The following is a 108,541-nucleotide window of genomic DNA, read 5'->3' on the forward strand; positions in this document are numbered from 1 at the left end:
GTGTGTTGAGCTTGTGGTCTTGAACAAACTGCTGCTCCTCTGTGGGCTGTAGCTTCTGTTTGCTTTTCCTCACTTGACTGGCCCAAACACTCTGGGCAGAAGTGATGACAGCGTGGAAATGTAGAGCTGTGAGGTGAAATGAAGTGAACAGATTCTGCCAGCACCACATCAGCAGAAAGCACAGGATTACACCGTACTACACAACCTCACAACCTCTGTGCCTCCCTTTCGTTCTCTCTCTTTCTCTATCTCTCTCTCTCTCTCTCTCTTTCTCTTTCACACACACACACACACAAACACACACACACACACACATGCACACACACACACACACACACACACACACACACACACACACACGCACACACACACACACACACACACACACACACACACACACACACACACTCATCTGTATTTAAACAAACATACTCAAACATATTTGCTGTATATCCTTACTTACACAATGTGAAAGGATTATGGCCCACTCAATATTATGTTACTGCCAAAAGGTTATTCAGAGAAAATGCTTGGATTTTAAGTATGAACGATTGGCGACTGTAGCATAATGTATGGTGCATGTTTTCACAAGTCCAAATCAGGACCTGTTTGTTTTTTTCACGCTTAATGTTGCATGATACAGTATTCTGGTCACGATGCATTGATTTAGACTTGCTCTAAGGTCAGTGTTTCTGGATCTGTTTCACTCACCCAAGGGGGTTATCGAAAGATTTATTGACCACACTCAACCTATTATGACAGAGTATTTAACAAAGCCATGGTGTATTACCCCCCACCCCCCTCTATCGATCGATCTACCTATCTCTCTGTCTATCTATTTATATCTCTCTCTCTCTCTCTCTCTCTCTTCTGTCTCTCTCTGTATCTCTCTGTGTCCTGTCTGGCCTACTGATACATGAGGATCTTTCCCTAACATAAGAAATGGCTGTTTTCTCTTCCTTCTCGTTCATGCAGAATTACATTACACTGTATTGCATTGTACACCTGTGAATGTCTCAATTGTCTCAAACAGGTATCATGGCTGGTTCCAACCGCTCTGGTGACCTGAAGGATGCTCAGAAGTCTATCCCTATTGGCACAATCAGTGCCATCATCACCACCTCCTTCATCTGTATCCTTTACATTTTTTGGAGCCACTGGAACAGTTTACATCGATAGTTTTGGGACGCCACTGTTTTTGAATGAGCATTCATAGCCAGTTTATAATCTGTAAACTATGGCCTCATGTTGTCAGTCCTTGACCCCATGAATTAGACATCTCCGCTGTGATTTTGTTCGGGGCCTGTGTGGAGGGGATTGTGCTCAGAGACAAGTGAGTTGATTATAGAATTTGATTCAAATTTAAACATTTGTACATTGCAGAGCTCAGCTCTGTTTCATTTCTTCACATAGGTAAGCTAGTCCATTGCAGGCAACAATGCTTATCTATGCTAACAGTAAGTTGACCATGCATATACCAACACATGTGTTTGATAAGGCAGTGACTAGCCACCTCTCTGTGATTACAGGTTTGGTGAAGGTGTCAATGGGAATCTTGTCATTGGCACGTTAGCCTGGCCAAATCCATGGGTGATCGTGATTGGCTCCTTTTTCTCCACCTGTGGGGCTGGGCTTCAGAGTCTTACAGGAGCGCCACGCCTGATGCAGGCCATAGCACGAGATGGCATCATACCCTTCCTCAGGGTTAGTATATGTCTATTTGTGTGTGTGTGTGTTTGTGTGTGAATGTGTGTGTGTGTCTGTGTGTGTGTGTCTGTGTGTGTGTGTGTGTGTGTGTGTGTGTGTGTGTGTGTTTGTGTGTGTGTGTGTGTGTGTGTGTGTGTGAAAGAGAGAAGAAAGAAAGAAATCATACTTAATAAGGGCAAAAATGTATGCATATGTCATTGTTTGTGTGCTTTTGCCAGCTCAGGTTACACCACCTCACTGTTGGAGCATCAAGGTGACAATTGTGTGTGTGCAAAAGTGCGGGCACTGAACCTGAATACTTTAGCCGTGCCCCACTGACAGCTTTGTTGTTGTGCTGCAGGTGTTTGGCCATGGCAAGGCCAACGGCGAGCCCACCTGGGCCCTGCTCCTCACCGGCTGCATCTGTGAGATCGGCATCCTCATCGCCTCTCTGGATGCCGTGGCTCCTATTCTCTCCATGTGAGTCACTGCAGCATTAAATAGGGCCTTTGATTGTGGCTCATGTTTATCTGTGTTGGCCTACTTTTACTTGACCTGACACAAGCACCAAATGCTTAGGGAAAGGGTCTGACGACCACTGAACTCATTGATCATTGATCGCATTTGTATTTGGAAATGTACACAATGCTGTGTCGCAAGATGCTATGCTGAGTTGTAGGGTGAGTTGTCATGGTGACGTAAGACAGCTTGTATTGTAGTTTTGGTAAAAAAAAAAAATGAATCATCCTTAACATTTTCAGAACAGTTCAGTGCATTTCTTGAAATAATTCTTTCAAACAGCACTTTACATGTAATTACCTGCAAAAGCCTGTAACGTGCTCAAAATCCTTAGTTTATGCCTCAAAAGTCCTTGTGACATTGTTTACAAACAAGACCGTCAAAATGCTTAGTCATGTTGTCAATGTAAAAGTAAACTCTAGAAGCGTACCAAAGTTGAATTTGACTGTCTATCGCTCTCTAACAATGTCTGATCATTATCACCTGTGTCAAACTAACTGAATACTATTTTGTATAAGTTAATTGTTATCCATGTCACTAATTTCAACACAAGTTTCCAAGTGGTTGTATACCGTAAAAATGCCCTTGACTGACATAGAAAATAACCTGAAAGTAACTGGACAGTACCCCTAATGCTCATAGACTTTGAAACTCCATTCAAAAAGAACCTCTGTATTGGCTAATGTAGTGACGGAAAGAATAGATGTCACTAACGGTAATCAACATCTTTTTGAGGCCAAAAAAAAACATTCCCTGATGGTGTTGACGGTGTGACAAGTTTTTTTTACTGACCCGAATGACTACACACAGTAATTTGGCATGATGTCCCTTACAAACCCTCTCACACTCTAAGGGCCGAGATCATTGTAGATGATTCCCAGGAGGGTAAAGTTTTGTGACCGAGCACATTGTTTACTGGCATAGTGGCAAATCTGCTACTGTATATGTCCCCTATGCTGGCCTAGTGCATCAACTCTGGCTCACTGACCCATGACATTTTAGACACATTTCCTGCATTTTGGACATTCACTTAAGCCTTAACATCAAGTAAAACCCCATATCGCCAGATTCTGTCCAATACACAGCCCTAGTATTAATAGTGTTATGCTTTGTTTGAAATATACTTTGTGGACATAAGTATAAGTAAGCTTTTTAGAGTATTACTTAAAAACCAACTCTTGCCATTAGTGGAGTAAGCTTTACATATGCCTACATTGGAATTACAATGTGCAGTCTTCACAGACAGAATAAAAGAAAAGATCATAAAAAAATGATAAAGATCATAACATTCACTAAAGACATTATACTAAAAACATTAAAGCATTATACATACAGGAGAACGTGTTGATGTGCAGAGTAAGCTACAGTCATCTGCATTTCTGGTTATCAGATTAATGCCTTTAGTTTGTGTTCAGCACAATGATAGAAATGTCCATAGTTGGAAAACATATCTCTAGATAAGAGCTGACCCGTGGTGTTTGGTTTGGACACTCTTTGCCCTCACTGCAGCTATCTCTGCCTATACATGTGCGTGTTATCTCTCATTATCTGACTGTCGATGCAGAGTGTCAGTGACCTCAGACATAGGCCTTGGTGTGTCTGGGGCTCGATGTGTGTTCACATATGCATGCTTGTGTAAGTAGTGCAATGTTGTTGCTAATAGTACATCATCATTTGCGGTTCATGTGGTATGATTATGATCTTTGAGTGCATTCTATGTTTATGATTCAGTCCCTTTCTTGCTTCACCTTGTCTGTGTGGTTACAGCTTTTTTGTTCAGCTGTTATTCTGCCTCACTTTGAAGTCTCATTGTATAAAATAATTTGCTCAAAGAATAAATATAAATCTCTGTTTAAATAATTGTGTGTGTGTGTGTGTGTGTGTGTGTGTGTGTGTGTGTGTGTGTGTGTGTGTGTGTGTGTGTGTGTGTGTGCGTGTCTGTGTGTGTGTGTGTGTATGTGTGTGTGTGTGTGTGTGTGTGTGTCTGTGTGTGTGTGTGTGTGCGTGTCTGTGTGTGTGTGTGTATGTGTGTGTGTGTGTGTGTGTGTGTGTCTGTGTGTGTGTGTGTGTGTGTGTGTGTGTGTGTGTGTGTGCGTGTGTGTGTGTGTGTGTGTGTGTGTGTGTGCCCGCAGGTTTTTCCTGATGTGCTACATGTTTGTGAATCTGGCCTGTGCTCTGCAGACCCTCCTAAGGACGCCCAACTGGAGGCCACGCTTCAAGTTCTATCACTGGTCTGGCACTCACTCACTCTCAATCAAATCACAACACTGTCATCGTCAGAGTGGCCCTGCATGCTCTCCCCTGCCTGTGTTGTGCTAGTACTCAGACCCAGCTCATTAGGGAGCTTGTTATACTGATGAAGTGCATATTGCACGGAGCAGCTATTGATTTTCATGTTTAAGAATACCTCCACCGTGGTCTAATAAGATTTGTATTTACATAGACCATTGCTAATATGTAAGTCACAGCGTCGCACAAACAGTGAATCCCTTCACTGTTCAATCAGTAAATAGTTGGTCCAGACTGGAATTTAGCTTGAAGGTTTAATTTGCTTTTATAGGTGATTCCTCTCTCTCTTTCTCTTCTTCTCTCTCTTTCTGCAGGGCTCTGTCATTCCTCGGTATGAGTTTGTGTCTGACGCTTATGTTCCTCTGCTCTTGGTACTATGCCATAGTTGCCATGGTGATTGCTGGATGCATCTACAAATATATTGAGTTCTGTGGGTAAGTGGCCTCATAGTAGACCTCAAAGATTTTCCATCGCACTAAATCTCTGTGTTTTAACAAACTGAGTCGTGTTTTTCAGTTCACCTGAACGGCATTGTTAAAGTGAAAATGTCAGCTTTGTATTTGATTGAGCTCTGAGTGGTGAGGCACTCTTGATGTTGTGTCATGATGTTTCTGATGAGACTGTCATCAGGAGCTGAGTGCTCTCAAACTGTCAGAACAGCCAGTGCCATTGAGAGGGACAAATATAGTGATGTTGATTTGAGAAAATATCTGTGAAATGGTATTGTGAGCGTGAAGTTGTTTTACCCTGCATGGTTGGTTTGACCGAAGAGGGTAGGCATTTGGATTCTGTCTCATGGTGCATAGCTAATCCAACTATCTTAGTACTACAGTGTATTTATGGTATCTGCAGTCATAGCTAATCCAACTATCTATGGTACTGCAGTCTATCTATGGCATCTGCAGTCATAGCTAATCCAACTATCTATGGTACTGCAGTCTATCTATGGCATCTGCAGTCATAGCTAATCCAACTATCTATGGTGCTGCAGTCATAGCAGCTCTAACTCAGCAGTGTGACGATGAGGAACACTATTATCATTGTGTTATTAGTCCACTGTGGTCATGTGATAGTTTGTCATGTAGTTCTGTGCTTGTGCCACTGATGGTGCTGGCGCTGTGGTCCTGGTGAGTGTCTTGTCATGTCCATGTGTTCTCTTACAGGGCAGAGAAAGAGTGGGGTGATGGGATACGTGGTATCTCCCTGAGTGCTGCCCGCTTTGCACTGATGCGGCTGGAGGAGGGACCTCCACACACCAAGAACTGGAGGTGACTGTATATTACACTTTAATACTGAAAAATATCTGTTCTCATCATGTGCTCCATACTAATTCCATGCTGGAGTGATGATTCTTATAGCTATCCGTTGCCAACTCTCTGTAGTGCTGAAAAACATGCTGCGTTATGACCTGTCTCTTTCACTGTGGATGTCCAGCTTACCTCCATGTTCCGGTATGTTTACCCCAGGCCACAGATACTGGTGCTGGTTGGTGTGGACGCAGAGCAGAATGTGGAACAGCCTCGTTTGCTCTCCCTTACCAACCAGCTGAAGGCAGGGAAGGGTCTGACCATTGTTGGCACATCGGTTGAGGGCACTTACCTGAACAACCACCTCCAGGCTCAGAAGGCCGAGCAGGTGAGAGCCAAGCTGAGTGCTAACTGGCAATCATCGGGGATGCCCTTTCACTCTTGTATTGTCCACATTAGCCCCAGTTGGCAGAAAATGATGAAAGAGTGAATGGAGATTCATTTCAGATAAAGGCCCCCAAGTGCCTACTTGCCTGCCAAATTTGAGAGTACGCCTATGGATATTGTGTTATCAATCACACTTGTTAAATTGTCTCCAAGAGCAAATTTCAATTGAATTAAATGACACTGAACCTCACTTTAATTGAATGTGGCTCCCTCTTCTCCTCTCTGCCCTCCCTCTCTCTGCCTCTCTTTCGCTCTGTCTCTGTCTCACAGTCCTTGAAGAAACTAATGGAGAGTGAGAAGTTGAAGGGCTTCTATCAGGTGACGATCTCCTCCAACCTGCGTGATGCCACTTCCCACCTGATCCAGGCCAGTGGGCTGGGTGGCCTGCGTCACAACACTGTGCTGGTCAGCTGGCCTCGCAACTGGAAAATGGCCGAGGAGCATCAGCGCATGAAGAACTTCATTGGTAAGACAAGGGTCCTGTAGAAGTGGGAGAAGGGGATAGAACCACTGTTTGCTGTTATTAATAGTGCAAGGTTCTGCATTATGGCCTGATTGGATGATTGTAGCTATATGTTACGTGTAGATCACAAGTGCATTTGTTCATTAACTCATCTTTATCCCTCTCTTTCTGTGTGTGTGTGTGTGTTACAGAGATTGTCAGGGAGACTACCGCAGGTCAAATGGCTCTTTTAGTTCCCAAGAACATCTCAGCTTACCCATCCAATGGAGAGCGCTTTACAGAGGGCCACATTGATGTTTGGTGGATTGTGCATGATGGAGGCATGCTGATGCTGTTGCCATTCCTTCTCCGGCAACACAAGGTAGCATCTCCAAGAATTTATTTGAGCAGTTCTTCATGACTTTTTCTCAGTTTTCACTTGGTGATAAAGCTGCAGCAAGCAATACTTTTTAGTCATCTCGGCTCTTCAGTTAGCTACGAAAAGGGAACCAAATTAGTAAACTTCCAATCAGAACTGACATCTGCAACCTCCCAGTTATTTTGCATTGGAGGGGACTTCTATAGTGACTACGTCTTGAAAAATGCTAACATCACTCACAGCTTCAGTCTATATCTAGTGAGACAAATAATTGGTTGTAATTTGGTTGACTGATTGATTGGTTTGATTGATCGACTGGCAGGTGTGGAGGAAGTGCAAGATGCGCATCTTTACCGTGGCCCAGATGGACGACAACAGCATCCAGATGAAGAAGGACCTTCTTACCTTCCTGTACCACCTCCGTCTGGACGCTGAGGTGGAGGTCGTGGAATTGGTGAGGATCAGCTTCAGCCCCCGACCCCCATCCTCTGGGGTCACTCCCCTTCAGTTCAGCCCCCGACCCCCATCCTCTGGGGTCACTCCCCTTCAGTTCAGCCCCCGACCCCCATCCTCTGGGGTCACTCCCCCTCAGTGCTCCTTATCCCCAGGCATGTTTGTTAACCACCATTTGTTCTCCGCCCACAGCAAGACAGCGACATCGCCGCCTACACCTATGAGAAGACCCTGGTGATGGAGCAGAGGTCACAGATCCTCAAGGAGATGCACCTCACTAAGAACGAGCGTGAGAGAGAGGTATACTAGAGATAACAAAAAATAATCAAAACACCCTCCTTATCTTAACTGATGTGGACCAGTTTTTTGCAAACACAACAGTTAAATTTTACAACTCAAAAGCATGAATTGATGTTAGATCGTGGATGAGTGGAGCGTAACGACTGAAACTGAAAAGTAAAAGTGAGGCAGGCAATGGCAGACTGTTCAGGTCATTTCCACTTTAATTGCACGAGTCTCTTTCAACAGATCCAGAGCATCACAGACGTGTCCCGTGGCTCCATACGCCGGAAGCACCCCACCACCCTCAGGAGCCAGCAGAGCACCGGCGAGGAACCCGCCTCAGCCAGCGGCGAGGGGAAGCCGGAGGAGGAGGTACTGCCTCTGCTCTCACCCGTCCGCCCCCTTCCTCTATGTGTGTCTCTCTCTGGTCCATGTGCTTTGGCTCGTCTCACGCCAGCTCTCCGGCTGTTTCGCGCAGGTGGCTCCTATCGCTGAGACGGAAAGGGACAGCAGTATCTCACCCTTGCTTCCTTGCTTGTGCTGTCTCTTTCACTTTTGAGCTGTCTCTATCACTCCATCTATATTTGTTTTGTTTTGTCTCTCTCTCTCTCTCTCTCTCTCTATCTCTCTCTTTCTCCATGTACCCACAGATCAGCTTTGAACCCCTCCATCTTTCTCATTTCTCATTTCGCTTTCTTCTCTTTTTCTCTTTTTCCCATTCCGTAATTTTTTTTCTGCATGTTCTTATGACAGTGGGATTGACGGCATGTTCTTTCCTTCCTTCCGGTCCCCCTTGCTCTCTCGCTATTGTGCCTCTCTCAGTCTTTCCGTGTCTACCGTACTCGACAGGTGCAGCTCCTCCAGGGTAAGAACGCCACCCCCACCCCCACGTCCCCAACCTCCCCCAACGCGCCCACCCCGGGCACCCCCGGGGAGGAGGTGCAGATGACATGGACGATTGACGGGGAAAAGAACAAGAACCCGGCCGCGGCCACTCCAGACAATATCAAGGATATGTTCAACATGAAACCGTGAGTCTTCTTCAAATCCCCTGTAAACAATAGTTATGTTACTCAATAAATGATAGACTGAGGCGGTAAATAAGTAGCAAAATCAAGGATACAACCAAACCATTTTTGTAGATATCTTTAGTCTTCTTAAGGACACTGGGTATTTTTCTTGCAAGCCTGCAATGAACACTCTTATCACAGATCATTACTTTTAATGTACCAATAAAATACAAAGTCTCACAAAGGAGCATGTATTCAGGAGGATACTTAAGAGTAAAGGAGATTTGACTACATGCATCAGATTGCATTACCCGCTGTGAGCACCAGGAGAGAAATCAGCAGGCCAACAGAAATATGAGTTGCAGGTGGTTATGAGTGCTGTGTAAAAACCTGTGCGTTTTGTTACCATTCTCTCCCACCCATGCAACAGTGAGTGGGAGAATCTGTGAGTATCTTGTTATGTTCTTGCTCATGCTTTCCATTTTGCATGTTTGACTTTTTTTATAGTCATTTCTTTCCTCATTTGTTCTCTGTAAGAGTAAGCATCAAGGACACTGTAATTGGCTTCAAATGGGATGTAAATTTAATGTAGCGATGATTTTGTGGAGGAGTTTCTCTCACTTCCACATCATTTTTTCATCAAGAGCTTTTTTTCTGAACCCTCCCACTGGCAGTTTAAATAAGCCTGTGGATGTTTAAGTAACAAAAGACATATCAGTGGTGTTTCTTTCAGCGTCAAGCATTTGGAAACTACAACACTTTTCAAAAGCTGTGCTTTGTGACTGCTGGTTTTCCGTAAAGCGCTTCACTCCCTTTTTGTCTTTTTCTCACTGCCAGGAACCAGACCAATGTTAGACGCATGCACCACGCACAGAAGCTCAATGAGGTCATTGTGAAGAAGTCCCAGGAGGCTAAGCTTGTCCTCTTGAATATGCCTGGACCCCCGAAGAACCGTATGGGAGATGAGAACTGTATCCTTTCTGTGAAATATGATTACGATTATTTTACCCTGTATGAGCTAAAGAAAATCCAGAAATCCTATGGCTCTGCAAGAATTCCCACAGGCATGGCTCCAAAATCTGACATGATGCTATTGGATTAGAAAAAGATTTTTGATTTGGAATCCATTAGGATAAATGTCTGATTGCTCTCTATGTTGTTGAAGTGTATGTTATATATTTTGCCACAAGTATATGTATTTTTTATTTTTTTTTACATTTTACATACAAATGCATTGAATATAGACAGCAACTAGAGTTGTTGAAATAACTCATTTGATGCAGTTATTCCGATGATTTAAATCATGGTATGATAGGGTTCCATAACTCAATATCTCTCTCAGATATGGAATTCCTGGAGGTCCTGACAGAGGGTCTCAATCGGGTCCTCCTTGTGCGTGGTGGTGGACGTGAGGTGATCACCATTTACTCCTGAGAGGCTGATCGCGTTTCCCCAAGCCCCCACCCCCCTCACCACCTCAGCCCTCATCTCTGCAATGGACTTTACCCAAGTAAACTCCACATCCAGATCCAGCACCTGTAATATAAAGACCTCACGTCCTACCATGAGCAATACTCTACCCACATATCAAATCATGTTGCACTACATCGTCAGGTAAACTCCCTATCACACATCCGCTCAACATGTACCTACACTCCTCTTGCACTGCAACCAGTGTCTCCCTCTCGCACTCTGTATCTCCTTCTCTCTTTCTCTTCACGGATCTCTTACTTTTTAAAGAAACAAAAGAGCTGTAATTTGTTATTCTCTTAGTGGTCAGAGTACTCAACATTTCTTGTGTTAGCTGTGTTTTGTCCCCTCTGTAGACGGGTGGTTTGCCTGAGAGGGTTTTGCTCATTCGCTCCTCATCACTGGGGAGGCACTGTATCCCAAAGACTGATCAAACCTAACCAAACGCTCTTCTTTATCTCTCTCTCTTCATCTCTCTCTTTATCTCTCTCACTCTCTCTCTGTATCCTCTGAAGAACAACTGAATAGCTTTTCACTGCTAATGTGTACTATTAGGCTACGTGGACATTTCTTGTATACTATTTTCACGAGACGTTCATGAATTCATTACGTGTTTGTGAAATTTTTCTCAAAGTTACTGAATGGAGGTGAGAGAAATGTATGTATGATCATGATGTCTTCCAATGGAGGCCTGAGGTCCTAGGAGCACAGGCCTATCACAGACTGACTATTAGAGAATATAGTGTGGATTTGCACTGAAGGAACACTAGAGTGGTGGTGTTAAGGAGAACTACAGGGACTCTAACGGGCTTAACCACAAATGCATATGATGTCGACACATCCAGCTGCCAGCGCTCACACTCCGAGGGTGAGACTCACGCACTTTGCTTCAGTCTCGCCAATGCGCTCCTCACTTGCTCATCTCTCACACTTCTTGCTTCACATCCCACCTCTAATGGAAGTTGCTAGGAGTCTCATGGAAGACATGTCCCCCCCCCCCCCCCCAACACCTCTTTTGAGTGTATTTAGAACGTTTTAAAGTTGAGAGCAAAGTTGCCGTGGACGTCAAAAAGAGAGTGAGCAAAACAGCAGGCACCTGTGATGTGTCTCTACTTTCTACAGAATTCTTGTTTGTGTATCATCGCTTTTCTTACTCCTAATAGCCACCTACATCACTTGCATGTTGATGCTAATCTGTGTGTATTTATTGTACTGAAATGACCTAATTTTGCTACAGTGTGTTAGTCCAACATTTCTCTTGTCCCCTCATGATGGACAGCTTTGCCATGTGTCCAAGGCAGATGAGCCAGACAGTGTGTGTGTGTGTGTGTGTGTGTGTGTGTGTGTGTGTGTGTGTGTGTGTGTGTGTGTGTGTGTGTGTGCCTATGTATGTGTGTCTATAGTAATGTGTGTGTTTGTCATTGTGTACATGAATGAATAGGCATGTGTGTTCACATGTCATCCAGTGTGTGTCTGTATGTGTTTGTTAGGAGACCAGACTGAGAGTGGCTACTGCTGCAGCTGCTGTGCTGTGCTTTAGCGCAGTGCCAAACAGAGTCGTACAGAGAGAGAGAGAGAGAGAGAGAGAGAGATAGAGAGCGAAAGAGAGAGAGAGAGAGATTCTGGTCCATATCTGCCCATCTGAGGGTGAGGTATGACGCTGAGATGTTGTGAGAAACAGTAGGACAAAGTTGTGCCGCAGCTCTGAAGGATTATATTTGGGATGGTATTGAGGCGTCCGAATACACAGAGGGGTGGAAAAATCTAGAGAAATGGAGTAGGTTTGAGGAAATGTGTCATGGAAACCGATCTGACCAGGGCCTGTGATACTGTGAAGCGTCTAGCACCATGTTTTTCCCCCTCCTTTCATTTTGTAAATAGTATTTATGTTGTTTGAATGGCTCCCCAGACTGCAGCGGATTCTGTCACTGATGCGGCCCACATCGTGGCTGCATCCATACCAGAGGCAGACACTATCTGGGTCAACACTAGCAATCTGTTTTACTACCATCAGCTACCTGCAGTGAAATGCACTTCTTCACTCCAGGGCTTTTTGATAGTACTTCAAAGCCCCATTTATTTTTTTATCACCATGCCCTTTATTGATGGCATATACGTATGGGGTGCATACCTCAACATAAATAAACAAAAAAAAAAGGGGTCCAATAAATATGTGAATCACATGTGGGTGTAGCCAAATACAAAGTAATGTGAGTTAAATGTATTAGTAAACCCCCTGCTAACAATGAACTGCTATACAGTGTGTTGTATTGCATGTACAGAATACTCAGCATCTAATAGAAACAAAAAAAAACTGAAAATATTTTCTATATGTATGATCTATCCATATATAGAGAGAAGCTTTATTTTACTTCATATTCATTTTTAGCAGACTGCCAATACAATTTACAAATTCTTGCCAAAACACAGAAGGTACAAACTCTGCCATACAGATGAAAAATCCATTATTTTCATAAGACCAATAATATTAATATTGCAGGTTTGTATTCCATATTTTTCATAGGTTGACAGATACAGTAGCATATCACATATTCCATGAATTTATCACTGAGATTTGTTCTTAATTTTCTAAAATAAACAATTAACAAAGTCTGCTAGTCATACCATTGCCAATTCACAATTCACTGATTGGTTGGGGTGTACCGATTTGACTGAGCCTAGCATAAACTGATGTAGAAAAAATATATGAAAATATAGTGAAAATGAGTCAAGTACTCAAGCACTTAAAGTTTTCTTGATAACATTATACATTTTAGCCCTTAACTCAACATGTGCGTGTCATTTATTTTTATATTTAAAAATACATAGACATAGATATATATATATAAAAATATGTACACATAAAAATATACATAACGCTCTGCTGCCAATATGTTACAATTATTTGCCATTGAAGCTGGATGGCGCTGCAATATGTTCACTCGTGGTAGATATAGTATATATAATATACATTTTATCTTATTCAATATTTCTGATATTTTTTTGTATGGTACCGTTTTTTCAAAAGAATAATGTCTTCGGTGAATATATATTCAGTAGCTTGAAAAAGAAACCTCTTTTGATGTCTTGTGTAATTCTGTAACAAGGGTAAGAGTGATATTTTGTTTAATTCAGTGGAAAACGCTGCTACAAAATGTGTGTATGCTGAGCCAAAACAAAAAAAGAGAATATATTAGAGTTACTAAGGTGAAAGACATGTCTCAGAGAGTCGTGCCAGCTTAGCTCCATGACAGGTTACAGGGTTTCCTTTTCTTAAGTGTTGAAGCAGGTTGATAAAAGAATGCAGAACAGTGCCATCTGCTGGAGATACCAATATTCCAAATCAATGTAAGAATTTTGACATTTCAAGACATTTATTTTAACTATAACCATTTATAGATCACATATTTTTTGTCGTTCCGTGATATTTACTTGGATAAACTGGAATGATCTGATTAGATTAAGGAGTTCCCATCAGACAGATGTTTTATGTAATGGTCTGCAAGACTCCACCCCTGTCGTTACAATATAATGCTAAATAATATTTAGTTATTCACACAAATCGTTTCCTTATATAGTATAGTAATTTATTATGCATCACATAAACTTAATTGGTTTTCACACCAATAAGATACCTTTGGCTCTGACTTATTATTTAATCTGATTCCTACAGTTACAAATATCCTACAACCAAATTCCATAGGGAAAATCTCTAGGGGGAATCTGACAGAAGACCCATGCACTAACTAATTACACATAATTTATAATGGCACCATTTTTCATGAAAAACAACTTTTTTGCTCTGAGATCAACAGCTGAAGAGTGGTTCAGTCTCGGAAACCTATGCAAGGTCAGCTGATATTTCATGAGTTTCTCATGATCAGCCTTTGAAATGGCATACTTATGCTGCATACATCTTTCTATAAGAACTGGGCTGCATATCATCTGCTGGGCCTCTCCTTTTTGTGATCAGAAATAGAATAAGTTGGACATTTCATTTGAATATCAAAACCAAGTGACGTCACTGCTTTCATAGATTTGTGGTGTGCTGAGTTTAATTTAGCAGTTTGGGACGGTTAAGCAATATGACACTGGTAGGGTTGGTAAAGAATACCACCATGGCTGTGATTCGGCCTCAATCCTCTCTTGTTAAAATCTATCAAATGCTGGTTGAGGTGAAGGGTCCGAGTGGGGTTGTGCCAGGATATCCCGATATGCCTCTTGTCCAATCAGAAATTAAGTAATTGTTTGACCGGACCTAACTGTTGTACAATTGACCCTTTTTTTCAGTGTGGTGTTATATTTTCCTACGAAAATCTTCCAGAGCACTACTGGTGACAGTGCAGCTATTTGACAAGGCACACGTCACCCTAAGTTATTGATGATTTCAAAGTTGTTGTTGTCCATGCTGACATTTCAGAGAGAATCAGGCCTTGTTTACTGTCGTCCCAAGAAGAACTATCTCCCAGCACAGCACAAAAACAAACAGGTTGCTAAGGGCTCTAAAAGCTGATGCTGTATTACTTTAGCTTAGTATGTTACAAGTTGCCTCAGGTGATACAATACTGATTAGAAATGCACCTTACCATCATGGGGCAGTGTCTTCACATGCAGAGTAAAATAACTACATATGGGGAATGTGAAGGAAAGCAACAAGGTGTATTTGCACCATAACTAATGCAAATTGAGAGGCTCTTTGTAGTCCAGATAGCCAAGCATACATGACCATGTATAACCAAATTAACCTACTTGACAAGAGTACATTGCAGACAAAAACCCAAAACACTAATGGTTATTGTCTCTTAAGTCTTATCTGAATTCAACCACTGGTCATAATACTAAAAAGTTATTTGCTGCATGCTAGATGAACTGAGTAAAATAGCAAATGACAAAATTACATTTGAAGTGCTAACTGTGGAACTGAAAACAGGTGTTTTGTATTACAGAGGTGCTACCATAAAATGTATGAGTGCTATGGATGAAGAGTATTTTCCTTCAAATCTTGAGAATGAATGAGTTTAGTGTGTATTTAAGATACTGAAATAGATAATGCTTTCTGGCTGGTGATAGGGATGTGACCTTGACAGCAGTTCATCATGCTGGATAGTAAGACTCAATGACATTGTGAAGACTTCCTTTTTGAATGCAACAAAATTACACTCTGAAAGACACATTAGGTCATCCTAATTAGAATACAGAGCTACATCACGAGGGTCCAGACACAAGTGGAATGTGTGCCAATCCACAGACCTTTAACAAAGCAAGAGCTGCCTAGGTGAACTTCACTGACACCCCGGCTTAGACCCAACTTTGGTGTAAATTTAGCAAAAGTGTACTGGCAGTGATCAGTCACTCTTGCTCTGGTGGGATGTGTCTTGTTGTTTTTCAGTTACGTCCATTTGTGTCCCATCAAAGAAGATTAGTGCATTCTCAGATGGTTAACCACTGTTGTGCTTTACTGAATGGTGGTTTTCAGAGTTTCTCTTGACATGTTTTGGTCAGAGGGGAGTGTTTGCATCTGTCACGTCAAGTCACCCAGACAAACTCACATCATTTGCATGTATTTGTTCTCCACGACTGGCCTCCTCACCCTTGTCAGTTCACTGTTTGAAGGAGGCATGCCTCCTTTTAAAATACAAAAAAAAAAAAAAAAACGCTTCAGAACCACATTATCACTGAATGCGCTACCATCCAATTGGAAATGTGAGCACCAGATGTCAGCTTGGGTTAACTAGATAGTGTTACAAACTCACAGTATTTCTGTATTACCTGTAGGGACAAAGTATCATATTTTGTATTGTAGGCTTAGAGCTAGATGTAAATGTAATTATAGGCCAGTTAGGTGGTTTATTTTCAAGGTTAAGTTTCCTCTTCTTGAGGCAAGAAGTCTGATCAACAGAGTGTTTGTGAGTGCCTGTCACGTGTCTGTAGGTGTGTGTGCATGTGTGTTCATGCATGTTTGTGTGTCTGTGTGTGTATGTGTGAGTGGGTGGGTGGTGTGTGAGCATACAAATATTCTTGGAATATGGAAGGTTGAAGATTTGAGGTTTCTTTTGTAAATAAATAAAATATAATAAAGGTATAGCATAGCTTAGCTGTTTACTTTGTGTGTCCATGCAAGTTTAGTATTTAAAAAGAATAGAAATATGTATTCTCTATTGTGTTAATATATTTAAAGGAAAGATTGAGAAGTTATTGTTTTACCTTGTCAAACGCTTCTACATATATGGCCAATGGTTTCTAAGACCATTTTATAGATTTGTCTGCACAAAATGCAATAAATTAAAGTCATTTTATTACATTTACGTCTGTGTGTGTGTGTGTGTTTTGTGAAGATTGTAACATAAAGCTACAGTTAACCATGTGAGGTGATTTCACAGCATCAGTGAAGACCAAGTTTTATTACTCATAAAGCAGTTGAACTTTGGCCAGCCAGTAATCTCAGAATGAAGCTGCACAGATACGAATGTCTGTCTGTAGTCCATGGGCCAGACAACATATTGGTACCATCTGAGGGGGCAAAACTTTACCTATGCTAAGTTGTTTGTAGGACTGATATAAGTCTATTAATATATGATAACCCTTGCACAAAAGCAGCTTTTCATATTTTTGGGCTATATAACCGTTTTCAATGATCAGCGCTTTAGCTAAATTTCCCCAAATCACACATGTGCTAATATCATCTTAACAGTGATATAATTTTGGTCATTATCTCAATTATTTGTAAATTATTCGAATAAGTCAGATGTTGCAACTAGACAAGTCCCAATCCTCGTGCCGGATTCCAAGGAAAGTGGGTGGACCACAGACGAAGATGGGAAGTTGGTGATTGAGTGGACCGGTCTCACCAGATATGTGCAAACTGCAAACCTGTTCTGATCAACCCAGTGAGAAAGAACCCACTGTCGAGTGAACAGACTCAGATGACGGTCATGGTGACTGACTCCTAGGTTGAGGGTGTGGACCTAATATATCCCAATATGTACAGTTCTAATTCTAGTTTATCTAACAGGCAATGTTAAATAGCCCTTCTATTCAAACCATCAGTATTGTTGTTACAAAGAACATGCCAATTGATGTTAAAGAAGCATTCCGGATCAATTGCTATTCGCTAACGATATGCTAGCGGCTAAAACTAACGAAATCTCTTGAAATGTGCTGACTTTGACATTATGACCAGCTAGTTACTCAACTTACTGTCCTAACACAGTCAAACATCAAGCAAGTGCAACACAAGACAAAGCAAGACGGCAAATAAGCTACTTACTAGTTCGGCAGACAGTAGAAAGCAGGGCGGCGTCAGGCAATCCTACATTTAGCAGTTATATGCCTATGGACCCTGGTATTACAATGGCACAGAGACGATTCTCCATATTAAAAGTCATTGTAGCGCCCCAATTCTTTTCAAGCTGTTATTTTAAGGTAAAATTGCTAATCCTAACCCTAATCCTGAAGTATAATTGTTGCATACTGTAACTTTAAGTGAGCATGTTCAAGTGTAGCATGTGTTCAGGTGTAGCATCATCTGGACATATGCACTGTCAGACCACTAATTAAACAGTTTTACATGTAATGTACGTTTTGAAGGACTTGTAATACGAAAAATAAAACAAAACTATTTTACATGCCACAACATTGTTTGCCTGTATCATGTGTAGTTTTATCTTAATTATCATCTTAACAGTGATATAATTTTGGTCATTATCTCAATTATTTGTAAATTATTCGTATAAGTCAAATGTTGCAACTAGACAAGTCCCAACCCTCCGTGCCGGATTCCAAGGAAAGTGGGTGGACCACAGACGATGATGTGAAGTTGGTGATTGAGTGGACCGGTCTCACCAGATATGTGCAAACTGCAAACCTGTTCTGATCAACCCAGTGAGAAAGAACCCACTGTCAAGTGAACAGACTCAGATGACGGTCATGGTGACTGACTCCTAGGTTGAGGGTGTGGACCTAATATATCCCAATATGTACAGTTCTAATTCTAGTTTATCTAACAGGCAATGTTAAATAGCCCTTCTATTCAAACCATCAGCATTGTTGTTACAAAGAACATGCCAATTGATGTTAAAGAAGCATTCTGGATCAATTGCTATTCGCTAACGATATGCTAGCGGCTAAAACTAACGAAATCTCTTGAAATGTGCTGACTTTGACATTATGACAAACTAGTTACTCAACAACTGTCCTAACACAGTCAAACATCAAGCAAGTGCAACACAAGACAAAGCAATGTAGCATTTAGCTATAATGTTTAAAGAGTGTGTCTGATCTATTGCAAATGAATGGTAATTATTCGGGTTAGACTTGAACACAATAGAACTGCTTTCTGTATTTTTCCCAAAGAAAAGTAAATGTTTTGGGTTTGGGATTCCAGTTGGGTGTGATTGCATTTATTGTAAAAGTTCTTTCCAACTCAGAGATTGAAAGGCAATCCACCGCTGTATAATACAATGTGACAGTTCTTTAAAAGCTTGTCCAACTCAGATGAGTTATAGTAACATATACATTTACATTTGGTCATTTAGCAGACACTTTTATCCAAAGCGACTTACAAGGAGGGAACAATCAACCTACGAGCAATAGAGACCTAGTGTAACAATAAATGCTATTTTACATAAGAAATAAGAAAAGAAAATAATAGAAAAAGTTGGGTCTTCAAGAGCTTCTTAAAGGTAGAGAGGGACACCCCTGCTCTGGTAGTGCTAGGCAGCTCGTTCCACCAACGTGGAACTATGAATGAGAATAGTCTAGATTGCCGTGCTTGCACAGATGGCAGTGCTAAACAACGCTCATTAGATGAGCGCAGCATCCTGGGGGTAACATTTGCCCTTACAAGAGCAGACCCAGCAATCCCTTCCTAACCAAGCATCAGTGACTTGAACTTAATGTGAGCAGCTACAGGCAGCCAGTGGAGCTCAATGAGTAGCGGGGTGAGTGTGCCCTCTTCTGTTGTGGTAATTAGTCATGCATTGCAGTTGCACCACTTACCTATTCACACGACTCGCGTTAATAATTTAGGCAGAGGCAAAAGTGGATCAGAAAATCACAGCTAACTAATCTAAAGTAAATAATCTAAAGCTATCAAGCGACAAACACAGGAAGCATGGGAAGGAAATGTACATACCTGGCTGCACACATAAAGTCTCAGAGACTCTGGCTACAGATTACCTTAAAATTATTTTTGCCATCTTACCTAAAATAAATACCTAGTTCAGTTAATGAGACAGACAGAGGCTAATCGATGACCAAATAGAATTTGGTTCCTGTTTGCACTGTTAAGGATCACACAATGAGGAATCTAAGTTATTCATGAGGGGAGGGGTACATTACTTTCAGAGGGGTGCAGCCTTCAGGGTTCAGGGTTTCCATATTTCTGAGATTAATTAAGGTTAATCTATTCTACTGCATGAACATTGCACCACTCACACTGAGACCATTTAACAAAAAAAAAAACAAATATGACAAAGAAACCATCTGATCTGGCAATGGTCATACAGTAATACTCAAAGTACCATTTCCCTGCCCTAACTGTGACCCATGTGTGGCAAAGCCCTGGAGAGAAACAGAGACAGAAGGTAGAGATAAAAAGATCAGCAGGTGTGTAAGAGTTGTCAAACCAGACAAAGGCAAGGGGCCAAGCTTGATGGCTCTGGCTTCAAAACACAAATTTCAGGAACCAAGTCTGATGGCTCTGGCTTCAAGACACAAAAGCCACCAACCAGGGCTGATGGCTCTGCCTTCAGACCCCTGGTGTTATTCAAACTGAGAGTGGATTGTTGGTGCAGGTATGCATACCGTCAATAACAATTCTCAGTAGAGACATATTAATGTGACCATCTGGCCAAGCATTAGCCATGGTTTGGTTTTAGCTGGGTGGCAAGAAAGAACTTTTTACCTACATTTACCTAACTTATTACCTAAATTATACAAATGCATAAACAATTTGATACTTATCCCAGTTTCTTATACTTGTTTGCTTTCTCTTCATGTTTGTGGTTGTCTTCATCCAGTGAAGTCAGATATCTAATCACTTGTTTACTATTTGCAAAAAATGGAGAATCAATACCCAGGCCAGGGGAAATTGTGACCTTATCAGTCCAACTTTAATCTCTGCACCAAGAATAGGTGATTGCAATACACATAATCTCTGCATGTCATGCTGAAACACACTCCATTGGTAGACGATTGTCTATAAAACATAATTATTTTGTAGCAGCTGAGCACTAACTTAATTATTTTATAGACTCATACTGGTTTTGCAAAAGTAGAAATGCTGACATTCCAACTGAGGCGGCATGTTAAAAGCGGACAAAGTGCAGGAGAACAGGGCAGTAGAAGGAGTATTTCTGTGACTTCAGCCAATGATGTGCACCCTTGTTATCAGACAAGGGAGGATAAGAGGAGGTACGAATAGAGGGGGCATGTCATTCTTCTCAGAAACCACAATTATGAAAAGAAGCTCTACCAGCCTTAGAGTGCGCCTTCCAGCACTTGTGTTCCTTCTTGAGGTCATTATTGTGACACTTTACACTTTCTTTGTTACCTATGATGATGATGCCAACGCCAGACTCCAGAATAATGTCACCAAGCCCATGGAAAACTCTCTCTACCGTGATTATCCTTTCTTCGCTGACATTCAGGTGATGATATTCATTGGCTTCGGGTGCCTCCTGGCATTTTTCCGCCTGTATGGATTCGGCGGCATGGTTTTTAATTTCCTGACAGCCACCTTTGCTATCCAGTGGGCTATCCTTGTCCAGGGATATTTCATGTTCTACAAGGAAGGCAAGATCCACCTTAGTGTGAAGAGCCTAATCAATGCACAGTTTGCATGTTGCGTCGTGCTGATTTCGTTTGGGGCAGTACTGGGGAAAACCAGCCCTGTGCAGCTCCTGGTCATGGCGCTGCTGGAGGTGCCAGTTTATGCGATCACTGAGTGGGCTGTGGTCACACACCTGAAGATCAATGATGCCGGTGGTTCCATCCTCATCCACCTCTTTGCGTGTTACTTTGGCTTGGGTGTCACGTTTGCACTGTACAGACCCAATCTCAACCAGGGTCATGCCAAGGAGGTGACGAGCTACCAATCAGACATTTTGTCGCTGATAGGAACACTGTTTCTGTGGGTTTTCTGGCCTTCTTTTAATTCAGCCCTCACCATGAAAGGTGATGACCAGCACCGGGCAGTTCTGCATACCTTCCTCGGACTCAGTGCCTCCACCCTCACTGCCTTCGCCCTCTCCGCAATGCTCAACAAGAATGGCAAGCTTACGATGGCCGATGTCCAGAATGTCACGCTGGCGGGTGGAGTGACAGTGGGTGCTTCAGTGGACATGATGATCACTCCGGCTGCAGCCTATGCGCTGGGGATGATGGGATGCACCGCATGCATGCTCGGATACAAGTACCTGAGCCCTTTGCTATCCCATCACCTCAGGATTCAGGACCAGTGCGGCATTCATAACCTCCATGGCCTGACAGGTCTCATCTCCAGTGCAGCGGGCATCGTTGCTATCCTACTCGCCACTGAGGACACCTACGGACCCAGCCTCTACCAGATCTTCTGCTACCGTGCACCCCAGGAGGGGGACCCCCGGCTTGTTGAACTGCAAAAATTAATTCCTGGGCTTCATCCCGGGCTAGGCCGCAGTGCCCAGGAGCAGGCGTGGTACCAGGTGGCAGCTGTGTTTGGCACCATAGCGGTAGCAGCTGTAGGGGGGGTGTTGACAGGCCTGGTGCTAAGGCTGCCTTATCTGGCCTCCCCGGATGATGAGTCCTGCTTTGATGATGAGTTGTTCTTTGATGTACCTCCAGACTACGACTGCATGGGTGCTCAGGGTGGCCCATTGTTTGTGAACACAGAAGCTAAACTAGGACATTCAAAGGGCTAAGGAGGAAGTCTTAGGCATACTCATGAAGGGCAAGTATCGGGACGACTGCTGTATTGTGTCGCTGTTTACACACAAAAAGAGATGCAATTAATTTTTAGCACATGAATATCCTTCTCTTTAACAACAAGAATTTAGAATGTTTTTCTTTTTTTTTAAACTGTGTTAGTGATAACTTCTTGCTATCTTAGCACTTGGAACTAAGGGTTATTGCAGATCATACAACTTTCATGTTAACTAAATGCCCATCTGCTATATTAGGTAGATTGGAGTATACATGTAAATACACTTGTCAAATCTAATTTACTGTTAGCTTTGGATACAATTTTGGGGAATATATTTGCTATTATGGAAAAAAAACGGACATACTGCTTCCATATTAGGAATGCATACACATGCATGACAGTGTTATAATTAGCAATAATTAATCATTACAGCCCATTACTTGTTTTCTTTTCCTGAAATGTATATAAAAGTCTTGTTTGTGAAAGTCTATGAGACATACATTAATGCTGCCTACAACATGATATTACCAAAGTCTGTTTATGTAAGCTGTCTTTGTTATTCAAGTTGTTATTCACAATGACCTGCGTTCTATACATTATCCCTTACTTATTCGTTAGACGCTTGGATTACTTTTAGTTTATGGTCCTTCAGAGAATGGTCAAATGATATGCAACCTGATAGTGCAGATGCTACAGTGCCAATAAAACACACAAGCAGGCCATACTTTTATATTGTGCATATAAATTCTTCTCTGTTGTTAAATTCAAGGCTAAAATCCCAGCAACAGTTGAACAGAGAGGCTGTTTGGCTGTGCCTGTATGTCGAGTTTTAATTATTATCAACGCATTTTTAGAAAAAAAGTTTCTGTGCAGCCTATTTGGACAGGAAAGAGCACTATGTATGAACTCATAATCATCACACGAAGTTTGTGATGTTTAACATCTTGCACATAATGAAGAGTGGATGAATTGGGGATTAGTTATTCTTGTCCCATCAAAACCCTTTCATGCATTGCACATCTTTTTTTCCCTTTGTGTTCTCACAGTCTTCATTTGTGTTTGCCGCAAATGAGGCTGCAGTGTTCCATTTATCATGTTGTGGTCCAAAATGGAGAGTGTGGGCTCCCATGAATGTGGACACAGACTGAAGCAAAATAACTCAAATTTAAGCAATAAGTAGTTCTTTACCAAAACTAGCACGCTAACTACCTAAAGGCACGCAAAAACCTTGCAAACACCACCATCCGCCCAATTGACACACATAGCTGGCCAAAGTGTCAAACTGTTGCATAGTGTTACTTTTAGTGCTAACAAAGCACTGGAGTATTAGGCTATTGGGACAACATAGTAGGGAGAGGAAATACAGGCCTATTCAGGTGAGACTTCAAATACATGCCCAATTTACACCGAATTGGGCATGTATTTTCAATGTCCAATCCAAAGGTCCAATCAGGAGCTGTAATAACAACATCACTATGAAAAACTAACTCACTCAATGTTGGCCGTGAGCCCTCTGGGTCACGCAGGTTGTGTGTGTCATTCGCAACAACGCGGGCAGATCGATTTGTGAGCGGTATCTGTTTCTTTTCAAGCAAAGATAATGGCGTGCTTTAAACCCGACAAAAAGCGAAAAGTTGATTCAAAAAGATGATATCATACAAAAACAAACCAAATATCTTTGTCCGATTCCACTGCTGTAAGGTGAACTGAAGTCCTTGCTGATGGCAGAATAAAGGCTAAATGCATTTCATTGGCTTTGGATGAATCCACAGACAACGTACAACAGATTTTTTTGATGAAGAGAAGGGAGAATTCTGTGAAGATGTGTTAGGCCTCACAGCCCTCCATGGACACACAAGAGGGAATGACATTTATGAAGCAGTGATGCAGATGTTTAGAGACAGAGAGATAGACCTGAAGCATGTTGTTTCCATTGCTATTGATGGAGCTCCATGTATGACTGGGATAGAGAGGGGATTCGTGGCCCGCTTGAGAGCTCATCACCCTTACCTCATAACATACCATTGCATAATTCATCAGATGGTTTGGTGTGCCAGTCTTGAAGAAAAGTACTCAGAGGTTATGACAACAGTAATGAGACTTGACAACTTTTTGAGGGCATCATCTACTCTGCAGCATCGCTTGTTGCGCTTCTTTCTAACAGAGTTGAATGCAGAATTTGATTATTTGCTCCTTCACAACAATGTCTGGTGGCTTAGTAAAGGCAAGGTACTGGAGTGTTTTTGGACACTACGGAAAGAGTTGGAAACGTTTCTGTTCAATCACATGAGGGCAAAAGCAAAACAATTTGCGGAATTCATGCAAAATGAAGAAAAAATAGTTGCACTTCTATCTGACATTACTTCCCATCTCAATAATCTGAATATGAAGCTCCAGGGCAAAAATAACACAGTGGGTAACCTCATGGCAGCTGTCCGTGCCTTTCAGAAGAAACTCAGGTGTTCAAATGTGACTTTCAGCAGGACCTGCTACACTTCCCAAAGCTTTTGAAACAAACTGCAGGAACACGTCATCCTCACAATAATGCTGGAATCCAGGACAAGCTTATTGAAAATTTCCAAACTCACTTTGGAGATTTTCCTCTGAGAAACAAGTCTTACTGTTTATTGAAAATCCATTCCTTGTCAAAAAATATTGCCCTGAAAATCTGGCCATGGGCTAGTACTGCTTTTCTTCAATCAGAGCTAATTGAGCTTCAGGAAAACCTTACACTGCAGGAGTCTCTCTGTGACCCTGCCATGGTGCCACCTTCTGGACTAAGATGGTCCCTGCAGCAGGTGACCCTTTCTTGCAGAAGATGGCCCCTATGATGAAAAACAAATACAGGAGCACACTCACTAATGAACACTAACATAAGTGCCTCTGCCTGTCCCTCACACCTTTTATGCCCAAATTTAAAGAACTGGTGGCACAAAAAAGGTGGCACCTTTCACACTGATAAGGCCATCACATTTTGTGCAAATTTCAAACGTTTTGGGGGATTTAACCCCTTTTTTGTTGGAGACTTTTGGGATTTTGAAAGACCCTGGAATGTATGGACATATGGTGAGTGGAACTTTTGGGCTTTTAATACCCCCTCTGAGTACCCCTGTCCTAGAAATATCGTTTTGAGACTTTACTGAAGATAGCATAGGCCTAAGTAATCTACCGATCAATTATGAAAAATAAATGGAAAACTCAAGCATTATGCAACCATCACCAAACATTCTAAAAGGACACAGTAAATACACAATATCAGGAATGTTTACTGCCATACGCAACAAAACAGCTAGGAACTGCCATGTCCGTGGTAGACAGGTAGGAAACAAGTCAGCCAGCCAGAACAGCGTCAAGCCCCTGCACCGTCCTTCATGAAACCCCTTTGCTATCGTCAAAGGGAGCCTTCTCTCAAAATCTCAAGCTAGTTCGCTGGCGAGTTACCCAGGAAGTCGATTGCTAGACTCAGAAGTTGCAGCTAACAACAGACGCATTCAGACAATATCCTGAAATATTTATTCACCTAAGGAAAGTAATAGTAGTTTCTTTTATTTAATAACGGGGCATCGAATAACTAAAAAGCGTAGTGTGTCGACTTTCATACTGAGCTCAGCGACGTTGAGGAGACGTGCGATTCGAAACTTGTCCTGTCAGGTCAAGTCTGGCCTAGCTACGCAGCTAGTAAATATTCGCTTGCCGACGGACAACAGTCAAGTACGTAAGATAGTTGGCAAGATAACCAGCTACCTTGAAGGAGTCAACGATACTTTGAAGCGTTATTGAAAATGTAAGTATTTGGATCCTTCTAACTGTGCAGCGTTATCTGTAAGTTGCATCTTGATAATCGAGATCTCAATAGCGAGGGTACCTATGATAGCATACTAATGTTAGCCACGCTGCGGTTGTGGCTAAAGTTAGCTTACCAGCTAGCTCGCTAGCTAAGACTTAGCTGACAATAATATTCACATTGACTGACGTTAGTTGGAGGGGATACAAGAAGTAATTCGTGTTGAAGCTGCAGTAAAAGATAGCCTTTTGACTAGTATATCGTTTGTCAGGTAATATATTGGGCCTTCTCATATATATATATCAAGTCTTACTTAGCCAAATAGCAAGTAGGGGAAATCGAGACTGCTAACATTAGCCCTATCTGCTAATCATTTTTTCGAGATGGTTTCCTTGATAAGCCTCACCAATATTTATCTGGTTTGACGGAAGCCAGAAAAGACAACCATCCGCGCTCTTAAGTGGCCTCGTGACGCTGGTGTCAATAATTTGTTATCGCCTCACATAACCTAATTTAAAAACTGAGATCACCAACACAAGGTGGCTTTAGTGGCTAAATTATCTTGAAGATTTGAATTAATGCAAACACGTCAACAGTAAAGCAGTTAGTTGCCATCTATAAAACAAGCGGAGAAGTTGGTTGTCACGAAATGTGCTCTTAGCAGAGCATCAGTCTTTAGCTGGTTAGCTTCAAACAGTTAGCCGCTGCTTTTCAAATGCTGAAATTGAATAAAAAAGAAATTACACACATTCTTCTAATCAGAATATTTATTTCATCGTCAAAGGGGGGGGCCTTCCATGAAAAGTTTGGGAACCACTGCCGTAATCGTGCGTTCACATTTCGGAAAGTCCCACTTCCGAGTTGAGAGCGTTCACATAAGGACAACAAGCAGACAACGGTATTGACAGTAAGATGATGTTAAGTAGGCTATCTAACTGGCCAGGTTCACAATACGTTAGTTACACAAGACTAAACTGCTAAGTAACGATCACAATGTCCTGCGCTAATGAGTACAACCTTATTGCACAATTATTTGTGCGCAGTTCAAGTCCATTTTTATATATATATATCTTTCATCATAAACGGTGACGTTCTCGGAGCTCTCAAAAAAACTCCCATTTCCAGTTAGACAGGCGTTCAGGTGATCAGAACTGTCCAAACTTACACATTATGCAAGTTACGTGTATTTAGAACTGTATGTCAGGGTGTGGGGCTCATTGATGTGTACATAAATATACTCCACTCTTGAGGGAAATTGAGGGTTCAAGTCCAGGCCCTTTTTTAAAATTTCGATTGAAACTGAACCTGGTCAGGTATAGACATAACTGTCTCAGGGAAGCTTCTGATTCTGTGAAGTTGTATCTTTTGTTCAAAGTTTAAAAAAAAAAAAAATCATAACAGCTCTAAAGAATGTGGATGCTAAGATGTTCATAACAATCTTCCTCCTTTCTGTAGTTTCCACAGTCTCCCAGGACACAATGGCAGACGACTTTGATATTGAAGCCATGTTGGAAGCTCCTTATAAGAAGGTGAGCACTTTGCTTTGGACCTATAGGAGGGATGGTGCAAATGCACTACTACACATCATGTGATAGAATCTAATATACACTTGGCTGCTCCAAGCTATTTCAAGATTTCAATGTTTAAACTATGTGCATCTGTGAGAGTGTGAGAGTTTTGCTGTGTGGTGTGATGCTCTAGACAAAATATCCAGAAACATGAATAAATGCCCATCTATCTCTCTTTGTAGACTTGCCTAATGATATCTCACCTCTACTCCCCTGAATTCACCTTTGATTCCAGTGTGAACTGTGAAAAAAAGTAAGGTAGTAATTGCGCAATATATTGATGTACTGTGATCCCCTAGGTAAAAAAAAAAAAAAACAGAGCCTCATCTTAGAACATCCAATCACCTGTTCTGTCGCAACAAGGTGAATGCCCATGGATGTCAAAGCGCATTTAACCTGACATGCCACAGAGACAGTATTCAGATTTTCTGTCGGCATGGCCTGAACATCATGTGGCCACGTTAACTGTTTTTTTTTTTTTTTGAAAGTGGCCAAAATATTAATCTATATATATATCACCTCGACACTAATCTTTCACTGTGCCAAATTTGGCTTTTGTGGTGACTTGTATTCGGTGGGTAGTACTTTAACAACATTACAGCTTTCACACATGCCACAGATTTACCCCCATTTAAATATGAATACTGTCTCTTTAAGTCTGTTATTATGATTTTCAATTCGTAAAATCAGCATCTTTTTTTTTGCATGCCTTTTAACACCAGTTATATTTCCAAAAGTTAATATCCTTATTAAATGAACCTGTAAGCTAGAAACCTCATTGGACTCATATCATATGACATCATAAACACAACTGATCTCCATCAGCTAAGTTTTTCTTTCTGTACTCTTTCCAAGTGAAACACACAAAAACAAAACTAGCTAGGAGTGGATCACTTCATGCGACTGGCACAAAAAGACATGAGTTGAAAATGAAATAAACCTGTAGGATCTATCTATTTTATTTTTTCCTTTTCTGATCTTTTCTCTACTCGAGGTTTTGACTGGTGGCTTTCTTTTACATTTATGTTTTTGGTTTGTTTTTTTAAAGTTCAGTTTCTTTGATTCGGTTTCTGTTTGGGAGTCTATTACTAAAGCAGTGTGAATCCCTGTTTGCTTCAGGGCGAGATGTGACAGAGGTGCCCTCGAGCTCTAACAGTCCATCAGCGAAAATGGGTGAAGATCTCACGGATTCTCAGCATCCTCAGGAACTCTTTTAGCATGGCTACAGCGGGCTATAGGCTAACATTAGAGGGGTATTGGTACAAGAGGACCCTTCACTGGACAACATGGCTTACTATAGCATGTCACAAGAGTGGGAATCTCCATTGTAGAATCAGTGTATTTTCTGTTTGGAGACAGATTTGATTTACTGTTACTAAAATAAATAAAAGTAAAAACCATTGATAAAGCATTGGATTGGGTGGGAGGAAAAGGTATTTTATGACAAACCCCGCTCGTAGTAAGTAGTCCAGAGAGAGAAGTCTCCATTTTCTGTAAGAGTAAACACGATAAATGATCATATTCTGTATTTTCTCTTCCCCTCCCTGTTCCTCTGACGACTTGCTCTGTTTCCTCTGCGTCCTCATGATGTTCTTCTATCAACCCCGCTTAGGATGACCTCAAGTCCTCTAGTGAGAATGGCCAGGAGGAGCGCAGCAAGAAGTAAGAACAGTGCTCCTAATCTAGTTTGTTCATCTTTGAGGCAACTATTATATTGCTATTGACCAGAGTTTTGAGGCCTGCGCTTAGTTTGTGTGTGTGTGTGTGTCTGCAGGAAGCACAGGAGCCGGAGCGGCAGTCCAGAGCATCGTGTGAGTAAGAGTCGGGACCACAAGAAGAAGAAGAGGAGCCGCAGCCGAGAGCGCCGGCGTTCGCGCAGCAAGGAGAAGCATCGCTCACGCAGCCGAGAGCGGAAGGGCTGGCAACGTGGAAAGAAGAGCCCCTTGTATGTGTGAACTCTTACCAGCACCCCTCCCCCACCCTGAACTTCCCATCACACGCTATTTTTCAACATTTACTTTGGCATTAATGAAACACAACACACTGTTAGTGAGTCCTCGTCATTGCAAGGAGGAAGTGGAAGTTGAGAGAAACAATTTCTGTAGATTTACTGGCCTGTATGCAGCTTATTCATCTTTGAAATCATTGAAACTTTGATGATGTGTTTCACTGTGACTTAGCTAACCGGTCCCTGCAGGAATGTGCTTTATAACAGGTCAGAATAGTTTAATGTGAGTACAGTATTTTTACAGATATTAAATTCATTTTCCATCAAGGATTCTTAAACAGGATTTTTTTGGGATGTTGTGAAACTGACATTAAGGCCTTTCCATACTGAGAGGAAAATGGGTTGGGCGTGTTAACTCCCTGAAACCATTCTGGATGGGGCCATATCCACACCTTTAGGTTAAACTGTGCGTATGTTTTATAATAAGGCTTCCAGCTTGTTTGGTCTTAGCTAGCTTTTCTCAAAGTACTCAAACTCTAACTATTTACCATACAAAAAACTGACAGCATTTTTTGTCATCTGTAAGAAGTTTGTGCTGTGCTAAGTTGTGCTGGCCCTTGAGGGTCTGCTTCCACAGTTCTGACCTTTTTTAACTTTTGTTCTACCTCAGGAGATTTTAAGTCTATTAATAAAGCTACTGGTAGGGTGGCCCCTTAGTTCCAGACAATCTCCGCTGTCGTGCTACAATAGTTTAGTTGTTGTCGAGGAGTATGTGCTGCAAAAAAAAACCTTGTTTTTAATTCACAGCTTTGGGGGTAAATTTAACGGTGGTCCTGGAGGGAAGGGCGGCCCACCACATGCCAACAAACTAAGGTTTTTATTATCCTATTCCTCAATCATGAGGGTGGCTGCCTGCTGAATGTCTTGCTAAGAATGAAGACATACACACTCACACACATGCACATAGACTTTTGATAAAAACCTGACCCTGAATTTTTACACTTTTGTCCCTTTTGCAGTCGCCGACGCTCCAGAAGCAAAAGTCCCTTCAAGAACAAAGACAAAAGTCCAATCAGGTAAAATCTTTTTGGAATTGTAGGTGTTTACCAGGTTATAAACATGTTAAGTATCATTTTTAAGTACAACAATACATGATTACTATAATAATGATAGTAATAATGAGGGTTCCCGTGGTCATGGAAATCCTGGAAAAGTCTTGAAATTCAGTAAATGCATTGAAAAGTTGGGAAAAGTCATGAAATTTGTCCTTAGGTCCAATGAGTCTTTTGGAATGAATTGTGTAATTATTTTCACTAAAAATATTAATTTGGTTATTAAATGAATTATATGCACTTGAAACAACATAGCGTAAGAAAAGGAATGGAACATTTACATTCAATAATTATGCCTTACCTGTGGAGTAAAGTCATTGTAAAATGTGATTTCTAAACCTGATTGTTCAAATCCTTGATTGTGATTGTAAAATCCAGCATTACCTTACAATTTGACCTGATTACATTCCATATTACTGCGCAGCGAATGGCAAGGCATTCATATAGCGCATTTCATACCCAGTGTTCCATCTGGCTGTTGCGTTGCTTCAAGGGTTGCGTGGCAACGATTTATTTAGGAACTATAATTTTTAGTGGCGGAAGAATGACGGTTTATCATTAAACTATTGTTTCTTAAATTGAATTGTCTTTATTTATGAAACCATATCAAATATGTGTAGTAACAGGTTTAGAAAAGCAATAAGCCCCAAAAGGGCCGTGCCTCTTGGGGCTTATTGCTTAAGTAAAAACCCTGTTATTGTAACTGAGGGGATTTGCGAGGTGTCTGAGCAAGCTATATAATCTTAGCATGCTACTACCCACAAGGTAAACAGCATGTGTTCGACCAATCACAGCTCTGTGGGCTCTCCGTCATTTCGAACGGATAGTTTAACATTTTTGGGAGGTGCACGTCAGACCACGGAGAGGTGCTCAGAGAGGGTTTGCAAAGACGGAGAAGGCTCGGCGTGTCTAACAGACCACCATAAATTGGGCTAAAGACCATTGAGTGCAGACCTTAAGGACTCGATGCCTGAGGACTCTCAGAATTGAGTTTAAGTGCAGACCTTGAGGACTCTCGATGCTTGATGACTTTCAAAATTGACTTTAAGTACAGACCTTGATAACTTTTGATGCGTATTGACAAATCAGCCTGTACAGTCAAATGGGAGAAGGAGCAACAACCTGGGTACTTGCTGATATTTGAGAAAATACGTACACTTCCCTAACGTAACAAACCTCACTGATGCAACGGTGTGGGTGAACTGGAAACAGTCGCTCAGAAGGCCGAGCATCTTTTGGGATTTGAAATTCCCAGCACCAGGAAGTACCTTAATTCTCCCAGTCAAACTGTGGTAATCATATTTGTTGTAGTGCCACCTTCTGTCCATTTCAAGTTTTGCATACCAATTTTAATGTGGATTACTGTATTTTACGCACTATAGGGCGCACTGGATTATAAGGCGCACTGTCAATGAATAGTCTATTTTCTATATTTGTCCATATATAAAGCGCAGCGAACTATAAGGCGCATAAAGCAAAAACTCATAGAAACACATAGTAGTAGCTAGCTAGCCCCGCTGCTAATAAGTATAACATTAGCATGCTGATATGCTCTCACACTTCCCCCTCCTTTAGGCAGAGGTAGCATACTGTTTGTCTCCAGGCTTGTCTTTCACTGCTTGTCTTTCACAACGATAGCTGTCTAGCTAGCTAGCTAGCGAATAGCTAACGTTAGCTAGTTTAAACCAGAGATAACTTGCCTAAGCCTAGAATAACATCAGTGGTAAAAGTAAGACGGTACTCACAATGACAAAAATGTGAATAATGAGTTTGCCTATGACCATGTAGGCTTAGTTTATTACTTTAGCAGAGGAAAATTCAAACCTAGCAAGTTCCATTTGGGAGACCCAAAGGTAAACTGTCCCCCGCGCCCCTTGTCATTTCAAGCTAGCTGTAGAGAAGGCACTTCCAACACCGAGTCACCAGCAAATAGACCAGCAGTGGTCAGAAACAATGTACTGTTCGAGGTTTTATATAAAATACGGTAGCCGTAATGCTGCAAACGGCGCGGCTTTGTAGTTTACCAAAGTCCTACTTAAACATTTTGACAGAGCGCAACCAAAATTAATCCATATATAACGCGCTCCAGATTATAAGGCGCATCGTTTTTTGATAAAATTAAAGGCTTTTAAGTGCGCCTTATAGTCCGGAAAATACGGTAAGTAATCACAGTTGCAAGCTGCTGTATTTTGATTGGCTGCTGATGACACATAAATTAAGTTATGGGAGCAATATTTTGAGAAGTAAGAATATGTCACTATGAACCATTGTTCCAAATAAAAAAAAATTAAAAAATAAGCAATTTTTTAAAATTTGATGTTTTTAGAGTAGAAGATCAGTAAAGCAAAGTTGCAGATGAGTTGAGAGATTGAAATGACAAAAAGACTTGACTGAAAGTGAATCCGTTTGATGTCATTGCGAAAATGAATCGCAATTGAAGTCAATGAGTGTCATTTAGTGCGCCTGAGTAGTGGGTGGAATTTCCAACACACCTGCCAATTTGTGTGTTTCTAGGCCTCATGGTTTTTGCTCCATTTTAGCAGCTTTGCTGCTAGGACCCATAATGATAATAACAATAATAATACCAAATACCCAAACTATTATAATTGAATATACTATATGTATAATATTACACAACACCCTTTATGCCTACAATGTATGTTTGTCTGTTTGGATTTGCTGAACCCTGTTGTCTGATTATGAGTTTCTGTTGTTCTTGACAGGCAACCCATAGACAACCTGACGCCAGAGGAGAGGGATGCACGTACTGTGTTCTGCATGCAGCTGGCAGCACGTATACGTCCAAGAGACTTGGAAGACTTCTTTTCGGCAGTTGGCAAAGTAGGGCACTAACCATGCCATTCCTCCATTTTGTCTCCCCATATCCCTTTTTTACAGCCTCTTGTTGATATAATGGCAGCAGAATTGACAATAATTTTTTCTGCTGTTTAATTGGGGTGGCTACACCCTTTTTAAATCTTAGTCTTACACGCTCACCCAAAACACGATAGGCCGGTAGTCATAAGCCTTAATGGACCTATAGTCATAAGCCTAAGTGGACCTATAGTCATAAGCCTAAGTGGACCTATAGTCATAAGCCTTAATGGACCTATAGTCATAAGCCTAAATGGACCTATAAAAAGCCTGTTGTCATAACCAGATTTATCTGATGTATGCATTATCAGGCACTCGTGCTGTGTTTCACAAACGTAGGCCTCACAGTTTTCTCATGACCTACTTAAAAACATCTTTTAGCCAGAGGAGTAGAACTAATGGCTTAGAGATCAAAAGTTAGCCAGCAGTAAGGTTTTATGGTGGAATCAGGTATTTATTTAGTCTTCCATGGCAGTTATGATGAATGGGCCAGAATAAGGGTTTTATTTGATTTTAATTAAAATAATTTTCTCACAGTCTCAACCTTTGGCTGACACAAAGCAACTATTGTTGTGGTTAGTAGGTGCAATGCTAATATCTTATTCATCTGTCATTGCATTTTTAAAGTTGCCATTCGTCTCTGTTTACTTCATTCTAGCATGCCTTATGTGTACTTTCATGCATTTGTATTGCATTGCTGTAACCTGAAGGAGGTGAAAAAAAGGGGGTCTACCCTTGTATTATATATTATATTATACTTTATTTTATTTTATCATGTTGAGCTATATAAATCTTTTATTGTATTACATTTTATTATATTTATCTTTTCCGACTGTTCTCTTCAGGTAAGAGATGTCAGGATGATCTCAGACAGAAACTCCCGCAGGTCAAAGGGCATTGCCTATGTCGAATTTCTGGAAGCCACCTCTGTGCCGCTGGCTATTGGACTGACAGGCCAGAGGCTACTTGGAGTGCCAATCATCGTGCAGGCCTCTCAGGTGATGGTGTGTGTGTGTGTGTGTGTCTCTTTAATGGTCCAAGTGGGTTGTATACTTACCGCTTACATTTGTGTATCCCATATTGAGATGAGGCTTTATTTTAATTTTTTTGCGGTTTTGTGTGCCTGTAGGCAGAGAAAAACAGGGCAGCTGCGATGGCCAATAACCTTCAGAAGGGCAACGCTGGGCCCATGCGTCTCTATGTGGGATCGCTCCACTTCAACATCACAGAGGACATGCTGAGAGGAATCTTCGAGCCTTTTGGCAGGGTATGCCTTCATCTTGATCCTCTGATCCTGAGCTTTTATAAGATAACTGTGGAGCCATTCCCAGATGAATTGTCTACATACCAGCCATTGCCTACTTTCCAACTCCAAAGTATATTTCAGCACACACAGTTAAGGCAAATGTTCGCATTCCAGTGTCAGAGAATCTGTTGTGGCATTATTTGATACAGCATCCTCCCATAATAAGGTGCTCAATTTATCCCAAGACAATAATGTTGCATTTCAGCCATGTCATAACACAATATGAGGTTGAGACCGTTTTTTTTTTCCTACGGTGTAGGTCTCATCATGGTTGACAATGTTTTATGCTGTATATGTTTATGGGCACATATTTAGAAAAAACACACTTTTTCAGTGCTTGTGCATATTTGGTTATCTAGAGTGCCTACCAACCCACAAACTCTGAAATAGGACAACCCAGTCAGTTTCTTCAGCTCAGAAAGCGTGATTCACCAAGCCACTCAGCTTCTCTACGTGAAGAGGGGAGCTCATCAGAATTTGACAGTACCTCATTCTGAGTATCTCAGCCCACAGCTAGACAATTAGCTTTGCAAAGGGTTTTTTTTCCTGGGATGTTTTGCGCCCTTTTGTTTCCGCAAGTGCTGGACCTGAAGTGAGCTAAGCGTTGTAAGCGAGCTCAGTACGGGAACTACTCTGTTGTCGGCTCCACTGAGCGGCAAAAAGTGCTAAAAAAAAATGCTACCTTCCACCTGCATCAATCACTCCACTTTGGATGTTGTATTGTTGAATATAACTGAGGTATCATTATACCATTTCAACAACGCAGTGATTCTTTGGTTAAGCATCGATCTCCTGCATGTGTTGTAAAGTATGTTGGTTGAATCAATAACACACACAATAATGCCAGTCTGCACATTCACACTACAAAGGGATTATGCTCTCGGCCTAGTCTTTGGCTTTGCCTTGTTCATGTGTTGTATGCCAGTCTTAATAAGATACAGAAGCACTGGGATGCCTTAAGCTGCCTGCCCCAAACCAACCAGTGTTTCTGTCCCACCTCAGACTGTGCAGGAATGTGCTTGGTTGACGTTTGTGTCTAATCCACTTCAGATCGAAAGCATCCAGCTCATGATGGACAGTGAGACCGGACGCTCCAAAGGATACGGGTTCATCTCTGTACGTACCTACACACTCCCAAAACCCTTGTCCTTTCTTTGATTGTTGCTGAGTTTTAGGTTTCATATCATTGTTATGCGCCCATCGTATTTGCATTTCATTTGGTTTGTTTTGCGTGGTTGTTCAGTTTGCAGACGCTGAGTGCGCCAAGAAAGCGCTCGAGCAGTTGAACGGTTTTGAGCTGGCTGGCCGGCCAATGAAAGTGGGTCATGTGACTGAGAGGACAGACGCATCCACAGCCAGCTCATTCCTGGACAACGATGAGCTGGAGCGCACGGGCATCGACCTAGGCACCACTGGCCGCCTGCAGCTCATGGCCCGCCTCGCAGAGGGTAAGTGTGTGTGTGTGTGTGTGTGTGTGTGTGTGTGAAAATGTATGAAAGATGAGAGGTATTAACTAAGATAAGCCCATTTAGCCTCTCTTTGGCTTAGATGGCTTGATGCCATCTTTTGAAAGTAAACATAAATGTAGAATGAGTTTTGAAAGGCAAAAAACGTATTACAGGAAAGGTTTTTAGCTACTGCTGGTTTAAATACATTTAAAGAGCTGAAACAACATACTTGTCTGGCAAACACCAACCACACTGTTAACTGATAACAATTAACTAGCATGTTAATTGCCATATTTTGGTTATATATTAGCAGACAACATGCTGTAAAAGCAGTTTTTAGGGCTTTGAGAATGATGCACAAACTAGCTACCTGCAAAAACATTCTGCATGACATGGCTTTAAGCAGAAAGTTGGCTAACTAAGCTGGCTGGGCTTCTACTTTTTCTGAGTGGAAAAATATGAAGCCATCTTACATTAGCAATGTCCCATTGTTTTGAGATGGTAGCCCATCTTTCATTATGTCTGTAGACTACTCAATCCTACGTTACCTTTGCCGGTCATTTTCAGCTGCTTTACAACAATTTGCTAGCCTTTCAGCGCGAGTTTGGTTTTATAGCACAGGTAACATAATGTAAGTGTTTCATGGCAGTGGCGTCGTCTCGTTTAGTCATGGAAAAAAAGGTTGTCGACGAACATATTTTGTCATAGTCTTCGTTAACCAAATTAGTATGGTGGGGTCCAGTGATTTGATATCTGCATTTTTTTGTGTATTCAGGCACAGGCCTCCAAATCCCTCCAGCTGCACAACAAGCCCTTCAGATGAGCGGATCCATGCCCTTTGGAAACCTTTCAGGTCAGTGTGCCCACCCACTCCTACTCCATCCTGTAACACACACATCCCTCCATCCTCACCATTTCTCAGATCCTTTCACCCGCACTACTTTTCCTCACTTTCCTTCACTGCATGACGCCGGAGTTGGCGACTGTAAGAATGCACTGGCATAGTCTCCCCTCATAGATATTTGACATTGGGAAATCCACTTTATATCACTTCCTCATGCATGTTCTCTGTCATATGGAGGCAGGACAGGCAGGATTTGACATGAGTAGCACCACATTGGAAGAAGAACTCTGGGAACTCTATTGTAGCCCTGTTCTTTTTGTGGGGGTTAGGGTCTTCATTTGGGACGGGTTTGAGTGTGTAGTAGTATCATACGGACAGGCATATTTGTTCACCACATGGATAAAGTGGATTAAGAGTACAGATATCTGTTAGTACAGCTTAACAAGGAGTTAGGCTTTGTTCTTTCATTATAACAGAGGTTTCTATCAGATGAGATCCCAGGCTTAGCTAAAAATAAATTAATTTAATTGTGAAGTAAACATCCGTGTGGGCAGTTTGGTAAATGGATGGCAATGTTCAAAATGACAAGTGACAAGTGCTATATTGGCAAACAGAAGATGGGTATGTCTCTAGCAACCTCATCTGTTACAGGCCACAAACAAGCAGAGACTGCTGGTATCTGTCTGTCCATTGTCTAAGTAAACAGGAAGAGACTCAAGCAACTCCATTGTTGTAGCGAATCTTTCATTGTGACAGAGGGCCGCCACCCGTCGTCTTAGTTGAGCGATACCAGAAATAACAGCTTACGTTTGAGATGAGACTTTACTCCATCTTGTGTGTGTGTGTGTCTGTGTGTGTGTGTGTTCATTTCTTCACACCTATTCGTCTGCTCTCCTGTGTGCTGCTGGTGCACATGCTGTAATCTCTCTTCTTCTTATCCTAGATTTACAAGCCATGTTGATTCAGCCCCCAGAAGGTGAATTTGATTTACCCATCTAATTAAAAAAAGAAGACATGCACATATCCTTTTTTGCTTTCATTTCTTCACTACTTTTGTACTGGTGAAAGGGATTCGGTGTGTTGCAGTGGTGTTGGACAACTGCCTCCCTCTCTAGTCTAATGTTTATCCTCATCTGTTATGCCACTTCCAAGACGTCTTTGCTACAGAGAAGTGGGTCATTTAAGACCACAATGAGAAGATAACTCAAAGCCGCCCTCTATGGTCATGTAAAGAGTATTCATCTTTTATAGAATGCCCTGTGTTCAACTAAAATGAGCGGTGGAATCTTAACAAACCTATACAAAATCCCTTGTGCTTGCCAAAGAGACCAGAGTTAATGTGTATCAGAATCACTGTCCAGAGTGTGGTGTGTTTTGGTCTTGGCACATGGCAGGCAGTGGGAATTAAGTTGTTCTGTGTTTTGTTTTGTTCTCGCAGCCCAAACAATGAACTTGCCCAGTATGAACCAGGCCATGAACCTGCCCACCCAGCCTCTGGCCACACACTGCCTGCAGCTCTCCAACATGTTCAGCCCACAGGCGTGAGTGCCCTTTTCTTCCAGGACATCAGTACTTTCTGATATCCTTCTGTTGCACTCTGACACATTTTATTAGTGGTGTGTACTGATTTGTTTAGTAGCATTTTCTGTGTTTGTAATCCTGAGGCAGTCACAAAAAAACAATAAATCCTAATAATTAAAAACCTATGGTCCTACACTGAAAACTGGCTATTTTCATGAGAATGTCAGTATCAATCGATACTTAAAGAATCTAAGTTGGGAATTGAAGGAAGTTTACAATGGTTGGCAACCCCTGCCCAAGTTCCTGGCATGTAACTGCATGCAATACTTAGTTAATGAATTCAGAAAACACAAGCTGTACAGACAAGTAGAAAGGAGCGCCAATTTCAAACATTAACTTTCCAAGTTCCATGCTGGTTGATGCTCTGGATGTACTCTGGTGTAATACTGTGATCTCCTCATAGTGAAAATGAAGCTGGCTGGGATCAAGAGATCCAGGATGATGTTATTGAAGAGTGCAACAAACATGGAGGAATAGTCCACATATATGTGGACAAGAACTCCCCTCAGGTGAGTCTATCAAATATGAAATACAATGCTGTATTCAGGATTGAGAACAAAAACTGCAGATGAAAACGGGTAAACTTTGACTTGCTCCAATGATTTTGGCAAGGGTGGGGACCAGCGACTGAAAAGTTTGGCCGAATGTTATAACATTTGGTGTTCGGTAGCTGCATTATTGCTTTGAAATGTTTGTCATAATATCCCACAATGCTAACCACACTTGGTAATGGATCAGTGTAGATCTTTTGTGTGTGTGTGTGTGGTAAGCCAGTGAGTTCTTTGGTTGCTTTGATTTTATTTCTGCAAATTGGAATAATCCTGTCTTTCATTAGGCATATAAAATCTGGATGCAAAATCATTGTGTTTGGATTTTCTGAGGTTAGAGGTACACCAGAGTGAATGTGATGTGACATTGACCTGTTAAAGATTATGGCAGCCTATGACCGTTTTTATGCCTCTGAACCAAGAGTCTCCCATATCTTCAGCAATGCAGTTGATATGGTACTGGTTAGCTGGTGTGTATGAAGGGGGGGGAAGTCGGGCATTCAGATGCGGCACTAAAATTATTAAATCTTCCTCTCAGAATGAATTTATTCTGTGTGTGTGTGTCTTTTTTTTCTTTTTTTTTGTAAAAAGCTAATAACCAGTTTTTCATCCCATGTCCCTCAGGGCAACGTTTATGTCAAGTGTCCAACTATTCCTACCGCCATGGCCGCAGTTAACGGCCTCCATGGACGCTGGTTTGCAGGTTAGTCATTATTTACAATAGCTTGTTTATCCAGTTTCAATGAATGTACACTTTGCTTAGATGTATGTACACCGCCGCAGGCTGCTGAAGTGCTGTGTGGTCTGTTTTTCCCCCTCAGGTAAAATGATCACGGCTGCCTACGTGCCCCTGCCCACGTACCACAACTTGTTCCCAGACTCGGTGACGGCCACACAGCAACTGATGGCCACGCGCCGGTGATCGCGAGCCTGCTGTGTTGGCTCTGCGCCATTTAAACATGTACATATGTTCCGCTCAAAAGGGGCTCACTAGCCAGTCCCCACAGCTCCTCTCCAGAAGTAAGACCCACCCCATCCACACATGTACAGCTGGACCTACCCAGTGCAGTTGTCAAAGAGTCTGGGTGCAGGCATGGGATTTTGCCGAAGGTATGGCTGGTGACAAACTGGTTTTTATGAAGCTGATTTAGCCTGAGAGCAGTGTCCACAGTGCCCCTTTCATAGGTCTTTCAGGGTGGGTCTAGAGGGAGAGAGAGAGAGATAACTTTGAAGGCTGCGGCAGTTCTTTATGAAAAGCAGGGCTTTGTTTTTTGTTTTTCTGTTTTGTTTTTGTGTGCTTTCCATTAGTGCACTTGTATGTAATTGTAAAATGAAAAGCCTCTGCGTTTTGTCATGCCTAGGGGCTGCAGCTTGCTCCAAATGAGTTGTCCTGTGCTCATCCTGTACATAGACACATCCTGTTAGTGTTCATACATTTTGCAACTCACAGTTTTTGTTTATGTTGAATTTGATCAAAAGGTCAGGAAAGGGGGGGAAGAATATATGGTTTCTTCCATTCTTGGTGCCCCACCACAAATACACAGAATGGGGGTGGATGATCAGAGACCACATTTGTAACTTTTTGTAATCAAGAATTTTGTTTTTCTAAAGAATGTCTTGATTAAAGTTGCTTAAAACAAATTCTTTGAAATGTGTAATAATTGATCAGATTTAGTAAGGCCGCCATGTTATTTTTGCAGTCTTAATGCTTGTTTAAATAAAGAATTAAGTGATAATGTATTGTTGCCCTGTCCAGGCACTACTTCAGAGAGCGCCAGGGTAGGTAGAGCCAGGCTAGGGTAAGACCAAAAATGCACTAAGACTGATGTTATGACTGTCATGGCCAAAAAGGTTGAAGACCACTGGGACAAAATGTGCTATAACGCAATTTCACCAACAGAGAGTAGCATTGTCTCGAGGCTGAACATGTGCTGCTTATGTCATGTAGGATTTCCTAACAAATCAAAAGCATGAGGAAGAAAACCAACATTCAGCTCACCAATGGAAAGTATGAATCCGTTTATGCCTGACCAATTAAGTTTATTTTACTTAGCTAATAAATCAGTATGAGGATATGAGAAATATTCATGTCTCATGCAGATGTACGTGACGCGAGTCAGTGAGAATCAGATCATATCTGATGGAGGCTCTTAGAATGACAAACAATTCTAACTAACCTCTGGTTCTGCTCCCTGCAACAGACCCAGATGAGATGTGGTACACCATTCCTGGCACATTGCAGGTGCAAAATCATGTTTCGTTCCTTTACCTCACCTCTCAAATTATACAACTTGAGGGGTTGTTAACCTTAACTTCTACAAAACACGCAATGAACACTGGTGAAAAACTAAAAGAAGATGACCTGATTGTTTTGCTCATTGTTTCCAGTTAGCTGATTGTTTTGCTTTGCTGGTGGCCCACTTTGTGTTGTACTGCCCAGCATTTTGAACCTTGGTCTGGCAATCAGTCTTGCATTTTCATTGGTCATTTAGTTTTGTAATGGTCAGAAATGAGAAGACAAAAAAGAAGAAAAGACAAACAACAAAATAATGCATTCTTTTACCTGCCTGCCACATGATCCAGTTCAGTGTAGTTTATACACAACAATGGGTTTGAGGTTTGTATTGTCTAAGAACTGTTGTGGGGTCTTGGCCCGGACATAATGCGGGTCTAGTAACTGCACTGCTGACCTTATTGTTTTGTGTAATTTAACTGAGGGATGTGCTCGGCCATAGACACATCTTTTCTCAATATTCAGTGGGATTATAATTTGGCAATTCTGTTCAGAGAAAGGGGTGTTGGACCATATTTTCTTTCATTATTAAGCTGTGTTAAGTATTTAAGTGTTGAGGCATTTTCATTATAAATCTTGCCACAATAACATGGTAAATGAGGCTCTATGTGGATTAAGTAGTGCAAATCAAATTGGTCGTTTTGCAGAGATGTTCTGAGCTGATCCAATGGTCAGTGTTCACTGGCTATGGCCTGGACATAAATTTAAATCTTCTGGAATTGTTCCAGACCACAGTTAAAGTACTAATCGTGGCACCCTATCCTTTTAAAAATGGTTCAATTTCAAAGTTTCAGAGGAGATGTGAACCATTGTTCCTCTTGCTGTATGAGTCTGTGCTCACCACAAAGAGCTGCCAAAGCAGGACTTTGTTAGGGGCTCTTAGGGCTAAAAAGGCTTCCAAAATGTGGGATTGAACTATCCATTCCCACCACAATCATCTGGCTTTCTTATTTGGCGGACATAGTTATTTTAGAGTATACTACTGCCAGGATACATGATGGTAGATTTGGGTTATTTAGCTGTTGTGTTATTGGATTGGATGAGTTCATAAGGGCCTTTCTATTGTAGTGTTTTTGTAGATATTTCATAATTTGTCTTCTCCATCACTGTCGTGGTCGATTTTGTAGTGGTCAGGTCAGCTTGAGCTTGTTTATATAATGCGAAACTGCTTTCTTCTGAAAACAATAAAATATAAACAAACAATCTTTGAGTAGCTCCACCTCAGAGGTAGATGAGACTAGTATTATAATATAGGAGACATTCTTCCAAGAAATCTCCCTAAGGACGAGACTATTTACTTATGTTTCAAAATGTGATGCCTGCCATACCAATAGAGTTTCTGGTGCAGGGTTTTCCATTACAACAGAGGCTGTCATGAATCGTACTCTACAGGGTATAGTGGTCTATAGGTCACCTGCAGAATTTTTGTCCTTTTGTTGATCTAACATGTAAGAAAGCATGATGAAAATAAAAACCTGCATTGGAGTTGTATATGGTTTATTTCCCCCTGACAACAGAAGTCCCAATACTGAATTGTCCTTTCGTTTGTAGAAGCAAGAAGCATGCATCTGCTTAAAAGAGTCATAATTTTGCAAGGTAAGTGACACAAGATGAAGAATTATAGAAATGCTGGGCACAAAGAACTAATAAATATTTCGGTATTAAGAGGATCTATCAAAAATGATGACTGCCAAACAACTAATCCAACAACTGCTAAAATGAACTGGCCGAAAACCGAAATCTCTGCAATGGACACAGAAATAAGGACGATGGTTCCTGCTGTACGGTGGATCATGGAGGTGTTATGTAGATTTGGAGAGAGTGATTGATTACCTCTGTCATTGATTTCAATGGCCATTGCTACGCTAGCTACTCCAGCCCAGGAAGCATGAAAATGTCATCTTTCTTCATGGTACACAGTTTTGGCACCAACATATGAAGAGCCAATCACATAATGGATGACCACAGTAAGCAGAACCCTGTGATGATTGGCCACACTCCAGCTTTACTGAAACCAGCATATGGAAAACAAGCATCTTCATCAAAGCCTGGACCCATAACAACAGGGACCCTGCACCTAATATATAATGAAAAGTAAGCAGGAAAAAAACCAGCAGGGGTAGTGAAAGCATTTAAAGCTCTGTGTTGAAATCAGAACTGGGGGGGTGACGGGGGGTGACATGACGTGACTGTTGCTAATAACCACAGAACCTGTACCCCTGAGTTATGGAGAAAGGAAATATGGTTGTCCTTTACTCTTTAACCCATCTGGAGTAAATCATGGAACCCATTGAGCCCAAGGGCTGTACTTCATGAACAAGTGTAACGGGCCAAAAATATGAAACTAGATCAGGTGTGCCCTATGGTGCAAATATTGTTCCTTCATGATGTCCACTAATTTTAATAAAGCAACACCTCACACGGACTGTTAATTAAAAAAAAAAATGAAAAGCCTCTAAGAAAATGATGAATGACTCAAATGGCCTCCACCATCCCCAGATCTGAACATAATTCAACTGGAGACTCCTCGAAGAATGTTTCAGACACCGCCTTTTAATGTGTAACTAAAAGAATGGAAATGTTTTGATCTTTTGTGTTTCCAAAGTTCTATCCATGTCCGCTCCCTGTATTGTTAATTTTATTTAGAAGTGGTAAAAGTATTCCCCACACACAAATTTAAGAGTTTCTTAACCGCCATGAACCACCTTTTGCTAGAGGGGTATTGGAGTCGTTAATGGTAAACAAAAAATATTTCATAATGTGTTAAAAGAACTTAAAGGGCCGTAGTGGGTAATGGCCCTGGGAGGCACACCTCCACTCAGGTTTTTTTATGAGCCAGAAAAGTGCCTTATAATTTTGATTTAATTTGTCCCCAAGGGCCTATGAGCAGGGTTGACTCAGAGGCAAGAGGAATGGTACAAAAAAATAAAGACTTAAGTTCTCACCCCGTAAGGATACTTTTTTCTACCTCATCTGTAGGGGGGGGGGGGGGGGGGTATATTGGTAAGATGTTGTGTCATTACATGTAGAGAGTCATATAAAATAGACATTACATTAACCTCCTTTTGGTTTGTAAGTCACTGAGAGGGATTTCACATCCCCATGCATGTCCCCCCCTTCATCTGTGAAGTTTCCTTCCAGCAATTGCTTTAATACAGCAAGTCTACTCTGGGAAGTTTGGCAAGTGAGTGTGAAGAAACCATTTGGCTGTTCTGGTTCATACAGTGCCAGGCAGTGCCTGCTTCTATTTATGATCTTTTTTCCTGACTTGTTTATAGTAGAGCAACTAGACTGCACATATTGAAAGCAATCCATCTGATGTTTTCTGTATTTAATTTTCATTGTACATCTGGTGCAGTTATTTATTGATCTCTACTGTACTCTACTGCATCTCGGTTTTCTGGACAGGAGCATCCAATGATAACATTGCCACTGGGCTGAGAATTATGAGTTACATAAATATATTCTGTGTTTTTAGAGGGATTTTCCTTCCAGTACTTCACATCAAAACACTGTTAAAATGACAGTGAGAACATGGTGATGAAAATACATACATTATAAAGTACGGATTATAGAAAATTGTTCAGAGACATGTATAGAGGCATTTCAAGCATCAAGCACAACATTGTGTAAATTCTTAAATGCTCTCAACCAGTAAAACCTGAAGGCAGCTGTACATCATGCACCAAATAAAACACATAGTTAAAAAAATATATTTAGGGTTTGTATACTAGAGGTTAAGTAGGTAAGAATGTAAGATCAGAGAAACCAATTTGAACATTCTATATAAGTGTTTGAATAAAGCATTATAGAGCCTCCCTACAGCAGTGAAAGTATGCATTCTTGCCTAATATTTTTAACTAAACTCCTCAAAAAAAAGTTTGGAAATGTTTTTTCGGTCGATTATTCCTCCCCTTTAATAATACCAATTGGTATTGTATTGTATATCGTTGAAAGCTTGATAAGTCACCTTTACAACGAGGTACAACTTAAGTAAGAATCGTGCATTCGTGAAATGAGCAACACAGCTAACCGTGTGGGTAGCGGCCCAAAAAAATGTGCCAAAATCCCCTGCAATATTGTTCGGTTGGAATTCAGTGAGATATCGGAATGAGATTCTGGAACCAGTGGCGATCCCATACCTCCAGAATCTGGGACCTTACTCCATCCTCCAGGATGACACACTTGCCCCCACAGAGGCAGGATCATCACAGAGTACCTCCAGAATTTGGGAGTGGAGAGGATGGAATGGCCTGCCATGAGTCCAGACCTCAATCCAATTGAATACTTGTGGGATCAGCTTGGGCGTGCTGTACGTGCCAGAGTGACCAACGCAACTATGTTGACTGACTTGCGACCGCAATGTGACTGGCGACCGCCGTGTGACCAGGCTGATGGCCAGCATGAGGAGGAAGTGCCAAGCTGTTGTGGCTCTTTGATCTTCCACACACTACTGAGGTCTCTGACAGTGTAAAATGAAAAAAGTGTAAAAATGGCACATATGTGTTGATTTTTCCTTAATACTGTGGGAGAGTCATCCAATCCACCAAGCAACTCAAAACAAGAGTGAATACCAACAGAAGAATATTGCAGGGGATTTTGGCACATTCTTTTGGGCCGCTACCCACACGTTTAGCTGTGTTGCACATTCCACGAAAGCACGATCCTTACAAGTTGTACCTCGTTGTAAAGGTGACTAAAAAGGCTTTCCAACAATATAACACACAATACCAATTGGTATTATTAAAGGGGGAGGAATAATCGACAGAAATAACGTTTCCCAACTTTTTTTGAGTAGTACTATTCAGTACTATTCTCATGATTGGGTCAAGGCCATTGTCATACTGCATGTGTTATCTGAGCGACTATGCTGTGTCACCGTGCCTCTAAACACTTGACATGAGACACTACCCCAGTACACGTGTGGTGGTAATTTTACAATCTAACAATATCATTATAAACTAATACCTACAGAACTTTCTGCACAAAATGATAAAATGCTTTAACTGTACTTTTAAGACACACAACAAAGGCTGCAGGACTTCCATCGCTTTCTCTTACTAGTTTTCTGTAGCTTGGAGATTGGCTCTGTGAGTTGGCATTTGTTTGGAGGGAGGTTGTCAATGATCTCGTAGAGTGTGAAGATGCTGAAGGAGATCTCATCATATGCTGTCCTTGTGCCGCTCTCAAACAGACAGGCAAAGGCTGTGACTGGGGGGACTCCGGGAGAGGGCAGCTCCAGGTAGGCCAAGTCTGAGTAGGCACTCGGCCCCTCGTAGATAACCCAAGGCCCAGACCAGCTGTCTGGATCACGGGGGAAGAGGCTCAGGAACACCCCCAGGTCCCTGCGTGCATTGGGCCAGGTGGGATGAGAATACACCACCCAAGTAGGCGTGAGGAAATTCTGTTCATAATTTGAGACTGAAGCAGATGGACTAGAGGAAGTAAGAAGAGACGTCCAGTGCCGCAGACGTGTGTCCCTGGGCTCCTGTAGAAGCTGCAGAGGGGCAGGGAAGCCAATGATACTGCCATGGCACCCATTGCGTGGCTCCACCAATTTCTGCACAAGCTGACCATCCTGAAACACAGCACCGTCGTCCAGGCTGAGAGACTGCACCCGGCACCCTAGTGGGCTCCTAGCATTGCAATACAAGATGTTGGACCCGTCCTCCTCATCGACTGACACCATCTGGCACTCTACACTCTCTGGCCCGGGGACCGCTTCTCCAAACCGCCACACAAGCCCATGTGTGTCGCTATGGAAACAGAAGGAGTGGGGTGTGGTCAGACACACCCTACCCAGGCACTCTTTGCAGTCGATGTGGTATGCATATGCTGGGACCAGGAGACGGCCTGACTTCAGCTGGATTCCATGGCCAGGACCCAGAGCAAATGTGGCCCACTCTGAGAGCAGGAAAGAAGCAGAGTCAGTAAAGGTATCATGGCTGCCAAAGATGGGCAACTGAAGTTTAAAAAGAGAAATAACAGAAAATGATTTGATGAGTACCCTAGACCCATGAAAAGGACTTTAGTCTCAGTGCTTTTTTTGTTTTATAGGCAGGTAAAACTATATATTTTGCTAAGTGATGTAAATGTTTTCATCAACCTGCGTAATTACCTGGTGGTTGACAAAACGGTAGCATGTAAATAGTGAATAGTGTTTGTCTCTAAATGAAACCCTGAAGAACAGGTGGACGATACAAAATGATCAACAGCAATAGGAAATTGTCAATTTGATGTGTGACAAAACAGCAATCCCAACTATTCTCACCCAGTTTATCAGCTCAAGTGGAATGACCTGGTGGTGTCAAATGCTGTACTTAAAATGATCGGCACTAGACTGGAATACTCCCCAGCACTTCAGTGCTATGCCTGCCTAAAACTAGATGGCTTTTTAAATATCATCATGCTTAAAAACTTCTATGAGCTTCCTTGTAACAACTGTTTAATATCCCTAATATCCCCATCACGATAAAATAACATTAGAGGTTAGTCCAGGGTTTGCCTGGAATGAGCAAACAATTGTCTCCATAAAGTAATCTGGAGCACAGCTAGTAGTGACTAGTATATCCTAATCTTATGCATCTAAAAGGACGGAACTAATAAAAGACTGTTACTTCTTTAAGCCAGTAAACTTCATGACTTGGGCCTAGAGGAAGAATCTCACCTACACATCAGCTCTCTAAGATCCTATAGAGAAATGGGTAGATTAAATTAGGACCAGGGCCTGATCCCCACAGGTAACAGGGGCTCTTTACCAGGTTGTTGACTGTTTCCAGGAAAAACTTTGTTATACAAATATGAGGAACAGTTGAATTTTTTTCCATCATTATTCGAGAAAGAGGCAATTTCATATTTGCATGTACTGACAAAAAAGTTAAAGCTGTGATAAAATTAAGCAATAAGCCCCAAGAGGCCGTGCTTTGCGCTGATTTTAGAACAGGTAAGGGGAGTTGTTAGGCACGACGCAAATGTTATGAGAACAAATGGTAAGGTAATGCTGGATTTTACAACGGCTTTTAGCCAATCACAATCAAGGATTTGAACAATCAGTTTTTGAACCAAATATAAATGCCAAAGAATTCAGCTGTTGCACAACTGCAGTAGTCACCCTGAATGGTGTCTCCTATCACTCTCTTGGTGAGGTCTGTCACAGGGCTCCAGGTGTCACCGTGGTCGTTGCTGGACACGTAACAAAGGCGTGTCACGTTCTTCCCTGTCACTAGTTGGTAGGCTTCTGAGGTGTGTCCCAGCACAGCGATGAAGAAAAGGAAGAGGGTGCCGGTGAACTCATCATACACTGGGCAAGGGTTCATTGACCTATGACCCTGCAGATGTGCTGTGGCCAGCACACGCATGTCGTTCCACTGACGGAGAGGGGAAGAGATTATGAATACCACAGATGAAGGAGTCATCAAAATCAACATTTTGAAGGTTTTATACTTCTTCAGCACTGTTTTATGTAGTATGCTTGATAATAAATGACAATTTTTTACAATTTAAGAAATAGCAAGTACTGACTACAAAAACAAACTTACACCTGACCGAAAGATGTTAGCTGTTAGTTTTTTTTCAACTCAAAACACCAAGCTCTATAGTAATGAAAAGAAAGACAACATTTGTCAAACAGCTCTCACCTCCACATAATTCCTGTAGAACGTGCCCTTGCGCATGACCAGCAGGTTGGCCTGTGCATCGGCTGGGCTTAGTCGTTCCTCACAGAAGGCCAGGAAGGACGAGGAGCTGGGGAGGTAGATCAGTGCAGGCACGCGGTATGTCACCCCACTCGCCTCCTTCCGGAATAGCACGGTACGTGCCGGAAAATAACTCTGGGATCCCCTCATGTCTGCAAAGACTCAGAAAATGAATAATCTACAGCCTTCATATCTATATTTTAATATTTTTAGGACATCACGATAGTATAGGCAAGCTTTGGTATAGTTCAATGTTTATAGACCAGCTTTTGAAAGTATTTCATACAGCATATACTGTCTTACTTATAGTGTTGATTAGAACTATTCGTTTGTGTCACCTTTATTGTATCAAATAAGTTTACCTAATGACAAGTAAAGAATCTGTGTATAACATTTCTTAAAACTCATAAAGTGTACTCTAAAAATTGATACTTACTATTTGAAAGTTGTGACTGGAGAAAAGATTGTGAAATACTCCTTAAATGCCAACTCTGGGTACAACCAGATGCCTCTCCTCCCACTGGTGTCTGTATCTGGTGTCCCTCTGTCAGTATGATCAATGGTTTCAGGGTTGACTCCAGGACACAATGGGAGAGGGAATAAAAGAAGTGTGTGTGTGTGTGTGTGTGTGTGTGTGTGTGTGTGTGTGTGTGTGTGTGTGTGTGTGTGTGTGTGTGTGTGTGTGTGTGTGTGTGTGTGTGTGTGTGTGTGTGTGTTTGTGTGTGCTTATTTGTGTTTCGACCAATATTGCTATGGTAGCTGAGCAGTTGGAAGGACAGTTCTGAAAACACACAGAACTCCCACAACAGAATGTTTCCCATTCCACTGACAGCGTTTGTCCCAACAGGCCTCTTGGTTCAGGTCTACTGAATAGTGAATAGGGCTGCCCCCTTTTCAGCAACATCCTCTTGTCATCTGCTTCCCTCAGCATTGTCCATAACTCCCTCTGATTCTCTTTTGGATCACCGCCATCCATTTTGTGTCCTACAGTCTTACATTTCCTACTGTTTGTTGCAATGTTACACTAAGCATAGCATAATCGCATAAACATGTAATGCCTTCATGGGTTTAAGTTTATCTTGTTAAATTACATAAGGCGGAATGCTTTGACATGCTGCATGACATGCTATTCTGTATATGCACACATTATAATCAGAAACATGCCCCGTCCTTTACCCACATTTTGTCTACACTATGTCCAAATACTCTGAAATAGCCATATTTTCATTAAGTAACATTCACAATCACTAGTGGTTTCCTTGTGTTTGTTAATTTCAACGGCTTCCTCTGTGCACATTCTGTGCACAACCCTGCATCTGCATGGGCAGCTACAAGTGCCAAGAGCTTCACAATAAGAGCTTTTATTCGGAAAGGCCATTTCAGCCCATTAGGGCTGAAGCCCATTAGAGCTGTGTTTGCCAAATATTTAAAAAACATCATGATCCTGTCGTTTTCACATTAGTGTATTAATGTCAAAGAGGAAAACAAGCTTTCAAGAAGGGTAGTTATCAAATAAATGAGTACTTACAATGTCTTGACAGTGAAACAGGCTCCAAGCTTCTTAAAATATTTGTGTCAGCGTATGAATGTGAGAGCGTGTGAACATGTGTGCGTAACTGTGTGGGTATGCGTGGTGTGTGTGGTAGTGTGGAGGGTTGGTGTGTCTATTAGTGAATGACTGTGTGTGTGTTTGTGTGTGTACATTAGGGGCATGCTTTGGTCAGCCCTGGCCTTTCAGAGTCAGGTTGACAGCGTGTGCAGTGACCCATAAATGGGCCAGACTCATCAGAACTATAGCAGCCGATGAATCAGCAATCAGCAGCCATTGTGTAAGCACTAATTACTGCCGTAGAACCACTATGTGTGTGTGTGTGTGTGGTTGTGGGGACAGAGGGAGAGTTGACAAGTTTCATTTGGAGTGATGAACACTGGCTCGAGCAGCCACTGGCAAAGCCTGTTTGCAGGGATAGCAGAGGGTAAAGAAAACCTCTCTTATTATGTGAAACCACACAAATAACAGGCTTGCCTATTCTGTAACACTTCTTTACCTTCTTCTGTCAGACATATGGCAATAAAGCCATGTCAAATTAAATTGTTTATAAGAATTACTCTTTCCATCTCCTGAGGTACACCACTGATTGGCATTGTCCAGAAACGGTGTGTTAACTCCTTCCTCTCTCCTACTGCGAGTAAGAGAGGATTTCATTAGTGTGGCCATGCTAGCTTGCTAGACACTACCCCCCAGGGGTGTATAGATTCCTTTCTAGCACACCCACCCCCTATGTCTGGTTGCAGATTCATAGTGTCACAGTGTAGACATCATTGGCAACCTTAGAAATAAGAATACAATTTTAAATAAAATTATTTAGCCTACAAAACTGGATGTAGAGTATGTTGGGTAGATTTCTGATCAAATGTTATTGTGACAAACAATACATGACAAGTGGTAGTGTTCAATGACCCATGGTTCTTTGCATGTTTATTATGTTCTTACTGTTGTTCTTCAGAGTTTAGAAAGGTAGGTCACACACATGCAATGTCACTGATTTAAATGTTAACATTTGATCATTCTTCAAGTTGTATGACAGCTGACTTAATCAGAACAACTGATTTAGCACCGATCTAGAGTAGAAGGCAGCTGGGTTGGGAGCTTATAGAAATAAGATTGTGATGTATACAGATCTGATCACACAGGCCAACAAGCACTACCACACAGCCATTTCCTTCCTGTGTGTAACTGAAAATGTGTCCTGGCCTCTCTCACCAGTGAGTGGCTGCAGTGTTGTCCCCCAAACTAGGCCAACTTCTGTTGGTCTAAACCTCTCATCAAAACTAATTTTTATACACAATATGTTTCACTTGGTTTCATTTGGTATTAGATTCCATATGAATTTTTCAAGGTTCTCATTTCTGTAGAAAGGCTCTAATCATCAGTCATCATAGATTATTATTATTGTCATTATTATTATTAATAGTAGTAGTATCATTGCTATCATTATTATTATGAGTAGTAGTTACCGAAGTAGTAGGCTATAATTATTATTATCGCTCTGTAATCATAATGTCGGTAGTTTAAAATTATGTGCATGGGAGGTAGGAGAAGCAAACTAGATGGCAATGTAGGCTACATAGGCAGCTCATCCCTTGAAGCAGATGTAGCTTAATAGAAAACTCAGAAAATGGATTCAAACTGTGTGTGTCTATTACATTTAACGATTGATAACTTGCCCTTCTTGATTTGTATTGCATATACGACATGAAGCACAATGTAGGCTAAAGCATTAAGCACTTTAATGGGTTGGTCAACTGACCTTTTGAGGCGGATTTTGAAGCGGTGGAATGCCATTTTAAATCGCGCATCCTTGCTCTGCTCATGTTCATGTAAAGATGACTGACAGTAGGTCTGACAAATTAGCCTACAATGTTTGATCACTGTCACTGCATTCTGTGGGTACGGGGTACCTGTAGTAATGACAGTGATGCTAGGTTATTCCTCACATTCTAAAAAGAGAGATTACAACAAAAAATAGGTCCTTCCTTACAACAAACATTAATTGGGTCGATAAGATGTTTTGCGAGCTATGAAAGAAAAGTCCAGTTAAAGCTTGAAGGTCACCAGAGCCTAGAGTCTTAAACCAACAGCTGACTGGGATATTGGGACTGCTATATAAACTTTTCTCACGAAACTGCTGATGTGCTGTTTATCATAAACATCAGTAACTTGGATTCAACATTGAAAGAGACAACGAGAGTCCACTTGATTTTCTGCGTGTTTTTTTTTTTTTTATCCTATGGGGAAACTAGAAAGCACAGTAGAACAGGAGTAGTAGGCTAGTAGAGGCGTGAGTGCGAGTTGGCTAGCTAACCGTTATTTAAGGTAAGTGAAGGTTTTATACAAATGTTTACGTCAAATTAACACTATCTTATTATTGTTGTTTACACTGAATTGCCTTTGAAAAGAGTAAACTGGTTTAATCAACTTTATAGAGATAGTAATTTTTTGCAAATTCCTTATGGGTTATGGCTCTAGAAAATCTTGAGGTTTGGCAGCTGGCTAAAGGGAACAGCTGCGGCTTGACATGCTGGGCCAAACCCATTGGCATGTTGACTGCAACCTGCAGAGCATCCCCAGAAATGCAAGGTGTGTAAAGGTGTGTCTAAATGATTTCCGAGTTACGTGAACATGATATTAGCAGATCATGTAGGACTATGCTATGTAGGTATTCTAAACTTGCATTTCACTGTTCCTCTCCTTGGCTAGGGATATCAAACTGGCCTTGTCGCGCCTAGTCGCTAAACAAAAAGTTATATAATTGATCAGTTTGCTAGTCCAACAAACAGTCATAACACCCAGAGCATGTTTATTATCAATCTAACTAAATGCTAGGCTAAATTAGGCTAAAATGAGCTGATGTTCAGTTTAGAAAGTTGGCAAGACAAGTCAGATTAAACTGAAATGAATAGTGAATACAACTATTCCGATGTTACATACGCATACATTACTGAGTGGTGTGCAAGTCATGATCGTATTGATATTTTGTTGCTAGAAGGACGTTAGATTACTTTAAAGTAACACTATGCAACAATTGGACACTTTTTGAGGTATGGTTTTAGGCAACTAGTTTTGGTACCATCCTCAAATTCATTGTGATAGCACATGGTCATGTGGAGAACAGATAAACACCTATGTCTTTCCCACAAGCCATCCAGGATGTATCTTAGACTTATGTAGTCCTGTGTTCTGGGCTCGAACATCCTTCAAAAATGAAAGAAAATCTTTCACAGCATGACATTGCCAGCTATACTGCCAAAAGCCACCAGTTATTATGTTGGCAAGCTTCTATCAGTGTCAACTGGGCTGTTGGTGGTGTTTGCAAGGACTTTTAAGTAGTTAGCTTGCTAGTTTTGGAACAGAACTCCTTATTGCTGTTTTAACTGCCAATCCCAGTCAAATAAAAGATTTCGACATTCAAAAGCACTAAAACGTGTATCGCCCTTGGATGTTTCACCAATCAAAGCTTTATGGAAGAGAACCACTGTTGAAAAAAACCTCATATCAAATATCGACTAGAGTTCACCAAAAGGAATGTGGGAGACCTCATGGTCAAGTGGAAGAAGGTTCGGTGGTCTGTTGAGACCAAAGTGGAGTCCCATCTCATCTGCTGAAACTTGTAACTCCTTCAGAGTAGTTATAAGTGCCTTGGTGGCCTCTCTTACTAGTCTCCTTCTTGCACGGTCACTCAGTTTGGGAGGACGGCCTGTTCTAGGCAGATTTACACATGTGCCATATTCCTTCCATTTCTTGATGATGGATTTAACAGAATTCCTGGGGATGTTTAGTGCCTTGGACATTTTTTGTATCCTTCCCCTGAGTTATACTTTTCAATAACCTTTTCTCTGAGTTGCTCGGAGTGTTCTTTTGCCTTCATGGTGTAACGGTAGCCAGGAATACTTATTGCTGAATACCAGTGAATGGACCTTCCAGACACAGGTGTCGTTATACTACAATCACTTAAGACACATTCAATGTACACTGATCCCCATTTCACTAATTGTGAGACTTCTAGCACCCATTGGCTGGACCTCTATTGAATTAGGTGTCACTTTTTTGTGTTTTTTTTTTGGCAATAAAACACCACTTATATTGACCATGAATGATTTATAAAAGCAATAACAGGGTAAAACCTCAAAGGGGGTGAATCCTCATGCAAGGTTCTGTATGCGTACTGTTTAGACTCAATACAAATATATTTGGAAGTATCCTGCTTTGTAAACCAAATCCAAACCATTCCTTCCTTTTCCGATTTCAGCAAATTTCAAGAGAAAAATGCACGGAAACAGCCTGTTTAGAAATACGTTTTTCAAAAAAATTTGATGGACAAGAATCTGGGAGAAGTATCAGCACCTAATAGTTAACAATCCAGCCAGCCCTCCTTGATTACATAAAGCATCAACTGGATTTCAATGAAGAAAGTAGAAAAGACAACATGTGGAAGAAGAGACAGGAAAGCAGGTTGAAATCTAGGACACAATATTGACATATACACAGTCAAATTACCCTAACCCCGAAGTTATACAAAACAACCAAGACCAGTCAAAAGGTCAAAGGTGGGTTTGGCGTAGACAGAAAGATAGCCATACGGAAAAGCACCTCATACCCACTGTGAAGTTTGGTGGCAGATCTTTGATGTTGTGGGGCTGTTTTGCTTCCAAAAGCCCTGGACAGCTTTTTAGGATTTATGGTATCGTGGACTCCATAAAATATCATCAGATATTAAATGAAAACAGCCTCTGCCAGGAAGCTTAAAATGGGCTGTGGTTGGACCATCCAGTAGGATGATGCACACCTTAAAATCTACACAAAAATGGTTCTGACCGCAGAATAAAGGTTTTTGCCATGGCCATAACAGTCCTCCGACCTAAACCCCAAGGAAAATCTGTGATGAGCTGAAGAGGAGTGTCCACAAATGCTGACCTCGGAATCTGAATCTGGAGAGATAACATATGAAGGAATGGTCTCAGATTTCGTGTCATTTGTTCACCAACCTCATCACTCATTATAGAAGAAGAGTCAGAGCTGTTATCTTGGAAAAGGGAGGCTGCACAAATATTAAATGAAGAGGTGCCAAAAAGTGTGAGAAAAAGATTAGTTTCATGATAAGAATGTAATGTTTCTTTCAATTATGTTACTTCAATTAAAGTTTATATTTTTGTGAATATATTAAATGAAAGATCACAAGGTTTAACAATACATGTTTTTTTCACATCACATTTAGCTAATTTTTACTAAAGGGTGCCATAATTCTGGGGGGCACTGTAAACGTATTCCAAATACTTGGCCTGTTTCCTTTTGGTTGTCAAAAATGGGTGGTCTCTGACCCATGATTCTGACAACTCTCCTTTTTGCTGTGGAATTTCTCTTGAAGAATTCAAAAGTACCTGTTTTCATGTCATCTTTTTTTTTTTTTTTACCCACTTAGTAATAATAATGCAGCAAGTTAATTTTGTTTAGATTTCCTAGTACTTCTTAGCCATCTAAGTATGTAAGCTAATTTTGACTCAACAACACATTTTACTCCTTTATTCCTTCCTTTAGTATCCCTCTCCTTTATTTATCCCTTTATTCTACCAATCAACTTAATTAGCTTGGTGGCAAATGTCAGTTAGGTCAAGAAGTAAAATATTAGTAAGGACACAGAGTACAATAAGCTATCTGTAGCCAACACAACTGCACTGTTACTTAATCAATTAATCAAAAACACTGAGAAAACACCAAAAACAGAAAGGCCGACTTAATTTAACATTAAATGGTCATCAGTAGGTGTTTATATAATATTCTGTTCATGTAAAGTGTAACTGAGTTCAGTAAAGTATTTGCTTTTCATTTATGTGGTCTTTGGGTGAAACCCTAAAAAAAAAAAAAAAAAATCAATCTGTATCTTAACACAACCTATAGTCTCAGCAGGGCCATGCTGAGTAGATAATAAAACTCTAACCTGACCCTGCACTTCCTCTTAAAAACACATGGGACTTCTTGAGGTCCAGGTCATGCTGGGCATTCCTGGAAACGTACCATTCCCATGAAATATACTAAAGCATATCTTTTATATGTTGCAGCTGGCTAGTCTCCCATTAATCCATGGGAGGTCAAAGGTCTTTCCTTATTTACAGTACACCTTTTAATGTGCTCCTTATAGTAAGATCGTCATCATTATTTATTCAGGGAGAATTGACTGAGCACAGGGCTTTTTTGCAGCAATGCCTTGATTGAGGCTACATAATACAGAAGAACAATAAATAAACAAACCATGAAAGATGGTTCATGGTTCATCATTTCACACTCAGGCAATGATGCCTTTAGGTTCTCTGCTGAAGCTGTTATTTTAAAGGATATCTTTATGCTAGAAAAATGGATCTGAAAAGGAAAAACAAATTATAAGGCTACCAATAAAGGTACAGCTAAATGCACTCAAAACATATTTTTCAAAACAACCTGACCCCCCAAAATTGCGTGCAAGGGTAGGAAATGTGTTTAGTTTGTATTTCAAACTGCTGTTATAAACATTCTTTCTAGCTTTTTTCATTTCCATTTCACTACAGCTGTTACAGTGTAGAGTTATCTACTGACCTACGATGGAGTCAAACCAACTTTCAAGATGTCATGGCGGGGTGTAGAGTGCCGCAGCCAAAATCTTAACAGTAGGGAAAAACTATGGCATGACAACATCAGACAAACTGAAATAATCTGCAAAAGTTTGTCTCTCACCTCAGAAGCATCAGGGCTGGCGATACTGTGTGGTTTATGAGAGAATAGTAACTGAAGATATATTTGCCTAAACAACTATTGTTGTCTGTCCAGGGATAAGAATTATTCGCATTCCACCTCTTTGCTTCATGCAACATTATGAAAAGAGATGTTAGTGCAAGGTTATAATGGAGAACGTCTTGGAGTCTGTAGGTACATTCTTACACAGTCAGTATTGTGCCCTTGTTGCTGGACTTCATGGAAGACTAAATGAGTACTCTCACCCAAGCTCTTAGCAGTTGAGTCACACATAATGTGTCCAGTATGTCTAATAGTCTGTGGCAGCAGAAAAACATTTTCAGCTCCATCATGCAGACCGGCATATTAGTTACCATTTAGGGTGAAACATTTTCATATCGTTAATAAAATGAAAGCTGAGGCGTTATGCAGGTCGGTTTTTCTTTAGCACTTTAATTTGTTTATGTAGTAAAGGTTTTAGCCTAAATATCTGCCAAGACATAAATCCATGTTAAAAATATTTTTTGCCAGTGAACTTTGGTAGAAAAAGCAATAGGTAGAAAAAGACTATATACATACAATTTTAACAAATATATATATATTTAAAGTTGTAAGATAAAAAGTAATATCTTCTCTGTAAAAATAGACTCTCAAAGAAAGACTGATATTTATGCCTTAATGCTGGCAAGTGTCTCAGGCTTCAAAGTAGTTCGTGAGAGGGCAAGAGAGGAATTCTTTCCTGCTGCTGCTCCATGTGCTTGGCCTGGCAGGAAACTTGAACATTGGGGCGAACCTTTCGAAATAAAAACAGGAAAACTTGTCTTGCATAAATACAGCACATCAAGACTATGAGTGTTTTGTGTGCTTTTCATTTTTTCCTACATCTATATTAGTAATCATTCAAAGTGATGTAGACACTGGTTTGCACATTAATGCACATGAATCGTAGAGTGTTTTGAAAATAATTTCCTCACCTGATAGATCTTCTAACTCAATACTGTGCTGATATCGGTTGAACCTTGAATTACAGTCAAGAGGCATGTTGTGAGATCAGGGACTCTGTTGTATGAAAGCAATATGATGAAATCAACTAGAATAGCTAAATATATCGGTAGTACCTCTCATGCGCCATGGTCTGGGTTCGGTGAAGATTATTTTGAAGTTTCTGTGGATTGGCATCCGAACATCAGTTCTCATACATACGTACATAAGTACGTAAGTTATTCCAATTGTTTTGTTTGTTAACTAAAATTGTTATTAAATAAAAAATATATAAAATCTGAAAATGAATGTTCCTATGATACCTCTATCCTAGTTAAATTGTGATCTGTTAGTGAATTTGTTAGTGAACTGGTGAAACTTGGAAGACTGACCCTGCTGAATCTGAAAGCTTGACTTGTCCATTGAGGATATGCAGTTGAGAAGAAAAAAAATTACTTGTGGTAGCAGTCTATTGTGTACAGACCTTGTGTTTTATGAAACAGCAGACTGTGATGGGTAGCAGTAATCCACAACATGCTGTCATGGCAATGAATCCGATCTTGTAGACGTTGTGTAGATCTTTGCTAGTGTCATTCCTTAAGTTCCTCCCGAGCTGTCCAGTTGCAGGCTCCACTGAGAAGACATTCATTTGTGACTATCACTGGGGCAAATCCCATACAAGTAGGCAATCTCAAAAGTGCAGATTTGCTTCGTTGCTCCAGTCTTAAATATCTTACGGACACATGGGCTTTACTAGGTACCAAAAAGGACACGCTTTTTGTTCTTAGAGCTGTGATTGTTATGTTTTCAGGGAGGCTTGTGAATGTTTTCCTTTGGTGTGTTTGTATTCTGACTACACACTCGCATCTGTTCGTTATAGAGTGTGTACTAGTGCTACGTGGTTTGTGCATTATTGAAAGTTGAGTTGATTCTGAAGACACTGCATGTACCTATGTTTGGTTGGCTGTGGGTCGGTGTGTACCTGTGTTTGGTTGGCTGTGGGTCGGTGTGTACCTGTGTTTGGTTGGCTGTGGGTCGGTGTGTACCTGGGTTTGGTGGGCTGTGGGTGGTCGACCACAAAGGCTCCTGTTGGGCATACTCTGTCTCACAGTTCCAGTCCACGGGTGTATTCATCTGGGTGATGATGTCCAGGTAGAGGGCCAGCACTTCCTGCACCCTGAATAAGGCCTCCTTGGGTGAGCCATTGTACACCCGTTCAAATGCCACCGGATCCTCCTGATTATCAAGAACAGCAACATTAGTGCTAAATCAGTGCTGTTTCCACATTAAAAGCAGAACATAGATTAAGAAGGATCAGAAGTTTAGATGTTAATGACAACATCAGAACGCAATATTGATGGACTGGACCTGCTGGTTCTGATCGTAGCGAGGTGTCTGTTTCCGTTTCGTGTAGAGATGCATAAATCAACTTTTTTCGGTTCTGATCCGTTCCCAATACCTGAATTTAGATATCTACCTCTTGATAGATACCAAAACTCTTGAATGTTATTATTAGTGTGAAGCTCCAAACACTCCAACTCTGACATGTCCCTCCTGATCCCATGCAGTGCTCTTGTAAAAATGGTTGCACTGCCACCTGTCGTTCTATTGTTACCACCAGTCCCTCTTTTTTCCCATTGAAATGAATGGACAAACGTTTGCCTATTGTGACGTTAATAGCTCTGCCAGCTGTAGACTAGATAGACGGATGGTGGCTGGTGAGCTAGTAACCGATGTCAGTGATACATTCACATATCAAAGATTTTTCTGAACTGTTTAAACCCAACATTTTAGAACACACTCTAAAATCTAAAAAAGCACTCTAAAATCTAAAACCATGCCATTATAAACAGTCTATATTTCAGCTGATGTTTTGCTCGTGTTCTTTCAAACTAGCCACTCATCTAGCTACAGCCAAAAGCTAGTGGGGCAACATAACATCCGCTTAGCAACGCAGGGCACTAAAATGAATGAATAGAATAGAATAGAATATCTTTATTTGTCATTGCACAAGTACAACGAGATTGAGGTAGCAGCTCTCAGACACAAAAACATTACAAATAAAGACTGAACTATACAGATTTACACTATAAATACTTAGCTTAAGTAAAACCAGTAAAAACTCAAGACATATTACACAACAGAGAGACAAATACAGGTCAGTTGTGTGCATTGTTATGTGCTTGGATGGCTCTGGGATGGAAGCTGTTTTTCAGCAAGTCTGTTTTTGCTTAGATGGTCCTAATTGTCTCCCTGGGCCTGAGGGCAACAGTTCAAAAAAGTGGTGACCAGGTTGGGTTAGTCTCTGAGGATGCTGCGGGCTTTCAGGCAGCGTGTTTGATAGATGTCTTCAAGAGGTGGGAGAGAGCAATGACTTTTTGTGCGGTGTTAATGACCCTCTGGAGCACCGTTCTTTCTGCTGCTGTTTCAGCTGGCAAACCACACAAGATGCCATAGCTCAACACTGACTCCACAGAGCAGCAGTAACCTCAGGAATGTCATGTAACCCATGTCAGCGTTATGTTTACATATCTTGCTGGTAATCAGAGATTTCCCAAACCGATTAAACCAAAGTTTATTTTGCCTTCTGTAATCTTTGTTTTAAACCACAGCATTACATTTACATATCTGGCTGTTTTTAGAGACGCTGTTAGGTTTACATATCTGGGCCTTGTTTCCCGATAACGACGTATCTTAACGGCCTACGTGGATTTTCGCGACATCGTAGACTAAGTAACACTTTCTATTTACGTGCGTTTCCCAACCATCAACTTAAAGTCAGGTGCACGAGCGCAACGTGCACGAGTTCTTAAGTATCTCTTAGGAGCTGTTTACGTCACGTTAACCTGTTTAAGTTAATTGCTGTGAAATTAGCTAGCCTATGCGTGCATCGAACGTGCACTGTGCACTGAATTCGGGGCGGGGATAGTAACGCCATCTCCAGCAGAGTATTTAAACTGTGTTCCCATTGTAAGGACATTTATTACGATCTGTCTGAGAGTGGGCTGTCAAAGCTAGCATCATCGAAGTCATACAGTACAGAGGCTACATACATTCAATAAAATTAACCTACATTTGAGTCCAACTGCATGACTATTCTTACCCTACACTTACCCTTACAATAAAGAAGTGATCCTATTTCAACCATAACTTCATTTTAAATAATTTCTTTCTTTATGACATTTAGTTTATAGTTTAGACAGCAACGTTGACATCTATATTCAACTGCATCCACTACATAATCTCAAACTTTATTTGTTGGTAACTCTCCAAAAAGGCTACCATTAACACATTTCTTAATGAAAAGGAAACATGCATCACAATAATACTTCAGTGTAACCTGTACCTATATATGTGGAGTGCAAATATGTCTTGCCATTACACTACCCAACAGCTCTACGTCTGCTAACACTACAGAATGCATAATTCCTACGGGCACTGCACTAGTTTTGTATAGCCTAATCTTTATTTTCAAATACTCAATATTCTTTATTTCTATTTTGATGGGAATAGGCAGGTGAAACAATGACATTCTCATGATGTGCTATACACAGAAACATCCTTTGGATTTCTTCTATAATAGGGCGAACGACGCCCCTGGTGGATTGCATCGCTAAGTGTGAAGTTACTACTGGTCCTGACCACACGTAGAATTCTTCTCAACGAAAGATACACTTAAGCTAAGTGCCGCGTCGGGAAACCCGTCTGCAACGTAGGATTCCTCTTACGAACGATTTCAAGTGCTTTTTAGGCTAAGTGCGCGTTCGGGAAACGAGGCCCTGGCTGGTAGCAGTTATTCCTATGGGATAATTTGTTTGCGTTCGGGTGTGAGGAGCCGTGTTGTGTTGATAGTGATGAAGTTATGAAGTGTCATAAGTGCAAGTGATGAAGTGCACTTCAACTGAGCCATCCATAATTCACATGCCCTCCATTTCTAAATTATTTGTCTTGGATGGATGGATGGAGCTGGAATCTTTTGGAGATGGTCTTATAGCTTTCCCAAGACTGATGAGCTGTCAGAATCTTCTTCCTGATGTTCTCGGATATCTCGTTTCCTTTCGGCATTGTTGATCTGTGTGGGTACACCTTGGCACTACAGTAGTTTGGTTGGTTTCCTCTCTCTTTTAATCTGTGTTGCCCAAACCTTTCCCTAAGGATGTCTCAGATGATCGGTTTGCTTAATTGACTAATTAAGCACCCAAATAAGTTTCACTGAATCTGTTACCTGCTTGACTTTATCAATTCAGCTGGGGGTTTACTTACTTTTGAAATGGACTAATTCCATGTTTCATGTAGTCTTTTGGCTACTCAAACAATTCCCTCTAAAAAAAGTACATGCAAATGATAAACATAAACCTGACATTCCTTCTATGGAAAATTGGTGATGAAAAAAATGAAAAATCATGGTATAACAACAGAAAACTCCTAAGTGGTCAAGGGGTTCACATACTTTAAAGTGGCACTGTATAGGCGGAAGTAGGCAAAATGTTTAAAATGTACGCTTCTTGAAAACAATCTAATAATAATGACCCGAAGTATTGTTTCATTTTGCATCATGAAGTTTGTCCTATATAGGGGAAAGGACTATAACCACGTGTCAGTCTGATGTTCGATCCCATATCTTCAAGGTAGTCTCATTTGTCTAGAGTCGCCACTGCAAATGCCAAGAAACAAAATAGAAGTGTCTGGTGCGGGTTAATTATAACACCTGCATCTGTGGCAAAATAAACTGATTTAGCCATTCATGATATGATATGATATCCCCGCAAACAGGGACCGTCCCCAGGACGTTAACAGGACATTCGCAAGGTCCCCAATCGCCCCCAATTGGTCCCCGGCACAACGTTCGCTAGAGGACGTTACCAGAACGTTTTTTGACGTTCGTAGCAATTCTACGTTTGGTCCTTCTGTGACGTTTGCATGAGTCTTAAATCGGACTTTAAGGGAACATTATAATTTGGTCTCTCAGCACACGTCCCCAGGACGTCCTTCAAAAACGTCCCTGTTACCTTATCCTGCAGGTCCTCTGCGTGACGTTCGCATGAGCCTTAAAACGGACTATTAGGGAACGTTCTTATTTGGTCTCTCAGCATACGTCCCCAGGACATCCTTTAAAAACGTCCCTGTTACCTTATTCTGCAGGTCCTCTGCGTGACGTTCGCATGAGCCTTAAAACTGACTATTAGGGAACGTTCTTATTTGGTCTCTCAGCATACGTCCCCAGGACATCCTTTAAAAACGTCCCCGTTACCTTTACCTGCAGGTCCTCTGCGTGACGTTCGCATGAGCCTTAAAACGGACTATTAGGGAACCTTATAATTTGGTCAGCACACGTCCCCAGGACGTCCTTTAAAAACGTCCCCGTTACCTTTACCTGCAGGTCCTCTGCGTGACGTTCGCATGAGCCTTAAAACGGACTATTAGGGAACGTTCTTATTTGGTCTCTCAGCATACGTCCCCAGGACCTCCTTTAAAAACGTCCCCGTAACCTTTACCTGTGGTCCTCTGCGGGACGTTCGCATTCGGTCCTTCCAAAACGTTCCCTTGACGTCCTCTGATGGTCCTCTCTGAACCAGAGGTTCCGCTAGAGAAAAATGTTTTTCATTTGCGAGACATTTTAATGATAAGCCGGCCAAATATCTATTTCTGCTTCTAAATTAGCCTATTGAAGAAAACTGACGGCCTGCATAGCTTAAATAATAACATAATCAGGTAGTTTAGAATGCAACATGTTTATTTTCCTAAGTTTACAATGGGAAACAAAAACATTAATGTCTGATGCGCGTCAATAAGTGGCCTTTAATCGCAACCTACTGTGGCGTTAAAATGAGCGCCGCAACATGGTCATTGCTCAGGGCCTCGTTTCCCGAACGCGCACTTAGCCTAAAAAGCACTTGAAATCGTTCGTAAGAGGAATCCTACGTTGCAGACGGGTTTCCCGACGTGGCACTTAGCTTAAGTGTATCTTTCGTTGAGAAGAATTCTACGTGTGGTCAGGACCAGTAGTAACTTCACACTTAGCGATGCAATCCACCAGGGGCGTCGTTCACCCTATTATAGAAGAAATCCAAGGATGTTTCTGTGTATAGCACATCATGAGAATGTCATTGTTTCACCTGCCTATTCCCATCAAAATAGAAATAAAGAATATTGAGTATTTGAAAATAAAGATTAGGCTATACAAAACTAGTGCAGTGCCCGTAGGAATTATGCATTCTGTAGTGTTAGCAGACATAGAGCTGTTGGGTAGTGTAATGGCAAGACATATTTGCACTCCACATATATAGGTACAGGTTACACTGGAGTATTATTGTGATGCATGTTTCCTTTTCATTAAGAAATGTGTTAATGGTAGCCTTTTTGGAGAGTTACCAACAAATAAAGTTTGAGATTATGTAGTGGATGCAGTTGAATATAGATGTCAACGTTGCTGTCTAAACTATAAACTAAATGTCATAAAGAAAGAAATTATTTAAAATGAAGTTATGGTTGAAATAGGATCACTTCTTTATTGTAAGGGTAAGTGTAGGGTAAGAATGGTCATGCAGTTGGACTCAAATGTAGGTTAATTTTATTGAATGTATGTAGCCTACTGTACTGTATGACTTCGATGATGCTAGCTTTGACAGCCCACTCTCAGACAGATCGTAATAAATGTCCTTACAATGGGAACACAGTTTAAATACTCTGCTGGAGATGGCGTTACTATCCCCGGCCGGAATTCAGTGCACAGTGCACGTTCGATGCACACATAGGCTAGCTAATTTCACAGCAATTAACGTAAACAGGTTAACGTGACGTAAACAGCTCCTAAGAGATACTTAAGAACTCGTGCACGTTGCGCTCGTGCACCTGACTTTAAGTTGATGGTTGGGAAACGCACGTAAATAGAAAGTGTTACTTAGTCTACGATGTCGCGAAAATCCACGTAGGCCGTTAAGATACGTCGTTATCGGGAAACGAGGCCCTGTTTAATGAGAGCAGAGATTCTTAAATTATTCAACCCTCTTGTGAATCCTTTGCGTCGCCTTTTCGCATTGCTAACAGAACATTACTGTGACTATCAATCACCTCGCACCTGAGCCAAGAGAACTTGTCACTCCATAACGACATAAACGCCCGACATTTCATCTTTTTCTCTGGTGATGCTGTTCGAACATCTAGGGCTTCAGGTATTCAGTGTTTGGAAAGTTCGCTTTCTACATGAAGTAGCTCAGTTCATTGTTCATCATTCAAAATTTTGAACTAAGTTCACAGCTCCAATTTTTAATATGCTGCGAGTGCGAGCTATAGCCTAATTTTTCCAAATCTCTGTCTGCAATAGCCTACCGCTCTCGGATACGCAACTTCGGCGCTAACGCACAGGCATAGACGTATAATAAAATTAAACGCGTTCAGATGCAACACTGCAGGTATTATAGGTTCATCCTCGTCAGAAGGTTTACCCTCATCAGTTGTGTTTGGCCTCTGAAAAAAAGCTTTTAAGGCTAGTCTGCTTGGCCATGTTGGATCCTTCTCACTCAGTTCGCTCCTCGTTTGAAACCGAGGGTTTGCGCTTTATTTAAAATGCAGCATATGCGTGTTGTTAAATAACTTTCTAAGGCCAGATTAGCCTGTTCCTTTAAAACATAATAAGGGCAGTGCACATTTGCTTTATAGGCCTAAATATTAGGATTGTTGTCAAATCCAGATTGTGTTTGCAAGACGGGATTTTTAAAGAAATTCCAATCAGACAATTTGACCGATGAGCTCTATACGTTCTGTTGCAGCATCTTTGAAGGCCTGTGGAAAGCTCAAGGTTAAAGCTATAGACACTTGATAGACCTTCCTATGTATGCATTGTATTGGAATCATGCAGACATTACATTTATAGCACAGATCAGTAGAGAAGCATTCATATTTATTTTATTTCATCATTCTTAGTTTGGCTAGTTATTCTGCCTCCCTGCACGCACGTCCGTGACGTGCCATGGATGTTAATTAAAAAAGGAATCATTAGGCCTAAGGAAAACCCTCAATGCGTAGTGACTAAGATCGGTACAATATGCTTTTCCTCAAACCCTCGGACTAAGTTTGTTGGCTGTCTCACACTGTGATAAACGTGTTAAAGTGACAAAATAGTAATCAGACAGTGTTAGTACTGTAGGTAGCGATCTGGTTTAGTAATAGGAAGGTTTACGGTTCAATTCCCATGCCCGCAATCAAGTTTGTAATCGTGTGTGTGTGTCTATGCATATCATATGAAATGTGTAATATAAATGAACTTGAACTTGTGTGTGTGTGCGCCCTGTAAGCAAAATGACGGCTCCGCGATCTATTATTATTTTATTTTCTTCATTTAGCTCAGCAAAAACGGTCGTGCCTGCTACGTCCGCGGTGCATCCTTGAATAACGTACCCAGGACGTCTAAAACACGTTTCTCAGATGTCACCACAATGCCCTCAGGACGTTCTTGCAACTTCCTGCAGAACGTCCCCAGGACCTATAGAAACACGTTCCCCAGACGTAACCACAATGCCCTCGGGAGGTGCTTGCAACGTCCTGCATAACGTCCCCAGGACCTATAGAAAACGTTTCCCAGTTGTCACCGCAACATCCTCGGGACGGTCTTGGAACGTCGTGCAAAACGTCCTAAAGTTGTCACGGGAACCATACACATTTACGTTTTTAGAACGTTCAGAGAGACCATAACAGGACGTCTAGGGGACGTCATTTTGCTTACAGGGATGTCAGTGGATTAGTATGTATACCTCAGAATGTGTTTTTCCCCCCAATTGTTCATTGTTTGTTGCATTTATTAGATACTATTGGGTTTTTTCTATTCAATATAATTATAAAACAGCCACTCACCTCCTCCTCCTCATTGATGACGGGTGCACATTGCTGGGAGTAGATATTGAGGATTATTGATTTAAGGGCACGGACATCCTGGCCATTTCCTGAGCTTGAGACATAGTGGAAATGTGTGCTAAGCAGCTCCAGTGTCCAGGGCAGGGCTGCCTTCACATAGCACACCTCACTCTGACAGAGACAGGGAAAAAAATCAAAAGACAAATGCTGAGGACAGGAGTAAATAAAACAACACAAATGGATTGTGATTGAGTCCGGAGATAATGCATTCATACTTTTTCACAGGCCATCTATCTATAAATCCAGAAGTCTCTGTGTGTCTGTCAGTCTGTCAGTCTAGGGCGTATCTCACTGACGGTAGTTACGTTAGTTATGAGATTTCGCATGTAGCTTACGCATGTCATGAACCTGTGCATCCTTGATTTTGAAGATTTTTGAATTTATAGTTTGCGAGATATTTGTATTTTACCGTTTCCTATAGGAAACAATGGGTTATCGTTTCCCGTCCCGTCGGCACTATGGGTAGTGACGTCACAATCAAACAATATACGCCTAGCAGTATTAAACTATCCTGCCTTCACTCAAAGTTCAGAATAGTGTTGGATACAATAAGGAGGTCCGCATTAAAATTCTTCTTGGTGAACAGATACAGACTTTTGCTCAGGTAATCTTAAGACAGTGATTGATTTAGTTTCGTTTATTTTTAAGCTTCTTTATATTAAGTTTCAAAGTAATGTCTAGAGTTGTACAGTCATCTAAGAGTTAGCTTTCTATTCAATGTTGATGGTAAGCCTAGACCAGTGACCATGCGTTCATGCATCTACTGACGCAATGAGAGAGGTTTTCAGATGTGTCCCGATATCTGTTGTAATTCGTGTGTAGACTTTGTTTTCTCATTATTGCAATATTATAAACCTCAGTCTGCATTTACCCTGGCTGGGAGAGGCTGTCATTCGGAAGATACTGTGTGTGATCGCCTTTGCTCTGTGTTCATTAAACCTGTCAGAGTGTATGAATAAACGGCTGGGTGCCAATCAAAATCACAACGCAAGTGTGGCCGCTACAAATGGTAGCTTAAATTGATAAGCCTCGGAGGCTTTCAGATTGTACATTGCTTTCCCATCTGTTATGGAGTCCACGAAATACGCGCAATTCTCGCTGTAAGTTATGTCGGGCCACGTCGTCATGTTATCCTCCCAGTTCTGCACTGAACAACAGCTAGCCTACGTCTGCTAACACTACAGAATGCATAATTCCTACAGGCACTGCACTAGTAGGAAATAAATATGGACATATTAAATAATGTAATGGATAGAGATGTTGATTACTTTGTTTATTGTGATTTTCAGAGCAGACAGAATATAACTGTAATGATATGCAACCGAATATAAATGTAATGATATAAAACAGAATATAAATGCAAATTATGCCATTATGTTGGGCTTTTATTCCCTTACCAAGCTTCCCCTTTCAATGAATGTGTAAGTAATGTAGCAGCCACTTTGCAGCTGGTTGTTGATCTAAAGGGGTGAAGGAAATGTGAATTAGAATTCTGGCAATGTCAGGCTAAATATCTCTATCAGGAGCATGTTGTGTTTTGATGGCTAGTTCCTCGGCCAAATAGTATGACATCTGTTGTTGTACTGGATTATGTTTTGAAATCATTTTTCAACTCAAGTTTTTTTTTGAAAGCATGGGCTGTAAACATGATTTTATCCAGGACTAATCCTTCATCACCAGGGTATTGCTCCACAGAAAGTAGTTATCCGCCTGTCAGCCTTATAGATTATAATGAAGGCATTTTACTTCTATGGCTGATATTCAGTAAGTGTATGCAAAATAGGCCTACACTATCAGTTTGTTGGTGATCAACATGTCTGAATAATTTGAAAAAATCTGAATAACAAATGTGCAAAGCCACATTTACTATGTTTTCTTGGTGTTTGGGTGGCAGTTCTTACCAGGCTTTTGATATGAAGCAGGTGTTCTTTGGTTAGGGAGTGCCTGCAGGGCCCACGGATATCCCCCATGACAAGAGGGACACACAGCAGCACGAGAACACACACACTCTTCACCTGAACACAACATATTAGCGTTTTTACTTGGGACTTCCACTGGCTCTTTTCTACAGTTTTAAAGTTACTCTACAAAATGTGTAGAAATTTACACTCAACTATGAAATACTGTAACCCATTTAACCGTAAAGTGTAATTGCATTATTCAGTGTTATTCAATTGCTCTTAAATACTGTACTAGTGTGCATTTTACATGCAAATGATGGGATGATTTTGAACACAAACAATATTTTTTACTGTGTATGTGAAGCTGAAAACTTGTTGGAACTACTTCAATATTTGGAAAGCAAACAGATATCAAAGGGCCCTGCATCCAAGTTGAAGACTGTCATGAGGCTGCCTCATTTTGATTCATTTCCCTTGATCAGGATAATCATTTTAGCATTGAGCATTTTAGCATGTTTGTGTCAGGGCCAGAGTCAGGAAATGAACCCAGGCCGCTGGATGAGCATCAAGTGCCCAAAACGTTGTCTTTTATTTTCCAAAAACAAGAAATAATCCGAAGATTAAGACAAAAACAACAAAGTCAGAATAAAGTTAACGCTCAAAAGATATGATATGATATGATCAAAAAACAGAGAGCAACTCGGAAAACAGACAATGACAGGAAATAAACACAAAAGGGTGAACGGTCGGGCAAAAGCATAAGGACATCAAAACAAAATGGGTATGTAAGCACATGAGGCTGAGAGTCTTTGGTCGCCTCTTGAGGTGAAACAATGTCCCAACTCGTGACAGTTTGTGTTTATCACTCTCAGGTGATGACTTTCCTACCAATCATGCTTAATTTATCGTAAACGTGTCTCACTCACTCTCCTGCCAATGCTGCTCCTTTAAACACTCATTTAAAGAGATCTCAATATGCAGGGAGGTGTCAGACTGAATCCAACCTTTATTAGGTGAGCCAGCTTGGTTTTGTTTGCATGCTACCAGTCCTGTGGAATGCTTGTGAAACCCTCATTTGTATTGTTAAAACACATGCAATTTGTTGACAAGCTGAAGGATTTGAAACCAGAGGACATAGCTGGTTCCAAATCCTTTAGCTGGTCATGAAATTCTGAGGTGTAGCTGTCCAAAAATTACGTCCCAAAACCGTAGGGCTCACCAAATTGCAAGAAAAGCATTTCACACACAATGGGAGTGTTTTTTTTTTTTTTTTTTTTTTACAAATAGGTGCATTGTATTCAAAGTTACAATATATATATATAAATGTATATATATTTTCTTTTAATTAATTGCATACTGACTATTACCAGAGATAGTCTACTGAAATTATCCAGTAAATCACTTGATCATCCTATGTTTTTAGTCATGTAAAAATGGTGTAGAAAATGTTACCTGGTATGTCCTTTATAATTCCACTTTAATTATGTCACAGCAAATAACTAAGTGGAGCCAAAGCAAGTTTGCACACACCAAAATAAAAATGTGACTATTATTGCTTTTGATGCTATTTTGATATATAATCTGAACGATTGGAAACACCAACACTGTACGTATTTCTGATTAAACAAAAGTTCTCTAGATGAAGAGTATCCATTCACGGAATTCTACAACACAGGGCACTAACAGAACACCAACTAGTAACAGGGCCACAGGGTTGCAAAGGGGAGGAACATTTCCGGTACATTTCCGGAAACATCCCATGGGAAGTTAAGGACCTTTTGAATTTTTTGGGGGGTGCAAAAGTTAGCCTATAACAGGGAAATTAAATATAGTTGAAAACAAGACTAGGCAAGCCTAGCTCAACTGGACATCGGATGCAGCTAGTTGGGAAAATTGTCTGCCAGAAACATAAACCTATGACCTTCTGATGCTTTTGAACGTCTTTGTCATTACCTAGCGTATTGATAACTGGTTACACTGAAGCACTGTTCATTTCATTTTAATACCAAGTTTAATTTTATACAGTACACTGTAAAATGTGATAAGTTGCGTTTACTTGGAGGAGTCCAGGAAACCGGTTGCCTTGAACAAGTCAAGTAAAAATAGAATTGAAATAGAATTAGACTTAGCCTCCATAGTACACCTAACTTGAAAATTCTATTTCAATGTACTAGTGCATTCCTCCATCAAATGTCAGTTTTTCCTGTATATTCCCATTTATTCCCATGGAAAGTTTCCAACTTTGAATATTCCCCTAATTTTGTAACCCTAGTCCTGATACATGACAATAATGGATCAGACAAGTAGAGATCCCCATGGTGTCAAGTGACTTATCTTAGAATTATGTCAGTAAGCTGTTATTTGTAGGGTATGTGTTGGTGCTGTCAACAGTCAAAACTGGATAAGTTCATTCTTGATAAACTTCAGAAAAGACTGCCTGTCGGAGCCCCAACTGGAGTACAACACACCCCATGACATCAACTTCCACCATACTGGATTTTCTGCCATATTGGGTTTAATGAAAAAAAATTCAATTCAATTCAAAATTCAATTTGCAACAGGTGTTCGTCAGACCAAGCCTTACAAAAGATATCATGGAATATTTTTTTTTTTTTAAAGTGCCGTCTGGCAGCCAGTCAAAATTAGTGACGAAGCCACCATACAGAAAGTGAAGTCATGTCTCAGCATCGCTTTGATGTATCAAGACCAATCTGTACGTGGACTCATGACTCCATTTTGAGGTGGCAGTGAATAAATCTTCGTCATTTGACCACCACGGGCTAATAACTGTTGATGTGTTTGCCTTAAAAGATTTTGTGTCAGGTAATACAACGAGAGGTCCCAAGCCAGAGTTGACTTGTCATGTCAGCAAAATTGATGTGTCCACCACAATGGATCTTATCAGAACATTCTCTTCAGGCCACAAATGTTGTCCTATAATCATCAAATTTACTACAGTTGATCTACAGATCTCCCTTTGCTGTAATTCAAGGTGATCCCCCTTTGCTGAAGAATTGACGTCACAGATAATGAAATGTGATTGGAAAAATAAATATGATATGAGCTGGAAGTGGCCAGATTTTGTGGATATAGAATAGGAATCATAAAATACGGTAATTCCAATCAGTACAAACTATTTATTTTAGGTTTGTGCAAATAAAAATCACAGATAATTATTACATTTTTCTTCAAGATGTAGAAAGGTGTCAGAATCTTAGGATGAGGTGATAAAGTAACTTTATCAGTACAGGTAAACTGTAACAGTGGTGTCAGAGGATACCTGATCCATGCAATAATGTCAGAATCAGCGTAGATACTGAACCAGGTTATTGGATTCATGCATCTATAGTTATGAGCCTGCAGTGTGTGGCATTCAGTGCAAAATTCATGCAAAATTAATGTTGTGAAAAGTTTGACAGTGTTTCTGGGAAAATGCAGCAATCATAATGATGAGAGCCAGTCTCTATTTAATCAGGAAATCTCCTCTCTTACCAAAATGTGCAACACATATTTGTGGTATGGTTTGTTCACCATGGTGAAGGACCTCTGGTAAAAGTAATTACAGGCTAATCAGGGTCAGCATCGTCCATGGATGTTGCAAGTATTTGTACCAGTCCAAAAGGCAGCGGTGCAGATGGGATTTTTGAACTGGGGAACTGACGCTAATTTTTTTTAAACGTTATTTACTGATGATTGTCGCCTTACGTAGGGAGAGTGGTGGGGACGGATCAGGGTCACTTTGAATCTGGGGGGGACATGTCCCCCCCCGTCCCCAGTGCTATCTGCGCCCCTGCCAAAAAGTCATGCTCACATACATCAATTGTGTGAACAGTGAAACTTCACAATGGGTTGTCATCAGAAATTCATTTTTAGTTTGGTTCATTGAAAACATATGAAATCAGTTGTTTATAAAATATAAAACATCACTATGTCTTGACATCACATGTTTTATATCCCAGCTTAGGTTTTTAGATTGAAAACATATCATGTTAAAAGCCAAATAAACAGACTTGTTGATTCAGGATCAAGAATGTTAAAATGGTTTCTGAGAACAAAGACAGTGACATTCTGCTTAAAATCTGTGCCTCTTTTGCATAGCCTGCTCCTCATAAGGAAATGGATGGAAAGATCTGTTTTTTATATTGTATCGACTATTTTAGTGTTGTTTAGATTCAGCATCCAATGTCACGATGCTCTGGTTCCAAATTTTGAATAAAAGCGTTCTCCCTTTGGGGGAAGATTGATGATTGCCAGAGAAGATCCTAAGACCAGATACCCCCATTGGTCCGTTGCCAATACGTTACAGCTTATTTGACTTTAAGACAATGATCATCCATCCAGTCACGTGAATCTGCATGTGAAACCCACGGATGGGATAATTGCTTAACCCTTCCTAAGCAGTCATGATCTGTGAATTACTGTATGATCGTACGACCTGTAGACTGTAGTTTGTCAGAAATGGTGAATATTTCTAAGTAAAGAGAAATAGTACCATCTTACCTGCTCGGCTGACGTGTTAGGCTACACAATGACACTCCGTAAAAAGGAATAGGGATGCCTTTAAAACCTCCATGGCCGATGACAAAAAGATTTGTGAAAGAAATCCTTTTTGCCACACACTGGCAGTTCGGCTTGCTGACCCTTGAATGAGAGTAACGGTTATGTGAGCTGCATACCTTGGCATTGTGTAAAATTTGGTGAAGCTTGTTGGTGGTCATCAGGCTCCTTGCTAGGCACAGCAAAGGTCGAAGGCTGAAGCTAGATTCATCGGACCAAGCAAAGTTGTTTTTTGTTGATGGGGGTAAGATGTGCTGGCTTGTCTCAGCTGAACATGCAGTCCGTCACTGACAGTTTGGTATCCATTGCACTCTGGTTTAAACTAGGTTGAATGGAGGATAGTTTCCTCTCATGTCTTATTCCCTCCTGCCCTCTCTCACCTCCTCCGTGTGTGTGTCCCTCTGTTTCTCTCTCTTGCTCTCTCCCTCTACCCTGCGGTGCGTGTAACTCACAGACTCACCGGTTAGCTCTGGCATTTGCTTACTAACGTTTGAGGCATTTTACAGCATTACACTTCAGGAAATACCAGATATTCCTTACGTGAAATAGAAATAGATTTATGAAATAGAAATAGATTTATTACCATGTTTCCAACAGGTAATAAATAATGTAAGAAATATAAGCCTTAATATTGAGAAAAATATAAAGGTAGGACAATAACTACTTTTTTCTAGTTAACATGATTTTGCATGTTAAGTTATGATATGAGGTGCTTAGAGAATGCATGCTTGTTGGAGGCTACATAATTGATAGTATGATTAATAGTATTAAAACTATTAATCATTTATATACTATACTATTAATCATATCATATATCATAATTAATAACTGTCAACAATAGTTCTATACTTTCTCATGATAATTTCTTTTTACTCTTTGATGTCAAATTTGTTTTTGGAATATGAAATATGGTGTGGTTGAGATCTTAAATGGACAGTGAGCCATTGCTCTTGAGGAGAGCACAATATTGAGCCAAATGATTAATCTTTTTAAAATTGAAATTGTAGTTTTTTTGTGGTGTTTATATTTTAGAATTCTTGGAGAAATCTCTGTACATCAAAGATGTGATCTTTTAGGTACCTGCTATTAAACAATAGAGACATACATACTTTTATTTACAATACAGGCAACATTTCATCATTGATTTCATTCTCAGTCTTACTTGAGATCCTTGCTGACCTTGAAGACAATCCAATGTCATGACAAAACCAATGGAAATGTTCTCAAACAAGTATACCTGCCCACTCACAAGTGTTGAATGCAGCCACTTATTTTAAAACTAATAATTATCCAAATAATCTCATAGGAAACCACACGATAACGTTAATACTCAACTAACATGTTTCCCAGAATATCAGTATATGCTACAACACCGGGCAAACAAAGCAATGTACGATAATGTGATGCATAACCAGTAGTTTCAGTCTTGGTTCGATACAAGTGCATAATGACGATACATATTCAACAAAACCAATATAAGGAAACCAATGGACCAATGTGTTTGTACAAAACCAGTAGACATGTTTCCTGAACGGCACCTTATAGGCAACTTTCACATTGTTAGCTAAACAGCTGTCACTAAGTTGCTAACTAATAACTAGGTAACTGAGTTATCTAGTTTAAAGCCTTAGCTATGTGTATATAATTGTTTGATCATAATGATGGCAAGAGAATCATACTGGCAACTAGCAAACTATCAATGTAGTTTAAATCAGAATTCTAAAACTTGCTTGTCACTACTTGCATTTTTTTATCCTACAGTGGCTGGCCAATGGCAAAAGCCTGAAGTTAGCTTCAGTTAGCTCCCATGGAGCCGAACTGTTAATTTACCCTTTTTACAGCATCAAAGACCACAGGATCCACTCAAAAGCAGTTGAAAATTAGTCTGGGAAGTCCCGCCCCTCTTCTCCGGCCAATTTGATTTAGCCTCTGAAGGGGGTCTGGCAAACTTAGGATAGCAGTTCACTTCAAGATTTCCAGAATCCTTGGAGCCAATCACAAACTGGCTTTTGGCTACCTGGCGCGCCATTGGCGGATTTAAAATAACCACGTCTACCGTAACAAAAGCGAAACTTAAGAGAAAAGCACAGTAAACTATATACTGCTCTCGCGGCTGTCTTGGATGATTTCAAAGGCAAGTTTTCTTTGAAAATAGAAGAGAAACCTGCTCTGGAACAATTCATACAGAAAAGGATGTGTTTGCTTTATTACCGATCGTTGTATCGTTGTATAGTATCGTTGGTCTGATTGGTTAAAGGCGTGTCCAATTACGTGAGTGAAGTAACTGAGCAAATGAAATGCAGTGAAGGGGCGGGGAATTCCCAGACAAGTTGAAAATAGTATGTAGGGAAAAACTGAAGCATTTCAGAGTACCTTGTTATCGACAAGGTTTGGAAGGTGCGATTATTCAAAATCCCCATGTTATTGTCCCAAAGAGAAAATTGATTTGAAACGGAAGTCCATTTTGGACTAAGTGACAACATGTCCTCAGAGGTCTAAGAATGTGAATGAAAGGCGACGTCACAGGCGGTAATAAATACTATTTTACATAAGAAATAGAAAAAAGTGCAGGAAGGTAAGTGCAAGTTAAGTATTAGCAGAAGTGCAAGTTTGGAAGAGAGGTGCTCTCTGAAAAGTTGAGTCTTCAAGAGCTTCTTAAAGGTAGAGAGGGACCCCATTGATCTTGTAATGCTAGGCAGCTCGTTCCACCAACTTTGAACTACGAATGAGAATAGTCTGGATTGCCGTACTTGCTCGGAAGGCAGTGCAGCATCCTGGGGGTAACATTTGCCCCTACAAGAGCATTAAGTAGGTGGGAGCAGAACCAGTAATCACTCTGTACGCAAGCATAAGTGACTTGAAATTAATGCGAACAGCTACAGGCAGCCAGTGGAGCTCAATGAGTAGCGGGGCCGTCTAGACGCACTGCCGCGTTCTGGATCATCTGTAGTGGTTTAACCACGCATGCCGGGAGGCTCATTAGGAGGGCGTTGCATTAGTCAAGGCGGGAACTCACCAAGGTTTTCACCAGCAGCTGGTTGGCATACTGGGTTAGGTACGGCTTGATTTTGCGGATGTTGAATAGCGTGAAGCGGCACGACCGGAAGACAGAGACAATGTGGTCAGTGAATGACAGTTGTATATGGTCAGTGAATGTCAGTTGTATGAACATTTTACTTGGAGTTGGTCCCCCTTTCGCAGCTATAACAGCTTCCACTCTTCATTTGGAGTGATTCGGTGGGAATTGGTGCCCATTCATTCTGTAGCGCATTTATGGGGTCAGGCACAGAATATGAGCGTGTGTGTTTATGAATTAAAAAAATATTACAAGATGCATGGTCATAATCAAATTGTTACCCTTTGAATCGTTATTGAATCGTCAAATCAGTGAAGATACACACCTCTAGTATATAGGCTTTGTGCTAAAGGCCAAGAGTTCTAGGTTTTTAATTGTGGGTGTCTACAGGAAATATTAGTATTAATCACACAAACTGCAGTTACAGTATGCAAGTATGTGGTATTCCACTCAAGGATTGCGGCCATATATGATATCTCTATAACATGTATCACAACGAAACTGCAACATGAGTTGTGAAGATATAGGGTTTTTCCCACGACTTTTCCCCTGATGTATTCCAGTATTCCAAGTTATTTTGTCTTGTTTTTTAAACAATAGGAGGATGTTCGGGGAAGGTCTCATCCAGCCCATCTTTAAAGCTGGTATGTTGTCATATTCAGAGATAGAGATGCAAATATTCGGCATCAGCAGTGGCCTATTTCTATTTGGGGTGGCTGTTATCTCCATCCCTGTCCCCTAGGAGTAATTGCTGCGATTGGGCCTGACTTTTGACCTAATGACAGTTCTGAAGAATCCATGAGACAGCACATCTTCTTTAGCGTCTTCCTGTCTTTGTTAGGGGCAGCAGAGATACTCTGCATTCTATCTGACGTTGTGACAAGATTAAACGGCTAGTGGGAGTCCACTTATTTTAACATCAGGCTAAAAAAAAGAATGGTTTAATGTGAAACCAAACAGCTTGATCGTCTAGGCAGATCAGATTCTGTCCCAGAGCAGTTTCATATGAATGCATGGTGAAATACTACAGAATGCCTCATTGCTTTATAATAAGGGCTGTGTAAATTATCTGTGGCTGATAAATACAGCATATAGAACCAGCAGACATTCAGAGTTACCTCCAGAAACCCACAATTCCCTATTTCCTTTGGCTTAAACAGCATGACATGAACTCAGAATAATGATCTCCATAGCCATTTAGCATTCAGCTGTATCATTATGGATGGAAAACTGCTCTGATTTGCTGTGAATAGTAATGGCTTGAAGGTGAGGAGGGGATGTAGTTTTTTTTATCTCTTTTCATCGTACTTTTTTCCAAATGTTTTTCAGTTTTTCAGCCTTCTGGAATTTTGCTCATGTGTTTACTACTCTGTCACAGTTTGAAATGGCAACAGAAACCTGAGGTTGGACCAGCCGTATGACTGTAAAAGATGACAGCCATTTAAACTGTGTAGGACTGGCAATAAAATTCCTTATTGAAATTCCTTCCTTGGCTTACAAAGCTATACAAAAGTACAAGTTCAGTTTCACTTAGAACCTTCTTCCTCACTTTTTCTGAAAGACTTCAGAGGACCAGAATTTTCATGACTAATTCTAGACCTTAGCGAAATAATTCTTAAATCTTTGTGTACTACTCTTGAAAACTAGTTCAGCCAAGTATTTGTCTTTACCACAACCTGTCATTATCATTAGAGAGAAAGTTTCACTGATATAAACCTCCTGACAGTTGTTGTTTAGGACCGTGTGAACGATGTGTTTAAAATTGGGCTCTTTTTGTACGGTCAGAAGTAGTGAACATTGGAGCAGGACACCTCCTACAGGTGGTGAAATTTAAACTGACATGGTAGATTTCAAAGATGTGATCGTGAGTGAGAACAGCAGAAGAGAAGAGAGCAGAGACTGGGACCCTTGCTGGGTCCAGCTGTGAGGCATTATAAATCATTCGGTTTCGCAAGCCTTTCCTATAAAGCGTGTCTTGTGACACCCTGCCTACATTACGGGTAGCTCAGGAAGACAGGAACACACACGCAAACCTAAAACCAAGAGTGGGAGAAATTCAGACAAAAGTCTCATGTGGCATTGTCCTCAACAACAAAAAGATCATAAATCTAGGACACTAGAAGAAGATGTGTGCAATTGTCACTGTCCCTAGTTGCCAGTTAATATGATGAATACATTTTGATGGAGACATATATGGGATTGTAATAGGGATTGAGGGATTAAACTGTTATTTGTACAGACATAAAAATGGAACGTGTTTAGACTATTAATGAACTTCATGTGTGGAGTATAGATGAGATTAGAATGTGTGCCTGTGGTCTGTTTGCATAAAAGAGTCATGACGTTTTCATTGCTCCTGCCTTAACGCCCGTGGACAAAAGGACATGTTTTAAACAGTGTATGCAGAACTGTGTTGGGTCAACTTTATTTTTCCATCACACAGTACACCATTGACTCTGGCATTCAAAACTACCATATGGAAAGTATAAGTGTACTAACTCAATAACATTACCAATCATTCATACAGACTTTTTAGTGCAATCAGTAGAGGAATTTAGTCTGTTTGAATGTCAGAAAAGCTTACATAATTTACACTCGTGGAAAGTTATATTCCTTGACAGAACACATGCGCTGCCGAAAATATAGCTGCAGCAAAACGTTATTTGTTGATGTTATGTATAACCTTTCTGGGTGTCTTTTTCCCCTCACAAGCTCAACTTAATAGATGGCAAGGCATGCCCAGATGCCAGTGTGCCCATTATCTGCCCTTACAACACCCTTAACTAAAGTCTGTCAATCCAGTGTGTTTACAATGTGAAAGAAATATGGGTTTGAAGCTATCTTTTGTACCATGCAAACCTCATCTGGAGGCTTGGCAGCTGCAAGCTGCTGCAAATGGGGTGACCACAGTCTATGCAGGCTAACTCGGGAAATGGAACAAAAGGAATTCCTAGAAGTACAGCAAAGACTCGAGGAAGAAATAACAGACAAGAACTGGAAAACACATGAGAAATCACACTGCTTTAGCAAAGCCTATCCGATTATTGCTCCGATCAAACTCAGTGTAGTAGCGGGCGATGAAATTTGCCCCCAGGATCCAGATAGGCCCAGTCGGGGGCGGGACATCCAAGCCTTTGAAGGTGACAGTGCAGATGTCTTCTCCAAACTGTGATTGCTACAGAGAGATGGGGAATTTTAAGGGCATAGGTGCATGTCAGGAAACTATAGATTGGCATCAAATATGATTTCCAAATGTGGAAAAAGTATGAATGGATGACTGCCAATGCTAATTCAAAACACTCTGTCTCATATTTGGTGGACTTCTCAGCGTTAGCACTGAGAAAAAAAAAACACATACTGTAACAAGGGAAAAACACACAATGATCTCCAAGATCCAACTTTCCAAAATATAATATTACATTTATTTTAGGTTAGTCCACAAAATAAGAATGAATGTACATGCAATTGACCTAGACCTGGAAATACCAGAAAAACAGTGAGTAGGACTTAGACATACCCAGAGGATGTAGTCTTCTTCTGTGAGTGGATACTCCTGACCTCCAAGATGAAAGGTCACGCTAGGTAGGGATTTGACCAGATCACAGTTCACCGTGTACTAACAGGAGAAAGGTAGACATTAGTCCACTTGCATCATACGCACAGGCTCCAGACCTACATAGACTTGCACTTTATTCTTAGAAGGCCTCACTGACCTTCCACCTCACCTCGCAGACACGCTGGGTAAGCCCAGCACGGCACTAATAACTCCAAAGGTGGCAACTCATTGCAATGTTTCAAACAGAATGCCTTTCATTATACTTTCAATCATCAATTTGGAGTCAGAGGACATTTTCTCTTCTCTTCTCTTCTCTTCTCTTTTCTTTAAAAATACTGTAACACTTTACAATGTCTTTGAATTCAATCAAATAGATTGCAAAGAAAAAATTAAGACTAAAATGAAAGATTGAATGAAATTTAGGTAGGCTTACTAGCTTAACTGAAAAGCTGTCATAACATTGCTAACAATGAGATATTAGCAAATAATTGTAGTGTCAGCAGATAAGTCAAGATAATGTGTAGCTTAGATGATTTAAGATTTTTGTGGGCACATTTAATAAATCATGGGCACATTTTAGTAGATCTAGTTTGCGATGTACTGTTACGTGTGCATGCCCACAAAGTAAGAAAAAACTGTATTTGGCCGCTCTCAGGCTCAGTAGAGACAAGAGTGTGTGCCTGTGCAGTGTGTGCCTGTGCAGTGTGCACAAAAAACATTGACATCAGACCACAACAGCAGGAAGAAGTATTGTCAGAGGAGGAGACAAATAAAGGAGGAGACAAAACATAGACATAGGAGGACCTGGACGTCAGGGTCCCAGCAGCCAGTTCATAATGTTTTGTCCCAGGCAGCTACTTAGCCAACCATGGTGCCAGAAGTGAACACATATGGGTAATTATAAAAACTATTTACATTGTGTTAAGAAAACATGATATGGGGGTGGCACTGAGGCGCAAGCAGCAGACCCCGACCATATAAGGGCTTGAACGCCCACGGAGACACAGGTTCGAATTCGACCCCGGGTAATGTCACGATCCCACTCCCCACCTCTTCTATCCATCTCATTTCCTGTCCAAACCTTCACTGTCCTTTTTGATTAAAGGCAAAAAAGCCCAGAAATAAATCTTTAAAAAAACCTAAAAAACATGATACAGACTTTTTTAAGCATTGAGCTAAACAAGTTTGCTAGTGACAAAAGTGCTTAATGAACATCTTTAACCATTAATTGTAATTTCATGAAGACAAAACCTGGCAAGAAAAAAAGCTAAGCCACACATAGGTTCTTAAAAGTCAAACATAAAGAAAAATTTAGTCAAATGCTCTGACAGGCAATGGCACTGCTTATGTTGAGAGAACGACATTTACAGTGAATTGAGAAGGAATTTGTTTTTATATCGGTGAAACGTTTTCTCTGTCAAATGATTGCACAGCTTAAACTTAGTGTATGAATGTTGATTAATGCTTTATGAAGCACTGATGAATGTATTATGAAGCCTTCGTGTAAGCTTTCATGAATGTACCAATCGACTCACCCTTCAAATAAAGTACTACTAGAATACTTTTGGAGGGTTTCTCAAATTACTTTCAAGAAGAGTCTTGTGACCCTAGAGAGAACCCATTCTTGTTTTAATCTCCAGCCAACTCAGCTGAGGTCTCCTCAGAAATGTGTGAGCATGTAGATTGCGTGAGTGTTCTCACAGCAGCTTCATGCTTGTCCATCTCCTTTCATCACTTGGGATTGTGCAAGAGACTATAGACAAGAAACAAGGTAAACGCTAACACAAATATCGGATTTGGCTGGGAGAAAGGGGGTTTCTCAACATTTCTGGCATGCATGAGTGACTGGTTAACAACAGCTAGGAAATCCGTTCTGCTGTCCATTAACGCCAGGTTAATATCTCACATGTTTCCTGTTTGGCAAGTTATTGTTCCTATTGCAGATGATAGAAATGGGCATTGCTAAGTGTGCACATTTGCACTTATTAGAAATATCCTGACCTGTACAGAATCAGTATTTTTCCAGATATATATATCCAAAAATATTTTGCCAGAAATATTGTCCATATTATTTGTCTCATTGTATTACTGAAATGTACTATTTGAGAGCCATAAACATATTCCAGCATCCCATCAACAGAAATGGTCTTATCCCTGGAAATAAGGTTAAACAACAACCTGTCTTGGCTACCTACTGGGAAGGATGTTTCCACCACCTAACTACTTGCATATGTGTTAAGCATTTTCCACTAACTCATTCTGGCCTGATATATCTTATTCAAAGGGCCAATTTAATGTCACTCTGGAAACAAAAGATAGGCTTTATCCACTTACGGGACGGGTGCAGCATTAAAGGTACAGGCAATTAGCAATTCTGACAAAAGTTGTTGATATTTGAGCTTCACAGCTAGTTCAATATCATCTCCCAAAATAAACACTTCCTCACTGCTTGCAGCTATAACAGTCTTGCCCACTGCTCCTAGACCAAACCTCCTGAACAATGCGGGCTGGCAGTGCTGGTCTAGTTCTGTTATCAACTATGAAATTAAACATATTTACAAACGCTACGTACCCCGCCCTCGGCCAGTTCAGTGGCACCAATCGTCTTCATCATAACAGAGATTGACGAGGCAGGGCCTGTGATGTAGGATGAGCCGGTGTCAATCACAGCAGTACATCCCTCTCTGCAGAACAGCATGTCTGTCCCCACAGACACACTAGAAAGGAAGAGCGACATTGTTGAGAAGAGTTCAGATAAACAATGGCAGTAACATTGAGAAAGGGAAATAAGCACTCACCCTTTCATGCTGACATCCCATTTCCCCTCCTCGTTGGTATCCACGTAGTTGAAGGACCCTGTATAATAGTCAGGATCAGTCCCACCTAGAACGATCTCTCCACCAGGCAAATGCTTGGGATCTCTGACAGGATTTGGATGTAGAAAAACATTAGCAAATAGTGCTCATATATAATAACAACAATTAATAGTGCGACTGATGCACTGATTTATGAGATGTGTTTGTGGCAGACTAACCTGCTGTAGTACACAGAGAATACCTCCTCTTTAAGTACGTGCTGGGACATGATGCGGTCAAACACTGGTGTAATGCCATCAATGGCCACATCGGGGTAGCCCATTCCCAGCACGCCATCAAACTTGGCAAATACGAACGGAATGGCTGGAAGTGCTGTGGCTTCTGCAAATACCTGCACCACTGGGATGCCCCCCATCTACAGATGAGCCAATGAGAATCACTCAGAACAGAGGTCATTTACGTCAAAGCACTCCATTGAAAATGTTTGTCATTTCTATTCCATGTTGATATTGGTTTAGTCATAAATCTAGGCCATTTTTAGGATACTGGCTCTGCTAAGACTTTTGCATTTCTGGGCATCAAGGCATCACTCACCACAACCACATCCTCACTCAGGAACCCTCGCACATTCCCAGAAGCATATTGGATGGAGAAAGCTGTGCCGTTCTCTATGTGTGTGTGAGATTTAGATGCGTCATATCTGTTATGAGTGACTGAGAGATAAAGAAAGGCATAAGTTAAAATTTTCTTTGAAAGACTTCAGGCCAAAATAGAGCATTGTAAGACACACACACACACACAAATCATAAGGGTCATATCAGATCATAATCATTGAGTAGTAGGATCATGAGGTAACATGATGAACAAATATGGACAAAATCATTGTTGCTTGGGTTTCTGTGCATCGTGTGCCGAAACCATTCCGTCAGCATTCATATATACAGTATGTATGTGGAAGATACTCACCACAAGCTGAGTAGAGTGGGGAGCATTTAAAGGAGGGAATCCATAGATTGGCTGAGCCTGTGTCAAACACAACATTGAACATCTGAGCTGGGGAGCCTATACTTATCTCCCCAAAGTACTGAGTCTGAAAGAGAGAGAGCAGAAGACGGTGAGTTGGGAGAAGGGTAATGATAATGGTGTCATTCAAATGTCTATATGAACTAAATCTAAACTTAATTTAACAAAAAAGCTAAATTAAAGCTCTCTTTAATGGTACATTTAAATTAAATTAAATTAAATTAAATGGTATACATCTCGTGTATATCCATTAGTGACGAGGTTTCTCACATCCAGATAGTTGGTCAGCGGGGTAGGGGCCGTGCCATTGCCAGGTGGGGGACTGTCCCCCTTCTTCTGGACCAGCTGTGCAAAAACCTCTTCTGGTGTGACACCCATGTCCTGCAGGGTCTCTCTAATGGAGGGCATTTTCTTCAGAGAGATCCTAATAAGGAGTAAATAGTATATCCACAAAACATATATGAATAAAAAGTTAAAAACACTGACCTGTGCTGTGCATCCCCTTATGTTTTTAACCTCAAATACTGATCATGTCACAAAAGCACATAAAGAATGAACTGCATTAAATAATGACACAGATATACACGGATACACATATTGCCAACTTCTCCACACACACTACAAACACCAATGCTTGTATGTACAGGTCTCTGTCCATCACACATACACAGAGAGAGAGAGAGACAGTGATAAACAAATGCTTTACAGTAGTACATGATTGTGTTAGAGTACCTGTGTAAAGTCTGCTTGGATGCAGCTGCCACTGAAAGGAAGAGCAGAGTCCAGCCGTGCACTCTTATTCCCAGGGCCATTTTATAGCACAGCAATCTCCGAATAACAACTGGAAATATATCCTCAGTCCTTCACAAATCAAGATGGTTCTCTTTCTTCAGTCTCTTTACTATTGAGTTCTCTGATGGCTTTGAAACAACCACAGCTTTCTTCCCTCTTTTTATACCATATCTTCTTTCTCAGAACATCCAAGGAGATCTGTCTGACTCTCAAGCTTGTGCCGTCGGAGAAGAAAGAAACCCTCCACCCCCATAGGTCACTCTATCTCGCTCCCTCCTTCTGATAAACTGGTTCCTGGGTGGGTTGACCTTTGACCTAGGGAAACCCAAGAGACAGACAGGGGGGACTGGGGACTTATGGGCTCAGTGCAGTCGCCTTGAAATGTCCTAAGGCTAACGGCAGCAAGTCTGGGAAACATCAACAAGCGAGCTAATGGACGTCAGATACATATGTACAGGGCCAGGCTCTCTCTGTATGAGGTGTCAATGTATTCAGGCCTCAATAACTACTTATCCCATAGTTCAACAGAAAACAAAAATAAACACAGCAGACACATACAAGTAGCACTCAAATAGCATACACTCTGGAGAGTACCCTTCTTTTAGTTCTTTTTTCTCCCCTCTTATCTCTTCAGCAGTGTGACCAACTGATTGCCAGACATTTCCCTAACTGATCTATTCTCACTCTGCTGATAAGTCCTGCCACTGTTGGAGAGAAAGCCATGGGAAAGAGAGAACAACAGAGGGATAAAGCTTGTGAAAGGGATTTTGGTTGGGTAAAGCTCTGGGGGACAAACACAACCCTTGGTTCTAGGTTACATGATCAATACGCTTCCTCTAGGGAAGACTAGATGGGAAATTGGTTGGTTGGTTTGGTTTACAGTTAACAGTCCAGCTGTTCCCCACAGCTCGTCTCCAATTCAAATGAACTCCACTGAATGCAGGTACAACAATAACTGATTTGACGATTCACAACACGATTCCAAATCTTATTTTGCATTTTACCCTTCTGTTCACACTAAGCCCAAGAGTTCCTTGCTCATGATCTATCTTCTAGGAGGCAATCATAGTGCTTGTTCCCACGGTATCTGATCTTTTTTGTAATGGGGGATTTACGTAAAGCACCGACCAACCCGCTGACGGGGAGATATGGGCACCCACGTCAGGCATCGGCACTGTGAGGTCAGAGGGCAGGTCTTAGGTGACTCCCAGGGGACTGAGCTACCAGGAAGCTGAAAAAGAGCTCAGCTCCAGTAAGCTGCTGGTGACAAGCCAAACCCCTCATATTCACAAATACTACAGATTTTTTTTTTTTACTGATCGTTTCTATCATGTCTTGACACGAAATAATGCTCTGCATTTTACGTGTATTTGGTGTCGTTGTAAATTCTAAATATTGTCCATTGCCACAGTAATTACTTAGCTGCATAGACAAAGACTATTTGTAAAGCAATTCAAAAATATAATAGCTTTATGCAGAAAAAAGTAAGGCACGTTGCTGTAGAGGTCACCACAAGGTCAAAGTTGTAATCTAAACAAATTATTGTAGTGTTCCGTGTCTCTCTTGGTAGTGACGGCAACAGTTAGGCTTTTCATTGGCGGCAGCCTATTATTATGACACACATACATACATACATACATACATACATACATACATACATACATACATACATACATACATACAGTAGGAGGAACTCACTGGCAGAAACACCCTTCACAATGATAATAACACAGGAATGAATGGACATGACACACAAATGACACGATGGATGTTACACATACACTTTTTCTCAACAAAAGAGGAAGACAATAATAACCTACTCACAGTCTTTCACCTGAGGCATGCTGGGAAATCAAACACAGTCTCTCGCTCCGATGCATGACAGATGTTTCACCCCCTAACCCAAACACTCTACAATATATTTTAACGGTGTTGTATGAACATACATAGTAATGACATGAATACATAGAGTATACATACATACAGTACATACATACATACAAGTTGATAACACACAAGTTATTCAAAGAAAGGGAGTAATTTTTACCAATTGTTGTTGTTGTGGAATGATAATGTGTTAATAGCTATGGAATGCTCATACTTTGCTGTAAAGTGATCAAGACTGTATATTTATTTTAACATGATGTGATTGATAGTATTTCCTAAAGGTTATGTCTCAACCCACAACACGAATCTAAACTGTTGACATCTTCAGTTCCCATGAACATCTGATTCTCAAAATTCAGTCTGTAATAAGTGACCTGATGTGCATCACTGGTTTTGGCTGAAAAATTATATGAAAACATACCATTCAGCTTCTAGTGAAGTATAATAGACGTCTAGCAAGGTTGGAAGAAGAATACAAAGAAATATGTCTGGCCCATTAGGCAAACTGAGTAACTGTGTTGGGGCTTCCCTCCATTGTACATGGTGGAGTGCAACTTAATTATAAACAGATGTTGTTTGAAACCTCAATAACGAAAGGTGGTTCCTATCAAGTCCCGCAGTAAAATTCTGGGCTCAGTACCTAGAACAGAGTGTGTCTGTTTTTGTATACCTCCTATCAAATGTCTCCTGAGTCCAGGACTCAACCCTTGTCTGTACATGTTGCTGACATTTCTAGTTGGCCTTTGGTCAGTTAACCATATGGCCCCCTCCATGGGAGTTTCCCACTGAGGAGGGCATGTCTTTTTTGGGTCATTACTTACACCCCATTACCCTCTCTGGTGGGCATGGGAAACTCATCCATCATTTGTGCTGTACTCCCTCTTGTTGTTGCATTCCCTCTCAGTGACATGTTCTGGCAAAGCATACGCACTCTGACTAGATCTTGGTTGTGGACTCAAACGGCCTGTGAATGCGGGTACTGTTTGAAAAAAAATGATGACGTAGGAGTCACACTGCAGAGAAAGCTGTTTTGTGCAGTCACCAAAGTCTCCACTAGGTGGAGACCTGTGTATGGGACACAGCAAAAGTGGAGCTGGGGCATGTACACAAATTATACTGTCATTTGTTCCAGTTCTGGTTGCCAATATCTTCATTCAACTGCTCTGCCTGATTGTTCTGTCATTGCCATACTGTTGACATATTTACAACATTGTTGTAATTGTCTGAGTTGGAAACTATAATCTAAAACATTTGAATTTGTTAGATGATGTGTTTTCACACATTTTGCTTCAGTTAAAAGTTACACAACATTGGGGAGGAACACAAGGCAATAAAGGATGGCAGGGATTGTACCGAAGGCAGAGATATATGATTTTTATTATATCAAAATTGAGTGTGGATTTTTGTTTGGAATAACAACTTCTGTTGCTGTGTGGGAATTATGTTGATTATCAGCATTTTAGGAGCATGGACGTCATTTTATACCTGGAGAGACAGTTGCTTCAGTTTAAGGAAGTATTCCTGTCACCTAGGTGCAGCCATCTTTTCTTTCTGGGATTTAGTTCTGGATAACTAATGGAGATCTTATGCTGATGATCTGCACTGGAGTGATCAATAACATATGGTCTTACATTTAAACATTTTTTGCCCTTTCATGAAATTCATGGAAAGCCATTAGAACAGTCATTAAGAAGTGTTTGAGTGGCGTATACTGATTGCAAAGGGATTACATTGCTGTCTTGGATTGCCCTATGTACTCTTGAGATGACCATGGTAAATTAGACTACTGATTGGCTTGTTACAAGTTAATCCTCTGAAAATGACATTAGTTTATTCCACGCTTTTGTGATTAAAGGAATTGACTTTGAAGACTGAGGTCAACAGCCCTGTAGAGACTCAGATTCTCAGATCCAATAACACAATGGCCATTTAGAACGGGGGGTGACAGTGGTACAGGAGGTAGAGAAGTCGTTTAGTAATCAGAAGGTTGCTAGTTTGATTCCCTGTCAAAGTGTCCTTGGGCTAGACACTCAACCCCTAATCACTCCTGGTGTGCAGTGTGCCATCAGTGTAAATGTAAAAAATGTGTATACATCCTTGTGAGTCGCTTTGGATAAAAGCGTCTGCTAAATGAATACATGTGAATGTAAGAACAGGTCAGTATAATATGTCCATGAGATGACACTGGGACAGCAATGGAATACTGGCTTTAAACGTGATATTATTATTACATTTCGTTTTCTAGCTGAGGTTTATCTTCAGGTGAAACAAAGACATAGAAGAACAATGTGCATGGCATTTTTGGGAGGAAAGTCTAAAGGTCAAAACATTGTCAGTAAACAGAAGCACTGTGTCCGTTGTTGTTGTTTGTGCTGTTGCTTTTGCTTTTCACAAATCATAACATCCCCCAGGGGGCATAAATAACCAGTTACACACACAGTATACGGCATCAGTGGTGATACCAGTGACACATTATATGAAAGTTTTAAATGTCATTGTCAGTGTCCCTGCTTTCCATCTCCCCCTCTCATGTGTGCTTTTCTCTGTGTCTTTGCTGTTAGATGTTTTCCTTCAGATCCCATTCAGCGGTCATGCCTGGATTGATGTATTTATTTGTCCCCTAGTGGTAAAGTGGAGGGCAGAAGGGGAAAGGGGGGGCAGGTGTGTTGCATTGACACTGGAGGGCATCCTTTAATGAGCTTATTAGCATCAGTTGGTTAGCCAATAGATTATGGTTGAAAAGAAAATGCATTTCAGCTGACTAAAAAGGTTTTTACATTGCAATTTCTAAATTTTTCTGATGGTAGGGGTAATGGATTTAAATTTTTCGAATAACAAAGGAATGTTAACACACCCCACTGGGAAGGCTAATTGCCTCCTCCAGCAATTTTCCTGAAAGGTTTTATAATGGCCTTTGGACATTGATGCTGAAATTAAGGTTGGAGTTTTGTTGTGAAAGATAAAATACAGGTTTTCATCTCAAATTGTGAAGCTATTGCATACTGTAACACAACCTTTTTGTCCCTGGAAACCTTACACTAAAAATGAAGATAGAGAAAAACAAAAGCAGATGAATGAATTGAACAGGAATGATGTGTACTATCTTTTCAGTGTACCTTCAAAGTTGTATCTTTACCAGAGGTCTAGAAACAAGTTTAATTGTTACAGCAGAAACTGTATATCGCACCTTTAAATTATGTTATCGAACAGAGTTTAGGAGGAGCCCTTTGGGAATGACTGACAGCTGTCACTCACCCCACTTCCATATTCCAGACTATTTAAACCTGCCTTACCTCTCCCCTATGTCACGCACTCTGGCGTACTTAAGTGCTGTTTGACTCAGCTTCCCGTGGGAAGACACTTGGAGATGCAGCTGGAACTTCATGGCTCCTCTAGCAAGTTCAAAGAGGATGATGGCATACCCCCAACGCCTAATCCAGTGGTCAGCTGTACAGCCACTCCTTCAACTGACCATGAGGAAGGCCCCACGGGATATGTTAGGACTCTTCGCCACCCAGCCGTGGCTCCCAGAGTCCGGCCTCGGCAGCACCATAATCCTGTCTGAGGCTCTCCTCGCTACACTCGTAAGGATAGTCCGCTCCATTGGACTGTGGTCCGTATCCAAAGCACACTCCACGTCTGTGGTATCCCATTCCAGAGAGTCTTCTGACCCAGCCCAACATTGACCTTAATTTGGTTATCCAGCAGCAACCATAGCAGGTACAGTGCAGCCATCAGCCCAACAACCAATACATTCATTCTAACTCTCCATAGAATTACTATCATCTGTTTGCTTCTCGAGTGTTGGGCAAAGACCCCATAGCAGCTGCCCCTTCTCTCCTGGCCCAATGGAGTCCAGATGCAGATCCCTCTGTGGCCAGCTCTGCCCAAGGGGGTGGTTCGAAATGCATACCAGTCATGGGTGAGTAAGTGAGTGTCAGAGTCCCAACTAGCATTAGCCTCCCAAGTGTTCCGTCCCTTGACATGAACATTGTTATTTTCTAGACAATCCCAACACTGTATGCCTGGCCCTAGAACCTCATAACCCACTTTTTGGCCACGTAATAAACGTTTTCTCCAACTAAGCTAAAAATGACATACAAGACATAATGATCTCTAGGGGAATCTAATCAAATATGTACCAAAAGTAGTGCCGCTTAAGTAGTGACATTCAAAGTCAGATAAAGTGAACCAAAACTATTTAGGGTACGCAGCTACCAGGCAGATACCGTGTTTCTTCAGTTGCTTTGCATCAATGAGAGGCCTAAAAGGACCAAGTCCCCAATTCGGTTTCAGTGCTAGCCATTCAAGCCCTATGGAGTGCTGATCCATCCCACCCAGCGACAGCATAACACATTTCCTACATGCAGCAGTCCACAGCTAACCTCTCTGGAATCTAGCCGACTCTGGAAGCGCCCACTCCCACCCAGCAACCGCTTCACTGAGCTTTTCACACCCTGTGTGTGCAATGAAACAGAGTGTTCCTATCCGTCTGCCCCACGTACTCTTTGGCCATAGCTCCCCCTCCTCATGCTTCAGCATTCAAGCCACCACTGTTCTCCACGTCCATCAGAAATATCATCCTCTCAGGTGCATATGTAGATCTTTCCACTCTTCGGAAATTGCTTGCAACCCCTGCACGTCATTGGGATGTAGAATAGGGCCTCTTAAATCATCCGGCCCAAATGTCTTTTCCCAAGTTCTGTCTTGCGTTCTTGGCAATCTAAGACTAACAGCCAAGTAACACAGTGATTCAACAATTCTAAATGAATCCCACCTGACTGTGAAGATACCAGTTAATGCCAGCTAAATGGAAAGGTGAAGACAATTGCATCAAAGAAAGACATGTATCTTGGCCAAATAAACAACTATGAAGTCTTTATGAGGAACAGATTATGCAAAAATAAGGTCTTTGAACACAGCATGAACCACTAACATTGAGATTTACTGTATATGGATGAGCAGTAATAAAGTGAAATCTTGTCCAATTTCAACAAGTTAAACAAGTTCAATCAGAGAACTGAACGCATGATTCTGATGAAATAGTTTAAACTTTCTACAGTTTCTTCAGCCACTCTACTGAGAACCAAGCAATAACATTTGGACAAAAAGAAAAAATGACCTGGTAGTATGTGTCTGATGTTTGTCTTTGTTGAAGCAGCAGATTATAAACATTGTTACTAACCATAAAGACTTACAACTTACATCACCATACAGGTGTCACCCTGAAATATTTAGCCATTTTATTCCAGTGGAGTTCCTAAGTATCAGTGTTGACTAGCTTGACTATGCATGCACTTCACTCAAAAGTATGTATAAGTATATTTGACCTCCAGAGAAAGCGGATACCAATTAAACTGATATCAATGTGAAATGCATCCCCATTTCAAACACATGGGGATCATAAGTGACTGCAATGTTGCATCAGAAAATTATTAAAAACACAAAACACCAAAACAGATAGAATACACAATATAATGCAATTTTATCTTTTTGTTAGAGCTCCTTCAGAATTGCTACATAAATGATAGTTTACAAGCGTTTGCATTTGTGTGAAAGCTAAACAGCATACCTTACCCTTAAAGGGTGTTTGGCCATGTAAGGCCAATATAAAGGTGGGCAGGAGAACCACTGAGGAGCTGTCTTGCTCAATATAGATTCACTTAACTTGAACAGATGCCCTCACTGAAAGCAGCTGGTTTGTGGTCAACTTCACCCACACTGCAAGTTTTAAATTAACTTAAAATTGCCAAAGGGAAATTACATCTGGACATTCACTAGATGTAGTGAATTTTCACAGAGTAGTAATACATTGAATTGCTTATTGCCATGGTTATTATTGTACTTGTGACATGGTGTTGGTGGTAGCGGTCCTGATGTGTGCTGCAACTACTGATTAGTGACATTACTCGTCTAGTTTTACTGCTATGTACTGCAGCTGAGAAGGAACATGGCATCTGACATGGTACACCGCATAGGCGTCAGCCAATCAATCAATGAGTCAAAACTATTTTTTTTTTTTTAATTTTCACTTATTTGTCACAGAAGGCATTGATTTCATCAGCATCTGAGTTATTCATCATATTGGCATTTCAACTTGAGTTTCAAAGATTTGAATGTACACAAACTAGGACAAAGTGATGAACCACTCAAATGTACAGATCAAAGATACTTTATCAGTATTTTCCCACAGTGCCCAGACTTTAGCACGTCGCATTATAAAACAACAGAATGTTTTTAGACAGTTGTAGTGTTGCTGATTAATTGTCTAATGTCCATGCACACAGATCAATGAACCATTCACTGCTGAGACAAAGGAAATTCAATCTGTGCACTGGAAGTATGATGGCCAGGGTCAGGACCACTTCTGCGCTGTGTGACCGCACTTGAAACTGAGGTTGTCTCCTCTAAATCTGAATTATACAGTTCAGCTTTGAGGATTTACTTCACCACACATTACCCTGTGACAGTGGCTGTGTGAGAAAACTAACACATATTACTTCTTACAAGTACCTTAAAATTGGTCCATTAATACACAAAGCCAGTAAAACAGTTTATGGGCATCAGTAAAGAGTAGCTTTGCTATTTACATGTGCTTGTCCAATACCTTTAAGTATGTGTGATAAGATGTGTAATAAGACTGATAGTGTCTTGATTCTAACAGACTTAAGAAACTAAACCTCAGTTTAGTGCTTGATCTAGCGTCCTTCAGAAAATGGTTACCTTTGCAACATCTGCTGTATTTTCTGAGTTACAAGGGCACTAAACCTTAGACATATGACATATGGAAACAAAAGAGCTACCCGATAGCTGTAAAATTAGCATATTCACAAAGGCAAAATTCCATTTGACAACCACTTGTATGTATGACCATGGCATGCTTTAACACTTATACAAAGCTAGGATGTCATACTGTTTTTGGCCATGGTTTTAAGCAGCCCTATAAACTGATCTGAAAAATCAGGCTGAGTGAATAACTGCACTCTCAGATTCAGCGTAGGCTGCACTCTCTATCACCTCTAAGGATTTGGCCCTTTGTATAAATACCACACATGAACATAGCCTACGACATAAGATGTACAAAATATCATTCAGGAAAATTACTTTAGTGCCCTTTTCCAGGGAGAAAAAAGCTAATATTTCACATCAAAACTAAATGTATCATGTTGTTTTTGTATGAAATATGATAAGGATTATAGCCATGGGTAGGTCATCCAATGCATTTAAGTTGAAAGTTGTGAAAAGACTCACATTTACATCAATGTTGAAATCTGTGGGTATCTAAGATTGTAACACAAAATCGTTCATGGTAAAAATAGAAAAACAAATGTTGGGTAGTCGTTAATGGAAATGCCATGGCTCTGAGGGCTGCCCATTTCTCTGCCTGAGCTGCCTGTAAAATAATGTTTTATCCCCAGTTTAGTTAAAGCCTGTGCTTTATAAAAACTAGTGCACAGTCATGCCTGTTACTAATGAGGCAGACAAAACATTTGTTACCACCCAGTGCTTCATCAACCAAATCCACCCACAGGCACCGAAAGTGATATGTAGTGGAGGAATGAACCATCCAGAACAATGTCAACAGTTCTGATAGCTCAGTCTTTCAACAAATAGGGACACATTTGAGCAGCCTAGAGATTTTTGTGTGTGTTAAATTGCTATGCGCCATTGATAATGAAAAACCTTAGCACTCAGTACTTTCAGTTATACACAGACTAAAACTGCTCTGGAAAGAGATTAATCTAGTTTGTGCCATCCTAAGACTTCTGTGAGTAAATTGATTCTTCTCTTGACACAGGGTTATAGAATTTTTTTATTCGAAGCCTATTTATAATGCTTCAATTTTGGCTCGTTGATGTGTTGTATGTGTGTTTTCAATAAGCCTCTTCTACATTCTGCAGATACATCAACAGATATCAGTAACAAATACAGATACATCAATAGATACATTTTGATCTGGTAAGGTGCATTTTGTTCTCAAAGTCGCGTAGAGACTAGGATTACATAAACTAGGAGAATTTAAATGTGACAAGTAGAAGAAATGTTGTGTAACCTCAGGGGGTCTTTACCCAGATAAAACAATAAATAGCTAAACCTATTGTTGGGTACTGGCCACATAAAAGCAATGGAATGTGTTCAATCAGAACCTTTCTCTACAACTGCATCTAATAAACATTTACAACAATCCCAGAAAGTAGTATTCTATTTCCACTGGGCATGAACCAAAGAATGTTCTCAATTCTCTGGCTTGCAGTTTGCCTTTTAATCATCATTTCATTATTTACAGTAATTTAAACTGCCTTTTTTCATACATGATCATGTTGTTCAGTGTATGTGGAAAGTGTAGCTTATAATTGTGTGTGTGTGGCTTAATTGTGTGTGTGTGGTACACCAAGTATTACTTTAAGATGAAATTAAAATACCCACATTGTTTGTTATGTACTAGTGTTTTTAGTATTACATTTCTGTCAACAGACAATCATCTGCCATTGAAGAATATTCAAACTATTGCAGAATTGCAAAATATACAGAACATTGCGTTCGTGTACTTGAGCTCGTACAGATCATTTCTGTCATTTCTGTCTTTTATGCTAAAGAATGGTTATGAAAGGCTATCCTTCATCTGATCTAGCCTCTGTAAACTCACGGGACATCCGTAACATCACACCTTGCCCACAAATACATTTGCCAAAGCAAGAATAAAAACAAAAAGTGACCTAAGTTAATTTAGGCATCTGTCTGATATTCTAGATCATTCCGGCCAACCAAGGTGGTAGAAAAAGTCCAACAGTCCCCAGAATGCATACCAAGATGAACATCCACAGGAAAATGCGGTCTATGACCATTGCCACATATTTCCAGTCTTCTCTCACCTGTCAAAAAAAGAAATTAAATGGTTGTCTCAATTCTCATGGTACATCGTCTCACAGCGTTCAATTTTCTAAACTAAATAGATTTTTTGTGGATGACCAGATTTCTTTAAGGAAATACCTGTCACTCATTGCAGGCTAATGAAATATTTACAACATCGGTGTGCTGCCCGATACGTCAGCCTGCCTCTGAAAGAATGGCACCTACATTTGTTGGTCATCCACAGACATTACTGACACTTCTTAAATTATGCAGTGTATTTTTTCTCAACTTCTAAACAACTGCACATTTTTCAGGGCTGTATGCAAAGGAAACAAGACTTCCTTCCTCAGTGAATGAGAATAGTTAACACTTTGTGAGTATTTCTACTTGTGATTATTGTGCTGAATGATGAAGCCACAGTAGTGTGCTGTCTACTTATGGAACGATGGTCACTAATTTTGTGGGACATTATGCCATCATATCATAGCACCTACATAAATGTTTTGGCCCATAGTATCTAACAGTACACCTGAAAAGAAGTGGCTTTGTGGACTTACAGAGAAGTCAGCATCCTCTGCCCGAAGGTGGTCAGCAATGTACTGCACTCCCTCTATGGCCTGCTTCATGGAAGGGGACATGGTGGTGATCAGATTCAGGACTGCTGGCTGGGCCTCTTGAATTGTTAAGGCAGCATGTGTCGTATTAAATTTACAATGCAGCTGGTGCTTGAACGGTTCTTCCTCCAGGCACTCTCCTGTCCCTATCTTCGCAGTGGTGTACTCCCTGTCCTGGCTGTCGTACTGGAAGTTGCAGGAATGGTAGTGTCTTGGGGCCCTCTGGGGTTGGGGCTCCCTCCCGCCTTCCTCAAACATGTGCTGCATTGAGTGTGCCTTGGATGGTAGTGCCCAGCCCTGATTCTCCACATGGAGGGGGAGGTGATGGAGTGATGGTCCAGATGTAGGGGGAAGGGTGGAGGAGGACGAGGAAGGTGAGCTGGAGGAGGCTGTGGTGAGGCCCAGCTTGAGCAGCTCCTCATGAAGGATGGAGTACTGGCTGGGTGAAGACCTTTGGAAGACAACTCTAGGCTGGGGCTCATTCTCTTGCTTGTTCTGCTCCATTAGGGGGTGTGACATGGGGCCCTGGTCCCGAATCTCAAGGCTGTCCAGGTGGCCCGTTAGGAAGGTCGGCCCCTGCCGCACAGGCTGGGAAACCCCGGCAGTCTTGTGCATCATCTCGATCAGCTTTCGGCAGTTTTGTTTGCCGGTGGCTGGCGGGCGCTTCATGAACAGAAATCGGGGCACAAAGTCGAGAAACACCCAACGCACCCAGTGCGGCATGCCATGCGTCCGCGGGGACCGGTGATGCACGTTCAGCACGAAGACGGTGATGATGATGGAGAGAGTCACGAAGATCATGGTGAAGAGAAGGTACTCGCCAATGAGCGGGATGACCAGCGACGTGGAGGGGATGATCTCTGTGATGAGCAGGAGGAACACAGTGAGCGAGAGCAAAACAGAGATGCAGAGTGTGATTTTCTCACCGCAGTCGGACGGCAGGTAAAACACCAGGACGGTCAGACAGGAGATGAGGAGGCAGGGGATGATGAGGTTGATCGTGTAGAAGAGTGGCAGCCGGCGAATGATGAAGGAGTAGGTGATGTCTGGGTAGATCTCTGTGCAGCACTCATACTTCTTGCTGTTGTACTTCCCCACGGCGTTGATAATCACCCACTCCCCGCTCTCCCAGTAATCCATCTGGTCCACATTGCTGGTAATGCTTATCAGGTCTATCTTGGCACGGTCGTATGTCCAAGAGCCAAACTTCATCTTGCAGTTCTGCTGGTCAAAGGGGAAGAAGGTGACATCAATGCTGCAGGAGCTTTTGTAGATGGCTGGAGGCATCCACTTGATCTTTCCATCGTAGAAAAGGTGAGCCTTTGTCAGGTGAGTCACTGCAAAATCTCCATCAGCACTGAAAGGGAGGAAACAAAGGTTATTAAAGCTATCCATGGCTGGACATGTTGGTGAAAAGAAGATATGTTTACAAAGGAGACGGCAATCATTCAAAGGTAATGTCTCAACTAAAATAGGTCCCCCCCTGCCAGAAAGTTATTGGATTGGTTTTAATCTAATTAAACACTACAGTAAATGAGCAAAACCACTACCTCTTATTGGATTAAGCTGTTTGTTGTTAATGAAGGAGGCTAAATAGGCACATAATGTGTTTAGAAATGGTTCTCTAGAAATTGCTTTCAGTGCAATAAAGTCAGATAGTGGGACCTGCCCTTTAACGCTGACACGAATATGTGACCAACCCACTGCCGAACAGCGCAGAAATATGTTGGACATTTTCAATTTCCGTAAACACTAAGAGATTCATGAGTCACCCTGCCTTCATATTGTTTTAGTCAGGATTGATTTTTGAGGCCTCTCAACTGTTAAATTGCCCTGGAGTAATATAAATTGCAACGAGGAACAGCTCCCTAAGGCTGAACTGTGACAAAGGCAGGATAATACGGTCACCCCTCAAGTGGACTAATTTTCCCTCGCCATTTCTCATAAGTACTATGAATGATGGCAGCCCATATCCTCAGACACCACGCTGCCCTCCTTGTCACTCACATCAGAAAAATAAATGAAAAAGTCCATTGTCGATGATGATCCATTTTAATATCTATAGGCTGTGGAGCTATGAGTGTGGCTAGTTTACATTTTATCTCAGTCCCATTTAAATATCTCACAGGAAGTTTTTTTTCTCCCCAGAACATACAGTATGCGTGGCTATTGATTCAGATAATTGAGACGGATAAGGCTGGGAACTGAAAAGGAAGATTGAAAGCAGAATATTACTTATTATAAAGTACGATGTCAGGCCTCCAGATGATTTCTGAAGGGATGCGGATGGAGGTGACATTTTCGTACTCGTGTGGATTCCAGCGGAGCTTATAATCGTTCCATTCCTGTTAGAACAAGGGGAACTGTCATGGGAATGTCCTACCAGACAGGGGAATTGACAGGAGAGATTTCAATTATAATTCTGATTAAATTCCGGTTACTCTAATCAAACCGTACTTGTTTCACCCAGACATTAGTGGTCATCATTTGGTTCTTCTCATCCTGGCGAAAAAAATAAACAAAAACACAACAGAATTGCATTTAACAAATCATGTGTCAAGTGTCCCTTTCACTCGGGCTACTCCTGAGGCAAAGCAATAATGAAGATGCATTGTACGGCCAGAATGCCAATTCTCTGGAGAGAACATCCTATATACGAGTGTGCGGCTCGCCGCAAGGCCACCCTGCGTCCAGTTCACTGGTAATGTCCTCCTCCTCCTCCACACCTCCACCCTACTCACCACATCAATCAGCTGAGCAATGGAGAGGCCAAAGTGCACCAGCACCACGTCAGACGTGTTGGCCACCGGCCGGGAGAACTTGTTGTAACGAGTGAAGAGCGTCTTCAGCAGCCTCTCCTCAGCATGGGCTCTTGCCACTCGCCGTGCTGCAGCTGCAGGGGAGAGAGACCAAGACAAGATGTGCAGGGCACATCCACCACACAGTGAAACCATGAGCCGTTATTAACTACCTCTCTGAGAATATCAATATGCCACTAAATTAATGTAAAGGTATATTAATCCACAAGACAGACAGTTTTCAGATGAATTCATGAAGAGTCTTGTCCATTTCTAGTGGCCGTTTACCAGTAGGGTCTTGGGCACTATACATTAACCACCATTACCCTAATTCAGTTATGGACCACCTGCCGTGATGGCTGGGATAACTCTGAATTACTGCTAGATTGATTGGAGGCTTCAGATTCTCCTGAACACTAACACAAAAATATGGTTGTGTTGGAACAGACTTAGGTCTCCTGCAGGGCCTAAGCCATGCTATTTCGGTGTGGTCAGCCTACTCTTATTCCATGTCTCAGCTGAACAGGAATTGCTTCCTTACAGAATTGCACCACTAGAGTGTACACCCTATAAATAGAGAGAAATAAGTTAGCTCTCTGCAAAGGCACCTGAAGAGATAGCTTTCCCTCGGCTTGAGGTAAGGGGTCTAATAAAACCACGACCCCCACATGGCATTTGGAGATTGTATCCGAGTGTTTTTTTGTGAATGAGGAGTGATCTGATTGGAGCAGTGCTTTGAGGCACACAGATTGAGACTGTGAGACCTGGTACATCCTCTGCCAAAGATAACAAATGTCAGTCTGGGGCTTCCAATAGGTATCCAAGAAGCGGACTGAAACTCAACAATTCAATTTTCTCTTAGATTGCCTCCCTTAATTGTTATTTCGTGTCATGTATATAAGTTGTACAGGTTTCTGTTCATAATAGATTATTGTGAACTATGTCTGTTGTATGTTGATGTATTTGTGAATTGTACACCATTCATAAAAGCTATCTGTAGATGATTAATGAATGGAGATTTCACAGTTATTTGGTTAGGTGACTGACACATTATACAAATGAAAATACATTTTCCATTGGAAAATAACCATATCCCCTAATTTGAGACCAAAGACCAAATAAATCTGAAACTCTTCTCCCAAAAGAGTAAAAAAAGAAAACAAGTAAAATGCAGTTATTGAGGAATGGGTCTAAAAATGAAGTATTTAAAAGCCTTTGCAGCTACTAAATCTATCACTGAAAATGAGAATGTCTTGAATTTCTTCAAATCTTGCCTTATACACTATTTTTGATGTGTTTCGAATTGATATCTTATCAGACAGATACATTTTCAAATCTCCTGTCCTGTGCTCAGTCAGAAAATCCAACACCCCAACCTTGGGATGCACAAGGAAAGATGAAAAGTGACTGTCAAGTAAGCCATTAATCTTAATTGATTATTGGAACAGAGCAACATTAAAGAGACTTTGGCTGTCTATATCCTTCAGGGTAAAATGAAAGCAGCATGCGTTATTTTATTTATTCACACCGTTTTATAATTTCTACAGTACACAGAAGTCTATCATTTTTATAATGTTTATTTCTATTTCTATGGTATCACATAACAGTAACTTTACATAGCTGACAGACTAATTTAGGTGACTCATAAAGAGGTTGTCTGTTACGGTCACATCATATCAACAGATTTCACATCAGCTGCAGGATTTGCTAAGTGCTAAAAACGACAATCTCTGTAGATAGCAAACAAGGTCCAACTCTGTAAATGAGCAATAAAGCCAAAACTTCAAAAATCTGTGAGCGAGAACTTTTCAGAGCGGCTTTACCTGGGCAATAGACCACTGACAAGAGAGTGAGAAGGACACACGTATTCCGGGCTGGACTCATGCTGGGAGAATCTGGATCCGTGGAGAGGGTTTACACTACGGTGTTGAGTGGCGGAAGCTCCTGACCAGCTGTCCACTCAGTTCCATCAACAGCACGGCAGTCCATTCATACTCTTGTTCATCTGCATTGGTCCAGCAGGTCAGTAGATTCACTTTACTTCTGAGTGTTCCTCAGATTCTTCTTTGCCATGCTAAGTTAATCAGCCCTCACTTTCCACTCTTCAGCTCACTGCCAGGTTATCACAGAGAGGTGTTCATCTCAGATTTCCCAGCTGTGCATATCTGCAAAAGTGTTGAGTTGAGAGCTGCTTCCTCTGCCGGGCTCCAGATGCCTCTCATCCTCCCTCTCCTTTTCTCCCTCACTCCCTCCCCTCCCCTCCCCTCCCCTCCCCTCCCCTCCCTCTCTCTTCCCTCATCCCTTCGCTCCTGCTGTCACTCCTTGCATCTGCAGTGTTACAAGAAACCAACAAGGTTCTGAGTGAATCTTTGCTGTAGAGTGATTGAGTCCAATAAACAGAAGATGTACGACAAATTGAGCTGTGTCCCAATCATTGAAAAAACATGTCTAGTTTATTACAATTGAATGGACTTATTATTAGACTATTTAAGAGGTTTTTATTAAATGGATTCAGGGTTCTAATGTGTGATCATTTCTTTTTTGGAATAAAGTGACATAGTGCAACTCGTGAGGAGGAAAAGAAAAGCAGCTAGACAGGTAAACCTAGGAAGGCAGCCACCTGCCCTGACTAGTCCATCTGTGCTGTAAGTCTGCCAGTGTAAAGAGACAGAAATAGAGCGAGACACAGAGAGAGAGAGAGAAAGAGAGAGAGGGACAGAGAGCGAGAGAGAGAGAGAGAGAGAGAGAGAAAGGGCTCAAATGGAAAGGTAGGGCATACTTTCATTAAAACAGATCAGGGTTAATTTTCCTTTCCTGCCTTTCCAATGACAAAACAGCCTCCTGCTATCCAGTGTCTGATTGCTCTGCTTGTATTTTAGGTAAAGAAACTTTAAGGAGAACATGTTGGGTTGTTATCAATTGTATGAATGAAGAGCTGTTTGTTTCTATCGGTGGTTTCATTTGTAGTGCTCTGTAACTGGTCAGAGTTTTAGGTATACTCTAGGTATGAAATTCAGTTTCTTGGTTTCTGACTGAATGTGACATGAATTGCATTCTGAAGTCAGTTTTGGAATCATGATGTAAGATTTTGCAAATGTGTCTTTCACAAAGATTACTTTTTTTAGTTTGGGCAGTAGTCGCTATCCTGCCTAGAGGCATTCATTGGTGTTTTAACAGCACCAACACATGGACCAGTCATGTATTATTATTGTTCCATGTCCAAATATATTTCTTCTCTCTCTTTCTCTTTATCTCTCTCTCTCTCTCTCTCACACTCTCACACACACACACACACACACACACACACACACACACACACACACACACACACACACACACACACACACACACACACACACACACACACATTTGGGAGCTTGGAAGGAGTCAGGCCATGAATCCTGTCATCTGCTGTTTTATTGTAGCCAATATTTGCTCATTCTGGTGTCAGTCCTGCAGTGAACACACATGTGCCTGTTGGTGAGATTCATTCACATCCATTCATTTGGCCAACACTTCAACCCAAACCAACTTCAGATGCAGAATGCAATGCAAACACATCCCGGTTCTGTTATTCAGGGGGTTACGGTAAAACTGGTGCCTTTGAGCAATTCTTGAGGTCTGTTTGGAACTTGTCCAATCCAGGGGAAGTGGGCAGCTCAAACCCTTTGAGATGTGGGGCTGCCACTGAAGTCGTTGTTTACCCATATACTGGATCCGTTTAAACTGTTCTGGCCTCTCAGTGAGGTGAGAGGCAACACATAGTAATTGCATATCAAATCTCTGCTAAAGTAATGAGATGTGAAAAGATTTATTTTCATTTTGGAGGGGGATCTTGATCTACTCAAAATTCATGAGTTGTTCCCTTTGGAGACCATTTGCAAATGACTAAGGGTACATCCTTGGAGGAGATTAGTTCAACCTTGAAAACCTTGAATTGTATATTTCTATCAGATGAGGAGAAGGGAATAAATGTCCTGCCTCTAAAGTTTGTATGCCTAAAACTCTGACCATTACATTGCAATTCCATCATAACTAATTGTCTGGGTTAATATCATCTCTCGCCAATGTCACTATAGTATGACTATAAAATAACAAAATACTCTCATAATAATGGTATACCTGTTTTTATAGGATAACAAGGGTAATCATTTTTTGCTAATACCACTCATCATGAATAGTTTGAATTGAAAACTCAGTGGAGTAATTAATGTCAGTTCTGAATTAGGCCTGGAAGAGGCTAGTTTTTTTTTTACTTTGTCAAGAGTCATGCCCTCATCAGATAAATGGAACATTATTCTAATACCTTGGTCATCCTTCACCAGACAGGGAAGGAACGTATATATCAGACAGCGGAGTTCATAATTCACAACCCACTTCAATAAGAAAGAACGATCCATTCATTGCCTGAATACACATGCACATCCATTATAAATCCTGTGTGTGGCTAAATGGATTGGGTAATTCTTTGACACTATTTGGCTACTTCACGATGCTTTGGTTGCCAGGGTTCATGAGTACATTTCTGAGCACCAACGCGCACACACACACACCAGCATATACATATATTGTACGGTTACAGTATTTGGTATAGCTGTTAACTTTCTATGCTGCGTTATTTACCAACCAAAGTTTCTTTAACACTTCAGTATACAACACCTGAAAATAATGCATGTCTATTCATGCATTCAGGAATCAATGTGCTTTTGTTCCAGATGGTGAACTTGCAATGTAAGGAGTAAAAAAATGTGTGATTTAATGTATATTATCTGTAATCAATTACTTGATTTAAATAATAATGAACTCATTAACAGGGTGTTCTACAACATATTTTTAACAAGTAATGCTCTAATTTTGTGTTGCCTGTGGTTTGGAAACAGGGCAGGAAAAACGGTTCCCATTCAACTTCTAAGCTCTTTCAAATTTACAACCAGAGTCAGAGTGATATATAGTTCCTACAAATACATTAGAGGACAATAGCAGTATGCACACACATACATACATGCATACACACACCAGTGTGCATTGGTATGCCTTTAAGTGAATGTAGGGGTGAGGTGTCAATAAAAGATTTGCAGAGGGGCCACTAGAGAGGCACAGTAAATAAGCTCACTTGGTCTATCCTGACAGAAAGCCATTCATTAATATTTCATCAAGGTACCATGACAAAGAGGTAAAGAGTGTTATGCAAAATGTCTTCTCCATGGTTGCTACCCTCCTGTCAGTCTCTGCAGCCCACACAAGACCTGCTTATGGACGTGACCAAAACTTTCAAAGACAACAACATGCAAATATTTCAATGTGGAGGTATTTAAGGATGTAAGCCAAAAGAGTGGCCTTCAGAATGACAATAAGTAGTGCAGTCTCTTCGATTTAATTTGCACAGTCTGGGACATTCAGATTGTCTTGCAAAACTTTTGTCTAAACCAGTTTGGTTTTACCGTCCAGTGATTGTACATCTGCATGCATCTCTCCTCTGCGTGTCAAAGCAATCGTGTCTGGTGTGTGTTAACTGCAGATGTTTTGACAGTATGTGTGCAGTTTTCCTTTTCTAGTGGATGTTGTGGTTATAAAATGCTAATGTCATGCTTTGACGACTAGCAGGTTGCCAGGTAATAGTTGGTTTGGCAAATACGTATATTGGCCACGATTAAAAGAATGAAGACACCCACAGCGGTGCTTGAGTGCAGTGAACGTGACAGTGAGTGCTCAGCCTCATGAAAGAAAGCCGGTGTACCCCTGCGGTTTCAGACTGGTCCAGTGTCAAGCTTGTTTTGTTCCCAACAGATGTACAATACAGGCCTAAAAGGCGGGTGTCAGGCTCTCCCATCCATCTGTTTATTGTCACGTTACTCGAGAGCAGTCATGACTTGGCAATTAAAGCCATTATCACCCCCTGGTTGATGAACAGTGGCAGGATGCCATTTTCTGCAAACACATTCATGCTTTGTGCATTTGCTCCATTTGCGTTTGGTCTTTTCATCTAGAAACCAGATTGTTACCTACATTTTTTCCCCCTTAACTTTCATCATTATTTTAATTAATTTATCGTAATTGTTCTGGCAATCAATGAGACTGCGTGTAAAGGAGAATACAAATGGCGTGCACTTTATTAGTAGTCTCCAAATTGCTGTGTTTATTGCCAGCATAATTAATTGTGAAAAACTGTTGCGCGTATCGGGAGACGTGTGAGAGGATGAGCATGCATGGCCATGTGAACGGTGGCATTTAAATCAGAGGGAATCACTGAACAGCATCCCCACTCCCGCGGGGAAGAGTCATTCATCATGTGCAGGGAAAAAAAGGGAAAAGGCCCGGGCTGACATCCCATGCCTGCCATCGCCAGGTTCCTTTCACGCTTCTCAGGGGAAGCTGTCACATCTGTGAGAAAGGACCTCTGACCCAACATGTGACATGCAGCTGTCATTGAACCACCATCCATCAGACTTGTTGCCTGTAGAGGTCACCCCCCTTACCTCTAGGAAAGCATTGCACACCCCCCGCTATGCATCCACACTGCACAGATCTTATGCAGTTATCTATATGCATGATGGTGATGATTCACAGACTGTTAGGCGTGTTTGTTGAATTTATAGTAGCAGAACTCCAGCATTGAGCATATCTGCTACTATCGGTAGCATGATATCATGTCCTTTCGCTGGAGTAAGCATTATCTAGTATGAAAAGGCAATTTCCCCGTGTTCCTGTTCCCTAATTTTCATTTCTGATTATGATATACTGTACATCGCATTAATTATATTCAGAATGTGTTGTTCTAAAACAATAATTTTGGTATTGTAATGTCTATTTCAAATGCATAAGGAGGATGACTGTGGTGGCATGTCCCCTTTGTTTGTGGAATCAGCTGGATCTGACACGACAGGAAACTATTTCATATTCAAAGTCTTCTATAAGTCCCAACTGAGTAGACCAAACATCCCCAGAAGAGAAATCGGCAGTTGTAAAACCAGCTTAAAGACTGTTTTGTTTTATTTTTCCATCTCCAGGCACTGTTGTTGCAACCCCATGGTAACAGGGTCCTTCTGAGAGCTGAGAGGAAGTCATTTACGCTTGTCTGCATTTGATACCAGTGGGTCTTATTAGCTTTTGTTTTCAACACTTGCTCTGGCTCACTTGACATAATTATAAAATATATAAAAGCTCTACTTTTAGTTGGCTAACTGTTTAATTGTTAATGCACATTGTTTGGTACAGAATTGTTTTAATTAGCCTTAGCTCAGACATAACAGGATACCTTTTTGTGTTCATTAAATTCAGTTCTGAATATATTGCAAAACACCCTCTTCTTCATTAATGTGAGGGAGGACCTGAAGAAAACAGAGGCTTATGATACAACCAAACAACAGACCAATTGATATATTTAAATAAAAACTAAACTTAACTTAAAGATACGCCCAGAGTACAATTGAACTGATGGCAATCTCTTTCATCTACTGTTAAATGATGGAATGGAATACAGTGCATTTTGAAATCGTAGGTTTATATTTCACAATCTCCACTTGATATGATGCAACTGTGATTTCTTTTTTAATGTCATTTTTCACTTTTTATCGTACTATCTTGACAGTACCCCCCTGAGCTTCAGAAAGAGCATGTCTTGAGATCGTGCGCCGTGGAGGTGGGCCCATGCTGAGCTTCAGAGGAGACACTGTGGAGGCAGTTCCTTTGGATTTTCTTTTCATGTATGCTTTAAAAATGGATGAGTGAGAGTGCCATTGCATTGGTCACATCAGTCTACCCTTCTCATGTTAGAGCCTCTCCAGGCGTTTGTTCGGTTTTTACCTGCTTCTTACTCTAGGTGGTGCAAGCATGAATGAGTAGCTTAGGGTCTTTCAGGCTGTTTCCTCCTGCCACCTGTGGATGGCATTTCACATAATGAAATGGCAGAGCATTTTAATAGAGATCCATAAAATTGGCTCTGTCTGATATTAGTTGGCTGCACAATTCATTATTCAGTGATTTGGAAAATAACAACACAATATGAATCTGTTAATGATTTTTTAATTATAATTGTTGATTTATAGTGCTATTTTAAAAAGTAAAACATCCTTTCGTCCTCCCAGGAATTTGTTATACGTTTCTCATCACTGTAAGAATATAGACACAAACAAGGAATTTTGTGCAGACAATGTCCATCAATTCTGTATCCTAACCCGGTTGCCCTTGTGGGGAGAAAATATTGTATTTCTCTCCTGCTATTGATTCAACCAGGGGTCACATAACAAAGTGAGGGAGAAACATACTTGACTGAAAACCCATGTTGATTCAGTGGGGATGTCCTTGCCCTTTCACACTCAATAGCAAACAACACGAGAGACCTACTGCACCAATAGAAAGGGGCAATGTAACGATGACTGAAAGCAGATTGACTTGTGGGTGGTTTCTTTAATAGGATATTTAATGGCTTAACTTGTTTTTCTTCCCAATGCCCTTGACTATTTCACAATACAGTTTGTGTGTAGTTCTGTCGAGGCTGTTGGATAGATAATGACACTAACATGCCTGGGCAAAGTGAGGTATTGATGTTTTCCTTAACAAACCCCATTGCCAGGTCTCTGGGCTGCTGCTTGCCAAGAGCACTCAAACTAGCCAGCACTTTTCTAGACGCTACTGAACCCCACTGTTCCTAGTCACACTGATGCCAACTCTGGAACATTCTCCCATCAGTTGTTCTGGCGTCGTGTCCTTTGTAGCTGTGGAGACACATAGCTCCCATTGAAATAAAAAATGAGAAAAAGCTAACAGAATGTTGTTCTCTACAGAGTGTCAGGGCTAACGTGCTGCCAGCACTCTCTCTCAGTTGGCCAGTGAATCACTTTTTCCATGTAAGACGTCAAGCATTGGGTTACTGTTTATTTTAGCATTTTAGCTCATAAACACATATCCTGGCCTTAGGAGACTCCACTCGGGACTCCTATGCTACAATGATGGGCACCAGCGGTCAGTATGAAGTGATCCCATTGCTATACATAGGGGGATGCGATTATCTCACTGATTTTCCCTATGCTCTACAAATATGTTATTTAATGCATCTATGTATATAGTGGCGCTATTGTAAGGATGTTTCCTATAATTTTGATTGAATGGAAGTGAAACGTGTAAAGTTACATAAAATTAAAATGAATTCAACATGCTTTTTAGAGTTTACAATAATGATAAACTCCTTGGCAAAAGCTTTGACCCTGGCCAGTTGCCTGAAGCCAAGTAATATTTACAGCCCCTGCTGATTCATTGAGGCTGAATTGAGCCAGTACACAGACATCACAGAGAGTGTTATTGAAACTGAGGATAAAGTGAGATCGACTATGAAGAAGAGTTGGATATAAGGTACCAGTTCAAAGGCAGACGTGAATGAGATTATTGAATT

General features: G+C 41.0%; 7 protein-coding genes across 11 annotated transcripts in view; 3 read left to right on the forward strand and 4 right to left on the reverse strand.

Moving 5' to 3' along the window:
• Positions 1-10,188, forward strand: part of slc12a5b (solute carrier family 12 member 5b) — a gene marked incomplete at both ends in the record, with an annotated part of 55,091 nt that extends 44,903 nt beyond the window's left edge. Inside the window, 17 exons of the mRNA XM_080854283.1 lie at positions 1,034-1,132; positions 1,276-1,333; positions 1,530-1,704; positions 2,048-2,166; positions 4,338-4,436; positions 4,809-4,928; positions 5,658-5,762; positions 5,961-6,129; positions 6,459-6,654; positions 6,843-7,012; positions 7,332-7,463; positions 7,655-7,762; positions 7,991-8,116; positions 8,594-8,775; positions 9,185-9,199; positions 9,592-9,725; positions 10,097-10,188. Coding sequence (XP_080710409.1) covers positions 1,034-1,132; positions 1,276-1,333; positions 1,530-1,704; positions 2,048-2,166; positions 4,338-4,436; positions 4,809-4,928; positions 5,658-5,762; positions 5,961-6,129; positions 6,459-6,654; positions 6,843-7,012; positions 7,332-7,463; positions 7,655-7,762; positions 7,991-8,116; positions 8,594-8,775; positions 9,185-9,199; positions 9,592-9,725; positions 10,097-10,188 — 2,099 coding nt within the window. The remainder of the gene's footprint in view (positions 1-1,033; positions 1,133-1,275; positions 1,334-1,529; positions 1,705-2,047; positions 2,167-4,337; positions 4,437-4,808; positions 4,929-5,657; positions 5,763-5,960; positions 6,130-6,458; positions 6,655-6,842; positions 7,013-7,331; positions 7,464-7,654; positions 7,763-7,990; positions 8,117-8,593; positions 8,776-9,184; positions 9,200-9,591; positions 9,726-10,096) is intronic.
• A 10,493-nt stretch (positions 10,189-20,681) lies between these two features.
• Positions 20,682-22,124, forward strand: rh50 (Rh50-like protein; the record flags this gene model as incomplete). Its single annotated transcript, XM_080853781.1, has 1 exon — positions 20,682-22,124. One exon carries the CDS (start codon positions 20,682-20,684, stop codon positions 22,122-22,124), a length of 1,443 nt encoding a protein of 480 aa, XP_080709907.1.
• Positions 22,125-25,534: 3,410 nt separating this feature from the next.
• LOC308377331 (RNA-binding protein 39-like) lies at positions 25,535-40,780 on the forward strand. Of its 5 annotated transcripts, XM_080853926.1 has the most exons (18): positions 25,535-25,910; positions 26,695-26,808; positions 27,366-27,439; positions 29,091-29,140; positions 29,253-29,423; positions 30,234-30,299; positions 30,446-30,502; positions 33,262-33,379; positions 34,258-34,416; positions 34,542-34,679; positions 35,769-35,834; positions 35,962-36,166; positions 36,942-37,019; positions 37,954-37,986; positions 38,449-38,551; positions 38,995-39,100; positions 39,764-39,842; positions 39,961-40,780. In XM_080853926.1, exons 3-18 carry the CDS (start codon positions 27,389-27,391, stop codon positions 40,059-40,061), a joined length of 1,581 nt encoding a protein of 526 aa, XP_080710052.1. In that variant the 5' UTR covers positions 25,535-25,910; positions 26,695-26,808; positions 27,366-27,388; the 3' UTR covers positions 40,062-40,780. The 5 variants fall into 5 exon arrangements, with proteins under 5 accessions (XP_080710052.1, XP_080710051.1, XP_080710053.1 ...); XM_080853925.1 differs by lacking the exon at positions 26,695-26,808; XM_080853927.1 differs by lacking the exon at positions 26,695-26,808 and having other exon boundaries at positions 34,258-34,410.
• Positions 40,781-46,446: 5,666 nt separating this feature from the next.
• neu4 (sialidase 4) lies at positions 46,447-49,278 on the reverse strand (the record flags this gene model as incomplete). Its single annotated transcript, XM_080854163.1, has 3 exons — positions 49,070-49,278; positions 48,544-48,799; positions 46,447-47,336 (listed from the first exon to the last, which is right to left on the reverse strand). Exons 1-3 carry the CDS (start codon positions 49,274-49,276, stop codon positions 46,447-46,449), a joined length of 1,353 nt encoding a protein of 450 aa, XP_080710289.1. The 5' UTR covers positions 49,277-49,278.
• Positions 49,279-58,089: 8,811 nt separating this feature from the next.
• Positions 58,090-69,250, reverse strand: csf1b (colony stimulating factor 1b (macrophage); the record flags this gene model as incomplete). Its single annotated transcript, XM_080853782.1, has 8 exons — positions 58,090-58,163; positions 58,364-58,407; positions 58,508-58,554; positions 58,855-59,003; positions 59,417-59,606; positions 67,221-67,391; positions 68,678-68,740; positions 69,182-69,250. 8 exons carry the CDS (start codon positions 69,248-69,250, stop codon positions 58,090-58,092), a joined length of 807 nt encoding a protein of 268 aa, XP_080709908.1.
• Positions 69,251-79,827: 10,577 nt separating this feature from the next.
• On the reverse strand, positions 79,828-85,021 carry ren (renin; the record flags this gene model as incomplete). Its single annotated transcript, XM_080853474.1, has 9 exons — positions 79,828-79,989; positions 80,332-80,430; positions 82,943-83,087; positions 83,169-83,291; positions 83,405-83,601; positions 83,781-83,899; positions 84,153-84,276; positions 84,480-84,633; positions 84,942-85,021. The coding sequence occupies 9 exons, from the start codon at positions 85,019-85,021 to the stop codon at positions 79,828-79,830; spliced, it is 1,203 nt and encodes a 400-aa protein (XP_080709600.1).
• A 10,614-nt stretch (positions 85,022-95,635) lies between these two features.
• On the reverse strand, positions 95,636-99,228 carry LOC308377199 (neuronal acetylcholine receptor subunit alpha-4-like; the record flags this gene model as incomplete). Its single annotated transcript, XM_080853783.1, has 5 exons — positions 99,097-99,228; positions 98,813-98,857; positions 98,591-98,700; positions 96,299-97,712; positions 95,636-95,761 (listed from the first exon to the last, which is right to left on the reverse strand). The coding sequence occupies exons 2-5, from the start codon at positions 98,840-98,842 to the stop codon at positions 95,636-95,638; spliced, it is 1,680 nt and encodes a 559-aa protein (XP_080709909.1). The 5' UTR covers positions 98,843-98,857; positions 99,097-99,228.
• Between the last annotated feature and the right edge of the window lie 9,313 nt (positions 99,229-108,541).

The sequence above is a fragment of the Sprattus sprattus genome, assembly GCF_963457725.1.
Source record: "Sprattus sprattus genome assembly, chromosome: 16".
Classification (NCBI taxonomy): Eukaryota; Metazoa; Chordata; class Actinopteri; order Clupeiformes; family Clupeidae; genus Sprattus; species Sprattus sprattus.

Bases quoted from the DNA above. Each gene is read 5' to 3' on its own strand.
- LOC308377331 (XM_080853926.1), top strand. From the start codon at position 27,389: ATGGCAGACGACTTTGATATTGAAGCCATGTTGGAAGCTCCTTATAAG. The intron at 27,440-29,090 runs GTGAGCACTTTG...AACCCCGCTTAG, and splicing joins TGGAAGCTCCTTATAAGAAG to GATGACCTCAAGTCCTCTAG. The intron at 36,167-36,941 runs GTAAGTGTGTGT...TTGTGTATTCAG, and splicing joins CATGGCCCGCCTCGCAGAGG to GCACAGGCCTCCAAATCCCT.